The 144,179-nt window shown below is 42.7% G+C and overlaps 1 protein-coding gene across 1 annotated transcript; it reads right to left on the bottom strand.

Annotated features, from left to right (window-relative positions):
- Positions 1–41,721: 41,721 nt before the first annotated feature.
- LOC147454672 (40S ribosomal protein S27) lies at positions 41,722–91,990 on the bottom strand. Its single transcript, XM_086516540.1, has 2 exons — positions 91,683–91,990; positions 41,722–45,243 (listed from the first exon to the last, which is right to left on the bottom strand). The coding sequence occupies exons 1-2, from the start codon at positions 91,879–91,881 to the stop codon at positions 41,951–41,953; spliced, it is 3,492 nt and encodes a 1,163-aa protein (XP_086372666.1). The 5' UTR covers positions 91,882–91,990; the 3' UTR covers positions 41,722–41,950.
- Positions 91,991–144,179: the final 52,189 nt, after the last annotated feature.

Below are 144,179 nucleotides of genomic sequence, written 5' to 3'. Positions count from 1 at the left end.
AAGTTGAGGCTATCAATAGTGGAAACCAATGTATTGATGAGAGAGGGGTTGCCTATCTTAGGACTAATAATCCTAATCTTGTAGATGCCATGTGAATGACTAGAACAAAAGACAAAGTCTATGAAGGAACCAAGAGCTGGATTCATAGCCATCAAAGAACCAGAAAGAGTGCTTGTAGATGATCCTACAGTGGAATTGTACAAGTTAAAAACTACTACATCAGGGAAGATGTGAGCCCGGTAGAACTTACTGACATCAAACCAATGTGCATGTATTTCTACCACTTTGAAACTAGAAAACGACATGTTTTGGTAGATAGCAAGGGACATGCATACATATATGCATATATAACAGACATGGAAAATCTTTTCTGTTGGGCAGAACCGTTTTTTTTCATCTACTTAAATCAGATGAACCTCAAAAAGCCGATTGAAAAAAAGATAAGTTTTATGGATAAAGTCACTAAAATTCCACCTCATGAAGAGAGTATCCGTAGGGCAAGATCATCAATACCAGATGTGCTGAATCCTTGGGTGAGAACGAGTCACTTGTCAAAGCTAGATCCTATTAGAGGTGGCTATACAACCATTATAGGGTCATCCATGCCACATCACAGTGAAGGATTAAGGCCAAATGTGACTATGAGATGGACCGAGAGATACACCAAGAATGTCAACATCTCTATATGAGAAGGAGTGTTGGGAATGGTGAGATATGTCACTGAGCCAAGGTCCATGCATATCTCTCAATATGTAAAATGCATGGCTTTGAAGTACAATGGATCAGGTGATCCCCATGCACATTCAACATCATTTAAACAGGTATTGAGAGTTGAATATGTCACAAATTTTCCAATTTGAAGGCTTTGGGTTAAGCTAGAAGGCACATCCCTTACTTGGCTCCAACCTTAAAAAAAGGAAGACTATGGGATTATAGAAGCATTGCTACATGATTTTGTAGAGGAGTTTTCCATGAGAAAAATCAAACACAATACTATGTCTCAGATTCACTCCTTCAAATCAAAATATGATGAAAAAGTCTGAGAGGCCATCTTGCGATTCAAGCGATACATTGTGAGATGTCCACCACATGAGAAACCTCAGGAGGATCACTGTTAGCAGGCCATCGCGACCTCGAGACCACGACGGACGTCTATAGCTGCACTTTTTGGCACTAACATAATGTCAATATTCAGGGAAGCGGCAGGGATGGGGTACGAAGACCCTTTGAGGGTGTCGACCTCAAGAAGTGAACCTACAAAATGACACTATCTCTTGCACATGAAAATCTGTCATTCTTGGATATGGAAATCTGCCTATGTTCTATATCATCGCACTCAGTAAGCAACCCATTTTGACACTCAAACAAAGTCCAAATGCTACAAAAATTTAGGAGGAGGTCTAAGACACTTAGGGTCACTAACCTACCAAGTCTGGTTGCAATCCGAGAAGGTACCAAAATCACAATCCATCATGATCAAGGTCGTGTAAACTGCAACATAACATACAAAAGGTCACCCTAGTGTCTAAGAACACTCAAAACAACAAATTTAGCCTAGTAGCATGTAGTAAAAAGTCAGATCAGAATCGATAATGAATATACTTGAATGAAAGAGCAATGGACAAGGAACCCAATGCAGGTTTCATAATTGAAATGTGACTACCAGAGCCTAAGATTTGAAGATTACAAGTTGCATGAGAGTAGCGGCTCTCAATCGTACGCTTCAAACTCAATAACTTGATAATGATAAGGGGTCATTTTCCCACTTTACAACATGGACTTTATACCTAGGGCTCTCTTGGCTAATAGTTGACCTTACAAGACTCAGACTCCATTATAGACTTTACAACTCATCTTTTTAGAGACTGTCCACCAATAATTAGAGACTATCAAATAATTACAAGGCTTTTCATAAAAATAATGAAGATACATCAAAATTTTGACGCTCATGGAAGAAGGGGTCAACTCGAAGGGTGCCCATCAGGCTTGACTACTAACATTCCCCCCTTCCTAATCTTTGCACACCCTCATGCAAATTGTCATGGTCTTGTTTGCAGTGCCATCATGTTGTCTTTGGTTTGTTTGGCAAATTTCTAGACTGAGCTAAGTGTATCCTTCTTTAGTAATCAAGTGTGTGCTTCTCAAGTGTGCAAGTGAGTAACTTCTACCCTTGCTTCAATCTCCAATTTTTGATGCCAACTCTTTGAAAGGATTGTTACTTAAAGTTCTCTGATAAGAATATGGCCAACATAGAGATTCTTTGTCATGGGTTTAAGATGGATGCATTGAGTTCAAAAAACCCGTTCATGAATGCCTCTTCGAATGTTTGCATGTAGTAAGAGGGCAAGACCATGACATGGACAAACGACCCCATGATGATATTTGGGCTCGGAATATTTGTCATCAGGTTCCAACATAGCCCTCTGCTCCCTTCTAGGAACACCTGCCAAGGATGTTCCGCTGCTTCTATGTCTTACAATGCTATGATGCATGTGATGATCATTTTGGCACTTTTCAGCAGTATTTGGCATGTTAAATCTGAAACATCCTTCATTTGGTTGATTACTCCTTGTAGATTGCTGACCATGTATTTTTTTGATGGAGGGAAATTATTCATTGACTTGAAGAAAATCGGGTAGTTGAGCACTGTGGGTCTTTTGCTTTGCCATACATAGAAATTATTCTAGTATCGTCGCGTATTGATAGGGTAGAAGGTCGGGTCGATCCTGAGATGTTGTGCACGTTTTTGTAGTATGTTTCATCAATGGGGTGCTTCTCAAATCACTTTTTCCTCCATAGGGGTTGATTTTCAAGAATAGTTAATGCCTGTTTTGCTATTACATGTACACCCCTATAATCCCCTTGGTGATTGGGCTCTAGTGTCGGCATCATCTTCCTCTTCCATAAAAGTGCTTCTTGCTTCATCAGAGGAAGGGATATCATTTCATGCCCGTGGTTTTTGATGACTTCATCAGGAGTGATCATCAAAAGTGCCATCGACTCAAGAACCTTGAGTCCTTATTGCCTGTATTTCTTGTGTGATGGGTCATCCACTTCTGAGATCCATCTTTGAGTCTCATTCCTAGCATCTGTCCTATTTTTTGTGTCATCAAAATCATGTAACCCTACCTCTTTAGACATGCTTGGTAGCTCAACAAGGGAGAGGGCCATGCTCACTTGCTATATGCTAGTTGCCTGTGGGATGTCCACTACTACAGGCTGAGCCCTTATGGCAATAATGGCCGTATCTTCTGTTGTAGCTCAAGGGCATGTGTTGTGTTATGGGTTGCCAACTCTTATTTTTCTTTAGTCAATTTCTCTTTTAGCAGCTTGATCTCGTTATCCATTTGACTTTGAATTACTTTATGCCCTGCAGTCATGATTTGTCAGTCAATACTTTTCTTGAGCTAGAGCCTTCTTAAGATATTTGATCTCTTGCAATGTCAAGGCAAAAGCTGATGAGGTCGTGGCAGGGGCTGGGGTATCTTGTATTGCCAAAAGATGAGTGAGTGTTGTCTTGACAACCCCGTATGACTCCCCTAGCTTGACATTCCTTTGCCGATCTTTTTTAAGCTCCTCTTCTAGCCGCTGTTGCTCGATATGTAGATTGGTGTTGGCTTTGTTAAAGTCTTGAGCTTCTTTATAGTAATGGGCAGCATTTTCCTTTTCCCCTTGAAGCTCAGCTTGTAACTCCAAGTGCATGCCTTGGAGTTCTTCCATCTTTCTTTGTAGTTTGTGGTTTGCTTCCTTGTACTTTGCTGCTTCTGCTTTGGTTTCTTCTAAATCAAACTCTCTGAGGTTGTTGAGAGCCCTTTGACACTGGAATTGTAGTTTGATATGCTCAAGCTCATCAATGTCAGATGAATGCACCATTTTCTTTCTATCTTCTAATAATGCTTAATAGCGGGGGGACAATGATTTCTTATGTGATATGTGCGGTCTGTTAAAGGTGCTCGCTTATTCCTTTTTGCTTTGTGTTCCATCTTTGATTGTTTCCTATGCTTGTTCTATTATTTTTGGTGGGGCCAGCTCCCTCTTTTCTTGGTCCTTCATATCTATCGTGCCTTCAACTGTGGGTGGACTCCTTGGCACTTGCTTTGATGTGTTTTCATGTACTTCCACCTCTTGCGTTTCAGTCTCTTTGTTTTCCATTTGTTCATTAGTTTCTTGAGTTGGAGGAGGGGTGGTTGGTTGGTTAGAGAGGGGTGGAGTAATATCACCATGTATTTCCAAGGGCTTCACAACACCCTCCTCTGTGGCCTTTTTCTGTAAACTTTGGTTCTTCTCCTCTTTTTGAGATTTTGAGGATGCGTCAGATGATTTGAGATCATCGACTCGTTGGCTTTTGGACTCCTCCTGTGCTCTTTGAGTAGCTTTCCGCTTGAGCTCCCTTTGAATCTAATGCCGCATTTCGTCATCAATTTCCAAATGATCTTTGGCAGATCTTCTCTTGTATTGCTTTATCTGTTTTAATTTTATCTTTTTGCTGCTCTAGCGGTTTGTCTTCGTCCTCTTCTCCTTCTTCATCAGCATCCGCTCCCAAATTTCTCCTTTCTTTAGCTATCTTTTTGCAGAGTTTCTCTCTTTGGGCTTGTGTGGCTTCCATTGACCTTTGTGTCTGAGAGATCGGCATTTGATTTCTATGCTCAATAGATTTTTCTTTTAGGCACACCCATTGGAGTGTGTATTCCTCCTTTTCCTCCTCGTCCTCTTCCTCTTTAGAGGTATGGTATTCCAACGGAGTGTCCTTGTTCCATGGCTTGATTTCCTCGCTAAGCTTTATATCTAATTTTGTCTCCTCACTATCATATTTTTTCCTTCTAGAGCTCTATCCACCTGCTTTCTTGGGTGGTTGAATTAATGAGGGCCTTGCCACTGGTTGAACAGCATGCTTAGACTTGTGTAGTAAATCCAATTGCGATTCGGCTAGGGGTAGCTCATCAACCATCCCCAATGCTTGGTATGCAATTCTTGTTAGCACTGGTCCACCAGTCATGTAGGTCTTGATGTTTGGTAGAGATTCTCGTTAACACTGGTCCACCAGTCATGTAGGTCTTGTTCCTATCACTATTCTTGAGTTTTGCTTCCACAGGATTCTCTAGTATGTAAGTGCCCAGATTGCATCTAATCAACCTTTGCTATGATAGTCTAATGGCCATCACTATAGCAATGTGAAGGTTAGGCTCTATGTATCTAGGTGGCTTTTGGACCCTCAGATGTTGTGAGATGAGACGCAATGGAAATTCTGTCTCGGAGTACACTAGATCCTTGTATGCAAACTTATGTCCTTGGTGCTTGACAAAAGCTTTGTCATTGTTTGCAGCTTTGGTCTTTAACAACAAGTTACGATTGCATGGTGGCAAGTGTAGGGCTTGATTGATCATATTTGTAGTGATCAAGACTTTCACAATTTCACCATCCTTATCCATCAGAGTAGCTTCTCCGTTGTATTGAATGGAGGACATAAGTTCGTGTGCTCTCTGAAAGTCTATTACCCATGACTGTAGTCAAAAAAACGTGTCCATTTGAAGACACCTTGTTCCTTCAACAACTTCCTATTGTTGATGTAGAGTCGAGAGTTCCCTAGGGAAAATTGTGGTCTTTACTTTTGAGCCGTCGCGGCTGCTTCGAATCTACCAATAAAAATGTTTACTGGGATTTGAGTAGGCTCCTTCTTTGATACAAGATCTTTTTCGTTCAATGAGATTTTCACCACATGGTAGGGTGGGGCTTCCCATTGCTTCCTTGATCATCTGTGAGGCATTTTGCGACAAGACATTCCAGAGATTAGATTCAACCAACAAGTTGTCGAGAAAAGTAAAAAAATGCAAACTTTGACCATACAATGAAAATGAGTATAATCTGATCAAAACAAGTCCAAATTTGTCCAAACTTCCCCAATGCAACCAGGGTAGCCACATGCACTAGGTCAAAAGGCTGCAGGTCAATTATGGCTCAGGGGGTCATGGATCGCTATCCATGTTGGACAACATTTTGAACTTCTATTGGCACCATTTGATTAAGCATGAGTTGGGGATGCTATGCTTCACTTCTTTTTGAATTTGGATCAATGGTTTGGATTTTATGCCAAATTTTGGATTTTTTTTCAAATTTAGAGGTTTTTGGCATTTTGGCAAAGATTTTGAAATCTAAATGACTTAAAACTCTAGGTTAGGTTATCCTTGATATTTGGAACAAGGTGGTATGGTTGTTGCTTGGATAGCTTACAAGGGGTCATGGATCGCGATCCATGTTGGACAGCCTTTTGGGGTAAATCTTTGAGAGCTTGTTCCTATAGTCTATTCTAACACACTGGTGAAGTTATTTTCAAATTTGGACTAGTTTATCTCAAGTTTCCCAAGTTATGGTATGATTTGGTCCGATTTTGCCATATGTGGTTTTGGGTGGAACTTTAGATTTTGATCAATCTTGTTGGCATTTTGATCATCAGAAGCTTTGGAGTTGAAGAAGAACCCCAATCCAAATAGTTTGTTGATTTTCACTCCATTTGGAGTCTGTTTGTGCCCTCCCAGGCTCTGTAACACTTTGATTCATTCGTAGGTATTTTTGACACTGCTTGAGTTACAATAAGGTCACAACTTCAATTGATACCCAAAATTGTTTCCATGGTCTTAATTTGTGCACTTGACACTTATACAATGTTAAACTTGAAAATCATAGCACTTGACATGACCAAATACTGAATTTTTGCCACATTTCATACTCTTTGATTGTGGACATAGTCTGCAACCAACTTTTGACAGCTTTGGTTCAGGGGGTCATGGATAGCGATCCATGTTTGAAACCCAATTTTGACCAATCTTTGGGTATAGCACCTGGACATGATCCTTAAAAAAATGCTGCACTTTTCTTGAGTTTGGGTCAAATTTCTCCATCATGGGCCAAAATGACCATTTGGAAACTGACTTTTCCATCTGGCATAGTTTTTGGTGGTTTCTAAGTCCATTTCAAATTTTCAAGGCTCATTTTCCAAGGTAAATTCAAACTGTGTGGACATCAATTTTCCCATTCTGGCATGTTGGGGGACATAGATCGCAATCCATGTCCAACAACATTTTGTAACTGTGATTGTTGCAACTTACTATCTCTTTCAAACAAAGTATTAGGCACAACTTTCTTCTGCAAACTAAAGTGGGGGGACATGGATCACGATTCATGTTCCACCCCCTCTGTTAATTGTGATAGCATGGCCATATTCTACTCAATGATTGAAACTTTTCTATGCACTTAACTTTGAGTTTGGGCCTATCTACCTATGCCAAACATCCTCTAACAGTTTGCACAAATGCCCTCTTTGATTTGATTGATTTTTCTTTTTGTACATTTGTTAGGAGTTTATGACAATTTACAAATGTGCTAGAGCTGAAGAGGAGCATCATTAATTGATCTGGTGAAGTATGGGTGTCCGGTGTGGATGTAGTAGCAGAATTGCTGCAAAGTACTCTAGGTCACACACTCTCTAGCTCTCTCTCTAAACTGGTAGAATGCAAATGAGGTTTGCCTTACCCACTTTGACTATATGAGCTCGACTTATCCTAAATGCAAAGTGCATACTTAACTTATTTGCCCATTTTTCTTGTGACATATGACCTACAACTCAAACGGCTCGTTGTTTGGACTCGTGATCATTATTTACTCCTGATTTTGCAATTTTGGATCGTTTTGAGTTAGCCATAAATTTGACTTTTGCCAAATCATTCCATATTTGTTATGCACAAAGCTCTTGCTTTATGCATCGCAGGTTTGGTTTTTGCTTTCAGATCTTGAATTCAAAATTCATGGCTCTGCTTATTAATTTTTTATCATTATTAGGTTTAAGAGGAAAGAAAATTAGGCAAAATTATTATTATTTGGCCAAAAATTATTCCACACACACGTATGTACATACTCTCACTTTAACTACCTCTTTCGTTGAAATTTGTCAATATGGCTCAATACTTTGCAAAATAAGAGAAAAAATCTACTAAAAGTTGTTAAAAATAAATAAATAAAATTTTAAGCATCAAACACACTCTTTACATTGTACACATAATCTTCAACATCTTGCAGCCTAATATCTTACAATTTTTTGCCACTGTTACTCCCCCCCTTCCCATTTTGAGTCGCCCCAGATGAAGGTATGTTCAATGTGCATGGGTGAAAACGAAGTGTCAATGCAAGGCCGTGTAAAGTGGTCGTATTATGCTTAGAGAAGAGATGCATGTGGTAACACAATGCTGTGCAAAATGTGGATAGTGAACCAACTGTTCAATGGTTGTTGTTGGCGAGGTTTCATCCTTTTTACATTTGCCAAATAGAAGTTGTGGTAGCTGCGAGGCCCTCTCCTTAATGCTTTCTTTTGTGATTATCCTATGCCTGGACAATATTTGAGTGGGTTTGACTTTAAGAATCCATTTGAAGCTTGTTTCAAGAGAGTGTGATAAGATTTGGTGGTTGAATGGTTCAGTCTCCACTTCCATTTGGTTGCTCGTGATTTCTTTGGCTTGTTCAATTGAACTTTGGGTATCCATTTGTACTTGGGTAAGCCTATTGGAGCATCCAAACGTAGATTGAAGTTCAATTGATGGTGGTGTTTAGCTTTGTTGGGTTTATCAATTGGGAATCTATGTTGTGGTGAGGCGCAAGATTGATTAACAAGCATTGTCTTTCGGAATCCATATTTGTTTTGGTTTTAATGCCATGATTAATTTACAGATCCAAACTTTGGTAATTTTGTTTTTGCAATTACTTACAGAGGGGTGTAAGCAGCTCTTTCCTTGTGTCATAGTTATTTGAATGCTTTTGTTCATCCCAGTTGTGTTTTGTTTGCACAAATGGAGTAATATAAGACTGATCCTTAAGATAATAATGCAATGTATCATCCTTACAATCTGGAACAGCCATGTAAGTTTGCATCCACAAAACTCCCAAAATGATGCACTCATTGAGATCTGTATCAGCCATAATGTGGAACCGATGTGGACAGTGGTTTCCATCGATGTTAATCGAGACATTGGCTTGTCCCAAACTAACCATGGTTTCTCGATTCATCGCTTTTAGCTCAATTTGAGTGGTCTCAATCATTGACTCTGATAGTTTCAAGTGGGTTGAATATTGCATCGCATTGACATGTGCTCCAGTAACCACAAGTGTTCTTTCAATCTTGCCATTGGCTAGTTGGACATTGATCCAAACATCCATACTGCCTAGCCAAGTCTAGTCAATCTAAACTATTGAAATAGGAGGTGATGGTTGATATTACTCTTTACGCTTTAGACTTTGCAACCATGCTTCAAGTCATAGACATCTGTCTCACCGTTTCTGCTTTTTACACTCACAAACTTCATTAGCTTCCTTCAACACCTTTATTGTAAATAAGGGAGTTATGTCAAAGCCATCTTCATCACAAAATTTGGTAATGGTTACCTTGTTTACGCAGACATCAAGAGTCACCAGTATTTGATCCCATCCAAAGGGTTCAAAAAAATCCTCTAGAAATGGTTCCTTAATATAATCTTCATCTTCTACAAAACGCTCTAGGATGCAATCTTCCTTTCTAAGAATCCCATATTCTGATGCTCCGCACATTCCAATTTGTGCTTTGCTTTGCAACCAAGCAGGTAACTCCTTTTCCTCTTCAGTAGTGGAGTGTAATTCTTCCCCAAGCGTTCGCTCTTCATCAACGTCAGCATCGGGTACCTGAGCATTATAGAGAGGGGTTTATACGGAAATAAAAAAACTTCTAGAGGTTGGGCTAAGCTTCCCCGTATAGAGAACACTGATTGGGTTTCCCCTATTGTTGTTGTACCCAAGAAAAATAAATAGCTTCGTATATGTGTTGAATATAAACAGCTTAATAAGGCTACCATCAAAGACTACTATCCTAAGTTTGCCTTTTATTGATCAGGTTTTAGATGCTTTAGGTGGGAGGGAGATTTATGGATTTATGGATGGGTTCTCAGGAGACAACCAGATGGCCGTAGCTAATGAAGATAAGGTTAAAACCACTTTTACTACCATCTTTGGGACATTTGCATATCATGTCATGCCATTTGGGTTATGCAATGCTGGGGCATCTTATCAAAAGTATAAGCATGAAAGTTTTCGTGATAAACTTATAGAATTTCTCAAAATATTTATGGACGGTGTGGGGACCACTCAAGCAGATTTTCTTAAAGCCCTCCCCTATGTGTATCAAAACTGTCGAGAGAAGTCCATTGAATTGAATGCTCGCAAGTGTGTGTTTGGAGTCTCCTATGGTATTTTATTGGGACATCTAATTAGTGCACATGGGATAGCTATGGACCCTACAAAGGTTGAAGCCCTCCTTGCATTTCTTGCACCTACTACCACTCTTCATCAGGTGAGGGGTTTTCTTGGGGATGCTAAGCATTATAGAAGTTTTATTAAAGATATGGCCCATCTTATTTTACCACTTAATACACTTTTGAGGGTTGAGCAAAAGTTTCTTTGGAAGACACCGCAAGAGACCTCTTTTTCTTCCCTTAAAAGTGCATTTACTAAGGCCCCTATTCTTAAGCCACCAGATGCTTCCGAACCTTTTCATCTATTTTTCGCTTGCTCACATTCAATTTTATCTAGTTGCATTTCCCAACTTTATGACAAGAAATTGCATCCCGTTGCATATTACAATCGCAAGATTAAAGATGCCAAGACATGCTACACTTGGGTAGAACGGGCTTGTTTAGTTATTGCTGAGAGTGCTAGGAAGTTTCCCACATATTTATCTATGCAGCACTCCATTATATACGTGACAAAGGAGTCATTACGTCTTATGATGAATACGTTGGAGCCCCTTGAGCGTATTATACGATGGATTGCTAAGTTGAAAACCTTTGATTATGTACTTAAATCCAAACCTCCTGCATTGCAAAAGCTTGTGGATTGCTTGGCAGATGTGTCTCCCTGTGGTGATGAGCCTGTCATATGTGAGCTTGATTTGTTTCACATTGGACCTTCTCAAGAGTGGTATGACCAAATTGCTCATTATTTGTCTACCCTAGAATTCCCCCCCAGACATGAATAAATCTACAAAGAAAAGATTAGTTACCCATGCACAAAAGTTCTCTATTATTGATGGGTCGTTATATCAAAAGGGGTTTGAGGGCATTTATCGCCGTTGTGTTGCAGAGAAAGAGATCCCTCATATTCTAAAAGAGTGTCATGATAGTGCACGTGGGGGGCATTTTGCAGGGAAGTTGACTGCATTGAAGATCCTGAGAGCAGGGTACTGGTGGCCTAGTGTGTTTAAGGACTCATTTGAGTAGTGTAAGAGGTGTGATGTTTGCCAGAGAGCCACCGGCCTTGAGAATTGTTTGCGTCCTAACAACCCTATTATGGCCACATTACCATTTGAGAATTGTTTGCATCCTAACAATCCTATTATGGCCTAGTGTGTTTAAGGACTCATTTGAGTGGTGTAAGAGGTCCGATGTTTGCCAGAGAGCCACCCGCCTTGATAATTTTTTGCATCCTAACAATCCTATTATGTCCACATTACCATTTGAGAAGTGGGGCATTGACTATGTTGGGTCTATCATTCCTACATCTAAGCATGGGAAATCCTACATCATTGTTGCAATTGATTACTTGACAAAGTGGTATGAGGCTAGAGCGGTGAGGAGTGATGATGCACACACTGCTACTTCATTCTTGATTGAGGATGTTATTTGTCGTTTTGGGGCACCATCAAAACTTGTATCCAATAGAGGGACACACTTTCTTAATGATGTTCTTGAGGATCTCACTTCTTATTTTAACATTAGACATGATAAAACCACCCCTTACAAGCCTTCTACCAATGGGCAAGTTGAGAGCACTAATAAGACTCTAGTCACTATTTTGAGGAAAACAGTGGATATGAACAAGAGGGATTGGGATGAGAAACTACTAGCGGCTGTGTGGGAATATAAAACTACTTTTAAGGAGGCCACATGTTTCACTCCTTTCTCTTTGGTCTATGGTCAAGAGTGTGTGCTACCGATTGAGCACGAGCTTGCCACTTTGTGGTTTATGCATGCACATTCCTTGCGTTTGGAAGAGTGTTTAAAAGAGAGGTTGGGGACATTAGAGAACCTAGATGAGTGGAGGTTGAGGGCCTATTTACACCAAGAGTTAGCAAAGAAGCGTCAAACAAAACAAAGAGCAAAGAAGGCTAAAACCTACGACTTTAAGGATGGGCAATTAGTTCTCTTATATGATGCACGTCATGAGTTGTTCCCCAGGAAGTTGAGCCGTGTGTGGTCCGGTCCTTATCGTATTGTGAAGGTCTTTCCTAGGAACAAAGCCCCAACTTGCAAAAATGGACGGGACATGGTTTTCCACAAAAACCAATTTTTATAAAATTAAACCTTATTGGATGTGATCTGGTTCCTTGTTGCAGATGATGGTGTTGAGTCTTCTCTTTGGTCTCTCTACTTTGATGGAGCTTGTCCCGACAAAGAGAAGGTTGAAAGTTGTGGTATTGTCATATACCCACCCGAGGGGAATGCTATTTTCTTGGGGTTTCTTTTGGGCAATCATTTGAGTAATAATATTGGAGAGTATCAAGCACTTTTGATTGGTTTGAGAGCAATACTTCTTTTGAGAGCAACAAATGTTCATATTTATGGAGATTCACAGGTTGTGGTACACCAGTTTCATGTCCATGACCGCACCCTTCACCCTTTGATGCACTACTATAGCCTTTTAGCCCATGAACTCTTCACCCATTTTACCTCTTCCACCCTTACCTTTTTGCCTCGTCAAGAGAACCGTGTTGCTGATTCCCTTGCTTTGATGGCCCTATATTCATCTTTCACCCAAAATTTTGATAGTTCCTTGGTGATAGTCTCGTCCATCCATGATGACCCTTGGGATATGTTTTAGAATTTTAAATGCTTGGGATTAGAGGGTTTAACTAGTCAACTTAGGAGTTCTCAAACCACCCACCCTACCACTTTTGATTCCCTCATCATATCCATGACTCGTAGACTTATGCATCTTTCTGATATCACTTTCCTCACTATTGACCCATGCCATTTTCTTATGATTTTGTAGCCCAATGGATAAGGCACCAGCCTAACCGAGAATTATGGGTTCACACTAGTAGGCTAGTTTTCCCTACAGGATGCCACTGTTGCATTTTCCCCCCGCTACCATCTGTTTATGAATTCGCATATTGTTGCATACATTTTGTTTGTAAATGTATTGCATTTTCCGTGTGACGTATACCTTTGCATCCATTTGATCGTCATGCACACTAACCCTTGGGCGAGAAAGCTTGGGTTATTTTGTAGTTCTTGAAGTGTTGAGGAAATTTGAAGTTGACAACGTGGCCAAACGTCATGAGAACAAATCGATTACCCCGCCGGTGCCGGGCATTTTTTGCAGCAAAAGCGTGCTTAAAATTTACTTTCATGCTTATCTTTTGGTAGCTGCTAATGTTCAAAGGTCTAAGTTCAAAGTCTTTAAAAGGAAGCATGATTAAACAAAAAAAATTGAAAGGGTGCATTGGAGAGGTGATTGCTCGTGAATTTGCAACGGCCGGCTCCATACAAAGCAAGCTGTGAGCATTGAGAGTTTTGTGTGTGTGTGTGTGTGTGTGTGTGTGTGTGTGTGTGTGTGTGTGTGTGTGTGTGTGTGTGTGTGTGTGTGTGTGTGTGTGTGTGTGTGTGTGTGTGTGCATTTTCTCCATTGAGTTAGCGAGAGAGAGCTTCTTTGCTTCAAGTTAAGTTAGGGAGAGAGAGTTATCTCTCTATGTGGAGGAACGAGAGAAAACCATCTGTGTGAGAAGCAATAGCCAAGAAAGAGGGGGCTTTGCCATGCGTATGAACAAGCAAGAGAGAGATTATCTCTCTGTATCAAGGAACCAGGAGAGAGGAAGAACCTCACCCTACATAGGATTGCCTGGTGGACTGCCTTAGAAAGAGATAGAGAATCGACCCCTGCTGTGAATAAGGGGAAAAAGAGAAGGGACTTGCCCAGTGAGCCATAGCCGAGGAAAAAGGCGTCTCCTTTGTGTGTTGTCGAGATCTAGGGCAAGAAAACGAGGGGTTGTCAAGAAAGAGGATAGGAGGAACAAGAGAGAGAGGGGCTTGGCCCTAAAGAGAGAAAGATAGTCTCTCTCAATGAAGTGAGCAAGAGAGAGAAAGAGAGTTTGTAGCTCTCTGTATGAAATTCCAAGAAAGAGAGAGTGAGCCATCTCTGACAGGCCATAGCCAAGAGAGAGGTTGGGAGAGAGAAGTCTCTGTAACAATAGGCCGTTTGCAGGCAGTGAGAGGGAGAGAGAGCGCTATTGCGGCTATTGTGTGTGGAGAAACGAGGAGGGAGAAAGAGAGAGATTGAGCCCTTGTCTTTGCAGCATTCGAAGAGAGAGAGAGAGAGAGAGAGAAATTGATCTGTCTTTTTTACCTTAAAATAAAGTCGGGGGGGGGGGGGGGGGGGGGATATTTTCTGTGGGAACCCTCCAAGGGAGGGTCCCCACAGAAAATAGAAAGAGAGAGATAGGGTCTCTGTGCGGGATTAAAAGAGAGAAAAAAAGAGATGGAAAGAGAGAGAGAGAGAGAGAGAGAGAGAGAGAGAGAGAGAGAGAGAGAGAGAGAGAGAGAGAGAGAGAGAGAGAGAGAGAGAGGGCTTTGCCCCATGCGTAAAAAAAAGAGAGAGGGATTTTCCCCATGTGTAAAAAAAAGAACGAGATGAGAGAGAGAGAGAGGGCTTTGCCCCATGGGTTAAAAAAAGAACGAGATGAGAGAGAGAAGTATTCTTTAGGTGTCGAGTCTAAGAGGAAGAGAGAGAAGTTGAGAGGGAGCGTTAAAGCACAAAGCATGTGTGTGTGTGTGTGTGTGTGTGTGTGTGTGTGTGTGTGTGTGAGAGAGAGAGAGAGAGAGAGCGAGGTTGCATCCAAATAAAGGGGAGAGAGTGGCTCATTGTCAAACAGTGAGAGGTGCTCTCCAACTAGCGCTCTTCCACTAGTTTCTGATATCACTCACAGATTTCAAGCATTATTACAAAAGCGGCCATCGAAGCCTAGGCTACCATCAAACCGCACAAGCAATGGCATGACGACAACATCAAAGTGAAGATTCCTTGCCTTTAGCTATTTGCACACTTCACACACTATAGCTTTCATAGACACTCGTACCAAACTTCCGTCAAAATTTGTAATTTATCAAAAATATTGAAGCTTTGTAAAATCCAACCCTCGAGGGTCGTGAGAATCCCTTTGAGCCTCGCCATCAAGTTTTGACTTTCGACGCAGTGGATGTTAGCTATGTTTTCTCTCTCTTGATCCATTTTGATATAAAAACAAAGCAGTCATTTGTAAAAGTGAATTGCGCTCATATATCATAGTACAAATGCAAATTTGTGCCTATTCCCATTGTGTCATCTCGTGTAAGCATTTGCAATCATTTTGTTACCAATCATCACCATATTTGTGCTCGTGCCGTCTTTTTCATTTGCAAGTGTTTGTCCATACTCCAGCCACTCCAGCGCTCCCTGGTAGCAGACATCTAGCACATTATCTTATCTCTAAGTTCCCTCCATCTTTCTCATTGGGCTTTGGGGGGTTCATATTGCACTTATCATCATACTATCTTTGTTGGTGGGGTATATGGGGGGGCCTTTGGTTCTTTGTCCTCTTTGCCTTGCTCGTCCAGATATTTACCAGACAGTGGCACGCTCAGTGGGACCTTGAGTTAGTTGAGGTTCCGAGACACGAACCTACTTGGAAGGGGACGTATCCATAGTGATAAAGAGTGGCGAGAACATCTTAGGGAGAGTGAGTGAGCTAAGATATATCACAGAAGGGAAAAGGAAAAATCATTACAAGGGGATTCTAGCCATGCAACTCCTTCACAACAACATATTCCAAACGTATCAACTCCACTAGGGAAAAGTCCGTCAGGTATCTCACTTTCTGTCTATATTCCCATCATGGCTCAACCCTTTGCAATCCAATCACCCCTAGTATGACCAGCTAATCTCGTTCGCCCTGATGCACCACTCATCGCACTCTCGACATTTCATGGATCGCCCTTGGAAGATCCTGTAGCTTATGTAAACAATTTTAGAATTGCTTGTTTGACATCGCATATTGTTGAGGAGGGACATGTAATGAATTATTTTAGCACCACACGAAAAGGGGAAGCTTCAAATTGGTTTTCCAAGTAGCAAGCAAATTCTATTCCTAGTTTTGCCGATTTCGAGCAAAAATTCGTAGCCGCTTTTTGCAAACCTCCAAAAATTTTCTCATTTTTTGAGTAGTTATGCTTCCAAAAGCAAAATTATCCTCATGAAATCATTGAGCAAGCCGCCACTAGGTTCAAGAATTTCATCGACCATTATACTCCCACTTTTAACGTTGATCCGCTTACCATCATGGAATCATTTTCTTAGGGGGTAGCATCCTAGTATTCAAATTTTGAACCACAACTAATTGCGACACCATCTCCATTGTACTACCCATGGCTAGAACCACACCTTTACCCATATCCACTCCTAGTTTATCTTTACCATCCCCATCTTATGTACCCCAATTACAGCCGACACCACCCCTGCAATTACCACATGTTACCCCACTCCAACTGCAAGCTGCACCATCGCCTCTTTTGCTACAACACCGACATCTATCATTGACACTTCCTCTTCGTCCACCTCTCCACATGTTTCGGTATACCAATTTCTCACGCTCCCCAACCTTTTGTGACTTATCCTCAATCTACTTCTACCATTGCACCTTCCATGCATCACAAGGGTGGGGATGGTTATGAGAGAATTTCATCTAGTATTGGGGACTTGAAAGACATGATGACTAATTACATGAACCAGTCAAATGAAAACGTGAAAGCTGTGATTCTAGATGTGAACTTTTTGAAGCGGGGATGGTTATGAGAGCACTTCATCTAGTATTGTGAAAGACATGATGACTAATTACATGAACCAGTCAAATGAAAACATGAAAGATGTGATTCTAGATGTGAACTTTTTGAAGCGCCAACAAAATTTTTTGTCCACCTGTCGCCCTAAGCCTAATCCCACTAAGATTGTGTGTCGTGCTTGTGGCGTACCTGGCCATCTTTCCAAATATTGTCCCACAATCATTTGCACTTATGAGAGATGTTTGGGTAAGGGGCATACTCAAGAAAATTGTTATATTAAGATGCATCACATGATGAATAGCAATTCTACAATACCACCGCCAGCCCCATGAACCATTGTAGTGGTAATGAGAGACCTACAGGCCCTAGTTGGACACTTTTAAAGAGAGGGTCTTCTAGTTCTCCAACTATGGCTTCTTCTAGTTTGGCACCCACAACAACCAATAATCCATCAGTTAATGTGGCTTCACATTTGATTTCAAAGTAGAAGTTATGCATTTCAACAACCTACAAGCCTACATAAGGGGATAGACAAAGGTTTTATGCAAAGTCATGGTGAATAAAGCCACACATAAAAAATTAGACATGTAAGATCTTTTCAAGATCTTGGTGACATGTGTGCAGATTTTACAGTTTTTCACAAAACCCTAGCTCGAATTTCACTCTCTCCTCATTTTTGAGTCATCTCTCTCTCTCTCTCTCTCTCTCTCTCTCTCTCTCTCTCTCTCTCTTGTTACACATAAATGAAGGACCCAAGGACCAATAGCCTTGACCTCAGGGGCTTATTTGGGCCTCTTTAGGGTCCTAAAATGCATTTATTCACTTTCAAATATCCCATGCTCTTTGTTATACATTTTTATTTTCTTACGCACTCGCATTACACACACACACACACACACACACACACACACACACACACACACACAACCATTGGTAGCATGGGGTAAATCTAGCATGGAGAAGATCATTAGAATCAACCATGGCTACCATTGTATATACCTTCATATTTTTGCAGCTCTCTAACATTAGGCTGCAATTAGCGGGAGATCAACCAATTCAATTGGATTCCAAGAACTGGATGTAAAAGATGAGGGCGGTCATTCTTCATGTCCTCGACACCAATGGAAAACAGAGTGTAATCCTACCCGATTACTTACTAATTTTGTATTCTACACAACCTACCATTATCCATTTTCATTATGTAAAAATACTAACTAGAGTTCTAACCTACTAACCTCTAGCCCTACCACCTATCTCCTCACCTAGATCAGATTACTCCTAAGCAAAGATTTTTTATGTGTAATTAAAAGTGATCATGCAAATTCTAATCCCTCTAAAAACCTATAAAATGAGGACCTCTCTTTGTAATGAAGATATACATGAGAAGAACAAGTGAGAAGTCTAGAGAAGAAAAGTGCGAGATGAAGTGTGAAAAAGTCTCGCGGAAAGGCTACAAGCTTTGTGCAAGAAGCCTTGCATTACGCTATGCTAGCTTTGTAAGTACACATAGCCATAACATTTTCCAATACTTGCTAAATCCTCAAATGCAAAGTGCTTTACATAGTGTATGCCAAAGAGAAGAGAGGACAGGAATTGGAGGTTGCTTCTAAAATTGTATGCTCATTTTGATAGTCTCATCAAAGAAGAGCTCTACGTCTTTATGGTTTTTCTTTGTCTTATGTTTGCTAAACATCATGGTGAATCTGCACAAATGTAAGTGTTTGTTTTGTTGGTTGTTTGATTTTTGCTTTCCATGTGTAGCCCGTGCCTTGAGTAAGCCATTGTAAGAGGGTTGCAAGGTGGAGAGGGCTCCCTTGGCCTTAAGACAATGCATGTTTTGGGTCGGTTTTGAGTGTGTGTTTTGTGTTGAATGGGACCTAAAATTCTAACAATTGTGGTGGCAGTTTTGTTTAGCCCATCTGTTGTGGTTTTATTTAGTTGAGGTGCTCATATCACTTATTCGTTTTCTTGAAGCATTGAGTATGCATGCTTGAAGGTTCTCATGGCATTGGCTAAGAGACGTGGTCTCTCTCTCTCTCTCTCTCTCTCTCTCTCTCTCTCTCTCTCTCTCTCTCTCTCTCTCTCTCTCTCTCTCTCTCTCTCTCTCTCTCTCTCGTCCTAGATCATGATACAAAAAACTAGGTGGTGCCCCTATATTTTCCACATTTTGTGTGTGGTATTTGGGTGTATTGTTGTGTTTGGGGTTTGTGTGTCGTATTTGGGTGTGTTGTTGTGTTTGGGGTCTGTGTGTTGTGTTTGTGTAGGCCGAAGAGAAATTCAATCTTGCACCTAGATTTTCAAAGAGACCTTTCCAAAAATTACTGTTCATTCTAGGATCTCTATCTGACACAATGGATGTTGGTAGTCCATGGTGTTTGAAAATCTCAAATATGAAGAGAGCTGTCATTTGGTGTGCCTTAATAGTCTTTTTGATAGGAATAAAGTGTACTTGCTTGCTAAACCTGTTGACTATTGTCCATATTCTCATATTCCCATGGATAGACTTGAATAATCCAAAGATGAAATCCATTGATATACTATCCCATGGTGAATTTGGATAGGCAATGGCTGGAGTAATCCAGGTTGCTTCCCTCTATCATTCTTAGTCTTTTGGCATACTACACATTTCGAAACATACTCTTGTATGTCCACTTTCATGGTAGGCCAATAGAAGTACGTCTCTACTCCTTGAAGAGTAGGTTGAATGCCTCTATGCCCTGCATGAGGAGCATGAGATTCATACATAACTTTCTCACAAAGGGAGTGGGTAACACATAGCCTACTGCCATGGAGAAGATAACCATCCTGCAAGGTGAATGGTTCCTTTTTCTTTCCCAAAGCAAGGGTTGATATTTTGTCTTTAAAGTCAGGATCAATAGCATACTGATATATCACAAAAGATAGATCATTGTGAGTAGCTATAGACACTGCATTAACTTTTATTTATTGTGAAAGTGCATTGGCCACTTGATTGTGATTATCAGCAATGTGAGTAGCATGAAAATAAAATTGCAAAAGGAAATTTTCCCACCTCATTTGTTTTTCGGAAAGCTTAGTTTGCGTCATGAAGTACTTGAGACTTTGGTGGTCTATTTGTAAAATAAATGGAGTCCCTAACAGATAGTGCTTCCATGTGTCTAGGGCATGTAGAACAGCTAAAAGATCTTTCTCATAAAAGCCTAAGACCCGTTTATCCGTATTGAGCCTTCGGCTCTCATATAGTATGGCATGCCCTTCTTGAAGCAAGACTGCTCCAAGGCAATCACCACAAGCAACACATTGGACCTCAAATGGCTTTGAGAGATCCAAAAGCATGAGGATCGGTTGGGAGGTAAGCTTCTCTTTGAGCTTGTCAAAAGGATTTTTCTCCTTAGCAGTCCATGAATACTTAATGTTCTTCTTTTTTAAGTCATGTAATGGTCCTGCTATTTGAGAGAATTTTGCTACTATGAAGCGTCTATAGTATGCACACATAACAATAAAGCTTGTTAGCTCATGTAGATTCCTTGGATTAGGCCATGCTTTTATTACCTCTAACTTTGATGGATCCATACAGATACCATCTTGAGAGATAATATGACCTAAATATTGAATCTCTTGAAGGAAAAATTTGCTTTTCTTTTGGCTGAGAAGAAGCTTGTTCTCCCTCAATGCTTGAAAAATCATTGTTGATGGCTGGGTCAACAACACGACATAACTCAACAAAGCCTTATTCTCTCAGAGTTATGGAATGCTGAGGATTATGGTTATAAACATCATTGTAATAAGTAGGTAGTCTAGTAGCAGAAGCAGGAGTGCAATGGCACTTCTAGATTATAGATACCAAGCCATTTGACACTCCAAAATCTATTTTAGGTTTAACTTAAGGGGACCTTAGTATATAAGGTACTCAACAAAGCCTTATTCTCTGAGAGTTATGGAATGCAGAGGAGTATGGTTAGAAACATCATTTATAATGAGTAGGTAGTGTAATTGCAGAAGCCGGGGTGCAATGGCACTTCCAGATTGTAAATACCAAGCCATTTGACCCCTCAAACTCTATTTTTGGTTAACCTAAGGTAGCCTTAGTATATAAGGTACCTAGGTCACTTTTGTAAGAAGAAATTTTATCATAATCAAGTTTTAAGCTGTCGTCGACTTGTGTGAGAGAGAAAGAGAGAGAGCGTGAGCTTCATCCTAGTGCTACTCCCCACTCGCTCATCGCATTGTAGATCTGACTTCACGATCACGCTAGCCTTGAAAAGAGCTATGCGACAATGCCAAGCATTCCTCGTGGAATGGAGCATATGCGTTCGTGTATCTACGAGCTATTTGCGGCTGTAAGTATATCAAACTATGTCTAATTTCTGCCTGCAAACAAGTAATCATTAGAATTGTAGCGACATAAGCTACGCATATGTACTCATAGATTTTAGTTTGGGCACTTCAAAATTTTGGCTCTGTCTTTATATGCGTTTTTTGCAAATGGGTTTAGAGCTAGGATTTTGAGTGTAGAGGCTTAGGGACAGGTGTATCCTAGTGAGGGGATGGTGTTCCTTAAGTTTCCTGAGATTCTGGTATGATTTGATGGGTTTCCTTCCGTTGTATGTATCTGGCTTAGATGGTGTAGTTGAGAGCATTTAGATTCTAGGTTGTGGTTTAGTTGGCCTTCCAGAGTGTTGTATGTGTAGGATGGTCTCAGCCCTTGACAAGCTAAAGAGATTTCCTATGTGTTCCTATCATGTCATGTGTGTCCTCGATTGACATTATGTTGATCTAGGTTGTGTTGCATGCACTTTATGGGTGGTGTGATTTGCTCCCGCAACATTGGCACCATTGTCGGGGATACAAGGACTTAGGTTGGTATTCCTACTAACACTCATGTGATGGTTGCTTGATTTAGTTTCGGCTAAAGAAATCATTTTTCTTAAGTGGATCTAGAAGAGGTTATTCAAAGATCAAGTGGATAGCCAGGAAGCGTGTGTCTTGCCGAGGGTCTGCGACTAGGTAGATGTAGTTAGGAATTGTAGATTAGAGTAGTTGTTGGTGGTTGAGTGATTTGTGAGGTGATACAAGTGTTTGCTAGTCCATGTGTGGCATTGAAGTGTTTTTCAACTCATAGACGCAAAACCACATATGATTTGTAGGAGTAGTTTTAGGTAAGTGATCTGATATTGATCTACAGCTATTCATCATTGATTATTTGCTAAGTGCTTGTTTGCATTTAGTATCTATGAAATGTCTGCTTTTGAGAAAAGAATGCAATAAAAAAGGTCTGTTGACATTTTTGCATGACTGAATGGTGCTGAGCATATAAGAGAGCATGTGCAAGGGTTTTGTGAACAAAAACTGTAATTCTATAAACTTGGACATTATACGTGTATAATGTCTCAAGGGGCATCTGGAGCACTAAAAGAAATGCAGAAAAAAAGGGAGAGGAGCTAGGGCTCACCATCCCTTTCTCTACCAATTCTGGTACTTGCCTCATGATCTCCTCTTGTTGAGCTTGTGAAACTTGATAAGCAGGCTTGTTAGGCGGTGAGCTTCCTAGTAGGAGCTCAATTTGATGGTCATCATCTGCTCATTTTGGAGGTAAGTCCATAGGGATATCATCGATGAACACATCTTGGAATCCTTTTAGAGAATTATACAAGTCTCAATCTTCTTGATTCCTACCATTTACATTTGATGAAACATTAGGATCTTTTAGGGACTCTTTGACAAAAATCATGTACGTAGAAACTGAGCTGTTCATTAATTTATCAAAAGCAGGAGGATTTACAACTGGTATAGTACGGTTAGACTCACTAGCATCTATGTACATGTTCTTTCCCCTATAGAAGACGTAGATTATCCTTCTAGAGAGCTTCATGTTGGTAGCCATGCGGCTGAACCATGGTGCCCCTAGGATATCATCCTCATGTTGAAGCGATGAAAAATTCTTCTTTGTTGACATAGCTTTGGACATGAAGTCTCAACTTCCCAATAAAGGGAGCAACAAAGGCTTATCGTTCATCAATTACAAACGACAACATCAACCTTGTAATCACCTTTTACTCCACGTACACCCTCATAATCACTCTTTTGTGTGTTAACACAAAATCATTGTATATTTTTTACTCTAGATTTGAAATCTAGGGCATGAGTGAGAGAAACAAAGCCACAATAAATGAAGTCTTGGCCAAAGATAGAGCCACTACCGCTATAAGTCGCGGATGTATCTTCTCCAATGACAAAACCACCTTCGACAACCTCTTGTAAAAAACCCTCTCTCCTCTCTCAAATAAGCTAGCTACGACTAGCATACCTTGTAAAAACCCCATTCCTCTACCCTCTTTTCCCCTGCATCTCTCTCTTCCCCTACTATTTTCTCTATGTGGACCTCTATCACAAGCATCATTGCATCAGACATGGCGACCCATGGTCACATGGTGTGGGTCGCGTCCCAATAAAATATAGGAAAATTCCACCCTCTTTTCCTATATAAGGATGGGTCTCTATCACCAAAAGAACGAACGCTTTCACTAGAACACAAGCTCTACTTTATTAGAAGCTATGAGCATTTTGAGGCGTAGGCACCATGCCTCCACACTTCCAATATAGCTAGAAGTGTTAGTCCATGTAAAAGAGCATTGGGAGACACCATCACACCATAATGGTAAGGAGGTTATGCACACAAAAGCTACTCATCAACACATATTCCACCTCCATCATCATCAACCGCTACGCCCTGGTGCAATTTGAAGTGGAGGATTCGGCATTCAACAAGTGTGAAGGTTACCCTCACACCACTCCTTGACATCATCTCCACCCATCGACAAGGCACCCATGGTCTCCTCCTTCCTCTCTTGTTCCTCTCTATCCATTATCTCTCCCCACAAATAATCTACTCTTTTTGTTATGTCATTCTTTCTATTGTGCTGGATTTGTGAGTATGTCACATAGTTGTTTATTTCTTTTGTGTTGTATGTAGAGGTGTGTGGGTTTGCCACCTTAGGGTTGTTTTGTTCTTGATTTGCATGTATGGGTGTGCGGGTTCACCACCTCTTGTGTGAATAGTAGTCCATGCACCTACATTCACAACTCACATTGTCTATGTCCACTTGTTTCTCTACCACCTCATACCACAATTCATAACATGTTCAGCTGTGTGACATGGTGTAGGTGTGTTGTATAGTATTGTCATTGCGCCCTAGCCGCATTTCAAGCTAGGTGGTGCCCCTATTGTTTGCCTTTCATGGTGAGGCCGTCATGCGTTAGCCCTTGTATTGAGGCCACCGGGTCTATCTTGCAAATCCGCCTCTCAGCGGAGTTGCAGTCATTGATTCACTCATGCATGGATCACCGCAATGTACCTTTGGTTTTACCACGGTTGAGACTGTGATAATATCTAAAGAGGTGCAGTTGACCTTTGGCACTACTAGCCTCTACATAGGTCTACTAGTATGTATATGTATCTATGTGTTTGTGTGCTTATATACTTGTGTATGTATTTATAGATGAGTGAGTAGGGTGGAAAGCTTAATCTTATATTACTCTTTGTAATGTAGATGTATGACGAGAGACCAACTTGTGGGGAGCAGCTAGCTGGCTCTTCTTTTGGTTGGTTCATATCCAGGTGGGCTCCCACCCGAGGTGGACATCGCCTCCAGTGGACCCGAGTCTTGAGTCGGTGAGAACAAGCAAAGAAATAAAGAATGTTTCTGGCTATTTAATCCTAAACCATGAGCTTCAAAGGTTTATTTTTATTATTTGCAGGCATGGCCATCCTACACCTACCCTTCTCAGGTTCCTCTCACTGGTCGTAGATCCAGACCTACAACGGGCTATCTCTTTACGAAAGCAGTACCTCCGTTTGACGGAGGATTTGTTTGGTCACGACATTCCACAGCAGCTTGCGACCTATGGTATTTCTCCGCATACTACACCATGGGGGAGTCAGGGAGGGACTCCTTACCTACAGAGCCTCGCATCGATGGCACCTCACTCTACAGCCCCTTCATATCGTCCTACTCCCATTCCATCACAGGATCCTACTCCCCTTGCATCGCAGGGTCCCACTCCCATGGCATCACAGTGTCCTACGCCACTCCACTCCACTCATGCTTTGCCAGAACATCATTGACGGACTTCCTCTGGAAGCGCACATCGACGCTCATCTCAGGGCAACGAGCGCCGTGAGAGATGAAGCGGTGGCGGATATTGTGGTTTTGCATGTTTTGGTAGTGGTGGGGGAACAGAGTCCCCACTTTCAGAGCGTGTCACCCCTGACGCATAGGACGAGAATACTGACGCAATCATGCCAGACACACATGGATGCTACTACAGGGTTAAATATGGCGGGGAGGTGGACTTCGCCACAGCACAAGGCAGGGCATTTTGATACCATCTACATGCATATTCATAGCTTAGTTTTTGTAGTCTATATATTAGACCAAAACAACTACTAAGGTGAATACTTGTAAAATCCTTATAACCAACATTCTATTTGCACTCTGCAAGGTCAATCAACAAAACACTTAGAACCTATAATTATTGTTATTGCATTTTGAGCCTATCTAGATGCTTATGTGAGACAAGGGCATGGTTACTCGTGACTCATAAGTGAATGAGAAATATGATAAATTAGCATCAATGTGAGAATCCCTTAATGGCTCCCAAATCCCCTAAAAAAGTCATAACTCTAACAAGACCAATCCAATCAAGTATCTAGGTCTCCATAAGAAATTTTCTAAAATGGTAAAAAAGATTCCTATGGAGTCCTACTTGTGTTTCACTTTTCATATCAACATTATCATCTTCATCTAAGAAACACAATAGAGACATATTGTGGGTTACACTCAGCTACAGCCTTTTCTCACTATCTACATGCTTATGTTATGATCTACACAGTAAGTTTTTTAATTCACACATAAACAAAGAAAGGGTAGAACAGCTTGTAAGAATGCAAAGTGAGGACATTACACAGGAATCATGAGGAGCTTTGAACGGCTTGTCATATAGCAAGCTCCACCACGTTTGATGAGATTGCTATATGAAACTAGCAGTCAAGAGCTTAATTTCTCAAAAGAACTAGCAAAGGCATGAATTCGAAGAAACTGTCATATAGTATGAAATCACCAATTTTATTTTTCTTACACAATTACCACATGGTAGCTAAGCGTAATTACTAGATGGAAGTGGCAATATCATGGTTTCCACTCACTGTCCATATGGTTGTTCTAACTAGTAGAATCATAATGTCATGCACTTACCATAAGGTAATTTAACTAGTTTCTAGTTGAGCCATCTATACACTAATATAGTGAATGTATCTCAATTAAAAACACTAAATTTAGTGAAACAAATCATTGCCTTGTTAGTAAAATTAGTTCATGAATAGCACATATACAAAAAAGGAAGAATTTGAATGGTACTAGTTGAAAAAGATGATACTGTTGTTAAAATGGGTTGATTCTACATAGGTCCATTTAATGCTATGATTTAGATCTAATTATAATTTTTTGCTCCAATGGCACTTTCATTGAAGTCACCTTTACACACCTCAATGACCCCAATTTGTAGGGAATTTGCATGTGATTGAACCAACAAATATATCCTCAAATCAATTGAATTAATTTTGTTATAATTTAACAAATTAAAAGAAGATACAAATGTCCTCTCAAGGTTTCAAGTGTTTGCAATGTTAACTCTATTGGGTGCAAGTGCAAATTTTCACCCACCTATACTCCATTGGATTTGGTTCTTCACTGACATAAAAAATAACCAATAGAGTTGTTAAGTCCAATTAAGTGCAACCAAGTGGAAAATGGATGTAAGTATGTAGTAAATGCATCCAATTGGTGCATTAGGTCCATTTAATTGTAAATAAAGCTTAGTAGCATTTCATTTACATCAAAAAAAATTGCTAATTGAGTCAATATCAGTTAATAGGATCTGCCAAAGGCCCAAGCTTTGCAAATGCGCATTGAGGTTGGATACAATGAAGCAATAAAGATTGGAGTTACAAATTTTCCCAATATGGCCATGTAATGTAATTTCCCATCTTATTTCAATCCATTGTAACATTTATGATTAGTTACGGCCTCAATGAGAGTTTCAAGGTGTAAATAATATGTCAGTTAGTGTGCTTAAGTATCATATATTGTAAATGTGGATCCCTAAAGGCATTGAGGGCCCGAACATTTCACATTCAACCCCTAAGTATATAAGGCAAAGTGTAAATGGAATTAGGGTTCTCATCCTCATTTCTTGAGAGCGCCTCTAGTGAGAGCTGATGTGGTGTGTGGCTATGGAATCCTTGAGCTTCTTCATGCTCATGTGACTTGATTTATATTAATCAAATCTCTTAATTCTCATTCACTATGCCTCTTTCACTCTCTATTGATTATCTTTGATGCTTAGATTAACTAGAGCTTAACTAATTAGTGGTTAATTGCTCTCTAATCTTGTGTGATTTCCCTCTATTCTTTGTGTGTGCATGTAGATTCGATTGGAGCATGAATGCTTTATTAGATATATGTGTGTGCGCTTGTGATTAGCGTGTAGCATGATGAGATTAGTTATGTTGTGAATCATTGGAATCGTTAGTGTGTGTGATTGAGTTTATTTAGGTGAGGAGAAGTGGAATTTGAGATTGCCAATCTTGCGGCTTAGCTCCTCCATAGGCATAGCTCACCTCATAAAGTTAACATTTTGTGTTGTCTTGATTATCTCACTAATCTTGTGTAAGTGTTTGCACGCCCTATCTACATAGCTCATTACTCTGAATTGACATTTATATGTTAGCCATTGGAGCTAAGCTACAATGGACCCCCAAGATATGGTGTTGTTCTCGAGGATGGATGGCCTACGCTAGTGTAATCTTGGCATAATTGAATCACTAATTTCTTCACCAATTGGATTTGTGTGTTGGTTGTTTTGTAGATTTTGGATGTGTGTGCAAATGGAAATGTGTTCTATTTCTCCTAATTTGATACCATATCTCCCAAATTGTGAGCCTACACACTCTAATTTCTCACTAACCCCTTTTTAATTTCATTATTTTTTGCTAACCTACACACTAATTCATTGTTAATTTGACTAACATTTTGTGTGTATGCTTGATATTTGCCTAATTGGAGGCTTCAATTTCATTCTCATAAGGTTGATTTGTGCTATCACTTCATCATTTCTTGATTGTGAAATGCACGAATAGGGATTTGGAGCGTCAACAAAATCGATATACGCATTGAGAAATTGGTTGGTGCCTTTGGAATCAAGACATGTGCGATATGCAAAGTTGTTGTCAATCTGATGTTATGGGTGATTTGTGCATTCGAATGCTGTCATAATGCCAAAATTTTCTTAGAATTGGATGTGCGTAAATTGATGATTTCACTTGATAATTTTCATCGTTGGTTTGCCAAATGCATGCTTGAATGGTTCAACTACAAATGTGTGCACTAAGATTAAGTGTGTGCGCACTCTAATTGAGTGTGTGCGCGCGCGTGCGCGCGCGCTTAATTTTAGGTGTGTGTGCACTAAATGGCCTTTTGTGTGTTCCCTAATAATCGATGTGTAATTAGGGATTTGGCAAATGTGATTCATAATTTGTGGTATGGACATTGCCAATTGAACATTTGTGTACTTAATTTGCAAATTTGACGAGATTAACACTTGTGTGTGCCCACTTAAAAATTGATAAAAGATTACCAATTAATTGTGTGTGTGTGTGTGTGCGCACGTGTGCACTTATTCACAATTTGAACCATACATTCAAAAAGAGAATTGACAAAGATGAATAAAAGTGATTGCGTACATTTTTTTATTAAAAAAAACATATGTACATCTGAACTGGAATTTTAATGTTTTATTACATCTAAAAGTTAAGAATGAAATAGCAGCAGTAGAAGTTTCCCTGCCAAAAATTGGTCGAACAGCATTTGAATTCAAAGATAAAAGAAGTCGGAATCCTTACCTGCAATCATCATGCAAACAAAAAAATCAACAGTATTTTTGTTTAGTCATGGAATGCAAGTATAGAACGGACCCGAAAGTTGTCATCCATGTCCTCTTTATTTATGCATTCAGAACTGCTCAAATTTCTATCTAGAGCTCTTTTTGCTTATGGAAGCAAGGATAATTTCTCTAGACTTGTTAAAATGTGATAAATAGGATTCTTAGAGCATTGCAGATAGTATATAACAAAGTATAACAAAGTACATGTTTTTCCTCGCATTCATATCCCTCTTGTCAAAGAGAAACTCGTGTGCAGCATAGTGTCTAGCTGAGTTTTTTATTTAAAAACGGCTATTATCTTACATAGTTTAGGATTTAACAACTACTCTTGAAGAGTTACATTAATGCAAGGAGATATGATATTCAGGGGCTAGTTCTATTTATGCAACACTATTTTTGGAAAAAAGGATGCTTTAACACTCTTTATGCAGAGTATTAGTAACCAAAATATCATGTCAATGATAGTAAGAAAAATTTATTTCTCTACAAAACTAATTGCTATGACCATATGTAAGCAAAAACCATTAAAAAACATTGTATTTCACGTCACAAAATACTAAATTCCTCTCAAAATAGTGTAACTCAATTAGAATTATACACTTGTCAATTATTTTACTTCCTCAGACCTGAGAAGAACAAAAACTTAAGCACAAAATACACATATGTCCACCTGATTAGAGGAGGAAGAAATCACAGCTTGAGAATCCATTCGTATTTCTGCCATGCGAGCCGGCGTAATTTGATTTTGCACGCTCCAAGACTTTGTGCCCACCAACAATTTTGCTAAGTCTCTACATTTTAAGAGATAAACACAATGTATACGACTTCAAACACATTTTTTTACGAAATTTTCTCGAATAAAATTTGAAAGTCGAATCCCTATTGCATCAGTAGTAGCTAATTTGCGGGAAATTGAGCGTTACAATGGAGAAACACACTTCGAGATATTTACAGGTGATACCAAACACTTTGTATAAATTTATCCGGTTATCTTTAAGGCAGAAAGAAGTTCTAACGGGGGTATTTTACTATTTTTAGTCGATTGATTGACATAAGCATCGTTTTTTCTTTAAAAAAACCTTGACCCATGGTGGGTTCTTACTATGACCATTGTGTGTGTGTGTGTGTGTGTGTGTGTGTGTGTGTGTGTGTGTGTGTGTGTGTGTGTGTGTGTGTGTGTGTGTGTGTGTGTGTGTGTAGCTACTAAACTATATAAATAACACACCAATTGAACAAGATGTTCAAAAAGACGACTGGCTAAAGATGTCAAGGCAAAGATAAGTACAGAAGAAATTCAGTCTTTGAATCAAAACTGTACAATATAGTAAGAATGAAGTATCATTCTAAAGGAATTTGTACAAAGGTATCAAAAACTATCCCAATTGCATCATCAAAATGCTTCCAAAGTCGGACTGCAGCAAGCTAAACCTCTTTAACTCAAGATAGAATTCTCACCTGCATCCATATAGTCAAGACAACAGATATGTTAGACTTGGCTACGTATGGCAAGCTTCAAGGAATCTATCAGTTGTTATCCATGTCAAACTTAAAAATTATTAGACCAACTATTGTCTTGTATAATAAAGTACCAAAGATTTTTTTAGCATCATATTCCTACTAGAGTTATTCCATTTGTTTTGACTTCTGCCATAAATCAAAGCAATCAAGGTATACATTTGGTTTAGGTTGAGGTTATCAAAACAGTCAGCAAAGGCCAGCCAAAGCCAGCAGATATCCAGCATCTTTAGAGACCCATGTATCCAGTATTATCAGTCGAATCAGTTAAAATTAGGTTGTGTTATAGCAATCTTGGTAATCATTCCTTCTAACGAGAAAAAGTTAGTAAATACACCAGTCAACAATAGAGCAGTTGATCTAAGTAGGATCAGGTATGCAAAGAAAACAACCATAAAGTAACTGCCAAAATTTAGAATAGCATTCGGTTGGGTTAATCATCTGTAGCAAGCAAGGAGCAAGCCAGATCTCTATTTTTTGAGATTTTGTTACTAGAATATGGCAGCATTTCAGTAACTAGAAAGATTATGCATAGCCAGCACCACCATCAGGCAAAGAGCCCTTATTCTCACCATCTGGTTGTTTGCAAATAGTATTTGATGTCATACTCCATCACAGTAGCAGAGGATCAGTCAGTACCAGATAAAAAAGCCCAAACAACATCATATGCTAATGTGAACAAAAGGGAACCAAAAAATGGCAGCAAAACCAGTATACCACTTTGTAGTGTTCCTTAGATTAATCCTGAAGATGTAAAGTCTAACCAGCTAGACCAGGCCAATTATAAGCTCCCCCCCTTTTTTTGGAGAGTGTAACATACGTATCTGCAACCATCAGAAGAAAAAGGCAGTATAACCAAAACTAGTGTATCATTTTGCTGCTCCCTTAGCTCACTGATGTCATTCTAAAGTCAAGCAAAAAAAAAAAAAGCCTAAGGTGAGTATAGGTAATCAGTGCTATGTAAGAAAGAAAGAAAGAAAGAAAGCCCCCCTTGAAAAGAACAGTTATCTCAGCCACCACTGATATGAGCTAGTGAGCAGAAGCATACTCATGATAGTTTCCAAGAAACCAAGATAGGTAAACATCCAATGAAAGCTACAATTATAACTATCAGAATATGGCAGTATTCTAGTAACCAGAAAGTTTATGCATAACCAGCACCATCACCAAGTTTTTAGCCTTTATACTCACCATCTGATTGTAAACAAATCTAAAAAGTATATATATGATAAGTTAGATGTTATATTCTAGCACAGTAGCAATCAGAAAACTAGAGTGAATGTATGCAATCAGTACCAAGCAAAAAGAAGAAGGCCCCATTTGTAAAGACCAGTTAAGTCAGCCCAACTTTGTTAAATGGAAGAGACAAACCCTGCTACTATTCAAACATACCAAAGATTGAGCACGAAGATGTATAGACTGTGTATAACCAGCTGGATTAGGCCATGTAAAATCTCTTCCTCTTCTTTTAATGTAACATTACCAAGTGCATCCATCAAAGGATGGTAGTATAACCAGTAACCCTCCTTCCATTACTCAGAAAAAAGCATGGATAGCCAACACCTCACCAGGCAGTCAGCCTTTATATTCCCCATCAGTGTCAAAACACCAAGATAATAACCATATGAAATATTCGATGTCATCTACTAGTATTACAACTTTAAAAAGGCATCATATTCAAAATAGTCCTAACCTGTGAGGCACCGGGTGTCGAGTTTATGTTTTCAAGAGATGAATCAACAGATCAAGCACCAATCCTTCCTCTCATTCTTTCCCAAGAAAAATAACAAAGTCTAAGTGAGGGAGCAAAAGATCCCTCACCACTTTATATATGGTCTTGAAGCACCAAGGAGGATCACATAATGCACTCTTTAATGTGATAGCAACCTGGTTTAGAGCCCGAGCAAATGCCAGATACCGCAACAGAGGCAATCCCCAAAGAGATTCGGGGCCGCGATACATTATGAGAGCCGCGACAGTTTGATGAAAACCAAGCAGAGTCAATGAACTCGAAAGCCGCCCAAATACTCAAGAGGCCAAAGTATAAGTTAAGAGATAGATTACGGGGTAGTATCCATAGGGTAGCCCCAAAAGTTGGTAAAAAGCACTAACTTCACCAACAGTTGTACATCACAGGGTAGCAACTCAGTTTTACCGAGTGTGTGTGTGTGTGTGTGTGTGTGTGTGTGTGTGTGTGTGTGTGTGTGTGTGTGTGTGTGTGTGTGTGTGTGTGTGTGTGTGTGTGTGTGTGTGTGTGTGTGTGTGTGTGTGTAGCTATGCTTTTTTCGGAAATCCAAAGGTTTCCTCTTCAATTTACCCCTCCACCAATTTTCCAACGCTATCGCAACTCAAGAAGTCGGTGGATTTTGAGGTGATTCTCTCCAATTCTACTTTGGAATTCAAGAAGCTACACGATAAATTAAAAAGAGCTAAAAACTTCTTGGCACATCTCAATGAGTTACTCCGTAACCAAAAAGCTCCCAATAGCCTTTGTATCAAACCTCCCAAGCTTACCATTGATGATTCCCAAGCCCAAGCTCTTCTCAATGCCAAGTTCGCTTCACTCACCGTACGTTTCCAACTTGATTCCACACAAGCTCTCATCCAAGCACAAACTCTACTCATAAAAAACCTCCAATCTTATCTTGATGGATACCACTCACTAGTTGAAGAACGCCTCAATGATCTTAGCAATAGGCTTCTCTTGATTTCCATTCCCCTATTGTCAAAACATGATTGGAGTCTTAAGCTTACAGAATGGAAAACCTCTTCTCTCAACCTCTTCCTTTTTGAAATCCAAACCTACATCTTGAATGCCCATCTAACATCTACCAAGGAGGAGGATGCCATACTTGCACACAAAAGATCCATCAATGCATTGGAAGAGGAAGTCATTTCCCTTCCAAAAGAACAAACTATAAAAGAACTCATAGAGCAAGTGGTGGCGGAGCACTTTGGTTCAAGTAACACCAATGGATGCTTAAGTGCAAGTCACGCTAAACCTCGCTTCCCCCCATCCTCTCCCCCAATTAAACCCTATCCCCCTCCCAAAAATCCCTTCCTTTCCTCACAAAGAACCCTCAACCCCCCTTTCAAAAAACCCTTCCAATCTCCTAGACCCTCTACCTACCATCAACCCTCTCTGTTGGAGCCTCAATCTATAGCTCCTAAACCCTCTCAAGGCCCAACCAATAAACGAACTTTAGAATCTCCCCACCAAGCATCACCTCCTTATGTAAAAAAACCCCACTATACCCACCACCACAATATACCTTCAAATCCTCTCTACCATCTTAAACCCATTAGCCCCCCACACCCTACCATTTCCCACCCCAATATTTCTTCTCTCACTTCCTCTCCCCACAAGATTTTTTTTTTTTTCAAAAGAACACCTCCCACTACAATCCAAAGCACTCGGGAAAAGTGAGAGGGAGGAGGGATTAGGGCTTAAACACCCCACTACATGGGTGCATATTTCCTTCTCCAAGCCCCCCCTCCTCTCGTATCTTTGGATCTCCAACACCGCCACTGCATCACCTCTTGACAAAGATCCCAACCTGCAAAGGACGATTGAGAAGAAAGTATTGGCTACCCCTTTTAAATCCCCATCACTACAAGCTTCTCCTTTTTGGTAAGCTTAAAGCCTTCTCTTTGGAACTCGGTGTTTCCAACTTTAAAGTGCACAACCTTTCACCTAAAAAAACTCTCTCTCCTTGAAGAGCATTGCTTAGCTTTAGGTTTAAAATACATCCCTCCCCCCCCCCCCCCCCCCCCGGCCCCCCCTTCAAACCCTTCATCCGCATCTCTTCTTAATGCACATACCAACATGGCAAGAAATTTCAAACTAAAGTTTTTTTTTTCAAGAATCGTCCAACTCTTCCACCCTCTCCTTTCAAGATACCAAATCCCCTTTGGAATCCACCTTTGCAAAACCCCACTCTCAACCAAATCTTACTCACTAACCATATTAACCTTAACCTCATTTTAAACTCTACTTTCCTCCCACTCTCTAAACCTCCCCGTTTTGTCACTCAAGCCTTATCTAGCCTCAAATTGGATCCTTCCATTGTCATAAAACCGACCGACAAAAACTTAGGCTTGGTCATACTACCTCTGGATTGGTACGAAAGTAACACCCTCACCCACCTCAATGAAACCACCACTTACAAGCCTTGCCCCTCCATCCCCTTTCCCTTTATTTCTTCCCTCCTCTCCTCCCTTACCATCCAATTTTTGACGTTACCTGGTATAGATCATAAATTTATCCTCTCGCCCCTTTACAAGAAACTTAAACCTTGCCCCATTTATTTCATCCCAAAACTGCACAAACCCTCCCTTGTCTCACGGCCTATTTGCTCCTATAAAGGCTATATCTTTGAAAAAGCTTCCATTTGGCTTCACTTCGAACATTTTCTATCCTCCTCACCTTTAAAGAAAATCTTAAAAACTCTCTCACCCTCATCCAGGACCTTAACAACCTCCCCCTCCCACCCAATACCCTACTCTTCACCTTTGATGTGGAGGCCCTCTACCCTAGTATCCCAATCAACCATGGCCTTGCGGCCCTCAAAGCTCTATTTCTACGCAGTTTGACCCGCTCAAAACCCACTTTATCCTCTCTCTCTCTCTCTCTCTCTCTCTCTCTCTCTCTCTCTCTCTCTCTCTCTCTCTCTCTCTCTCTCTCTCTCTCGCTCTCTCGCAGCGCTCATCTTGTCACACCACTACATTACTTTCAAAGGACAATTCTGGAAACAAATCAAAGGCACCGCTATGGGCTCCAATTTCGCTGTAGTATATGCATGCCTCTTCTTATGCCATTTAGAAGGCTCTTCTTCCCTTTTGAGCAATCCTAACCTTCTCTACTTCAAGCGGTATGTAGACGATGCCTTTGGGCTATGGATTGGCTCTAAGGCGTCCCTCACCTCTTGTCTAAATGATTATGGGATACCGCTTCAAGATCACATTAAAATCTCTCTCCCAACCATGCCACTATCCTCGACATAGGATTTTTTAAAGAAAGAAAGTTTGCCTCCTCAAACCTTTTGGAGTCTCTCTGCCATCAAAAACCCTTAAATGCTTATAGCTACATCCCTTGGATCTCTTGGCACCCTACACACTTAAAAGTAGCTTTCATTATCGTTGAACTCAAAATATTTATCATTAGAGAAAGCTCCTTGGAAGGTTTCATTGCTATCCGCAACCTCTTCTACCAACGCGTTAGGGCGAAAGGATACCCACAAGGTTTTCTTCATTATGTGTTCAAAAAAGTCATCTTTCATAATCGCACCTCCCTCATGGAGCCCACACTCCGATTTAAAAGACCACCCCCCATAACCTTCAAGTTACCTTTCACTCCTTCCACAAGAAGGCTATCACCCGCCCTTTATATTAGCAACCCTATCGCTTCGGCCTACCACCAGCAGTACAACCCCTCATTCTCGTTTCTACCTAGACCCACCATTTGTTGGACCTATGGCCCAACCTCCATAGCCTGCTTGTACATACCATGCACCACCCCAAAAAACTCACATAAATCTTTGAATGGGCTACATGTTTTCCCTTTTTTGCCACATACCTTCGACAAAAATATCTTTGGAGATCTCTGTTTTTCGGATACCCCTACCCTTTAAGTAGTAGACTTTATTGTTTGGGCCCCTCCCTCCCTTCCGTTTAATCCCTTATTTTTTTCACACCTCTTCGTGGCTATTCCCCCTTCCCTCCCCCTATCCCCCCCCCCCCCCCCCCCCCCCCCCCCCCCCCCCCGTAACACCACTCTTTACTCCTTCATTTTGGGAATCTACCTCAATTAACTAAAAATTCCACCAATCCCGTACCTACCTCCTTCTGCACCTTTGTTAATTCATAAGCCAACTCTACCTACTAATACACCCTTGGTCTTCTAGCTCCATGAAAAATACAAAAATAAAATGGCTATAATCCTCTTCTCCCCCCCCCCCCCCCCCCCCCCCCAAAACTTGACCTTTCTCTTCATCCTCTATCCCCCCACTAACTTTGACATCAAATCACCATCATCTTCAAAAATCAAAACTCTATTGGGTACAACTTGTCTACCTCTCACCATTTAACCAAATACCAACCCTTCTACCCTAACTCTTTCCCCCAAATCTTACCTCAGGTTTCCCCTCTATAAACCCCCACTCACCTCCTTCACTTGTATATGCAAACTCACACCATTGATGAGCTTAGTACGAGCGAAACGCGTTTGGTGTTGTTTCCCCCACCTTTTTACCTTAATCTCCTCCTAATCTCTTTTGGTACCCATATACACTTTGGTCTCTCAATGTTCCACCCTTTTCTTGTTTCCCTAAACTCGGAGTCGTTTCGCACGCCTACTTACATTTATATGTGAAAGTGTGTGTGTGTGTGTGTGTGTGTGTGTGTGTGTGTGTGTGTGTGTACCCAGGCGCCATACACAATGGGTCTTGGCAGTAGGCCCATTGTGTATGGGCCTACTACCTCACCAGAAAGATGAGATTTTTTTCATGAGTATAGAAAAATTAAGAGTGGCCCTCAAAAGGGAATAAATGTCTGTAGATAAAAGTCCTCAAGGAAGACATTACTCCTGTAGGAGTTTTAAGGCTTTGTCAGCGAGTTTGAAGTAAGTATGGTTGTCATTGAGTAGCTGTTGGAAGAAAAACATAAGGCAAGTCATCTTGTTCCGAAAAGTCATCATGTTCAGCATATGAGTAGAATGTACCTGTAACAGTCAAGAAACCAATTTGCCAAAGCATAGGTAAGTAGAATTGGATTAACTTGATACTTAAAAACGACTGAGCCAAAAAGACTATAATAGTCGACAGAAGGAATCCAGTCTATAGTCAAGGAGAGAACACCTAACACCTGTCACCAGTAAAGGAATTACAGACAGTGGGTCACTCAAAGCCTAGTCCTCCCAGTTGCCTGGGAGGACCTGGTGTTTAGAGTATTACAACTTAAAAAAGGCATCAGATTCAAAACAGTCCTAACCTGTGAGGCACCGGGTGTCGAATATTATGTTTTCAAGAGATGAATCAATAGATCAAGCACCAATCCTTCCTCTCATTCTTTCCCAAGAAAAAATAACAAAGTCTAAGTGAGGGAGCAGAAGATCCCTCACCTCTTTATATATGGTCTTGAATAACCAAGGAGGATCACATAATGCACTCTTTAATGTGATAGCAACCTGGCTTAGAGCCCGAGCAAATGCAAGATACCGCAATAGAGGCAATCCCCAAAGAGATTCGGGGCCGCGATACATTATGAGAGCCGTGACAGTTTGATGAAAACCAAGCAAAGTCAATGAACTCGAAAGCCACCCAAATACTCAAGAGGCCAAAGTATAAGTTAAGACATAGATTAGGGGGTAGTATCCATAGGGTAGCCCCAAAAGTTGGTAAAAAGCACTAACTTCACCAGCAGTTGTACATCACAGGGTAGCAACTCAGTTTTACCAAGTGAGTGTGTGTGTGTGTGTGTGTGTGTGTGTGTGTGTGTGTGTGTGTGTGTGTGTGTGTGTGTGTGTGTGTGTGTGTGTGTGTGTGTAGCTATGGTCAGCTTGCTGTGACAAAGTGTGTGTGTGTGTGTGTGTGTGTGTGTGTGTGTGTGTGTGTAGATATTTTAACATAAATAATAAGACATAATTGAACTTTTACATTCAAAAAATATCTGGCTCTAGAGAAAGGGAATGATAAGTACAAAAACAAATCAGTCTTAGAATTATCTTTGTACGATGCTTATAAGAATGAAGCCTTCATTCCAATATACAGATATCAGAAGTACTTCCCCCGTAGAAGGTGTAAGTGTAATCATGTGTAGACAATTGCTTTAAGCCAAAAAAAACTTCCAAAATAATATAGAGTCCTTAACTACATCCATCCAAACAAGACAACAGATATGCTTTTTTCAATAGATGAAGCCATAAAGTAAAGAAGCCTAAGAAATCTTTAAAAATTCCATTAATAGTACAAGAATATCAAACTTGTTTTTGTTTATTTAGGACAGATATAGTATATGCCCATTAGGGTTCAAGGAATCCAACCTTCTCAAGTTTGTATGTCAATCACACTAATTATACACCTCTTAGCAAACCAAGTGGCAAAGAACCCTTAATGTAGATGCGGTATCTAGCCACAACGAATGTCAAACCATGAAGCAAAAAAGAACAGTTGCCTTTAGGGGCTTTTCTCAAACTATACTCAACCTTGTGAATGCCAAAACAAATCCAACATCAGTACGTAGTCGGGGTATACCCGCAAACCCCAAACAACTAGTATCAAAAAAGTCCAACACTAGTCCCAATTAGCTAGTATTTGTGTGACCTGTATCAAGTTAGAGGAAACAACTAGTAACAGTAAATAGTCCAATACCAGTAAACATCCGGGGTATACCCCCCATCCCCATGCAAACGCAATACGTCTTCTATCCATGCATTGAATCATCAAAGTATTGTATTATCAAGCCAAGGGGCAACAACCACTATAACGTACCCCAATATTTAAGGTATAACTTAATCAAACAAATGAACAGTTTACGCAGAGCTACTCAGAACCAAAAACCAGTTGCGGGATCATAGGTTGCCCAAAAGTGTTAGACCATTCAACCATTACCACATACTGTCAAGCATAGCCAAAACCCACACATCCAGTAGTGCCTTAAACTGTCAAGCAAATCCAACCAACATAGTGGGCCTAACCAGGCTAAGCGACAGGGTACACCAATCAGTAAGCCCGGTTGTCTATATTATCCTCAGATAAGTATGAAAAAAGGAGAGAAAAACCATAATATCAAGCTCAGTAAACAGTAGCCAACCAGTGTCGGTTGAGTTGTAAGCTCCATGACTGGTACAGCAGAGAGTAAACAAACACACAGTCCTAACATTTTATGCAAGTAAAACACACAAGGCTAAGCGAGGGGCAGAATGCGCCCTCACCTCTCTAAATAGGAGAAGGTAGATCACGATCACTCATGGTGAGTAGCGCACAAAAATTATCATCCAAGCATTGAGTAGGCCAGGTGCTGCTCCTCCTTGGGAAGCCCAACATGTAGCCGCCTGTAATGCGGTCCGTCATAGTAGAGCAGAGCAACCATTGCTCCTTTAGCAAGGCAAGGTAAGTGAGGCCCAATTATAAAGTAAGAAATTTTTAACCACGTTAATAGCTGTCAGCTAAGGACTTCCAACCATCATAACCCTATAGGAGTTCCTTCCCACGGTGGATACCGACTTAGTGTAGCTAGGAAAGATATAAAGCCATATTTTAAGTGGAAATACATAAGGATGACGGCAATAGGAGGTAGTTTAGTTTTTTTTAGAACCATAAACATAAAGACAAGTACCAGTATGTGTGTGTGTGTGTGTGTGTGTGTGTGTGTGTGTGTGTGTGTGTGTGTGTGTGTGTGTGTGTGTGTGTGTGTGTGTGTAAAAGTTGATTAATATGCATGCTTAAGTGGATATGCCGATTGCAAATTGATGTGTGTAATGGTGAATTGAACATGTTTGGACTCAAACAAGGAGTTTACACACTCTAAGTGCACAAACTTTTGATCTACAACTAATGCACAAGCGTGGAGCAACAAGCCTTACATAGGAGGTGGAGTTGTATTAACACGCATTGCCTACAATGTTTTAGGCATGAATGAGGAGGTTGGCACAGCTCCAAGGTAAGTGGATTCATTGCAATGATGAACAATCCTCTCTTAAGGAGGGAATCAGAGTCAATTGTGGATAACGAAGAAACAAAGCTACATAAATCTATGAGTGAAGTTAGAAATCAACAAGAGGAGAAAAGACCTAAAAGCAAAGCAAATAAAGAAAATTTAACTGAAAGTTTTGTCCACATGGCCTACAAAGACGGCTCCAATGCACAAGGCCATGGAAAAGTCTCTATTTGAGATGCAAGGAAGGAGTAAAAAGTTGAACAAACAACAATTGGAGCACATGGAAGAGAGGAGACTCTCCTTTGTTCTCCTACAAAAGCTCAAAAAACCAAGCTACAAGAGGAAGAAGAAAAGACGAGCCTCTCCATGATCTTACAATAGGGGCCACTAGAGCACAAGGAGGACGAGGATGAGAGGAGCCTCTCCATTGTTCCCTTGCAGAAGCTCAAAAGGACAACAAGAGGAATAGGAGGATGACAAAACTCTTAGTCAAAACAATAGCAAAGTGAAGAAGCAACTTCAAAAAAGAGGAATAAGATAGGATGTCTAGGTCCTCATGATATAAAAATGTGCCAACCCTAGTAGCTTCTTCTCGAGAGGCACCGCATACTTACCTAGTACCCGTTCGCGTTTGTTGGAAATGTCGCCTTTGTTTTTCAACATGCAAATGACACATGATGATGACGAGGAGGAAAAACAACAAGGTGACCTTTCCATCGGACTTTCCAATCCATCACATACAAGAGCAGCTAAACAAGGTAAGGAAGTTGAACCGACCATAGAGACTAAACAAAAAAAATTGATTAATTGCAAAAAGGATTCTACCCTCAAGGGCAAGTCCATCAAGAAGAACCAACTAGTATGAATCATTACAAGCACTTATTGGTATGTCCTTGGACCGAGACCCAAAGTAATCACACAACAAGTTTACTGGGTATAAAGGGATTGGAAAGAGCACAAACTACTTGACTATATTCAAGACTACTTAAAATACAAAAGGGCTTTAATGTTCTTATGAGCTTGTGCTTCAAAGCAGCCACCATTACAGACTATGGTCACAACTTTGAAACCATTTGAAAAGACGAGGGCACAAAAGAAACATGGAACAGCTTTGAAAGCCATAATGGAGCATGCACACACACCAAATCTACTCGACAACACCTAAGGTTGGAGATGGAGTGGTTGGCATGCATAGAACATCTCATTACCATCCTGCCCGCCAGTGGGCCACATTTTGCGTCGCAAATCTTGGGCGGCATACTGCAGCCACATCATCAAAAGGCTCCTTGTTGACTGACTGGTTGCTGAATTTATGGTCAGCACAAGGAACACCAGAGCCAACAATGGAAGTTTTTTTTTTGACATAATCACATTGTACATTCACCTCAATCAACACATAATATAGCCAGGCATGCACTTCACTCAAGGTCTTAAATAAATCCCGAAATGGTAAGCAAGCAAAAAAATCAAACTGACAAAAAATCAAACTGACGACCATGTCCATATCCCAGTAAGATTCCTTTAAAATGATAAGCAACGGCAAACATCTCTAGAACAATTTTTTCCTCTTGCATGTTAAAATGATCCTTTGTCATTGCCTTTGTATGATTCAGATAAGGGCTTCCAGCAATAGGCTTGATATAAACATAATTATTCAGTATGGGGTCCACAAACTGTACAAAACACCCACTACTTATGAGCAACATTTGAGCAGTCGCAAACTTTTTTACAAGTCTGGAGAGATTGACGACGCCCTCTGCTGCATCATTAAGTAACGTGTTGCCGAAAAAGGTTATAATGCACAAAATGTCAAACCTAATTCAAGGAAAGTCTTTCAAATAAGAATTTCCATGTACTCACCAATCAAAACTATACACTTGACATTGTTTGTAAGCTGTATGTTGAAATAATTTGTAGGAGCTTCAGCACAGATTTTCAAACCCAGGGAAGATGATAATGGTCGGTTGCTCATCTTCTCCAGCATTGTGCTCATCTTCAAACCCAGGGAAGACCGTAATGATTGATTGCTCATCTTCAAACGGAGGGAAGACGGTAATGATCCGTGGCCCATCTTCTCCTGTGTTGTGATGAGCTGGCCAGAATGGCAAATCCTCCGTAGTGTCTGTGTCAGATAAATCACCTTGCAGAAAAGAATCATTTGACTCCGTTCTCTCGTCCAAGGCACCTGCTGTGTTGTCCGCTTCATCATCTGTTAACTCTGGGTCATTCATATAGAATATATTTGGAGCATGAGCCCACCTAGTGTCGCTGAAGTCATTTTGACAAGCTTCAAAGTCTTGAGAAAAGCACAGGCTATCCTGACTACATGTTCTACCATCCTGATAGTTTGAACTATCGTCAAGAAGATCCAGGACGTTCCCAGCCTCCTCTCTAATGAAAGACCTTAGTGAGGATTCAGGACCCTGGACTTCGGCATTACTTAACGCTTCTCCTGGTCCACTGAAAATGTGACCACTTAGAAAATCGACTTCCAAACAGGCATTGCTCAAACTTTCCTCTTCACTTCTCTCACCGTGTAAAGCACCAGATTCACCATACAACAAAGAGAAAGACCTTTGGCACATAGCGTTGGTATTGGAAGCAACCATTCCCTGAAAAGAACCATATTCGCCATTCCCTCCAGAAAGATTAAAATTAGACATTTCTTGATTGTCACCTCCACTATCATACGTGTAAGAAATGGAGTTCCATGCTCCAACTTGATTGATGTCTGATGAAGAGTGAAACACTGGTGATAACCGGGTTGTCGAAACCCCAAGAGCTCCCAAGTCATCCAAGGTCTCTGCAACTTGCATTGACTTTGAAAGTGCAGATGAGACGACATCAAACGGAAGAGAGGGTGCCACAGCCTCCTGCTGATGAAGAATTTGGGAGAAAGGAACGTCAAGATCACTTGGAGCACTCTGCACTTCTTTTGGATGTAAACAATCGAAATAATTGACTGGCTCATGTGCCCCAAGGTAGCTAGACAGCAGGATATCGTGCCATTCTACAATATCAACACTTTTGACACATTCTACTCCACTAGTTTTCTTCTGATCTGGAGTTCTTGAGCCATTGAGGGCTGATAAGAAATCGAAAGTCATAACTGGCTTAGATGTCATCGAATGGCTAGGTGGCAAGATGCCCCATGCCTCTTGTCCTAAGGACATCTGCTCATTACAAGCAGCCTCTTTAGAAACTCTATATGTTGGCCCATGACTGGTACTAACCACCTTATTATCTACATCATTTGTTTTAGCTATGACATCTGAATAGGAGGAGAAACTTGAACCATTTCCCTCTTCTTTAAATTCCTTGGACTCTGACCTTGATACTGAACCATCACATGGGCCAGAACCCGAGTACTGCTTATTCATAATGCTAGTATCATTATTCTCCGTAACAGAATGTTTCATTGGGAAAGAAGTTGCAAATGCTGACAATGCTGAAGCCCATGCATCATCCAAGGAGGCATGAGGCAACCTGTCCTTGGAGACTATATTAACTACCGTTACTTCAGGCTCCCTTGATGACCCCTGAACATCTGTAAGCGTATCATTTATCAGGTTTTCAAACTCAACAGAATGGGAGACGGCATCCTTCACATATACCGCTTCATTGACAACATGCTGTATTTCAGAGTGGTCTGGCTCAATCAATGTAGATGAAACTTCCTCTCCTGATTCAGTTTGATCTAGCAAAGGATCTCTGGCAAAAAATTTATCATTACTCTGGGGCTGCATTGCAGAATGGCCCTGGTCAGCAGACTGTGGCAATGCAGATAAAACTTCCTCTTTTGACTCTGAGGCTCTGGGGTAATCATTATGGTCATTCTGCACAGTAGATACATCTGATAGTGTGCCCAAGTGCTTGCTTGCAGAATTTGTTTCTACAAAATCCTGTGAGTGTTGTCCTTCTAGGGATCTAATCCTCTCATCCAAGCCTTCAAAACTCCTGTGCAGAAAAGATTCCAAACGCAAATATAATGATTCTAGCCTGTCGAAGCGCTCTGAAAATGCATGGAAAGTTTTGGCCAGCTCCTTTCCAATCACATCGCCCACAAACTCTTTACAATTGCACGTTGGAAGAGTCTGATCACCTGGCTCTACTGTTCTTTTTACAACATTCCCATCTGCATCCAACTTCAGTAAACTTGATTGATCGCATTCTGGCTCAGTCAAATCATTCATTTTGGAAGAGCTGGACTCCACAACGTTGCAAACTGAAGGTGGACAGGTTGCATTACTGTTCAATATAGGTAATTCCTCTAAACTTGTGCATTGATGAGATGCTTTACAAACGTCTTTCCCAGCAAAAGAAACATGCATCATATCTTGCTTTAGCTCACATGGTTGAGTAGTTTTGCCAGATTTTATCAGATCCTTGCTGTTGCCAGAAACTCCCTGAGCCATCTGAAGTAAGCTAGGAAGAAACATTGCAAATAAAGCAGAGGTAGGCTCTCTTCCATCAGATTGAAGATTAGCAGTAGCTGGCTCTGGAACAGAACCTGCTATGGCAAGAAATACCATCTGATCGACTTCAACCACAGTCTTGTCTTGCAGTGAGAGAAGTCGAATTGTTATTGCCGCCCACGGACTGTGATCAATAAGTTCTACTTCAGCTTCAAACATATCCAGGTAGCTCTCTCCAACTTGGTCAATAGGCAACTTTCCTTCACAGGATCTATCAGATAATTTGACAGCATTTTCCACCCCCCTTTTTTCAGCTTCAAGCCCGATACCTAATTGATCCTCAAGGTGAACCAACTCCTTCACATTCAATGGCACATGCCAGTTATCAAGATCAGGTGCCATCAAGCTTGCACAAGCACTCTCAGCAGAAAAAGAACCATTCAATTTCACATTGACCCAACTATCTTCACCACTACTGTAAACTGATTTTTGGCATTCATCATCTCCATCGTGATTTGATACAGGCATTGAAGAGACCCCACTTGAAATTGAAAATTTCTCTACATTCTCACTTGGACTATCTGATTCCTGCACAAGCACCCCATCGCCTCTCTTTGTAGCTCCATCTTCCAAGCTCTTTTCAGCGCTAGAAAAGTCATCCTTACAGGGAACCCATCCTTTGACAGTGCAAACATACTCAGGATCTGTCTCAAGATTGGATCGACTATATATCTCACAAATGCGTGCTGTACTTGAAGTGTACACACTCTGCACATGGCATAGCCTTTGCTGGAACTTAACTGCATAATTGAGCCATCACAAAATGAAATTACATTATACATTGCTTCCAAAGAACCACTTCGAACTGTTATAAAAGGTTACCACAGTGAGCAAAAAGATCAGAGACCACCACAAAGATTACCAATTTGGATGACCCAAAGACTTCGCTTCATCAATAAGTTACTATCGCATCATAATGCTAGTATACAGCCAAACAGTTTCATCCGTCAATGCATAGTTTAGAAATAAGTGCACGCTGTCCACACTTACAGATTAAAGCAACAAACCGCAATTCAGACTGCCTTCTTGAAAAAATTCAACTCTTTACTTTCAATGAATGGCATGTGCGAACTATGATAACCAAGATACGTCCATGTGTACGATACGGTGCTGTACATACACAATATGGTACGCTCTCCAAGAAAATGTACATAAAGTATGACAAGATTTTCCTGTGTTGAATAACCTGATAATATAGCATGTCAGACATTCTTCTCTTCACCAGCCGAAGGAAACCCATTCAAGGTTTGTGCAATGTGCCGCGGAAGTGATTTATGGTGATAACTCAAGATGAGTGCTCAGTGGATACTCATTGCTCAAAGGTCCCTTTGAGTTCATCAGAGAAATGTGCAAAGACCAAGAGACAGAAGAGAGAGAAATACTATGAGTGAAAGTTCTCTAGGTGATATAGAGAGAAAGAAGACTTAACACCAGATGGGTCCCAAACCCCCCTCCAAGGGCCCCCTTCTCTATCGCTAGAGAGGTATTTGCTTTAGATTGCACAAATGCTGATACAATGGTCCTAGATGTTGATATGCTGATTGGATTTTTATACAGATGCTTGGATCTGAGAGGCTAAGGGCTGAAAATGTAAAACGCTAGGGTATTGGGCTTGGATATGCAACTTTGGAGGCTATGAGCTGATCTGCTATGGCCGATGTCGAGGGTGTTGATGATGACGATGGGCTGAAATCTGAAACCGTGGCTGGGATCTGATGCTTGAGGGCTGGAATTGCTACAATAATACTAATATGTCACTTATTAATGAGTTATTAACTCACTTTATAAGAGGTGCTTTGTCACAAACTGGTGACGTGGTAGTGCCCCCATATACACACACAAGGTCCCTGCTGACGTGGCAGCAGCAACCGGAAAATGCGCCGCAAATCCCGCCGGAAAACGCGGTGACAAGCTCACGTGCCAGGTAGTACGGACCTCCGCAATTTGCACTTGGCTGATGACGTGGTAGTCCGTACGATCTTGCAAATTATGCTGGGTGATTTTTGGACAGCTTTTGGACTACAGTTGCTTTTGAGTTTAAGAGCTTTTGAGTTTGAGATTTTGGGGCTCTGCTTTTGGGCATCCCTTGTAACAATAAATAAGTTTGTTGGGGCCTCATTACTCAGAGCATCTGGACGCAGAGTCCAAGTGTGAGTCCCCGCATAGTAATCGTCCGCGATTACAACATATCTGCAAAACAACTCAAGTTAGCTCAAAAATTCTAAGGGTCAATCCGAGGGACAATCAGTTTGCTCTTCTTTTTGTTAAGGAGTTGGCTTCTCCTTTTGGCTCTTTTGATCAAGGAGTTGGCTTCTCCTTTCGTCCCGATCGGAACTCTTCAGCGTAGTAAAATTAGCCATCACACCCATACCGCAATGATCTTCCACGGGTGTCTTGATGCGCTAAAATTACATACCCAGGCAATCTCATCCGATTAGGAAAATTAAGTGATAGGCGCATCACGATGCAACATAAATGCTCACATATGCATATTACAAGACATAGAGACATAAAGTCGCCGATGAACATTCCCCCTGCAAATAACCATCGAGGTCAGGACCATGAGTTGTTCAACGACTCCCTCATCACTCCTCCCGTAAATAACCTAGAAAGGTCCGAGCCATGAGATAGAGGCCTTTTACAACCAAATGCCCCCCAGACCGCAACGTGCGTCGTTTGTAGCTGCTGAGCATAACCACTGCTCAAACTTCTTAATACTCCTCCCGCATAACCATCCACGTCCGGGCCATACGCCCCCCAGACAACAACCTGCGTCGTTTGTAGCTGCTGAGAGTAACCACTGCTCAGACTTCTTAATACTCCTCCCGCATAACCATCCAAGTAAGGGCCATGAGTAAAATAACAACACTTTTCAATCATTCAATACTCCCCCCCCAAATAACCACAAGGGTTCGAGCCATGAGTATGAACAAGCATTCTCAAACATCATCTCTCACTACTCCAACCGGGAGTAAAAATCACCAATCATTGAAACCAATATTAAAACCAGAGTTAGACAATTCAAATCGGCAGCAAGATAGGTGTAAAACAGATACCATCAATTTCAAACAAATTTTCAAACAGGACTTTCTTAAACAAAGTTCAAAAGTATCTAACTATAAAACAACTAGAGAGATCATTCAGGGTTTTGTTCAAAAAACCAAACTTTGATGACGACTGGCTTGCCCTTCTGCATCACGGTGATGGTTCGATTGTCACAAGACGGCACCACGTGCCAATAGAAAAGAACAGATTGAACAACTTTAAGCACTTCAAATAACAACTGAGCTGAAAAAAAGATGCACCCCCCGAGACGGGGAGTGGCGAAGTTCCACCCCAAGAGAGCACTGGCCCCAAATGTAGGCGTCCCTTTCGGTATTTCTTTATTATTGTTGATTTGCAAAGTACAACAGTCGGGAAGCGGGGAGCACCTCCTCTGCAATCTGCGTGCTCAAGAGTGTCAGAGAGGGTCCCCAAGGCTCATATTTAATAGCGCAAAGCCTAAAAGCATCAAATATGAAAAGCTAACCCCAAAAAAAACACTTTCCTCAAATTTCGAGACTTTTCTACAAATCTGCCGCAAATTGCGAAACGTTCGTACAGGTGCCACGTCATCATATTTTGATGTGCAAAGTCTTCTAAGTGCGTTTTGCTTTAATTTTTATGCCTTTATGTCACGTGGGGCGGCCCCATGGGACGGGGTCCATAAGTTGCTGGGAACTCTTCTTTAAAAACAGGCCACTCGTCAAGACTTTATAAGTCTGTAAAACTTCTTCTTCTTCTTCTTCTTCTTCTGCTTCTTCTTAGGGTTTTGGCCCCTTGGCCGGGATTTGAAGGTTGGCTCCGTTCTTCAGTGGCTTAACACGTCAGCAGTTTGTGCAATCCCCCCTTCTTGAAAGAAAATAATCGTCCGCGATTACAGTATATCTGCAAAACAACTCACGTTAGCTCAAAAATTTCCGAGGGACAATCCTTGGGACAATCAATTTGCTTTTTTTTTTGTTAAGGAGTTGGCTTCTCCTTTCGGCTCTTTTGATCAAGGAGTTGGCTTCTCCTTTCATCCAGATCGGAACTCTTGATATTCCGGCGTAGTAAAATTAGCCATCACACCTAGACCACACGGATCTTCCACGGGTGTCATGATGTACTAAAATTACTTACCCAAGCAATCTCATACAATTAGGAATATTCCGTGGTTGACACATCACAATGCAACACAAATGCTCACATATGCACGTTACAAGACATAGAAACATAAAGCCGCCGATGAACACTCACCCTTGCAAATAACCATCCAGGTCCGGGCCATGAGTTGTTCAACGACTCTCATCATTTCTCCCGCAAATAACCTAAAAAGGTTCGAGCCATGAGATATAGACACCTTCTACAACCAAACGCCCCCCAGACCACAGTCTGCGTCGTTTGGAGGTGCTGAGAGTAACCACTGCTCAGACTTCTTAATACTCCCCCCGTAAATAACCACAAGGGTCCGAGCCATGAGTAACAACAACAATACTCCCCCGTAAATAACCATCCAGGTCCGGGCCATGAGTAAAAACCGAACTTTTCAATCATTCAATAGTCCCCCGCAAATAACCACAAGGGTCCGGGCCATGAGTATGAACAAGCATTCTCAAACATCATTTCTCACTACTCCACCCGGGAGTAAAATCGCCGATCATTGAAACCAGTATTAAAACCAGAGTCAAACAATTCAAACCGGCACCAAGACAGGTTCAAAACAGATACCATCCATTTCAAACAAATTCCAAACATGATCACCAAACAAGTTCTCAAATGGAATTCAAACTTAAAAAGCAATCTCGACATCAGCCGAGCTCCAAAAGTCGACTGACTTTCCATCCTAAAATCTGCACCAAAAAAATTAGGGTTAGGTTCCTTTCATAAGGTCGTATATGACTGTCACAAACAAGAGCGCATAGCAATATAAAATACACTCGGATAAATAGGATTTATAGCTTATTATTGAAGCCAGGGGATATAGCGAGAAATAGATAGAGAGAGAGATAGAGAGTGAGAAGATCGACACAATACATCTTCTGGTCCCCACCCGTAATAGTATCTTTATTACTGAGGAGAAGTCTATACAAGCACTTGAACCGAACGTATTACCACGTTCGTTCTAGAATAAGACTTGATGTCCCCGGAAGCCTTGGGTTCCTATACCTAGGGAAAAAACCTATTCCAAGGAACTTCTGTTCCTTATTCCAAATCCTCGGTTCTCGCCTCTCGCTCTCACCTTCCAGACTCAGGGCATGACATCCCTGCAACTCTGTTCCCAAAGACCTCTTCCTACAAAATAACTCTTCTTTCCCGGACATCACCCAAAAGTCGTCCGAAAGGCTGTCTTGTAGACGTCTCTAGGCGCGATTCGGATCTGATGATATTCACTCTTCAAATCAATCCTGCTAAAACACGAGGATCCTTGTAATCTGTCGAGTATATTATCGATCCTAGAAATCGGAAATCTGTTCTTGATGGTGATTTTGTTGAGAGCTCTATAATCAATGCACATTCTCCAAGATCCGTCTTTCTTCAAAACCAACAATACTGGAGAGCAATACAGTGAAGTACTAGGTTGGACAAGACCCTTTTCCAAAAGGTCTTTCACTTGGTTCATAATCTCTTCGTTCTGTGCTCGGCTCACACGATAAGGTGGTCGGTTCAGTGGTGTGCTTCCAAGAATCAGATCAATGGTATGATCTTCAGATCAATGGTATGATCTTGATCAATGGTATGATCTTCAGGACGAGCGGGTGGTAACTCGCCTGACATGCCCTCTGTAACAGACTTGGACACTCCAAATCAAGAATCTACCACGACAGCACCAAATAACCACTTCAAAACAATTCACAATTCAATGATTCACAATTGATTTGACAATGGCCCGGCGAAGTTCCGTGCCTAGAGATATTGGCGCCAAAGACTGGCGCCCCTTTCGGTATTTCTTTTTGTATTAATCTGAGTTCAAAGTACAAGAGTGCGGGCAGGCGCTCACACTCACCGAAAACTGCTTTTGTGACTAGAAGTAGCGCAAACTCTGATGGTCTGTAAAGACAGTAAAATCCGCTCCGAGTAGGTAATGCCGCCATTGAGTAAGAGCATGGGTAACCACCAAAAGCTCTTTCTCATAAATTTGTGCTCTCATCTCCGGCCTTGAGAACAATCGGCTCTCGTAAGCAATGACATGACCTTCCTACATTAAGACCGCACCCAAACTATGACCACAAGCATCACAATATACTTCAAATGACTTCTGCAAGTCCGGCAAAGTCAAAACTGGTCCCATAGTCAATTTCTCTTTCAATGTCTGAAAGGCAGTCACCTCTGTGGGTCCCCACAAGAAAGGGACTCCTTTCTGTGTCAAGATATGCAAAGGGGAAGCTGTCACAAAGTGATGACGTGGCGGACAGCAGAAACCCTAATTTCTGCCAGAAACCCTAAAATTCCTGCAAACCCTAATTTTTGCCAAAAACCCTAAATTCCGGAAATCGCAGAGACGGATTATTAAAAAAAAAAAAAATTGGAAAATGATGAGCGACGCGAATTTTGCTTTTGCTTTTTTTAAAAAAAAAAGAGAAAAGACTCTCCAAGAGAGAGAGAGAACTGATGCTTTTGATTTTAAAAGCTTTTGGGGCTCTGCTTTTGGGCATCCCTTGTAACCGCTCTCTAGGCACGGAACTCCGTCGGGCCAGTGCAAATCTATTGTGATCTGTGAATTGTTTTAAGGTGGTTATTTGGTGCTGTCGCGGTTGATTCTTGACTTGGAGTGTCCAAGTCCGTTACAGTGGTATCAGAGCACGGCCGATTTCTCTTCTACGGGAAATCCGATCCACGAATTTTTTTCCGCGGCACCTATGGCTACAAGCAATGACCAGTCGACTCCCTCTGCATCTGGAGATGCCGGCTGGGATCACAACGAAGATTCAGGCAGAGAGTATGGCCCGCCTTGGCCTACTTAGGCGAAGCGGCGAGAGATAGAGCGTCGCCAGTTGATCAACAATGCAACAAAGATGATGCTCAATTTTGCCAAGGACCCGAAGATGGCAAAATATATGAACCAGACCTCTTTGGAAGAGGTACAGATGGAGTAGCAGAGAACCACAACACCACTCCCGAAACCCGCCCTCAAGAAACCTTCTGCCTCCAAGAAAATATACGGAGCAGGAACTGGAGAACGTGGTTGATGCATTGATTGCTCAGCTTTTCGCCGTGCAAAAGAAAGACAAAAAGCACGGCAAAAAGCAGAAGAAAGGCACTGACTTCCCGGGATATTTGGGTCGCCGGTTGACATTTGACAAGGCAAAGAAACAGAAGAAGCGTGTTCGATTTGAAGGATTACCCAGTTCTTCTTCTTCTTCTTCTTCTGACAATTCTTCTAGCTCCTCGGATTAGAGCGAAGAAGACAGAAAAGCAAAAAGCGAAGGCTGTGTCTTTTATACAGCAGTTTGACATCGCTTTCGCGGGAGGACGCTATTCAGAGCACCTACAGAGATCCGAGACCACTGCTTGGAACAGAAGTCAGCTTTTGTTCAGGAGTTGATGAGTCATGCGAAGTGGGGCTTTGCCATTCACTCTGGCAGTCTGACCTACCCCACAGATGAGGCCATGACACAACGAGCCGAACAGACTTCGGGGAATGAAGAATGAAAAAGAGCAACCCAGAGAAAAAAAAAGGATGCACGACCCAAGCTTACTCCTGAGGAGAGAGCTCGCTTCATCAGAGAGGGGAAGTGCTTTGGATGCGGGGAACATGGACATATTTCCGCGAAGTGCCCTGATAAGGCACAGAAAGAACAGAATGATAAGAACGACGACGGGCTTGAGAGTTCGAGAGCAACTGAGGAATGTGGCAGAAAAGGCAGATAGAAAAGCAGAACTGGTGCCACATGGCGTGGGACCTGCACCGAATCTAATGAATGAAAGTACAAACTTTGCCGCTTTCGGGGCAAAATGAAGGATCACGAAGCTCTTTTGAAGGAGCCAAGGCCAACTTCTTTTCACTTGGAATTGGCGGCTCGATTTGGAACTACGCCCGACAGACTGACGCCACAGGCGGAGGTAGTTCGACTGGCACCCGGATGGGATGTTGCCATTACACCGAGCATTGGCAAACATCATTTGCAATGACAGGGGTGTTCAGGGCACGTGAGTGACGTTCTACTCGGGATCCGTTGGTACCACAAGAACTACACCGTGGTTGACTACCGGGCCGAGAAAGCGACTTTGAAAAATGAAGGGCTTAGAGATTGTACTTGATGAACTTCAGTTTTCTTACTCATTCTTTTGGGAGAACTGAACGATGGATAAAGGTTGAATATGTTTTGACCTGAAGAAAAGAACGCCAAGATTTTTTTTCTCCACACTCATGCCGATTGCTTTTGAGAGGGCCTGAAGATCATACCATTGATCTGATATCTGGAAGCACGCCACCAAATCGGCCACCTTATCGTGTGAGCCGAGTACAGAATGAAAAGATTATGAACCAAGTGAAAGACCTCTTGGAAAAGGGTCTTGTCCAGCCTAGTACTTCACCGTATTGCTCTCCAGTATTGTTGGTTTTGAAGAAAGACGGATCTTGGAGAATGTGCATCGATTATAGCACTCTCAACGAAATCACCATCAAGAACAGATTTCCGATTCCTAGGATCGATGATATACTCGACAGGTCACAGGGATCCTCGTGCTTTAGCAGGATTGACTTGAAGAGTGGATATCATCAGATCAGGATAGCACCAGGAGATGTCTGCAAGACAGCTTTTCGGACGACTTTTGGGTTATTTGAGTTTTTGGTGATGCCTTTTGGCTTAACCAATGCTCCTGCGACATTGAACCTGATGATGGACAGGATTTTTCGAGAGTACAGGCTATTTGTTGGCACTTTCTTTGACGACATCATTGTTTTCTCCAAGAATGAGGTAGAGCACAGAGATCATCTGCTTCAAGTCTTTCAGGCATTACGAGATCACACATTAGTGATTAATGCTAAGAAAAGTGAATTTTTCCTACCAGAGATACATTTTTTGGGATACATTGTGTCAGCAGCAAGAGTGCAAATGCACCCGGCCAAGATAGAGACTATCCTTGATTGGCCCGACTTGAGGAATGTCCATGAAGTTAGAAGCTTCTTAGGACTATGTTCGTACTACAGGCGGTTCATACGAAAGTTTGCAGAGGTTGCTTCCCCTTTGCATATCTTGACACAGAAAGGAGTACCTTTTTCATGGGGACCCACAGAGGTGACTGCCTGCTTGTGGTCGTAGTCTGGGTGCGGTCTTGATGCAAGAAGGCCATGTCATAGCTTACGAGAGCCGTTTGTTCTCTAGGCCGGAGATGACAGCACAGATCTATGGGAAAGAGCTTTTGGCGGTTATCCACGCTCTTACTCAGTGGCGGCATTACCTACTCGGAGCGGATTTTACTGTCTTTACTGACCATCAGAGTTTGCGCTACTTCTTGTCACAGAAGCAGCTTTCGGAAAAGCAGATGCGATGGGTGAACATCTTGTCACAGTTTCACTTCCAGATTGTGGTGGCAGATGCTTTGTCTCGGAAACCGTTGGTTCTGGCTATTTCCGCGATACATCATAGGAGCTTCGAGGATATGGTCGATCAGTGTGCCACAGATACAGATTTTGCAGATATTTTCACACGGATACGGGATGGGGAGACAGTAGCGGGATACTCCCTTCGGGAAGGCTACTTGATGAAAAAGACTATGTTGTGCGTTACACAGCCGTTGAGGGACAAGGTTATGACTGATTGCCACTGTCCACCTTTTACGGGTCACCGCGGCATTGCTACCACCATGAAAGGGGTAGAGAGAGATTTCTTTTGGCGGAGATTGAAGAAGGATGTGGAAGAGTTTGTGCGCAGTTGCTTGGTATGCCAGAAGGTCAAGTTTGACAGGCATAAGGCACAGGGATTGTTACAACCATACCCACCCGCCCCTCGGAAAATATTGAAATGGATTTCATTTTTTTGGATCTCCCGAGAATACAGAATGATCACGATGATTTTCCGATTACATGGCACGCCTGAGACGATTGTCTCCGACAGAGACCCCAGATTTATGAGTTTGTTTTGGAAGGCAATTTGAGAGAACATTGGCACGCGGTTGAAGTTCTCGTCATCGTTCCACTTGCAGACTGACGGGCAATCTGAGATTGCCAATTCAGTGATTTTAGATTTATTGAAGTCTTGTATCTCGCATCAGAAGACTCAATGGGAAAAGAACTTACCTTTGGTGGAATTTGCCTACAATAACACGACACACTCTTCGACGGGGAAGACGCCATGAGAGATGGTTGAAACTGCCGCGAAAGTTCCATCCTTCCTGAGCACGAAAGATTAGAAATTTGAAGCGGATGAATATTCGCGAGATTTGGATACGGCTTTTGCCAAGGTTCGCGAGACTTTACAGAAGTCTCAAGAACGACAGAAAAAGGCAGCGGATCGCCATCGTCGCGACTGGAAACCGAAGGAGGATGATTGGGTGCTCTTACTTTTGAGAAGGCACGCCTAAGAAAGAAACAGGGAAAGGAGAGGCTTTTTCCAAAGCTTAGTATGTGATACTACGGACCTTTCCAGATTACTGACAAGATAAATGATGTCTCCTTCCGATTGAAATTGCCAGATACTTGGAGGATTCACAATGCATTGCATGTGAGTCTCTTGAACCCTGTTAAGGGTGATGTGCCTAATGATGGGGAGCCTGATGAGCAACCCAAAGTGGAAGAAAACGAGGAGATCCTTGTTCCTGAACAGATTTTGGCACATAATGATACGAAGAAAGGTAAAGTCTGAAGGCGGTTCTTGGTTAAGTTCAAGAACTTTCCTGCATTTGATGCAAAGTGGATGGAGGAGGAGGACCTAGCAGGTACTCCTCGGATTGTGAAACTTTACCTCGATGTTTTGGTTTAGCATAGTCTACTCCAAACGGAACCCAGAAACTCAGCTTGGCCGAAGATCTGGTGCAGTGGGATGCACAAGAGGGGAGTTACTCCGCTCCTTTGTCAACAGATGCCTCGATTTTGATACTAAAGTCACTGATGTCTCTTTCAGCTTCAGGGATATTGAGAGCTGACAGTATTCTGCTGGATGACTTTATGAAATGGAATTCCTGATTATGATACTGATTTGTTCTTGACTTCTTGTGAGTGCAAGAACTGATAGCCGAAATGACTGCAGCATTTTGGTCTGATTGATCTCGAATAGACATGGTTGCAATAGGGGTTAGTCAATCGGACATCGATGAGGTCCCGATTGGACCTAGATGTGATTGCTAGCTACATTGCCGATAAATCATGGTCTAAGATCCGAATGAATGTTGAATGTCATGTGATGTCTGGTGATGTCCTGTGATGTCGTGTGATGTGACTGTCGATTTTGTACATGTGCTAGATGTGCGTTCCTAGTACGTAGGTACTAACAATCAGTGTCTGCTAAGACGGTTTATGGCTTTTGTCGGTTTTGCAGGCGTAATCGCGGTCGATTACAATGCTTTCAAGAGGGGGGTATGTCACAAAGTGATGACGTGGCGGACAGCAAAAACCCTAATTTCTGCCAGAAACCCTAAAATTCCTGCAAACCCTAATTTTTGCCAAAAACCCTAAATTCCGGAAATCACGGAGACGGATTATTATAAAAAAAAAATTGGAAAATGATGAGCGACGCGAATTTTGCTTTTGCTTTTTTTTATAAAAAAAGAGAAAAGACTCTCTAAGAGAGAGAGAGAACTGATGCTTTTGATTTTAAAAGCTTTTGGGGCTCTGCTTTTGGGCATCCCTTGTAACCTTTAAATAAGTGGTGAGGGCCTCACTTCTCAGAGCATCTGGACGCAGAGTCTGAGAGTGAAACCCTAACCGCTCTCTTGTACTTCGATGATTGATTAATACAAAAAGAAATACCGAAAGGGGCGCCAGTCTTTGGGGCCAATATCTCTAGGCACGGAACTCCGCCGGGCCAGTGCAAATCTATTGTGATCTGTGAATTGTTTTGAAGCGGTTATTTGGTGCTGTCGCGGTTGATTATTGACTTGGAGTGTCCAAGTCCGTTACAGAAGCAAGCTCTGCAAACTTTCGAATGAACCGCCTGTAGTACGAACACAGTCCCAAGAAGCTTCTAACTTCACGGACATTCTTCAAATCGGGTCAATCACGGATAGTCTCTATCTTGGCCGGATCCATTTGCACTCCTGCTGTTGAGACAATGTGTCCCAAAAAGTGTATCTCTGGCAAGAAAAATTCACTTTTCTTTGCATTGATCACTAACTTGTGATCTTGTAATGCCTGAAAGACCTGAAGCAAATGATCTTTGTGTTCTACCTCATTCTTGGAGAAAACAATGATATTATCAAAGAAAGTGCCAACAAATAGCCTGTACTCTCGAAAAATCCTATCCATCATCCGGTTAAATGTCGCAGGAGCATTGGTTAAGCTAAAAGGCATCACCAAAAACTCAAATAACCCAAAAGTCGTCCGAAAAGTTGTCTTTTAGACGTCTCCTGACGCGATTCTAATTTGAGGATATCCACTCTCTAGATCAATCCTGCTAAAGCATGAGGATCCTTGTAATCTGTCGAGTATATCATCGATCCCAAGAATCGGAAATATGTTCTTGATGGTGATTTTGTTGAGAGCTCTATAATCGATGCACATGCTCCAAAATCCGTCTTTCTTCAAAACCAACAACACTGGAGAGCAATACGGTGAAGTACTAGGCTGGACAAGACCCTTTTCCAAGAGGTCTTTCACTTGGTTCATAATCTCTTCATTCTGTGCTCAGCTCACACGGTAAGGTGGCCGGTACGGTGGTGTGCTTCCAGGAATCAGACCAATGGTATGATCTTCAGGACGAGCGGGTGGTAACTCGCCTGGTAGACTCTCAGAAAAGCAATCGGCATGAGTGTGGAGAAAATCTTGGTGTTCTTTTGTTCAGGTCAAAACATACTCGACCTTCATCTACCGTTCAGTTCTCTCCCAAAAAATGAGTAATAAAATTGAAGTTCATCAAGTACAATCTCTGAGCCCTTCATTTGTCAAAGTCGCTTTCTCGGCCCAGTAGTCAACCACGGCGTAGTTCTTGTGGTACCAAGGGATTCCGAGTAGAACGTCACTTGCGTGCCCTGAACACCCTTGTCATTGCAAACGAAGTTTGCCAATGCTCGGTGTAATGGCAACATCCCGTCCGAGTGCCAGTCGAACTACCTCCGCTTGTGGCCTCAGCCTGTCGGACGTAATTCCAAATCGAGCCGCCAATTCCAAGTGAAAAGAAGTTGGCCTTGGCTCCTTGAAAAGACCCTTCCTAATCCTTCAGTTTGCCCCAAAAAGGAGGCAAAGTTTGTACTTACATTCATTTGATTCATCATTCGGTTCAGGTCCCACGCCATGTGGTACCAGTTCTGCTTTTATCTGCCTTTTCTCCCACGTCTCTCAGCTGCTTTAGAACTTTCTGGCCTTTCTTCATCTTGTTCATTCGGTGCCTTGTTAGGGTACTTCGCGGAGATATGTCCATGTTGCCCGCATCCAAAGCACTTCCCCTCCCTGATGAAGCGAGCTCTCTCCTCAGAGTAAGCTTGGGTCGTGCATCCTTCTTTTTTGGGTTGCTCTTTCTCTTTCTACTTTCATTCGTTGAAGTCTGTTCGGCTCGTTGTGTCATGACCTCATTGGTGGGGTAGGTCAGACTGCCAGAGTGAATGGCAAAACCCCGCTTCGCATGACTCATCAACTCCTGAATAGAAGCTGACTTCTGTTCCAAGCAGTGATCTCGGATCTCTGTAGCTAGACCCAAGGTAAACCGCTCAATCTTTTCTCTGAACAAGATCTTCTTGAATGAAGAGGCGGGTAGAAAAGAGCTCCAGAATCTCTCGCAATAAGCATCCACTGTATCTTCCTTGGTCATCCGAAGATGGTTCCAAGCAGCTCGTATATCGCGTTCATACTCTTGAGTCAACCAAGAAGAAATAAAAAGCTTCTTAAATTTCAGCCATTTAACTGGCCTAGTCTTGTTTAAAAGAAGCGTGGACCACCAAGTTCGAGCATTCCCCATAAAATAAGAGGCAGCTCTCCGAATCTTGGGAGTGCTCTGAGTAGCGTCCTCCCACAAAAGCGATGTCAAATTGCTATATGAAAGACAAAGCCTTCGAAGCATCTTTGTGTCCTGAAAAAGTGTCAAATTTGATCGACTGTCCACCTTCCTTAAACTCTCAAACTTTCTTGCTTTTATCTTCCAGAAAGTCATACTGGTTGGCTTCATAAAAATTCTTCTTCTTTGCATAAAAAAAGTTGTCGTCAGAGTCTGAACTGTCTGTAGACGAGTCCTATGTAGAATTGTCTCTCACTAGGCGAGATTTAGACTTCTTTGCCTTTTTCTTGCCATTTCCGAAGCGTTGTTTCTTGCTTCGCTTTTTACCTTTTCGGTCTTCTTCGCTCGAGTCAGATGAGCTAGAAGAACTGTCAAAAGAAGAAGAAGAAGAAGAAGAACTGGGTACTTCTTCAAATCGAACATGCTTTTTCTATTTCTTTGCCTTTTCAAAAGTCGACTAACGACCCAAATAGCCCGGGAAGTCAGTGCCTTTCTTCTGCTTTTTGCTGTGCTTTTTGGCTTTGTTTTGCGCGTCAAAAAGCTGAGCAATCCGTGCATCAACCACCTCTTCTAATTCCTTCTCTGAATATTTCTTGTGAGCAAAAGGTTTCTTGAGAGCGTGTTTCGGGGTTGGTTTGTGGTTTTCTGCCACTACTCGTGCACTTCCTGAAAAGAAGTCTCGCTCATATATTTTGCCAATTTCGGGTCCTTCGCAAAACTGAGCATCATCTTTGTTTCATCGCCAATCAATTGACGCCGCTTTATCTCTCGTTGCTCAACCTAAGTAGGCCGAGGCGGGCCATACTCTCTGCCGAAATCTTCATTGTGATCACTGTCCGCATCTCCAGATGCAGAGGGAGTCGACTGATCCTTGCGTGAAGCCATAGGTGCCGCGGAAAAAAAAATTGGGATCGGATTTCCTGTAGAAGAGAAATCGGCCGTGCTCTGATACCACTGTAACAGACTTGGACACTCCAAGTCAAGAATCTACCGCGACATCACCAAATAACCACTTCAAAACAATTCACAGTTCACAATTGATTCGAGACTGGCCCGGCGGAGTTCCATGCCTAGAGATATTGGCCCCAAAGATTGGCGCCCCTTTCGATATTTCTTTTTGTATTGATCTGAGTTCAAAGTACAAGAGTGTGGACAAGCGCTCACACTCAGACTCGCGTCCAGATGCTCTGAGTTGTGAGAGGCCTGCTCACTTATTTAAAGTTACAAGGGTTGCCAAAAGCAGAGCCCCAAAAGCTGAAAATCAAAAGCTCAAAAGCTTGGCAAATAAAACAAAAGTTCTTCCTCTCTCTTTCTTTTAATAAATAAAGCAGAGAGGCTTTCTCTTTCTCTCTCTTGCTAAAATAAAGCAAAGAGGGTTCTCTCTCTCTTTCTCAACAATTTGCGTAGAAAAAGCAACGCCAAAAAGCTGCCCAGCTTTCCATAAATCACGTTGATGTCCAGCAAATCAAGATTAGGGTTAGGATTAGGGTTAGGACAGAATTAGGATTTTTGATTTTAAGGTTAGGGTTTCAACAGAATTAGGGTTTTTGGTTTTATGGTTAGGGTTTCAACAGAATTAGGGTTTCTGGCAGCCACGTCATCACTTTGTGACACCCTTTGAAAAACAATCGGCATGAGTGTGGAGAAAATCTTGGCGTTCTTTTGTTCAAGTTAAAACATATTTGACCTTCATCCATCATTTAGTTCTCTCCCAAAAAAATTGAGTAAAGAAACTGAAGTTCATCAAGTACAATCTCTAAGTCCTTCATTTATCAAAGTCGCTTTCTAAGCCCAATAGTCAACGACGGCGTTGTCGTTGTGGTACCAAGGGATTGCAAGTAGAACGTCAAAACCTTCCAAGGCAAATACATAAAACTACCCATGTCATTGCAAACGAAGTTTGCCAATGCTCGGTGTAATGGCATCATCCCGTCCGGGTGCCAATCGAACTACCTACGCCTGTGGCCTCAGCCTATCGGGCTAATTCCAAATCGAGCCGCCAATTCAAGAAGTTGGCCTTGGCTCCTTCAAAAGAGCTTCCTGATCTTTCCCTTTGCCCGGCAAAGTTTGTACTTTCATTCATTTGATTCGGTTCAGGCCCCACGCAATGTGATACCAATTCTGCTTTTTATCTGCCTTTTCTGTCACATCCCTCGGCTGTTTTAGAACTAACTGGCCTTTCTTCATCCTATTCATTCGGTGCCTTGTTAGGGCACTTCGCGGAGATGTGTCCAAGTTCCCCGCATCCAAAGCACTTCCCCTCCCTGATGAAGCGAGCTCTCTCCTGAGGAGTAAGCTTGGGTCGTGCATCTTTCTCTTTCTGTTCTGGGTTGCTCTCTCTCTTTCTACTTTCATTTGTCGAAGTCTGTTCGGCTCTCTGCGTCATGATCTCATCTGTGGGGTAGGTCAAACTGCCAGAGTAAATGGCAAAACCCCGTTTCGCATAACTTATCAACTCCTGAATGGAAGCTGACTTTTGTTCCCAGCAGTGATCTCGGATTTCTGTAGATAGACCCAAGGTAAACCGCTCAATCTGTTCCTTGAACGAGATCTTCTTAAATGAAGAAGTGGGTAGAAAAGAGCTCCAGAATTTCACGTTCATACTCTCGAGTCAACAAAGAAGAAATAAAAAGCCTCTTGAATTTCAGCCATTTAACTGGCTAGTCTTGCTTAATAGAAGCGTGGACCACCAAGTTCGAGCATTCCCCTTAAAGTAAGAGGCAGCTCTCCGAATCTTAGAGTGCTCTGAGTAACGTCCTCCCGCGAAAGCGATGTCAAACTGCTGTACAACAGACAGCCTTCGAAGCATCTCTATATCCCGAAAACGTGTCAAATTTAATTGACTGTCCACCTTCTTTAAACTCTCGGACTTTCTTGCTTTTGTCTTCCAGAAAGGTTGGCTTCATAAAAATTCTTCTTCTTTGCATAAAAAAAGTTGTCGTCAGAGTCTAAACTGTCTGTAGACGAGTCCTATGTAGAATTGTCTCTCACTAGGCGAGATTTAGACTTCTTTGCCTTTTTCTTGCCATTTCCGAAGCGTTGTTTCTTGCTTCGCTTTTTACCTTTTCGGTCTTCTTCGCTCGAGTCAGATGAGCTAGAAGAACTATCAGAAGAAGAAGAAGAAGAAGAAGAAGAAGAAGAAGAACTGGGCACTCCTTCAAATCGAACACGCTTCTTCTATTTCTTTGCCTTTTCAAATGTCGATTGACGACCAAATAACCCTGGAAGTCAGTGCCTTTCTTCTGCTTTTTGCCGTGCTTTTCCGCTTTGTTTTGCGCGTCAAAAAGCTGAGCAATTCGTGCATCAACCACCTCTTCTAATTCCTTCTCCGTATACTTGTTGTGAGCAGAAAGTTTCTTGAGAGCGGGTTTTGGGGGTGGTGTTGTGGTTTTCTGCCACTGCGCTTGCACTTCCTGAAAAGAAGTCTCGCTCATATTTTGGGTCCTTCCCAAAATTGAGATCATTTTTATTGCATCGCCGATCAATTGACGACGCTCCATCTCTCGACGCTCCGCCTGAGTAGGCCGAGGCGGGCCATACTCCTTGCCGGAATCTTCGTTGTGATCCCTCCCCGCATCTCCGGATGCAGAGGGAGTCGACTGATCTTTGCCTGAAACCATAGGTGCCGCGGAAAAAAAAAATGGGATTGGATTTCCCGTAGTAGAGAAATCGGTCGTGCTCTGATACCAGTGTAACAGACTTGGACACTCCAAGTCAAGAATCTACCGCAACAGCCCCAAATAACCACTTCAAAACAGTTCACAGTTCACAATTTATTCGACACCGCCTGGCGGAGTTCCGTGCCTAGACATATTGGCCCCAAAGACTGGCGCCCCTTTCATTTTTTTTTTTGTATTAATCTGTGTTCAAAGTACAAGAGTGCGGGCAGGCGCTCACACTCAGACTCTGCGTCCAGATCCTCTGAGTTGTGAGTGGCCTACCCACTTATTTAAAGAGTACAAGGGTTGCTAAAAGCAAAGCCCCAAAAGCAAAAGAAAGCTCAAAAGCTTTGTAAAATAAAGCAGAGGATCTCTCTCTCTCTCTCTCTCTCTCTCTCTCTCTCTCTCTCTCTCTCTCTCTCTCTCTCTCAATAAAATAAAGCAAAGAGGCTCTCTCTCTCTCCATGTCACAAAGTGATGACGTGGCTGTCCGCTCTGCAAGAAACCCTAATTTTCTAAAACCCTAACCCTAACTGCAGAAAATCAAAAACCCTAATTTGTTCAAACCCTTACCCAAACTGCAGAAAATCAAAAACCCTAAATTGTTGACGATGCAGGGCTAACACATGGCAGCTGCACGGACGCCTTTGTGATTTGCGGTGGATTTCTCAAGAGGCAGTTTAGCGGTAGTTTTGGGCATAGCTTTTTGGGCATTGCTTTTTCCACACAATTGGGAGAGAGAGAAAGCCTTTTTGCTTTATTTTATTAAGCGAGAGAGAGAGAGAGAGAGAGAGAGAGAGAGAGAGAGAGAGAGAGAGAGAGAGATGCTCTGCTTTATTTTACAAAGCTTTTGAGCTTTCTATTTTTAGCTTTTAGCTTTTCGGGCTCTGCTTTTAGCAACCCTTGTACTCTTTAAATAAGTGGATAGGCCACTCACAACTCAGAGGATCTGGACGCAGAGTCTGAGTGTGAGCGCATGCCCGCACCCTTGTACTTTGAACACAGATTAATACAAAAAGAAATACCGAAAGGGGCGCCAGTCTTTGGGGCCAATATCTCTAGGCACGGAACTCCGCCGGGCCGGTGTCGAATAAATTGTGAGCTGTGAATTGTTTTGAAGTGGTTATTTGGGGCTGTCGCGGTAGATTCTTGACTTGGAGTGTCCAAGTCTGTTACAGATCTCTACATAGAAAATCCTCTCTTCCACTCCTACGCACCAAAGAGGTGTATTCTCGGGTTCCTTCTCGTAAATCAGCCCCGTCTACGACGTGTATGGGCTGGAAACAGAGAAAAACAGCAGCTTGTTGCGATGGAAACACACTCCGTAGGCACTTCTTCGTGAGGGAACTTTCAACTCGCGCATTGGGTCCTAGCGACATCTGGTACACTTGGGGCAGCCATGGGCATCACCGGCAACGTCTTCTTTGTGGCTGAAATCTGTAGCAACATCTTCTCCTTGCAAAAACTGGTCTTCCCTCTGGGAGAGGGCGTGTGATGCTTTTATAGCTACATGGCCACGGCAAAGATAGCAGAGCATTGGCTCCTTGCGTAGAGATCGCGGCCGTATTTCGCTTTTTTTCTTTTTTTTTTTCCTTTTTCCGCTATTCTGCCAGAAAAAGAGAGAGAAATCGCTGGCTGGTTTTTGCTACTTTATTTTCCAGGTGGCTGCCTACTTATTAAGTGGGCGGCCAACGTATTTTAAAAGTAGACTGAATTTGCCCAGAAACTCAATAAAACCTTATTAGTTAAAAACAATGCTTTCAGAGCACTTCCCAAGCGTCCCTAGATACAATCACATGCACAGTTGCAATGCAGACATAGACTTCCTCGCGGGAAAGCATCTGCTTTCCCGAAAAGCAATCCCGCTTTCTCAAAAAGCATCTGTTTTTCCTCAAAGTTTCCTCTGAACCCATCTTCATTCAAGTGCTTGCTTTTCCGTGTGCACAATTCTAACACAATTCGGAATTGACTATAGATATCCCCTTTCCGATGCACCCGTCACTCACCTTGTGACGCATCAGGAATACCGATCACCTAGTCCTTTCCTACCGAACTTACGATACAATCTCCTTCGCGATGCTCTGTCACCCATCCTATGATGCATTAGAGATGTCCGTTCCCGGATGGTCGGATACTTCTTTCCGATGCTCCCTATCACCCATCCGATGTGACGCATCAGAAGTACCCGTTCCTTGTGGCCTTACACATATTCCTGTTCACAATGCTCCCGTCATCACTCTGAATGACACACTAGGAATACTCTGTACTCGGATGTCTCCAGTGAGAAAAACCCGCTCGCTTAAAATTCCAATAATTTATTTACAAGTATTTTTCCTTGGTATTCCAAGCGAGAAAACCCTCTCACTTATAAACCAGCACTTCATTTAGAATTATTTTTCTGTCAGATAAAGCCAACCTAGCAATAGTGACCGCACCATGGTCCATAAGCTCTTGGACAGCCAGTGTTCCTGTGGCGGTGATGGTAGTCCCAAGACATAGCAGTCACACCGGACCTCCGAGGTTATCAACAAGAGACACCTGCTAAGAGATGTCTAGAATTTCAAGTTATAATCTGCTAGGGTTTCCATGGCAAGCATTTCAGGATACCCCACTCTGCCAGAAGTTGCACTTTGAAGGAAGATGTCAGAGACCATATAACTTCGGACAGAAATTTTCTTGAAAGCTTGCCAAGTCCTTGGAGTGTGTATCACAAGACAGGCACCACGTGCCAATAGAAAAGAACGCGCTGAACAGACTTTTAGCACTTCAATAAAAACTGAATTGAGAGAGAGAGAGACGACACGCGACACGGAGTGGCGGATGTAACAGACTTGGACACTCCGAGTCAAGAATCAACCGCGACAGCACCAAATAACCACTTCAAAACAATTCACAGATCACAATTGATTTGCACTGGCCCGGCGGAGTTCCCTGCCTAGAGATATTGGCCCCAAAGACTGGCGCCCCTTTCGGTATTTCTTTTTGTATTAATCAATCATCGAAGTACAAGAGAGCGGTTAGGGTTTCACTCTCAGACTCTGCGTCCAGATGCTCTAAGAAGTGAGGCCCTCACCACTAATTTAAAGGTTACAAGGGATGCCCAAAAGCAGAGCCCCAAAAGCTTTTAAAATCAAAAGCATCAGTTCTCTCTCTCTCTTAGAGAGTCTTTTCTCTTTTTTTATAAAAAAAAGCAAAATTCGCGTCGCTCATTATTTCAAAAAAAAATAATAATAAGAACCTCTGCAATTTCCGGTAATTAGGGTTTCTCGCAGAAATTAGGGTTTGCAGGAATTTTAGGGTTTCTGTTGTCCGCCACGTCATCACTTTGTGACATACCCCCCTCTTGAAAGCATTGTAATCGACCGCGATTACGCCTGCAAAACCGACAAAAGCCATAAACCGTCTTAGCAGACACTGACTGTTAGTACCTACGTACTAGGAACGCACATCTAGCACATGTACAAAATCGACAGTCACATCACACGACACCACAGGACATCACCAGACATCACAGGACATCACATGACATTCAACATTCATTCGGATCCTAGACCATGATTTATCGGCAATGTAGCTAGCAATCACATCTAAGTCCAATCGGGACCTCATCGATGTCCGATTGACTAACCCCTATTGCAACCATGTCTATTCGAGATCAATCAGACCAAAATGTTGCAGTCATTTCGGCTATCAGTTCCTGCACTCACAAGAAGTCGAGAACAAATCAGTATCATAATCAGGAATTCCATTTCATAAAGTCATCCAGCAGAATACTGTCAGCTCTCAATATCCCTGAAGCTGAAAGAGACATCAGTGACTTTAGTATCAAAATCGAGGCATCTGTTGACAAAGGAGCGGAGTAACTCCCCTCTTGTGCATCCCACTGCACCAGATCTTCGGCCAAGCTGAGTTTCTGGGTTTCGTTTGGAGTAGACTATGCTAAACCAAAACATCGAGGTAAAGTTTCACAATCCGAGGAGTACCTGCTAGGTCCTCCTCCTCCATCCACTTTGCATCAAATGCAGGAAAGTTCTTGAACTTAACCAAGAACCGCCTTCAGACTTTACCTTTCTTCGTATCATTATGTGCCAAAATCTGTTCAGGAACAAGGATCTCCTCGTTTTCTTCCACTTTGGGTTGCTCATCAGGCTCCCCATCATTAGGCACATCACCCTTAACAGGGTTCAAGAGACTCACATGCAATGCATTGTGAATCCTCCAAGTATCTAGCAATTTCAATCGGAAGGAGACATCATTTATCTTGTCAGTAATCTGGAAAGGTCCGTAGTATCACATACTAAGCTTTGGAAAAAGCCTCTCCTTTCCCTGTTTCTTTCTTAGGCGTGCCTTCTCAAAAGTAAGAGCACCCAATCATCCTCCTTCGGTTTCCAGTCGCGACGATGGCGATCCGCTGCCTTTTTCTATCGTTCTTGAGACTTCTGTAAAGTCTCGCGAACCTTGGCAAAAGCCGTATCCAAATCTCGCGAATATTCATCCGCTTCAAATTTCTAATCTTTCGTGCTCAGGAAGGATGGAACCTTCGCGGCAGTTTCAACAATCTCTCATGGCGTCTTCCCCGTCGAAGAGTGTATCGTGTTATTGTAGGCAAATTCCACCAAAGGTAAGTTCTTTTCCTATTGAGTCTTCTGATGCGAGATACAAGACTTCAATAAATCTAAAATCACTGAATTGGCAATCTCAGATTGCCCGTCAGTCTGCAAGTGGAACGATGACGAGAACTTCAACCGCGTGCCAATGTTCTCTCAAATTGCCTTCCAAAACAAACTCATAAATCTGGGGTCTCTGTCGGAGACAATCGTCTCAGGCGTGCCATGTAATCGGAAAATCATCGTGATCATTCTGTATTCTCGGGAGATCCAAAAAAATGAAATCCATTTCAATATTTTCCGAGGGGCGGGTGGGTATGGTTGTAACAATCCCTGTGCCTTATGCCTGTCAAACTTGACCTTCTGGCATACCAAGCAACTGCGCACAAACTCTTCCACATCCTTCTTCAATCTCCGCCAAAAGAAATCTCTCTCTACCCCTTTCATGGTGGTAGCAATGCCGCGGTGACCCGTAAAAGGTGGACAGTGGCAATCAGTCATAACCTTTTCCCTCAACGGCTGTGTAACGCACAACATAGTCTTTTTCATCAAGTAGCCTTCCCGAAGGGAGTATCCCGCTACTGCCTCCCCATCCCGTATCCGTGTGAAAATATCTGCAAAATCTGTATCTGTGGCATACTGATCGACCATATCCTCGAAGATCATACGATGTGTCGCGAAAATAGCCAAAACCAACGGTTTCCGAGACAAAGCATCTGCCACCACATTCTTCTGTCCTTGCACATGGACAATCTGGAAGTGGAACTATGACAAGATGTTCGTCCACCGCATCTGCTTTTCCGAAAGCTGCTTCTGTGACAAGAAGTAGCGCAAACTCTGATGATCTGTAAAGACAGTAAAATCCGCTCCGAGTAGGTAATGCCGCCACTGAGTAAGAGCATGGATAACCGCCAAAAGCTCTTTCTCGTAAATCTGTGATGTCATCTCCGGCCTAGAGAACAAACGGCTCTCGTAAGCTATGACATGGCCTTCTTGCATCAAGACCGCACCCAGACTACGACCACAAGCATCACAATATACTTCAAATGACTTCTGCAAGTCCAGCAAAGTCAAAATAGGTCCCGTAGTCAATTTCTCTTTCAGAGTCTAAAAGGCAGTCACCTCTGTGGGTCCCCACGAAAAAGGTACTCCTTTCTGTGTGAAGGTATGCAAAGGGGAAGCAACCTCAGCAAACTTTCGTATGAACCGCCTGTATTACGAACACAATCCCAAGAAGCTTCAAACTTCATGGACATTCCTCAAATCGAGCCAATCACGGATAGTCTCTATCTTGGCCAGGTCCATTTGCACTCCTGCTGCTGACACAATGTGTCCCAAAAAGTGTATCTCTGGTAGGAAAAATTCACTTTTCTTTGCATTAATCACTAACGTGTGATCTCGTAATGCCTGAAAGACTTGAAGCAGATGATCTCTGTGTTCTGCCTCATTCTTGGAGAAAACAATGATGTCGTCAAAGAAAGTGCCAACAAATAGCCTGTACTCTCGAAAAATCCTATCCATCATCCGGTTAAATGTGGCAGGAGCATTGGTTAAGCCAAAAGGTATCACCAAAAACTCAAATAACCCAAAAGTCGTCCGAATAGCCGTCTTGTAGACATCTCTTGGCGCTATCCTGATCTGATGATATCCACTCTTCAAGTCAATCCTGCTAAAGCACAAGGATCCCTGTAACCTGTCAAGTATATCATCGATCCTAGGAATCGGAAATCTGTTCTTGATGGTGATTTCGTTGAGAGTGCTATTGAAACCGGCCTGTTCAATCCAAAAAGGGCGGTAGACTTTACTTTAAACCTTGATTTAGCTTTCACCCATTATTAGTCGTCTATTTTACCTGTACTTTCAAGACACAACAAAGGGGAGAGGGATACAGGCTGCTATATTGCACCTGTATGAGTAGACGGACACCAGATTGGCCCCTAACTTAGGCGCCCCTTTCGGTATTTCTTTATTGTTCAAAAGAGGGAATAAACGTTGTGGTTCCCTACAAGCTGCCCCGCACAAACTCGGCTGAATTTCCACTGTTCCAGCCCGATTTCGGCAACATAACTGTACTAGAACCCTTCACAGTCAGTATTCCCACGCATTGGATGACTTTCCCGACGCATACGGGCACTTCGCAGAACCTGGCGAGAATCTGCAGCACGCTGAATTCTCTGTTTTCAGCCCCTGAAAATGCGCCAGATCACTTGTACAGCGGTCCCCTTGCGTCCCCGAACCTCCTGGGGGTATTAGGGTCCGTTTAGGGCCAAAACCCTAAACCTGCAAAAATACACAGCAGGCTGTAATTTACTGTCTCGGGCTCCGTTTCGCGTGCCGGTCGCATCCGTAGCAAGTCCTCGAGCTCCCGCACCTGTAGGGCTACTTGCCCTTTGAATCGGACGAGAAATCTGGCGTGAAACCTCTCCGAATTCACCTGTACCTGCGGGGGGATTAGCCGCTAGCTAATCCAGTACCTGTGCAAGAGGCTCTTGCCTCGGCAATCGCGCATGAACCCACACAACTGTACATTGGTCAAATGAAGAGCCCACTAGAGAGGCATAACATACTGCCAAAGGGGAGAGAGAGAGGGCAGTGCGTAGCGTGCAGGGCATCACTCCTGGCACCGCACTGTACATAGGAGGGAAAGCAAGCACTCCATAGCTCTTAACCTGTGACAAAATCTGAAAATGAGGCTCTCTCTCCTTCAAATTCAGCGCCACTTCTTGTTGCATGAGGAAAGTGCACCAGAAGGTGCCACTTGGCACATTTACAAGCATTTTCCCGTTTCGGGGTTGCCGCCTAAAAATCTTCCAACCGGTTGCCCAGTTGACTTCACGACAGAGTAAGAAAATGTTCCCTTTGTCATTCCGGAGGTAATGACGCCAACACATTTTCAGGTCCCAAAATAGCAGTTCCCTAAATTTTAGGAGATGCTGCCATTGTATCTTTCTAGGTCATCCGACCCTCTTTGTACACTGTGGCCACATCCAGAACTGAAATGTAGCCTCTGTAGCAAAGGATTCCACTTTGGCTAGTCAATGACCCCACTTGGCTAACCATAGTCCTTGTCCAACCTTAGTGCTCTCTTGCCCTCAGGCCTGGACTCCCTCTGGACAGTTCCACACTAGCTATGCAATGCAGGGCAGTTAGATTTCCCGAGGGGTGTTTCCAAAAAGTGAAAGTAAATAGATAATAAGAAAGAAATCAACAAAAAGGATAGATAGTAGTCACACGCTGGTGACAGCTATAATCGATGCACAATCTCCAAGATCCGTCTTTCTTCAAAACCAACAACACTGGAGAGCAATACGGTGAAGTACTAGGCTGGACAAGATCCTTTTCCAAGAGGTCTTTCACTTGGTTCATAATCTTTTCATTCTGTACTCGGCTCACACGATAAGGTGGCCGATTCGGTGGCGTGCTTCCAGGTATCAGATCAATGGTTTGATCTTCAAGCCCTCTGAAAAGCAATCGGCATGAGTGTGGAGAAAAATCTTAGCGTTCTTTTGATCAGGTCAAAACATATTCAACCTTTATCCAGCGTTCAATTCTCTCCCAAAAGAATGAGTAAGAAACTGAAGTTCATCAAGTACAATCTCTAATCCCTTCATTTATCAAAGTCGCTTTCTCGGCCCGATAGTCAACCACGGCGTAGTTCTTGTGGTATCAAGGGATCCTGAGTAGAACGTCACTCGCGTGCCCTGAACACCCCTGTCATTGCAAACAAAGTTTGCCAATGCTCGGTGTAATGGCGACATCCCATCCGGGTGCCAGTCGAACTACCACCGCCTGTGGCGTCAGTCTGTTGGGCATATTTCCAAATCGAGCCGCCAATTCCAAGTGAAAAGAAGTTTGCCTTGGCTCCTTCAAAAGAGCTTCCTGATCCTTTACTTTGCCCCAAAAGCGGCAAAGTTTGTACTTTCATTCATTTAATTCGGTTCAGGTCCCACGCCATGTGGCACCAGTTCTGCTTTTCTATCTGCCTTTTCGGCCACATTCCTCAGCTGCTCTTGAACTCTCAGGCCTATCGTCGTCTTTATCATTCTGTTCTTTCTGTGCCTTTTTAGGACATATATTTTGCCATCTTCGGGTCCTTGGCAAAATTGAGCATCATCTTTGTTGCATCGCCAATCAATTGACGACACTCCATCTCTCGCTGCTCTGCCTGAGTAGGCCTAGGCGGGCCATACTCTCTGTCTGAATCTTCGTTGTGATCCCAGCCCGCATCTCCAGATGCAGAGGGAGTCGACTGATCATTGTCTGAAGCCATAGGTGCCGCGGAAAAAAAAAATCGAGGATCGGATTTCCCGTAGAAGAGAAATCGGCCTTGCTTTGATACCACTGTAACAGACTTGGACACTCCAAGTCAAGAATCAACCGCGACAGCACCAAATAACCACTTCAAAACAATTCACAGATCACAATAGATTTGCACTGGCCCGGTGGAGTTCCGTGCCTAGAGATATTGGCCCCAAAGACTAGCGCCCCTTTCGGTATTTCTTTTTGTACTAATCAATCATCAAAGTACAAGAGAGCGGTTAGGGTTTCACTCTTAGACTCTGCGTCTAGATGCTCTCAGAAGTGAGACACTCACCACTTATTTAAAGGTTACAAGGGATGCCCAAAAGCAGAGCCCCAAAAGCTTTTAAAATCAAAAGCAGTAGTCCTCTCTCTCTCTTTAGAGAGTCTTTTCTTTTTTTATAAAAAAAAAAGCAAAATTCGCGTCGCTCATCATTTCAAAAAAAAAAAAAAAAACCTTCGCGATTTCCGAAAAATAGGGTTTTTGGCAAAAATTAGGGTTTGTAAGAATTTTAGGGTTTTTGGTAGAAATTAGGGTTTTTGTTGTCCGCCACGTCATCACTTTGTGACAACGGAATTCCACCCCAGAGAGTATTGGCCCCAAGCCTTGGCGCCCCTTTCGGTATTTCTTTATATTGCATCAACACAATACAAACCGGTACTCCAGACTCTGCACCTTCTCCAGGAAGCATGCCAGAGAATGAGCCCTAACCTCATATTTAAAGGCCCTTGGCCTAAAAAGCAATTACAGTGAAAAGCCTTCAAACTCAAAAGCATCTGGTCCAAAGCAAAGCCAAAAAGCTGTCAGCGCAATGTACGAAAATCCGTACAGACCTGCCACGTCAGCACCGCCAGCTTGAAAAGCGAAAATCCGTACAGTTCTGCCACGTCATCAACCAACGTGATTTTCAAAAAAACTTGCCACGTGATCAACCTGCTTCGCAAGTTCTTGTGTGTGTGTGTGTGTGAGAGTCCTGCTTTATTTCCTTTATGTCACTTGGGGCCCCATCGAACGGGGTCCCCATAGTTGGGAGGACTTCTTCTGCTACTTGTTCTTCTTAGGGTTTAGGCCCCTCGATCGGCATCTGTAAGTTGGCTCCATTCTTCAGGGCTGTGACACGTCAGCAGTTTGTGACATCTCCCCTTCTTGAAAGAGAGTAATCGTCCGCGATTACAGCATATCTACAAAACAACTCAAGTTAGCTCAAAAATTTATTCCGAGGCACAATCAATTTGCTCTTTTTGCTAAGGAGTTAGCTTCTCCTTTCGGCTCTTTTGATCAAGGAGTTACCTTCTCCTTTCGTCCAGATCGGAACTCTTGATATTCCAGCGTAGTAAAATTAGCCATCACACCTAGACCGCACTGATCTTCCACAAGTGTCTTGATGCACTAGAATTACATACCCAGGCAATCTCATCAAATTAGGAATATTCAGTAGTTGGCACATCACAATGCAACACAAATGCTCACATATGTATGCAAGGTTGCATCGGTACGTACGTACGGATCAGTATGTTACGGTACGGTTCCGTACGTACGGATAGATAATGTACGTTTTTTTTTCCCCCCCCTTTCACAACCTTTTTTTTTTTTTTTTTTTTTTTCTAGTGGCATCTTGCCATTGGGCAATAGACTAAAGTTTATTGTATTATATAGTGTATTCCCATTTTTCTGTCTTTTTGATGGTAGAGTCTAGACTGGTCACTATAGTATGATGTATCCATCTTTGTATGAGGATTGATAATCAGTCCTCAATCTTGACTCTTGATGTTTTATGTATTTTGATTCCGGTATCATGCTATGTTGAAGTTTTAACTTTTAACTTTTCGCAATCGTGACTCATGTTTAGTGCTATTGAAATTTGACTAAGTGATGTATTCTAAGAGTTAAGTACGGATAACATTTGAAGCAGTATCTAATGGACATTGAAGCAGTATCTAATGGATGTTTGAAGTAGTATCTATGCCTAGACTCTATGTAGTTTCTAGTATGTATAGGCTGAGAAAGGCTAAAGTCACTATTCTTTTTGTTGTTACAAATGTTAAGTACTGGTCACGTACCTTAAAGGTCGATCCGTACAGAAGTACATACCTTGTGTACTGATTACGTACCATCACTCCGTACCTTTCCACCTTGTATGCATGTTACGAGACATAGAAACATAAAGTCGCCAATGGACACTCCTCCCGCATAACCTAACAAGGTCCGGGCCAGGAGATATTCAACGACTCCCTGATCACTCCTCCCGCATAACCTAAACAAGTCCGGGCCGGGAGATAGAAGCCTTTTACAACCAAACGCCCCCCAGACCACAGCCTGCGTCGTTTGGAGGTGCTGAGAGTAACCACTGCTCAGACTTCTTAATACTCCTCCCGCATAACCATCCAGGTCCGGGCCGGGAGTCACAACAACAATTACTTTACAAGCATCAACCAAACGCTCCCTAGGCATCGGCCTGCGTCGTTCGGAGATTTTCTAACATACAACAAAACGCTTGCATCGGCCTGCGTCATTCCAAGGTTCAAACAATACCAAAACAATATTTCTCACTTCTTCACCCGGGAGTAAAATCACCATCAATGAAACCAGTATTAACAAATCGGCACCAAGACAAGTTCAAAACAAATACCATCCATTTCAACCAAATTTTCAAACAATACTTAGGAAAAAAAAAAACAAGTTGAGAGTTCATTCGAGGTTTTGTTCAGACAACTAAACTTTGAGGACGACTGGCTTGACCTTTTGCACCACGGTAATGGTTCGGTTCCGAACCTCGAGAGTCGCATCATTCTTGTCGTGCCAAGGCATGCCCAAGAGAACGTCGCAATTGCCCAACTTCATGATTGGAAATCAGCTTTTCCATGATAATTCTGAATAGTCAATGGAAGAGCACCAATGAGCGGTACCACTTTCTGAGTTTGCCATGTGGCTAGCTCAGCTTCAATTTCTTCACCCTCTGCATCATAATCAAAGTGCATCTGCTTTAAGAATTCTGGATGAATGAAGTTTCCGGGGTCAAAGAAAATAAGGGCTTTGAAGCCATTGACTTTGCCATATGCTCGACACAATTCATTTGTACTCTCAAGGCGTATGCCATAAATATCAGGAACTAGTCCAATAGCGGGTCTAGCTCTCTTAGCAGGAGGTGGCGCTTGGGTTCTGTCGACCGTTAAGGTACGGGCGTCGGCTCCTTTGATCTATCAGTGCGTTTGGGACAATTAGTATGATTATGCACTGTTTGAAAGCATCCAAAGCATCGGCCTTCTTGTAGTAAGGTGTCTCGTTGTTGAGGTGTCAAACGAGGCCTTTGTGGTTGACTTTCACGAGACTCTTGAGAATTTGTTCTTTGTTGTCGAGAGTTGTAGTTCGTGGCCCGAGATTCTTTTGTGGTAAACTCTAGCTTTCCCTTCATCAGTTTGTAGCTGACCGTGGCATGGTCCATAAGTTCTTAAATGGTAGAGACTTGCTTGGATAGACAATATTCCTGCAATGGTGATGGTAGTCCAATGGTGTATCGCTCACATTGGGCCTCCAAGGGAACGGATCTAAAGAAGGACACCGGAAGGTACACGTAGAGAAATCTTTGGTTATATTCGTCCATGGTTTCGGTGGCAAGCATTTTCAAGTTGCCCCTCTACCAAAATCCGGACTTCAAACATAGAAGTCATGTAACTACGTGCAAAAACTGTCTTGAAAGCTTGCCAGGTCCTTGGAGATAGCATTATCTTTAAGAAATCCGACTACTCGAGAAATCTTGGATTCTTCTGTATAGTTCCCTACAGCATAGATGTTGTCGAATTGCTGTAGGAACTCCAATGCTTTGTTGCGATCTTTCAACCCAAAAAAAGTGAAAAATAACTGTCTGTCACAAAGTGATGATGTGGCTACCGGCAGCAGAAACCCTAATTTTTGCCAAAAACCCTAATTTCTGAAAACCCTAATCCTAACTGCTGGCTGAAACCCTAAAATGGTTGGAAACCCTAAAAGCAGGCGGCCATGCCACATGGCAGCAGTGTACGGATATTTCCGGAAATCACGGAGGTGGAAAAAAAAAATTGAGCGACACAAATCTCAGCTTTTGGCTACGCTTTGGAAGATAGAGAGAGAGAAAGGCATAATTGCTTTTTGTTGCTCGCATTGAGAGAGAGAGAATCTGCTTTTGCTTTCAAGCTTTTGGGGCTCTCTTTTGGGCATCCCTTGTAATCTTTATATACACGGTTTAGGGCTCACTCTGCAGAGCATCTAGACGCAGAGTCTGAGAGTGAAACCCTAACCGCTCTTTGTACTTTGACATTGATTTAATACATAAAGAAATACCGAAAGGGGCGCCAGTCTTTGGGGCCAATATCTCTAGGCACGGAACTCCGCCGGGCCAATGCAAATCTATTGTGATCTGTGAATTGTTTTGAAGTGGTTATTTGGTGTTGTCGCCATTGATTCTTGACTTGGAGTGTCCAAGTCTGTTACAAGGGTATCAGAGCACGGCCGATTTCTCTTCTACGGGAAATCCGATCCCAATTTTTTATTTTTATTTTCCGCGGCACCTATGGCTTCACGCAAGGATCAGTCGACTCCCTCTGCATCCGGAGATGCGGGAAGGGATCACAACGAAGATTCAGACAGAGAGTATGGCCCGCCTCGGCCTACTCAGGCGGAGCAAAGAGAGATGAAGTGTTGTCAATTGATCGGCGATGCAACAAAGATGATGCTCAATTTTGCGAAGGATCCGAAATTGGCAAAATATATGAGCAAGACTTCTTTTCAGGAAGTGCATGCACAGTGGCAGAAAACCACTACACCACCCCTGAAACCCGCTCTCAAGAAACCTTCTGATCACAAACAGTATACAGAGAAGGAATTACAAGAGGTGGTTGATGCACGGATTGCTCAACTTTTTGACGCGCAAAAAGCACGGCAAAAAGTAGAAGAAAAGCACCGACTTCCCGGGATATTTGGGTCGTCAGTCGACTTTTAACAAGGCAAAGAAACAGAAGAAGCGTGTTCGATTTGAAGGAGTACCCAGTTCTTTTTCTTCTTCTTCTTCTTCTGACGGTTCTTCTAGCTCTTCAGATTCAAGCGAAGAAGACAGAAAAGGTAAAAAGCGAAGCAAGAAACAAAGCTTCGGAAAGGGCAAGAAAAAGGCAAAAAAGGCTAAATCTCGCCCAAAGACTGACAGTTCTATTGAGGACTCGTCTACAGACAACTCAGATTCGGATGACGGAAACTTTTATGCGAACAAGAAGAATTTTTACAAAGCCAACCAGTATGACTTTCTCGAAGATAAAAGCAAGAAAGTCCGAGAGTTTAAGGAAGGTGGCCACTCGATCAAGTTTGATACTTTTTCAGGATAATCAGATGCTTCGAAGGCTTTGTCTTTTATACAGCAGTTTGACATCGCTTTCGCGGGAGGACGCTATTCAGAGCACTCCAAGATTCGGAGAGCTACCTCTTACTTTAAGGGGAATGCTCGTACTTGGTGGTCCACGCTTCTTTTAAACAAGACTGCGCCAATTAAATGGCTGAAATTTAAGAAGCTTTTTATTTCTCCTTGGTTGACGCAAGAATATGAACGAGATGTACGAGCTTCTTGGAACCATCTTCGGATGACCAAGAAAGATACAATCAATGCTTACTGTGAAAGATTATGGAGCTCTTTTCTACCCGCCTCTTCATTCAAGAAGATCTCGTTCAGAGAACAAATTGAGCGGTTTACCTTGGGTCTACCTACAAAGATCCGAGATCACTGCTTGGAACAAAAGTCAGCTTCTATTCAGGAGTTGATGAGACATGCGAAGAGGGGCTTTGCCATTCACTATGGCAGTCTGACCTACCCCACAGATGAGGCCATGACACAACAAGCCGAACAGACTTCTGGGAATGAAAGAAGAAAGAAAAAGAGCAACCCAGAGAAAAAGGATGCACGACCAAAGCTTACTCCTGAGAAAAGAGCTAGCTTCATCACAGAGGGGAAGTGCTTTGGATGCGGGGAACATGGACATATCTCCGCAAGTGCCCTAAAAAGGCACAGAAAGAATAGAATGATAAAGACGACGATAGGCCTGAGAGTTCGAGAGCAGCTGAGGAACGTGACACAAAAGGCAGATAGAAAAGCAGAACTGGTACCACATGGCGTGGGACCTGCACCGAATCTAATGAATGAAAGTACAAACTTTGCCGCTTTTGGGGCAAAGTGAACGATCAGGAAGCTCTTTTGAAGGAGCCAAGGCCAACTTCTTTTCGCTTGGAATTGGCGGCTCAATTTGGAATTACGCGCGACAGACTGACGCCACAGGCGGAGGTAGTTCGACTTGCACCCGGATGGGATGTTGCCATTACACCAAGCATTGGCAAACTTCCTTTGCAATGACAGGGATGTTCAAGGCACGCGAGTGACGTTCTACTCAGGATCCCTTGGTACCACAAGAACTACACCGTGGTTGACTACCGGGCCGAGAAAGCGACTTTGATAAATGAAGGGCTAAGATATTGTACTTGATGAACTTCAGTTTCTTTACTCATTCTTTTGGGAGAGAACTGAACGATGGATAAAGGTAGAATATGTTTTGAACTGATCAAAAGAACGCCAAGATTTTTCTCCACACTCATGCCGATTGTTTTTCAGAGGGCATGAAGATCAGACCATTGACCTGATACCTGGAAGCACGCCACCGAACAGGCCACCTTATCGTGTGAGCCGAGTACAGAATGAAAAGATTATGAACCCAGTGAAAGACCTCTTGGAAAAGGGTCTTGTCCAGCATAGTACTTCACTGTATTGCTCTCCACTGTTGTTGGATTTGAAGAAAGACGGATCTTGGACAATGAGCATCGATTATAGCGCTCTCAACAAAATCACCATCAAGAACAAATTTCCGATTCCTAGGATCGATGATATACTCGACACGGTACATGATATACTCGACAGGTTACAGGGATCCTCGTGCTTTAGCAGGATTGACTTGAAGAGTGGATATCATCAGATCCGAATTGCGCCGGGAGACGTCTACAAGACAGCCTTTTGGACGACTTTTGGGTTATTTGAGTTTTTTTGGTGATGCCTTTTGGCTTTACCAATGCTCCTGCGACCTTTAAATTGGATGATGGATAGGATTTTTCAAGAGTAGAGGCTATTTGCTGGCACTTTCTTTGATGATACCATTGTTTTCTCCAAGAAAGAAGTAGAACACACAGATCATATGCTTCAGAGATACATTTTTTTTGGGACACTTTGTCTCAGCAACAACAGGAGTGCAAATGGATCCGGCCAAGATAGACACTATCCGTGATTGGCCCGATTTGAAGAATGTCCATGAAGTTGAAAGCTTCTTGGGACTATGTTCGTACTACAGACGGTTCATTCGAAAGTTTGCAGAGGTTGCTTCCCCTTTGCATATTCTTGATACAGAAAGGAGTCCCTTTCTCGTGGGGATCAACAGAGGTGACTACCTTTCAGACATTGAAAGAGAAATTGACTACGGGACCAGATTTGACTTTGCCGGACTTGCAGAAGTCATTTGAAGTATTTTGTGATGCTTGTGGTCGTAGTCTGGGTTTCCGATTACATGGCACGTCTGAGACGATTGTCTCAAACAGAGACCCTAGATTTATGAGTTTGTTTTGGAAGGCAATTTGGGAGAACATTGGCACGCGGTTGCAGTTCTCGTCATCATTCCACTTGCAGACTGACGGGCAATCTGAGATTGCCAATTCAGTAGTTTTAGATTTATTGAAGTCTTGTATCTCGGATCAGAAGACTCAATGGAAAAAGAACTTACCTTTGGTGGAATTTTCCTACAATAACATGATACACTCTTCGACAGGGAAGACGCCATTTGAGATATTGAAAGTGCTGCGAATGTTCCATCCTTCATAAACACGAAAGATTAGATATTTGAAGCGGATGAATATTCGCGAGATTTGGATACGGCTTTTGCCAAGGTTCGCGAGACTTTGCAGAAGTCTCAAGAACGACAGAAAAAGGCAACGGAGCGCCATCGTCGCGACTTGAAACTGAAGGAGGATGATTGGGTGCTCTTACGTTTTGAAACCTTTTAAGGGTGATGTGCCTGATGATGGGGAGCCTGATGAGCAACCCCGAAGTGAAGAAAACGAGGAGATCCTTGTTCCTGAACAGATTTTGGCACATAAGGATACGAAGACTAAAGGTAAAGTCCGAAGGCGGTTCTTCGTTAAGTTCAAGAACTATCCTGCACTTGATGCGAAGTGGATGGAGGAGGAGGACCTAGCAGATACTCCTCGGATCGTGAAACTTTACCTCGATGTTTTGGTTTAGCATAGTCTACTCCAAACGAAACCCAGAAATTCAGCTTGGTCGAAGATCTGGTGAAGTGGGATGCACAAGAGGGGAGTTACTCCGCTCCTTTCTCAACAGATGCCTTGATTTTGATACTAAAGTCACTGATGTCTCTTTGAGCTTCAGGGATACTAAGAGCTGACAGTATTCTGCTGGATGACTTTATGAAATGGAATTCCTGATAATGATACTGATTTGTTCTTCACTTCTTCTGAGTGCATGAGCTGATAGACGAAATGACTGCAGCATTTTGGTCTGATTGATCTCGAATAGACATGGTTGCAATAGGGGTTAGTCAATCGGACATCGATGAGGTCCCGATTGGACCTAGATGTGATTGCTAGCTACATTGCCGATAAATCATGGTCTAAGATCCGAATGAATGTTGAATGTCATGTGATGTCTAGTGATGTCCTGTGATGTCATGTGTTGTGACTGTCGATTTGGTACATGTGCTAGATGTGTGTTCCTAGTACGTAGGTACTAACAGTCAGTGTCTGCTAAGATCGTTTATGGCTTCTATCGGTTTTGCAGGCGTAATCGCGGCCGATTACCATGCTTTCAAGAGGGGGGTATGTCACAAAGTGATGACGTGGCTACTGGCAGCAAAAACCCTAATTTCTGCCAGAAACCCTAATTTTTGAAACCCTAATCCTAACTGCTGGCTGAAACCCTAAAATGGCTGGAAACCCTAAAAGCATGGGGCCATGCCACGTGGCTGACAGTGTACGGATATTTTCGAAAATCGTTCGGAGGTTTTCTAACATACAACGAAACGCTTGCATTGGCCTCCGTCATTCCAAGGTTCAAACAATACCAAAACAATATTTCTCACTTCTTCACCCGGGAGTAAAATCACCATCAATGAGACCAATATTAAAACCAGAGTCAAACATTTCAAATCGGCACCAAGACAAGTTCAAAACAAATACCATCCATTTTAAACAAATTTTCAAACAATACTTGAGGAAAAAAAAACAAGTTGAGAGTTCATTCGAGGTTTTGTTCAGACAACCAAACTTTAAGGACGACTGGCTTGTCCTTCTGCACCACGGTAATGGTTCGGTTCCGAACCTCGAGAGTCGCATCATTCTTGTCGTGCCAAGGCATGCCCAAGAGAACGTCGCAATTGCCCAACTTCATGATTGGAAATCAGCTTTTCCATGATAATTTTGAATAGTCACTGGAAGAGCACCAATGAGCGGTACCACTTTCTGAGTTTGCCGTGTGGCTAGCTCAGCTTCAATTTCTCCACCCTCTACATCATAATCAAAGTGCATCTGCTTTAAGAATTCTGGATGAATGAAGTTTCCAGGGTCAAAGAAAATAAGGGCTTTGAAGCCATTGACTTTGCCATATGCTCGACACAATTCATTTGTACTCTCAAGGCGTATGCCACAAAAATCAAGAACTAGTCCAATAGCACGTCTAGCTCTCTTAGCAGGAGGTGGCGCTGGGGTTCTGTCGACCGTTGGTATGGGCGTCGGCTCCTCTGATCTATCAATGCGTTTGGGACAATTAGTATGATTATGCCCTGTTTGGCCTTCTTGTAGTAAGGTGTCTCGTTGTTGAGGCGTCAAACGAGGCCTTTGTGGTTGACTTTCACGAGACTCTCGAGAATTTTTTCTTTGTTGGCGAGAGTTGTAGTTCATGGCCGGAGATTCTTTTGTGGTAAACTTTAGCTTTCCCTTCATCAGTTTGTAGCCGACCGCGGCATGGTCCATAAGTCTCAAAGTGAAACCCTAACCGCTCTTTGTACTTTGACATTGATTTAATACATAAAGAAATACCGAAAGGGGCGCCAGTCTTTGGGGCCACTATCTCTAGGCACGGAACTTCGCCGAGCCAGTGCAAATCTATTGTGATCTGTGAATTGTTTTGAAGTGGTTATTTGGTGCTGTCGCGATTGATTCTTGACTTGTAGTGTCCAAGTCCATTACACTGTCGTGCCGCCTCTTTGAAATCTTTGGGTTGGTTAGGCGCATATCCCGGGTATGGATAATAAGGGTATCCATATGGGCTCCAACCATTGTAGCCTGGTGGCGGCGGTGGTGGTGGAGGTGGAGGCAATGGCGGTGGCAAAGGCGGTTGCACTGGATCAGGGTCAGATGGCTGCACCATATTCCTGAAGACTCCTCGCATTGGAAAAGACGGCTGAGAAGTTTGCGAGTTGGAAGCTCTCGTACTTTCTCTTGCCAGAGGAGGTACCACCTGGGGCATCAGAGGGGGTAACATGTAGTTCAAAAATTGTTGAAAACTTTGCAGCATCGGAAGATTCTGTTGAGAATGCCGCGAAAGAATGTCGTGAAGTTCGTTGAGCAAAAACTGCAAATATTCTTTTGAATCCATGAATTCCAAGTCTTGGGTGCTTTATGGCTTATGCCCTGTAAGACACGGCGATGAGCACGCTCGATGCACGATGAAATAAGGGTGGGAGTGGCTAATAGGCCCGGGGTCGGAGGCCGGATAAACCTCGAATAAAATTCCAATAGCTCTGTCTGCTCTTTTGTAGGACTGGTATGCTTTCAGAAAAGCACACGCCTGATGCTCTGATACCACTGTCACAAGACGGGCACCACATGCCAATAGAAAAGAACAAACTGAACAAACTTTTAGCACTTCAATAACAACTGAACTGATAGAGAGAGACGACACACGACACGAAGTGGCGGAATTCCATCCCAGAGAGTATTCGCCCCAAACTTGGCATCCCTTTCAGTATTTCTTTATATTGCATCAACACAGTACAAGCCGGTACTCCAGACTCTGCACCTTCTCCAGGAAGCATGCCAGAGAATGAGCCTTGACCTCATATTTAAAGGCCCTTGGCCTAAAAAGAAATTACAGTGAAAAGCCTTCAAACTCAAAAGCATCTGGTCCAAAAGCAAAGTCAAAAAGCTGCTAGCGCAATTTACGAAAATCCGTAGTCCTGCCACGTCAACAGCGCTTGCGTGAAAAGCGGAAATCCGTATAGTTCTGCCACGTCATCAGCCAGCATGATTTTTGGAAATCTGCCACATCATCAGCCTGCTTCGCAAGTTCTTGTGTGTATGTGAGAGTCCTACTTTATTTCCTTTATGTCACTTAGGGCCCCATCGGACGGGGTCCCCATAGGTTGGGAGGACTTCTTCTGTTACTTGTTCTTCTTAGGGTTTAGGCCCCTCGGCCGGCATCTGTAAGTTGGCTCCATTCTTCAAGGCTTTGACACATCAACAGTTTGTGACACTGTGCAGCTTGGTAGCTATAGACATCATCATCTACATGGCACTGCTAAAAGTAGTGACTCGAAACAAATCTTGGATCCTTCTCTTGCAAGTGATGTTTTTGGCTTATGCCTTGTAAGACATGAGTGATGAAGACAGGAGCGCGCCCGATGCGCGATGAAGTAAGGGTGGGAGTCCCTAAAAGGTCCGGGGTCGGGACCCGAAGATACTTCAAATAAAATTCCAGTAGGCTCTGGTTTGCTCTGTCTACTCTTTTGTAGGACCGGTATGCTTTCTAGAAAAGCGCACGCCTGATGCTTTGATACCACTGTCACAGGACGGGCACCACGTGCCAATAGAAAAGAACAGACTGAACAACTTTAAGCACTTCAAATAACAACTGAGCTGAAAAAAAGATGCACCACCCGAGACAGGGAGTGGCGAAGTTCCACCCCAAGAGAGCAATGACCCCAAATGCTGGCGCCCCTTTCGGTATTTCTTTATTATTGTTGATTCGCAATGTACAACAGCCGGGGAGCACCTCCTCTGCAATCTACGCGCTCAAGAGTGCCAGAGAAGTCCCCCAAGGCTCATATTTAAAGGCCCAAAGCCTAAAAGCATCAAATATGAAAAGCTAACCCCAAGCACGTTCCTAAAATTTCGGGATTTTCCTAAAAATCTGTCGCGAATTGCGGAGCGTCCGTACAGGTGCCACATCATCATATTTTGATGTGCAAAGTCTTCTGAGTGCGTTCTACTTTATTTTTTATGCCTTTACGTCACTTGGGCCTCATCGAACGGGGTCCCGTAAGTTGGTGGAAACTCTTCTTTTAAAATAGGCCACTCCTCAGCTTTGTAAGTCTGTAAAACTTCTTCTTCTTCTTCTTCTTCTTCTACTTCTTCTTAGGGTTTTGGCTCCTTGGCCGGGATTTGAAGGTTGGCTCCGTTCTTCAGTGGCTTGACACGTCACCAGTTTGTGACATCGGTTCCGAACCTCGAGAGTCGCATCATTCTTGTCATGCCAAGGCATGCCCAAGAGAACGTCGCAATTGCCCAACTTCATAATGGGGAAATCGGCTTTTCCATGATAATCTTGGATAGTCATTGGAAGAGCACCAATGAGCGGTACCACTTTCTGAGTTCGTCCTGTGGCTAGCTCAACTTCAATTTCTCCACCCTCCACATCATAATCAAAGTGCATCTGCTTCAAGAATTCATTGTTGATGGATGAAGTTCTCTGTAGCTCCTGAGCCAAAGAAAATTAGGGCTTTCAAACCGTTGACTTTGCCATCTGCTCGACACAATTCATTTGTACTTTCAAGGCGTATGCCATAGATGTCAGGTACTAATCCAATGGCCGGTTTAGCTCGTTTGGCTGGAGATGTTCCTAGGCTTCTGTCAACCGTCGGCGCAAATGTCGGCTCTGCTGGTTTGTCAGTGCGTTTTGGACAACAAAATAGTTATGTCCTATTTGAAAGCATCCAAAACATCGGCCTTCTTGTAGTAAGGTGTCTCGTTGTTGAAGTGTCACAAACTGATGACGTGGCATGTCCAACTTATGAACCTTTGCCGAGGGGCCTAGGTGCCAGTAATAAGAAGTGAAGAGCATGCTGACGTGGCTGTTTTACGGATTTCCGCGATTTGTGTTGGCTGCTTTTGGCAGCGCTAGCTTTTGGTAGACATTGCTTTTGAAGTTTAATGCTTTTGGGGCTCTTCTTTTAACAACCCTTGTAAAACCTTTATAAGTGACCCAAGGAGGCACACTTCTCAAAGCATCTAGACGCAGAGTCTAAGAGCGAGCACCCGCGGGCCGGTTGTGCTTTGCTCAAAGATTAATATAAAAAGAAATACCGAAAGGGGTGCCAGTCTTTGGAGCCAATATCTGTTGACACGGAACTACGCTGGGCCGTGTCAACTCTCTTTTGATTTGTGAAGTGTTTTGAAGTGAACCTCTGTTGTGTCACCGTAGAATCTTGATTTGGGGTGTCCAAGTTTGTTGCGGTGGTATCAGAGCGTGGCCGATTTCTCTTCTACCGAGAAAACCGATTCCTTTTCTCGCGACACTTATGGATTCCGAAAAGAATCAATTGACCTCTTCTGCAACCGCTAAGGCGAGAGGAGGCAACATAGAAGATTCAAACGACTTAAAAGAAGAAGAGTACGAACCACCTTGGCCTACACAATATGAACTCCAAGAGATGCAACATCGACAACAGGTTTACGAGTACACAAAGCAGATGCTTAAGTTTGCTAAAGATCCTCGGTTTGCAAATTTTTTGTCTCAGCAATCCATGGCTGAAGTGCATACTCAGTGGCAGAAAGCCACAGATCCACCAATCAAACCGACAATCAAGAAACCTCCTTCTTCGAGGATGTTTACTGAAGAAGAACTCCGTGATGCGGTCCAGGCCCAAATGAATCAGCTTCTCGACACAAAGAAGCCGTCGGAAAAGCAACTGAAGAAATGTAACAAGGGAACTAATTTCCCCGGTTACTTGGGTGAAAAATCCACTTTTGAAAACGCCAAATAGCAAAAGAAGCGTGTACACTTCAAAAAATTGCCCAGGTCGTCCTCATCTTCTAACAGCTCGGACAACTCATCTTCTTCTGACTCGAGTGATGAGGACAAAAAGGGCAAGAAATGACGGAAAGATCATATGTTTTATGCAAAAAGAAAGCACTTTTATAGAGCCAATCAATATGATTTCCTCGACGACAAGGGCAAAAAGCCCAAAGAATTCAAAGAGGGAGGACAGGCAATAAAGTTTGAGCACTTTTCAAGGTTTCGAGATACTCCCAAAGCTTTAGCCTTTGTCCAAACAGTTTGACATAGCATTTTCTGGAGGCCACTATACAGAGCATTCCAAGATTAGACGGGCGGCATCCTTTCTGAAACGCAATGCACGGACATGGTGGTCCACTCTATTGTTAAGGAAACGAGCGCCGACAAAGTGGCTGAAATTTAAGAAACTCTTTACTTCTTCATGGCTCACACAAGAATACGAACGAGACGTGATTACTTACTGGAACCATATTCGGATGATCAAGACAAAATCTTTGGATTCTTACTGTGAAAGATTTTGGGGAACTTTTCTTCCTGTTTCATCCTTTAAGAAGATCAGTTTTAAGGAGCACATTGAGCGGTTTTGTTGTGGACTTCACAAAGAAATTCAAGACTACTGTCTTGAAAGGAAGTCCGAGTCGATACAACAGTTGATGGGATATCCAATGTGAGGTGCAGCGGAAGTGTGTTAATCTTACTCAAGATGAGTGCTCCGAACTGTGCTCAAGGGTTCCTTTCACTTACGGAAGGGAGAGCCTTCCGTTCCTTTAGAGAGAGAATGCAATGATTACAAACAAAGTGAATGCTACTGTGAATGAAGGTGCTCAAACTGAGAGAGAGAGAGAGAGAGAGAGAGAGAGAGAGAGAGAGAGAAGAATACATCAAACGGTTCTCAAACCCTCCTCCACGGGCCCCCCTCTCTATGGCGAGAGAGGTCTATGTTATAGATTGCACAAATCTGGCACAATGGTCTAGATGCGATGGACTTGCCGATGATGTCGACGACAATGATGACGACCACAAGGACGGGCTGAAAACTGAAAACACTACGGCTGAACTGCTGAAATCTGCAAACTGATGACTTTCTGCTAAATACTGACACTGTGTCGGCAAGGATGGCGATGACGATGACTCGACGATGATGCGCTGAAAACGCAGATGCTGAAAACTGAAAACAGCGGGCTGAAACTATAAACGCTGGCTGACTCGACCCGTACGGCGAGGATCTGCTACGGGTAGGTGAGATCTACGAGGCTAGGGGCTAAATCTGCAATGGCTGAATGCTGAAAACTGAAAAACGCTGAAGTGCTTGGCTGATCTGGCGTCTTGAAACTACAAAACGCTAGACTTGATCTGCTACAAGAAACGCCAAAAAACGCTAGGACTGTTCTGCTGCAGAAAATGCCAGGTGATTCTTGTTGGCTGAAAACGCTAGGCTCTCTGCCGGTCTTGCTGAGCATGAGCACTGCAAGTTGCTGGAAATTCTTCTGCTTCTTCTGCTAAAAAGTGCTACTGCTAGGTTTCTTTTATAGTGCCTTAGCAATTTGCCCTGCTCACTTTTCCAACAAAAGTCACGTATTAATAAATAAGTGAAAAATGTGTGTTTTGGAAAAAAGGGTTCTGTGCACAGTAAAATGCTCATGATGGGTACTGAATGTCATGCTGATGATCATGATGAGTGCAACCAAAGGATATGCAACTAATCTAAGTGTCTGGACATGCACGGCCTGCGCAAAGGCTCACAAGGGTGCCAAAACACGTCCTAAGTTTACATGAACCCTAGACCTGAGATAGCTTGTCCACATGCACATAGGGTTAAATGTGCACGTGACATCCCCTCCTTTTCAAAGTGAGGTACTGGTACCGAGCTGTATGGCGTCGAGGGAGTGCGCCAACAACTCTGGGAATCCTGAGAAGAACTCTTCACCAGCCCACTCTGATGCGTGGGTCGTGCGATACTTGAACTTCATGAAGGTCTGCAAAGCTTGCTTCTCTAGGCCGCGCCAAAAGCGACACAAAGTAAACTGTAGCAGCTTCAATGCTCCAACTTCGGCTATGGTCGTGGGTCCACTTTCTTCAAGAATCTCTGAGGAGGAAAATTCCTTTCGACCTAAACCTATCAACTGTGGCAAATCACAACGGAAATGCCAATGCTTGATGGACAATCTTCTCCTGCTCTTTCTAAGGCTGTGTCATGCCAAGGAAGAAATATGTAAAAGCGATAGACAAAACGCACAATCGCGAAACAATGTGAATTCCTTGAATGAAAACTTTTTCTCTTTTCAAGAGTGATCTGCATACATCCGTGCTCATCCATGAGGGAAGCATGTGCATCGTACAATACGGCATGCCTATGAAAAGGGAACATATAAAGATGCTGACGAAAATACAAGAAATCGTCACGAATGAGAAACTCGAACAATGAGTGACTAATCATGCGAACACACAATACTTCCTGAGTGATATCTTTGGACCTCGACTCGAGAGCAAAGATCAATTCTTCGTGATTGATCGTATCTGCAATGAGATTAGCTTCACTAGAAAAATCATCATGCAAAAAATGTGTGTCGTGCTTTGGAGAAGAAAGGACTGAGAGAGTCTCCTTCTCCTGTTTCTTTTCAACCTTCGCCTGCACATTAGAAATGAGAGGTAAAGAATGGAGATCCCCTCACCACGAATGATAATAGGAGTCACTTTTGGCATTTAGTGTGAGCGTATTGTCGGCCCAATCAATGAGAGGGTTATGCTCACGAAACCATCTAATGCCCAAAATAATATCACATACTGAGAGAGGAGACACTACAAATTTTCTACGGAAGGATGCTTGCTGAATAGTGAATAACACATCAAGGCACTCTCGTGTAATGAGAGAGTCCATACCGGGAGCGAAGCCCGACACCTCGAGAGTTGTCGTCTGGCTAACCTCCAAGCGGGCTCTTTCGACAAGAGGCACCAATCATATCATGCATACTGCCTGAATCAAACAAGATCACCATGCGTTGACCATTCACATGACCATAACACTTCATCAAAGACTCATCAACCAGAGGATCATGAGAAACTTGGGACACACTAGTGTTCTCATTTATGGCATTAACAAAGGATGTCGCCAGCTTTTGGGTCAGTTGCTTTTGGGTTTCAAGCTTTTCATATAAACGGCTTTTCAAGGCTAAGGGCCTTTAAATAAGTGCAGAGGGCTCAAACTCCGGCACGCTTCAATGAGAAGGTGCAGAGCGCGAGTACCGACATTGTACTGAGTTCAAGTAATATAAAGAAATACCGAAAGGGGCGCCAAGCTTTGGGGCCAATACTCTTTGGGGTGGAATTCCGCCACTCCGTGTCGTGTGTGCTCTCTCTCTCTCTCTCTCTCTCTCTCTTTCAGTTTCGGTTGTTATTGAAGTGTAAAAAGTCTGTTCAGTCTCTTCTTTTCTATTGGCACGTGGTACCCATCTTGTGACAGGTCCCAAAGACTATCGCCCCTTCCAGTATTTCTTTCTTTTTTATTTCACAAAGTATAACTCCCCAAGGGTCCTCTCATATCAGACTCCACATCCAAATGCTTTGCAGAATGAGAAGCCCAAGGGTCTTTATAAACAGTACAAGGGATGCACAAAAGCAGAGCCCCTAAAAGCTTCGATACTAAAAGCACAACACCCAAAAGCCTCTACTCCCAAAAATCCCCACGTTAAACTGCAAAAATTTATCAGCGCAAATTACGAAAATCCGTACAATCCTGCCACGTCAGCACAATGCAAAACACGAAATTCCGTACAGTCTTGCCACATTAGTAGTCTGTACCACTCTGCCACGTCAACAATCAACGTGAATTACGGAAGTGGGGTGTAACAAACTTGGACACTCCAAGTCAAGAATCAACCGCGACAGCACCAAATAACCACTTCAAAACAATTCACAGATCACAATAGATTTGCACTGGCCCGACGGAGTTCCGTGCCTAGAGATATTGGCCCCAAAGACTGGCGCCCCTTTCGGTATTTCTTTTTGTATTAATCAATCATCAAAGTACAAGAGAGCGGTTAGGGTTTCACTCTCAGACTCTGCGTCCAGATGCTCTGAGAAGTGAGGCCCTCACCACTAATTTAAAGGTTACAAGGGATGCCCAAAAGCAGAGCCCCAAAAGCTTTTAAAATCAAAAGCATCAGTTCTCTCTCTCTCTTGAGAGTCTTTTCTCTTTTTTTATAAAAAAAAACAACAGCAAAATTCGCGTCGCTCATCATTTTCCCAAAAAAAAAAAAAAAAAAATTATTTTTTTTTTAATATTCCGCCTCCGCGATTTCCGGAATTTAGGGTTTTTGGCAAAAATTAGGGTTTGCAGGAATCTTAGGGTTTCTGGCAGAAATTAGGGTTTCTGCTGTCCGCCACGTCATCACTTTGTGACATGGGGTCTAGAGTTCAAGTTTTTGATTTTTTAGGGTTAGGCCACTCGGCCAATACTCCATAAGTTCTTTATGGTCAGTGGGTTAGGATTTTAAAAACCTATCCCCTGTTCACGTCCCATCGGCCACAACTCTTCAAGTTGTTTTGGGTTCAGTTTCCCTTCCAATTGGGCGCCCACGTCATCACTTTGTGACAAGTGAAAATCTAGACTTTACACTTCAACAACGTGGGCTTCATAGTACAAGAGATGGTTCCTTCTATTTCCTTGTAGAAAGAGAATTAGAGATGTGCAAAGAGAGAGGAGGAGAATGACACTTGAAAGGATCCCAATCAACACTCTCAAGGACCCTCCAGTGGTAATTGCTTTAGACTGCGTAAATGGATTGTAGACATAAGCAATAAGCAATACCTCAATGCAGACTCTACTGACTTGATGGGGAATGTCGCCGAGGTAACTCTTCAAAATGAAGCACCTCCAAGCTGATTTGATGCACCTTTGGAACCATCATTATGAGGAATTGTTGACCGCCACCAAGAAGTAGATCTAGGGCTGATTTGCGCTCCCGATGTGAGGAATCCAGAACTGAAAGCTAGCTGCAAAAACGCAGATCTGGCTGCAGCAACGCAGCCGATCCATCGTGTAAAGCAAGGCTGAAAACGCAGATGATGATGATGTTGATGATAGACAGCAATGGGAGCACTCGATGCGGCAAGGGAATGGCCGAGAAGAGGCTGATCTGCTGCTAACTGGAAACGTTGGACTGATTTGCGATCGTGGGAGAAAATCGCTAAGAGCATGCAAAAACGCTAGGGCTAGATCTGACGTTGGCTCCTCTCTCCCAAAACGATGGCTCTACTGCTCCCTTCATAGGCCCAGTTACTTGTTATAAACTTTTTAAGACTTAGGTAGGGCAAGTTTGAAAGACAAAGTTATAAAGAAAAATTATTACAATGTTTATTAATAAACTTGACTTTGACAAAGACTCTGGGTAAAACTGTCACAAGTTTGCCTACCCAGGAATCTGATTGACATGGAGAATGGCTCGTTGAATTCCTCTAACCTAAAACTACATGCACGTCATGCCAAATGCCCACCGAAGTGTAACAACCTCTATCAAAACACTTGTACAATCCATTTATGCAAGAGGGTTCCAAAATCGGAAAGGTTAATCTAATGGACTCGTCCGAACATGCATGTCCTACGAACAAGCTCACAAAATTGCCGTACTAATCCTCCTAGGATTCTAGACGCTCATGTCTAGGGATAGGTGCAAAATTGGCTTTGGAAGTCAATGAAGCATGTCCACATGGCACACAAAGCCATGTACACGTGACATCCCTTGTCACCACGCCTTCCACAGCACTCTTGACACACTAATCATCTTGGCTAAAATCTTATATACCAAAGGGAGAAGGGTGATCAAACCTCCACTCCTGCTAATAAGTGTTGCTTCCTCTCTTGGAAATTGGGAATAAGAGATATGAGGCAAAACACGTAGACTCAGGCATACATCCAGATGTAAATATATCCTAACAACCTCTCAACAAACGCCCACACAAAGCATCCCAATGTGTCAAGAAGAAGCCTCGAGTGAGCCCAGCCCCCCCCCCCCCCCCCAAAGGAGATATGCTCTCCATTGAAAGAGTCTCCATACACAATAATACTCTGCTCAAAAATTGTCTGTGTTCCAAACTAGACCTTTTCCGGTAATCCTTCACGCTACGATTTTGTAAGCTAGTATATATAAGTTCCGTAGGCATACAAAATCACTTTCAAAGCTAAAACAAGAAGGTCCCTCCTGTGTGTAGCAAAAACCATTCACTTTCTTCGAGAGGTTTGTTCAATGATCTTTGATTCATCTTCTCAGCCTGCCCCAGTTACTCTAAAATGGAAACAAAGGCACCCTGGAACGTACGAAACACAAACACACACACAAGCCCCAAACAAAAGGTAACAACATCGAAGATGTTGCACAGAAACATGCACAGATATATGTATCCTTAAAAGAGACAGAAAGGGGAAGTCTTACCTGTAATTTCACATGGAGAGGGTTCTGCAGGGGGGACCAAGACAAGCTTCGTGGAGGAGTGAGGAAAAGAGGAGATAATGGGCTCGTGGGTTTCAGGATCTAGAAATACAACCGACACGCAGGATTCTAAGGAGCCCTTGAGAACGGTCCAGCTACTCTCCACCACAACCTCCATACCCTCACCAGCATCGTCACCCATTTCACTCCGCTCTGTCACGAGCACCAACAAGGCGTAGAAGGCCGAGGGCGATCTCCTGCTCCTATGTTCAGCTGCTTTTGTTGTTCGACACTAACCTTGCAAACATATAGTATAGGTTAGTAAACATATAGTATACAGAGGTTAAACTTACAAATTGCAAATTCTTGGTGAGCCAAAGGCTCTCTTTGTCGCACAGGCCACCACGTGGCAGGATTATTTTATTTTTGGGAAAATTACCACAATACCCTCTAATTTGAGGAAATTCCCAAAATACCCCTCAAATTTCAAAAATTCCCAAAATACCCCCGATATTTTGTCATAAATTCCCAAAATGCTCTTCAAATTTTAAAAAATTCCCAAAATACCCCTGGTTGTGAGAGTAAATTTCTCGAAAAAATAAATTTTTTTGCAGGTCTTCGCAAGAAGAGTGATTGTCTATCGTACAAGATGCTAAAACTACAATTTGAGTTGGTTACCTAGGCTTTGGAGATGAATTGCTTCATTATTTTTAGACATAATTGCCTTTTTTGCGATGGTAATCCGTGACAAATTACATGCTGAGCACTCAAAAACGGATCTCAATTGTCAAAAACAAATGAAGAATAGGAAATCTTGAACAATCCAACCAAAATAGATACAAGGGTATTTTGGGAATTTCCTCAAATTAGAGGGGTATTTTGGTAATTTTCCCTTTCTTTTTTTTTTAACAGCGACGCTGCAATAAATAAAAGCAGCGCCATGAAAAGCTTCTAATTACATGCGCTGTCTGCAGCACCGAAAATCAGCGCTCGTATATAAACTAATAATAACCACCGAACGAAAAAAAACAGTTACAAACTAACTCAAAGCAAGAATCCGCAACAAATGTCGCAGTAAATAAGGCAACAATTTGGACATTTGCAGAGGCAGGTTCGCAGACGTGTTGTAGTTCGGAAATTCGCAGAGGCACTAGTTCGCAGTTTCTCTGCAGGTTTGCGTCTAATAGAGAGAGAGAATTTGCAGCATTTAACAAGTAAAAATAGGCATCGACTGTAATCACCCGTAACTCTTTATGTGGCAGACCTTCCACATAGAATATAAAATTAGATTTGTTTCTCTCTAAGCTTAATCAATATGCTACATCTCTTGCATTTATCCAGATGCATGTTTTGTGTCTGGCAAGGAGAACATAAGACGTTTCAATTGCACAAGCGCGACTCTAGCTCGACAACACTGCAAGGTTTGTTATCTGCATTCAACTCCCCATGACTCCGTGTTTGCTTGGCGCAACACATAAACGCTACGGGGCAAGGCACGGCCTTCGTTTCTTATAATTTTTGGAGAGACCACAGTGCCAGCTCTCCACCATCCTTTTGTATGGCACTCTACATGACATGCACTATATACTTCGGAATTTCAATATGTAACCTTCCATTGCATGACGTAATGTTTAACTATTCACATTCCTTTCTTGTAGCTTGACTCAAATATCGTCTTGTGGAGTGGACAACTGAAAAGCGCCAGTACAACATTGCAGGTCAGTATAGCACTTCATTTCATGTTGCAGTTTATTAACGCTTTATCCATTTGCTTATTTTAGAATTCCGAACATTACTTTGTTCGGTTCAGTTTACTTGCACGTTGTTTTAAAAACCATACATTCGATGCCGATCAAGATCTGCATATGTTAGCTATGCACACAACTCTTTACATACAATTGCTAGCCAATGTGTCCGGTGTATTAAAGTAGTAAATGCATAGGTAGTGAATACATGTAGTGTATTACAGTAGTAAATGCACCTTGTGCATCTTTACTTTAGACCTAAACAATTGATGCCATACTGTATATGTCCTCGTTTCTCCCATACTATGCGTCTGTATGAAGTTCTCAAGGACTACAAGCTTACAATCCAAGCTTCAAGAAGCCAGGGAGCGAATTGCAGCCAAGTTGAAACTAGCTCACCATCCATATGCTAGGTCGTGGTTTGAAGTTATTGCACTGTATAAAGATTGGAGCATACGATGTGACATCGTTGCTCGCAATCTAGCAATCTGTCCCTCTTGCACGGTGGCAGACCTCACATATAGCGACAAACAAGGTCATGAAACAAATGGAATAGACACTCCTTCTGCACTCACTTTAGTATTATTGTTGGGCACTTTGGAACATGCAGAAGTCAAATACTCATGGACGGCTCGTACTTCTTGTAAAACAACTAATTCCCATCAAAGATATGTTGTCATCTATGCACCTGACTACATACAATGTATTCTCTCTGCACGACAACTACATACACAATTGCTTAGCATTATAGACATATCGATCAGTGTGACAAAAACCACATATGCAATAGCACGAGGATTACTAGAGCGGAGTTCATTGCTAGATAACCCACTGATATCTTGGTCAAGTGATGCTAGTCTACACTCTACAAATCATGAATTGTCCCACCTCAACCATTTCAAATGTCCTAGCTTTCAACATCAACAACAATCCCATATTGCAGAGATATAAATCCATGGCTGAATGACCACACAAAATAATAGAATTGTGCATATTGTTTGAAGAGGTTCTAGGCAAAATGATTCGTCACCATTCAGAGGTACAACCCTTTGACCTCATGGAGCAGGCCCAAAATGAAAACAGCTTCTCGATTTTGGAGACATTGGTTGAGCCATCAAGATGGCACGCATATACCACATCCAACACACATGAAGTTTGTTCCATATAGCTTCGCAATGGAGCTATTCTTATCAATTGTGTTGCTTCCTTCATGTACAATGGCTTGCCAAGCTGGATGTTAGATTTCAAAGACATCACAATAGAGTCCGTCCTTTTTTCATTCTTTTTTCCTTATGGACATGGTTAGTACAATGGACAGATTCGATTCAGTGACTACATTCGAATGAGAATCCACACCCTATGTAATGGAAATGGCCTATGAACTTTGAGAATAACAGAATTAGGAGGATTAAAGAGAGCAGTTTTGTGAGACTACTTTGAGAACATAGAGAGTGAACTTAATTGATGGTAGCAACATAATCATAGTACTTAATTAACTTGGCATGAACAATACTTTTGCAAGAGAGAGAGTTTAGAAAACTTGACAATAGTTGAGAACCGGATTTATGTGGAGCCTAACCCCCCTCCAATAGACTTTTGTATTATAAATTCTTCCATCAAGAGAGACTTGGTACAATACAATCTTTGTGTTCCTTATGACCTAGGTGTTCATGCATCATGAGCATAACATAGACTTTGTAAAAAGCATTAACTATCCCCAACATCCTTTTTCGATGCCATAACACAGAACGCAGAAGGCCAACTTACATGTATCATTGTTCTCATTCATTGTACCGAGAAAAGATGACGCTTCATTGAACGAAGCATAAATGAACTTCGGTCAATGGCACATGGTTCCACAAATCCACATTCCCCTTGACACTTGCATATGCCATGACTAGACACAAGGCACATGGCGTAACAATTTGCAATAAAGTTCTTCTTATCTTCAGAGATGCATTTGCATTGGGGCTTGCATATGTCATGTTGTCACGAATCACGGACTGTCGAAATCCCCAAATTCTCAACCTACCAACTCTTGATATTATTTTGTCTTCTATACTATAGTGACCAGTCTAGACTCTACCATCAAAAAGACAGAAAAATGGGAATACACTATATAATACAATAAACTTTAGTCTATTGCCCAATGGCAAGATGCCACTAGAAAAAAAAAAAAAAAAAAAAAAAGGTTGTGAAAGGGGGGGGAAAAAAAAACGTACATTATCTATCCGTACGTACGGAACCGTACCGTAACATACTGATCCGTACGTACGTACCGATGCAACCTTGCATACATATGTGAGCATTTGTGTTGCATTGTGATGTGCCAACTACTGAATATTCCTAATTTGATGAGATTGCCTGGGTATGTAATTCTAGTGCATCAAGACACTTGTGGAAGATCAGTGCGGTCTAGGTGTGATGGCTAATTTTACTACGCTGGAATATCAAGAGTTCCGATCTGGACGAAAGGAGAAGGTAACTCCTTGATCAAAAGAGCCGAAAGGAGAAGCTAACTCCTTAGCAAAAAGAGCAAATTGATTGTGCCTCGGAATAAATTTTTGAGCTAACTTGAGTTGTTTTGTAGATATGCTGTAATCGCGGACGATTACTCTCTTTCAAGAAGGGGAGATGTCACAAACTGCTGACGTGTCACAGCCCTGAAGAATGGAGCCAACTTACAGATGCCGATCGAGGGGGGCCTAAACCCTAAGAAGAACAAGTAGCAGAAGAAGTCCTCCCAACTATGGGGACCCCGTTCGATGGGGCCCCAAGTGACATAAAGGAAATAAAGCAGGACTCTCACACACACACACACACAAGAACTTGCGAAGCAGGTTGATCACGTGGCAAGTTTTTTTGAAAATCACGTTGGTTGATGACGTGGCAGAACTGTACGGATTTTCGCTTTTCAAGCTGGCGGTGCTGACGTGGCAGGTCTGTACGGATTTTCGTACATTGCGCTGACAGCTTTTTGGCTTTGCTTTGGACCAGATGCTTTTGAGTTTGAAGGCTTTTCACTGTAATTGCTTTTTAGGCCAAGGCCTTTAAATATGAGGTTAGGGCTCATTCTCTGGCATGCTTCCTGGAGAAGGTGCAGAGTGCAGAGTCTGGAGTACCGGTTTGTATTGTGTTGATGCAATATAAAGAAATACCGAAAGGGGCGCCAAGGCTTGGGGCCAATACTCTCTGGGGTGGAATTCCGTTGTCACAAAGTGATGACGTGGCGGACAACAAAAACCCTAATTTCTACCAAAAACCCTAAAATTCTTACAAACCCTAATTTTTGCCAAAAACCCTATTTTTCGGAAATCGCGAAGGTTTTTTTTTTTTTTTTTTGAAATGATGAGCGACGCGAATTTTGCTTTTTTTTTTATAAAAAAAGAAAAGACTCTCTAAAGAGAGAGAGAGGACTACTGCTTTTGATTTTAAAAGCTTTTGGGGCTCTGCTTTTGGGCATCCCTTGTAACCTTTAAATAAGTGGTGAGTGTCTCACTTCTGAGAGCATCTAGACGCAGAGTCTAAGAGTGAAACCCTAACCGCTCTCTTGTACTTTGATGATTGATTAGTACAAAAAGAAATACCGAAAGGGGCGCTAGTCTTTGGGGCCAATATCTCTAGGCACGGAACTCCACCGGGCCAGTGCAAATCTATTGTGATCTGTGAATTGTTTTGAAGTGGTTATTTGGTGCTGTCGCGGTTGATTCTTGACTTGGAGTGTCCAAGTCTGTTACAGTGGTATCAAAGCAAGGCCGATTTCTCTTCTACGGGAAATCCGATCCTCGATTTTTTTTTTCCGCGGCACCTATGGCTTCAGACAATGATCAGTCGACTCCCTCTGCATCTGGAGATGCGGGCTGGGATCACAACGAAGATTCAGACAGAGAGTATGGCCCGCCTAGGCCTACTCAGGCAGAGCAGCGAGAGATGGAGAGGAGTGTCGTCAATTGATTGGCGATGCAACAAAGATGATGCTCAATTTTGCCAAGGACCCGAAGATGGCAAAATATATGTCCTAAAAAGGCACAGAAAGAACAGAATGATAAAGACGACGATAGGCCTGAGAGTTCAAGAGCAGCTGAGGAATGTGGCCGAAAAGGCAGATAGAAAAGCAGAACTGGTGCCACATGGCGTGGGACTGAACCGAATTAAATGAATGAAAGTACAAACTTTGCCGCTTTTGGGGCAAAGTAAAGGATCAGGAAGCTCTTTTGAAGGAGCCAAGGCAAACTTCTTTTCACTTGGAATTGGCGGCTCGATTTGGAAATATGCCCAACAGACTGACGCCACAGGCGGTGGTAGTTCGACTGGCACCCGGATGGGATGTCGCCATTACACGAGCATTGGCAAACTTTGTTTGCAATGACAGGGGTGTTCAGGGCACGCGAGTGACGTTCTACTCAGGATCCCTTGATACCACAAGAACTACGCCGTGGTTGACTATCGGGCCGAGAAAGCGACTTTGATAAATGAAGGGATTAGAGATTGTACTTGATGAACTTCAGTTTCTTACTCATTCTTTTGGGAGAGATTGAACGCTGGATAAAGGTTGAATATGTTTTGACCTGATCAAAAGAACGCTAAGATTTTTCTCCACACTCATGCCGATTGCTTTTCAGAGGGCTTGAAGATCAAACCATTGATCTGATACCTGGAAGCACGCCACCGAATCGGCCACCTTATCGTGTGAGCCGAGTACAGAATGAAAAGATTATGAACCAAGTGAAAGACCTCTTGGAAAAGGATCTTGTCCAGCCTAGTACTTCACCGTATTGCTCTCCAGTGTTGTTGTTTTGAAGAAAGACGGATCTTGGAGATTGTGCATCGATTATAGCTGTCACCAGCGTGTGACTACTATCTATCCTTTTTGTTGATTTCTTTCTTATTATCTATTTACTTTCACTTTTTGGAAACACCCCTCGGGAAATCTAACTGCCCTGCATTGCATAGCTAGTGTGGAACTGTCCAGAGGGAGTCCAGGCCTGAGGGCAAGAGAGCACTAAGGTTGGACAAGGACTATGGTTAGCCAAGTGGGGTCATTGACTAGCCAAAGTGGAATCCTTTGCTACAGAGGCTACATTTCAGTTTGGATGTGGCCACAGTGTACAAAGAGGGTCGGATGACCTAGAAAGATACAATGGCAGCATCTCCTAAAATTTAGGGAACTGCTATTTTGGGACCTGAAAATGTGTTGGCGTCATTACCTCCGGAATGACAAAGGGAACATTTTCTTACTCTGTCGTGTGAAGTCAACTGGGCAACCGGTTGGAAGATTTTTAGGCGGCAACCCCGAAACGGGGAAATGCTTGTAAATGTGCCAAGTGGCACCTTCTGGTGCACTTTCCTCATGCAACAAGAAGTGGCGCTGAATTTGAAGGAGAGAGAGAGCCTCATTTTCAGATTTTGTCACAGGTTAAGAGCTATGGAGTGCTTGCTTTCCTCCTATGTACAGTGCGGTGCCAGGAGTGATGCCCTGCACGCTACGCACTGCCCTCTCTCTCTCCCCTTTGGCAGTATGTTATGCCTCTCTAGTGGGCTCTTCATTTGACCAATGTACAGTGTGTGTGGGTTCATGCGCGATTGCCGAGGCAAGAGCCTCTTGCACAGGTACTGGATTAGCTAGCGGCTAATCCCCCGCAGGTACAGGTGAATTCGGAGAGGTTTCACGCCAGATTTCTCGTCCGATTCAAAGGGCAAGTAGCCCTACAGGTGCGGGAGCTCGAGGACTTGCTACGGATGCGACCGGCACGCGAAACGGAGCCCGAGACAGTAAATTACAGCCTGCTGTGTATTTTTGCAGGTTTAGGGTTTTGGCCCTAAACGGACCCTAATACCCCCAGGAGGTTCGGGGACGCAAGGGGACCGCTGTACAAGTGATCTGGCGCATTTTCAGGGGCTGAAAACAGAGAATTCAGCGTGCTGCAGATTCTCGCCAGGTTCTGCGAAGTGCGTATGCCGTATGCGTCGGGAAAGTCATCCAATGCGTGGGAATACTGACTGTGAAGGGTTCTAGTACAGTTATGTTGCCGAAATCGGGCTGGAACAGTGGAAATTCAGCCGAGTTTGTGCGGGGCAGCTTGTAGGGAACCACAACGTTTATTCCCTCTTTTGAACAATAAAGAAATACCGAAAGGGGCGCCTAAGTTAGGGGCCAATCTGGTGTCCGTCTACTCATACAGGTGCAATATAGCAGCCTGTATCCCTCTCCCCTTTGTTGTGTCTTGAAAGTACAGGTAAAATAGACGACTAATAATGGGTGAAAGCTAAATCAAGGTTTAAAGTAAAGTCTACCGCCCTTTTTGGATTGAACAGGCCGGTTTCAATAGCACTCTCAACGAAATCACCATCAAGAACAGATTTCCGATTCCTAGGATCGATGATATACTTGACAGGTTACAGGGATCCTTGTGCTTTAGCAGGATTGACTTGAAGAGTGGATATCATCAGATCAGGATAGCGCCAAGAGATGTCTACAAGACGGCTATTCGGACGACTTTTGGGTTATTTGAGTTTTTGGTGATACCTTTTGGCTTAACCAATGCTCCTGCCACATTTAACCGGATGATGGATAGGATTTTTCGAGAGTACAGGCTATTTGTTGGCACTTTCTTTGACGACATCATTGTTTTCTCCAAGAATGAGGCAGAACACAGAGATCATCTGCTTCAAGTCTTTCAGGCATTACGAGATCACACGTTAGTGATTAATGCAAAGAAAAGTGAATTTTTCCTACCAGAGATACACTTTTTGGGACACATTGTGTCAGCAGCAGGAGTGCAAATGGACCTGGCCAAGATAGAGACTATCCGTGATTGGCTCGATTTGAGGAATGTCCATGAAGTTTGAAGCTTCTTGGGATTGTGTTCGTAATACAGGCGGTTCATACGAAAGTTTGCTGAGGTTGCTTCCCTTTGCATACCTTCACACAGAAAGGAGTACCTTTTTCGTGGGGACCCACAGAGGTGACTGCCTTTTAGACTCTGAAAGAGAAATTGACTACGGGACCTATTTTGACTTTGCTGGACTTGCAGAAGTCATTTGAAGTATATTGTGATGCTTGTGGTCGTAGTCTGGGTGCGGTCTTGATGCAAGAAGGCCATGTCATAGCTTACGAGAGCCGTTTGTTCTCTAGGCCGGAGATGACATCACAGATTTACGAGAAAGAGCTTTTGGCGGTTATCCATGCTCTTACTCAGTGGCGGCATTACCTACTCGGAGCGGATTTTACTGTCTTTACAGATCATCAGAGTTTGCGCTACTTCTTGTCACAGAAGCAGCTTTCGGAAAAGCAGATGCGGTGGACGAACATCTTGTCATAGTTCCACTTCCAGATTGTCCATGTGCAAGGACAGAAGAATGTGGTGGCAGATGCTTTGTCTCGGAAACCGTTGGTTTTGGCTATTTTCGCGACACATCGTATGATCTTCGAGGATATGGTCGATCAGTATGCCACAGATACAGATTTTGCAGATATTTTCACACGGATACGGGATGGGGAGGCAAGTAGTAGCGGGATACTCCCTTCGGGAAGGCTACTTGATGAAAAAGACTATGTTGTGCGTTACACAGCCGTTGAGGGAAAAGGTTATGACTGATTGCCACTGTCCACCTTTTACGGGTCACCGCGGCATTGCTACCACCATGAAAGGGGGTAGAGAGAGATTTCTTTTGGCGGAGATTGAAGAAGGATGTGGAAGAGTTTGTGCGCAGTTGCTTGGTATGCCAGAAGGTCAAGTTTGACAGGCATAAGGCACAGGGATTGTTACAACCATACCCACCCGCCCCTCGGAAAATATTGAAATGGATTTCATTTTTTTGGATCTCCCGAGAATACAGAATGATCACGATGATTTTCCGATTACATGGCACGCCTGAGACGATTGTCTCCGACAGAGACCCCAGATTTATGAGTTTGTTTTTGGAAGGCAATTTGAGAGAACATTGGCACGCGGTTGAAGTTCTCGTCATCGTTCCACTTGCAGACTGACGGGCAATCTGAGATTGCCAATTCAGTGATTTTAGATTTATTGAAGTCTTGTATCTCGCATCAGAAGACTCAATAGGAAAAGAACTTACCTTTGGTGGAATTTGCCTACAATAACACGATACACTCTTCGACGGGGAAGACGCCATGAGAGATTGTTGAAACTGCCGCGAAGGTTCCATCCTTCCTGAGCACGAAAGATTAGAAATTTGAAGCGGATGAATATTCGCGAGATTTGGATACGGCTTTTGCCAAGGTTCGCGAGACTTTACAGAAGTCTCAAGAACGATAGAAAAAGGCAGCGGATCGCCATCGTCGCGACTGGAAACCGAAGGAGGATGATTGGGTGCTCTTACTTTTGAGAAGGCACGCCTAAGAAAGAAACAGGGAAAGGAGAGGCTTTTTCCAAAGCTTAGTATGTGATACTACGGACCTTTCCAGATTACTGACAAGATAAATGATGTCTCCTTCCGATTGAAATTGCTAGATACTTGGAGGATTCACAATGCATTGCATGTGAGTCTCTTGAACCCTGTTAAGGGTGATGTGCCTAATGATGGGGAGCCTGATGAGCAACCCAAAGTGGAAGAAAACGAGGAGATCCTTGTTCCTGAACAGATTTTGGCACATAATGATACGAAGAAAGGTAAAGTCTGAAGGCGGTTCTTGGTTAAGTTCAAGAACTTTCCTGCATTTGATGCAAAGTGGATGGAGGAGGAGGACCTAGCAGGTACTCCTCGGATTGTGAAACTTTACCTCGATGTTTTGGTTTAGCATAGTCTACTCCAAACGAAACCCAGAAACTCAGCTTGGCCGAAGATCTGGTGCAGTGGGATGCACAAGAGGGGAGTTACTCCGCTCCTTTGTCAACAGATGCCTCGATTTTGATACTAAAGTCACTGATGTCTCTTTCAGCTTCAGGGATATTGAGAGCTGACAGTATTCTGCTGGATGACTTTATGAAATGGAATTCCTGATTATGATACTGATTTGTTCTCGACTTCTTGTGAGTGCAGGAACTGATAGCCGAAATGACTGCAACATTTTGGTCTGATTGATCTCGAATAGACATGGTTGCAATAGGGGTTAGTCAATCGGACATCGATGAGGTCCCGATTGGACTTAGATGTGATTGCTAGCTACATTGCCGATAAATCATGGTCTAGGATCCGAATGAATGTTGAATGTCATGTGATGTCCTGTGATGTCTGGTGATGTCCTGTGGTGTCGTGTGATGTGACTGTCGATTTTGTACATGTGCTAGATGTGCGTTCCTAGTACGTAGGTACTAACAGTCAGTGTCTGCTAAGACGGTTTATGGCTTTTGTCGGTTTTGCAGGCGTAATCGCGGTCGATTACAATGCTTTCAAGAGGGGGGTATGTCACAAAGTGATGACGTGGCGGACAACAGAAACCCTAAAATTCCTGCAAACCCTAATTTCTGCGAGAGAACCCTAATTACCGGAAATTGCAGAGGTTCTTATTATTATTTTTTTTTGAAATAATGAGCGACGCGAATTTTGCTTTTTTTTATAAAAAAAGAGAAAAGACTCTCTAAGAGAGAGAGAGAACTGATGCTTTTGATTTTAAAAGCTTTTGGGGCTTGCTTTTGGGCATCCCTTGTAACCTTTAAATTAGTGGTGAGGGCCTCACTTCTTAGAGCATCTGGACGCAGAGTCTGAGAGTGAAACCCTAACCGCTCTCTTGTACTTCGATGATTGATTAATACAAAAAGAAATACCGAAAGGGGCGCCAGTCTTTGGGGCCAATATCTCTAGGCAGGGAACTCCGCCGGGCCAGTGCAAATCAATTGTGATCTGTGAATTGTTTTGAAGTGGTTATTTGGTGCTGTCGCGGTTGATTCTTGACTCGGAGTGTCCAAGTCTGTTACATCCGCCACTCCGTGTCGCGTTGTCGTCTCTCTCTCTCTCAATTCAGTTTTTATTGAAGTGCTAAAAGTCTGTTCAGCGCGGTTCTTTTCTATTGGCACGTGGTGCCTGTCTTGTGATACACACTCCAAGGACTTGGCAAGCTTTCAAGAAAATTTCTGTCCGAAGTTATATGGTCTCTGACATCTTCCTTCAAAGTGCAACTTCTGGCAGAGTGGGGTATCCTGAAATGCTTGCCATGGAAACCTAGCAGATTATAACTTGAAATTCTAGACATCTCTTAGCAGGTGTCTCTTGTTGATAACCTCGGAGGTCCGGTGTGACTGCTATGTCTTGGGACTACCATCACCGCCACAGGAACACTGGCTGTCCAAGAGCTTATGGACCATGGTGCGGTCACTATTGCTAGGTTGGCTTTATCTGACAGAAAAATAATTCTAAATGAAGTGCTGGTTTATAAGTGAGAGGGTTTTCTCGCTTGGAATACCAAGGAAAAATACTTGTAAATAAATTATTGGAATTTTAAGCGAGCGGGTTTTTCTCACTGGAGACATCCGAGTACAGAGTATTCCTAGTGTGTCATTCAGAGTGATGACGGGAGCATTGTGAACAGGAATATGTGTAAGGCCACAAGGAACGGGTACTTCTGATGCGTCACATCGGATGGGTGATAGGGAGCATCGGAAAGAAGTATCCGACCATCCGGGAACGGACATCTCTAATGCATCATAGGATGGGTGACAGAGCATCGCGAAGGAGATTGTATCGTAAGTTCGGTAGGAAAGGACTAGGTGATCGGTATTCCTGATGCGTCACAAGGTGAGTGACGGGGTGCATCGGAAAGGGGATATCTATAGTCAATTCCGAATTGTGTTAGAATTGTGCACACGGAAAAGCAAGCACTTGAATGAAGATGGGTTCAGAGGAAACTTTGAGGGAAAAAACAGATGCTTTTTGAGAAAGCGGGATTGCTTTTCGGGAAAGCAGATGCTTTCCCGCGAGGAAGTCTATGTCTGCATTGCAACTGTGCATGTGATTGTATCTAGGGACGCTTGGGAAGTGCTCTGAAAGCATTGTTTTTAACTAATAAGGTTTTATTGAGTTTCTGGGCAAATTCAGTCTACTTTTAAAATACGTTGGCCGCCCACTTAATAAGTAGGCAGCCACCTGGAAAATAAAGTAGCAAAAACCAGCCAGCGATTTCTCTCTCTTTTTCTGGCAGAATAGCGGAAAAAAAAAAGGAAAAAAAAAAAAAAGAAAAAAAGCGAAATACGGCCGCGATCTCTACGCAAGGAGCCAATGCTCTGCTATCTTTGCCGTGGCCATGTAGCTATAAAAGCATCACACGCCCTCTCCCAGAGGGAAGACCAGTTTTTGCAAGGAGAAGATGTTTGCTACAGATTTCAGCCACAAGAAGACGTTGCCGGTGATGCCCATGGCTGCCCCAAGTGTACCAGATGTCGCTAGGACCAATGCGCGAGTTGAAAGTTCCCTCACGAAGAAGTGCCTACGGAGTGTGTTTCCATCGCAACAAGCTGCTGTTTTTCTCTGTTTCCAGCCCATACACGTCGTAGACGGGGCTGATTTACGAGAAGGAACCCGAGAATACACCTCTTTGGTGCGTAGGAGTGGAAGAGAGGATTTTCTATGTAGAGATCTGTATACAGACTTGGACACTCCAAGTCAAGAATCTACCGCGACAAGCCCCAAATAACCACTTCAAAAACAATTCACAGCTCACAATTTATTCGACACCGGCCCGGCGGAGGTCCGTGCCTAGAGATATTGGCCCCAAAGACTGGCGCCCCTTTCGGTATTTCTTTTTGTATTAATCTGTGTTCAAAGTACAAGGGTGCGGGCATGCGCTCACACTCAGACTCTGCGTCCAGATCCTCTGAGTTGTGAGTGGCCTATCCACTTATTTAAAGAGTACAAGGGTTGCTAAAAGCAGAGCCCGAAAAGCTAAAGCTAAAAATAGAAAGCTCAAAAGCTTTGTAAAATAAAGCAGAGCATCTCTCTCTCTCTCTCTTCTCTCTCTCTCTCTCTCTTCTCTCTCTCTCGCTTAATAAAATAAAGCAAAAAGGCTTTCTCTCTCTCCAATTGTGTGGAAAAAGCAATGCCCAAAAAGCTATGCCCAAAACTACCGCTAAACTGCCTCTTGAGAAATCCACCGCAAATCACCAAGGCGTCCGTGCAGCTGCCATGTGTTAGCCCTGCATCGTCAACAAATTAGGGTTTTTGATTTTCTGCAGTTTGGGTAAGGGTTTGAACAAATTAGGGTTTTTGATTTTCTGCAAGTTAGGGTTAGGGTTTTAGAAAATTAGGGATACTTGCAGAGGGACAGCACGTCATCACTTTGGACATGGAGAGTTAGCACTCCTTGAATATATCTCTCACTATCGGGACGTTATCCTCAAGTTGGAAGGCTTGGATACCTTTCAACAAGTACGAGGGTTCATACGAGGTCTGACACCCGAGCTTAAGAAGTATGTCAAGACCCAAGACCCTAAAACACTTGAGGAAGCCATAGTGAAAGCACATATTCATGATGACCCTGATGAGAAGAAAACACATAATAGTACGTGCCTGCTAGTATACATGGTAATACACGCACTCAGTATGGGCACAATAAAAGAAAATTTCTAGTTGCTAATTCAGATGCATCTAAAAAACCCAAGGGGTCCAGGGGTCCTCTCTCTCCTCTGGATTTTGATAAAGCAAAGAAAGAGAAGTTATGTTTTCAATGTTTAGGAAGAGGTCATGGCAAAAAGGATTGTCCCAAGGGGAAATCTGCTGCTCAGGGGAAGGAGAAATCAGTGCACACGGTGCAACTACTGCCTCTTGAGTCTTCCTCAAAATTCTCCACAGTGGAAGTAACACACACTGAGGTGGTGCATGAATGCTGTCTCACAGCTTCCATGTGGCAACAAACCTTTGGACCACATGAGTTAGTACGTATGCACCGATATCTGTAAGGGCACAAGGTGTGCATCTTGGTAGATGACGGTCACCTGCTCACAATTTCATGAATTATAGATTGGCGAAACAGTTCAAACTGCCTCAAACTCCGAGTACCCACCGTTACAAGGTAGCACTGATGAATGGACATGATACTGGAATATGGGATACTCAATGCCGAGTTGTTCCATTGGAAGTACAAGGATACTCTACTTGTTTGGATTTTCAGGTTATGAACATGGAAAGGGCTGATGTGGTTCTTGGTATGGAGTGGTTGCACATCCTAGGACCATCACTGAAGCGTAGCTATGAGCACAACAGCTTGATGTTTGAATCCCATGGCGCACATGTGTTGTTGTTAGGAGAAAAAGATATACCTTCATCACCACTGAATTGTACCGCTGAGCTTATGCAGCTCGTTTCTGATAATGAAATAGATCAGGTTTTCTTGTGTTACTCACTGTCTCATTTTCTTTCTAACATTGAGTCTGTTGAACATTCATCAACGCCGTATGCTTCTCTCTCCTCTATTCCACCAATTGCTAATTCTAAACAAGCAAACGTTGCTAGTCAATTACAAAAATTATTAAAGGAATTTCAAGATGTATTTCCTAATGATTTGCCATAAGGATTACCGCCGACACGATCAGTACAACATAGCATTGACGTGGCTACATGCTGTAAACCTGTTAGTAAACCACCTTACCGTATGAGTTAGTGAGTGGCTGCTGAGGTGGAACGTCAGCTTGCTGACTACCTTAGCAGACGGTTTATACAACCCAATTCTTCACCATGGGCTTCGCCTATCCTTTTAGTGAAGAAAAAGGACGGCAGTATGTGCATGTGCATAGACTACAGGGGCTTAAATGCGGCTACAGTTAAGAACAAATACCCATTGCCAAGAGTAGATGAGTTATTTGATAAGCTAACTCATGCTCTCATTTTTACGAAAATCAACTTGCGGTGAGGATATCACTAAGTCCGTATTTTGCTTGCTGATATACCTAAGACTGCATTCTGAACACGGTTTGGACACTACGAGTTTTTGGTGATGCCCTTTGGGTTAACCAATGCGCCCGCAACATTCATGACACTTATGGATAGTGTCTTGAGGTCATATTTGGGCAACTATGTCATTGTTTTCCTCGATGACATCCTAGTCTATAGTGCTTCTGAAGAAGAGCACTTACAACATCTTAGGCAGGTGTTTGAGTTGTTACGTACAAACAAGTTATATACCAAGGAATCTAAATGTGATTTTCTAAAAGCTGAAATTCATTATTTAGGGCATGTTATTTAAGCTCACGGCCTATACATGGATAAATCCAAAGTGGATACTGTCATAATAATCAATATCTAATTCTCCTAAATTATTTTCTCATATTAACCTGATCATTTAATGTGGGGAAGTGCCAGGGGAGAAAAGGCTAGAATATTGGTTAAGCTAGCAGAGCGGCCATAGTAGGGATCCAAAGGAGGGAAAATAGGGATCCAAAGGGGGGGCCATCTGCAAAAGATCCATGTGCAACAATGGGCTAAAAAGACCCTAAGGTTCAGCCCATTAAGACTTCCAAAATGCTAAGGTTCCAAAATTCAAAGGTTGTGTCCAAAGGGTTAAAGCTTAGGGGAATTGGATGCTTTGGGCTCTCCAAAGTCAACACATATCCCTACATGGGAGGGGGCGAGCCCTTCTTCTAGGGGATGAGAGGAAAGCCACACACACACACACACACACACACACACACACACACACACACACACACACACACACACACACACACACACACACACACACACACAGAGCTCCCTTTACACAAAGGGAATGAGGGACACATGTCAGCTCCCTAGGTCAGATGCCCACAAAGTGTGCCCAGTTTCTATTGGATCACCCTTGAAGTGGACCAATGAGAATTAAGCTAGAGTAAATCTAGTTTAATTAATTTAAAAACATTTAATAAAAGAAACCAATGAGAATTAAGTCTCCTAGAAGACTATTGGGCAGTCTCACAAGGGGTCCAATGAGCATTCAGGAGCCCAATGGCTTGCCTGATTCCTATTGGCCAGGAGGCAAAGGGGTCCAGTGAGAGTTTAGTTTAATTATTTAATTACCTAAAGCTCTCACAAAAGGGGAAAGGGGACACATGTCAGAAGGCTATCACTTATGCTGCTTAATCGTCATTGGCTTGACTTGGGGAGAGCCAATGAGGGCTCAGCAAGAGCAAATAGCAAGAGGGCTCGCCCAAGAGAGAGAGGGGGCTGATTTTTGCAAGGCATTATCACACACACACTCACACAATCTCATGGTGAAGAAAGAGAAGACTATCTCTTCCCAAGCTTTAATGGAGAGCTCATCACCTACTCCAAGCTTGTGAGATAGAAGCCTACATCAACACTCTCTTGGCATGTGGATGCAAATCCAACCAAGAGCCAAGCTTCAATGCATGCTCATCTCCTCTACCAAGCTAATTACTAAGCTAAGCTATGCTAATATGAGTGATTATGTGAGGAGATGTACATCTTTCTCGTAAGATACTCCTTCTTCCTCTCAATCTACTCTCATACCCTGCTAGCTCTCACCATCTTCGAAGGTGTGTGAGGTCTTGGGTCTGAGAACGGGGATAATTCAAGTTGTGTTTGCTAAGTGTTTTGCTTAGTGCATGAAGCTTTCATCTTCATTGCACTAGCTAGTCTTGAAGGAACACAAAGAATTGTATTGTACAATGTCTCTCTTGATGGGAGAAACCATAATACAAAGCCTTTTGGAGGGGGGACCGGCTCCATGCAAATCTGGTCCTCAACTATTGTCATTATCTTAATTTCTCTCTCTTTTGAAAGTATTGTCGATGCTTTCTAACTAGGTGTTATTCTTTTTGTTGCTCTCTCCACCCAAGCACTCTTGTAATTCTCATTAGGAATCTATTCTAATGAAATGCCCACTATGTTCATGCTAATTTCCGCTACACAAGTTTTTAGACCATTAAATGTTACATTGGTATCAGAGCTCAAGGTTTCTCTTTTCTTGCTCAAGAAGGGAGGTCCTCAAGCTAGCTACAAATGGTTGGTATTATTAATTGCCTGTGAGTAAGTAGAATAGGGATTTTTCAGCCTTGCAGTGCGCTTGCCTTCGTGCAGCTAACGGGGCATCACCATTGAGAGCTATGGTCTTAATAGTGGAGTCCTACGGGGCTTGCCTACGGCTTAACCACTATTGAGCTATTAGAAGCTTGACAGGAGCCGGTGCTATTTTGGTGTCAAAAGACCCTCTCTTCTATTCCTTGCAATTAATGGTATTCGAGCCGCGGGTACAGTAGCTTGAGTGCTTTCTCTAAAGGGGTAAAGAGGAGTAGCAACTAGGGCTTGAAGTGCCAAAGTATACCTAAAAAATTTTACACCTAAAGGTTGTTAGAATGGCTGACAATAGTAAAGAGAGTGAAATTAATGTTGATAACTTTGATTTTGCTCATGAGCAAGCTACTAATGATGCTTCAATGCTTGTTAACTATCTTGTTACTGGGCTTCAACAAGCCATGGGCAATCCATATCTCCAAAGTGAAGTGCAACGGCAGCTCCGTGCTCACGGGATTCTCCAAGCTCATCACCATGACGAGAGAACACCTAGGAAGCCTCCTTGTGAGACTACCAAAAGAGGTCTCTCTCCGATTCGGGAAGAAGAAGAGAATCCATATGAAGGGCTCAAGAATTTACTTCTTGATGATGCATCTCCCTCCCTAAGGAGAACTCAAGAGCCTCCACCAAAGGAACAAGAAAGAAGCGAGTCTCTCGCCACCTCGGCGGAGATGGCTCCACGAAGACGGCAGGCTAAACGCTCTCCATCACCACCAAAGCGGAGAAGACCATCACACTCTTCTCCACACCATAATTCAAAGAGGGATGATAAAAAGCAAGAGAAGAAAAAGGCGAGAAAGAGGACACCCTCTTCTCCATCTTCTTCATCCTCTTCCTCTTATGAAAGCTATGGTGAAGACGACAAAGATCAAGACAAGAAAAAGGCAAGAAGAGGTCACCCTCTTCTCCACCTTCTTCAAATTCTTCACCTTCTGAAGAAAGTGATGGTGCAACCTTTGAACCATCAAAGGCGAGAAAGAGGTCACCCTCTTCTCAATCTTCTTCATCCTCTTCCTCTTATGAAAGCTATGGTGAAGACGGCAAAGATCAAGACAAGAAAAAGGCGAGAAAGAGGTCACCCTCTTCTCCACCTTCTTCACCTTCTGAAGAAAGTGATGGTGCAACCTTTGAACCATAAAAAAGAAGAGGCCATAGGAAATCCTATGCCGCATGGAAGAGGTAATCCAAGCTGAAGAAATTCAAAGAGGGAGGGAAGAGCATCTCTTTCCTTACCTATGATGGTACCTTTGGTGCTACGGACAAAGTCTTGGCCTTTATCCAGCAATTCGATGCAGCGTTTGGAGATGAGGGCTTCACGGAGTCCTCTAAGCTACGCCATGTAGCTATGCACTTTCAAAAGTCCGCCAGACAATGGTGGTCTAGCCTACGAGCCAATGGTGAAGCTCCACGAACATGGAAAGCTTTAAGAGCTTCCATTATGAAGCAGTTTTTGGCCACCGATGCCAAAGACAAGGTACTCACCGAATGGCGAAGCTTAAAGCTCTCTCCCAATGAATCCATCCATAAATATGTAGACAAGTTTTGGGACCTACAACTCAAAGCCACTGTCTTCAAAAAGTTGGATTTTGGAGAGCAAAAGCAACAATTTTGTGCGGGCTTAACCGAAGAAATGGCGGAGTATGTCAACTCCCAAAGGCCACGTACCATATCGGTGGTAATACACCATACTATGGTGGCCTCTCGAATCAATTTCCAAACGGGGGCTAAAAGAAATAATAAGCCCCCGGAAAACAAGGGTTCCAATGAACCTAAGGGGAAGGACAATGTCCAAAAGTCTCCTAAGGGCAACTCCAACAAAGCTAAAGAGAAGGGGGTTTACAAAGGTAAGAATAAACTCTCTCTTGAAGAGCTTGAGCGTTATCGTAAGGATAACCGGTGTTCCAAGTGCAGCGAACAAGGGCATGCGTACTGCGCTTTCCCTAAAAGAACAACCGCCAAGATCCTCCTAGAGCTTCCTTGGTTGAAATCCAAGAGGAGGAGACTCACCAAACTCACCACAAAGGATCTCCTCTATGCCATGCTTGGGGAAAGGTAAGAGAACATGATGCTTTTATTCTCTTTGACCCTGGTTCTACTCACAATTTTATATCTATGGAGTTAGCCACCAAGCTAGGCATACAATCCTACGAGATGGGAGATGTCCTACCCGTAGACAGTGCCTTCAAGGGGCAAGAAGCTTCAGTCACTCCCTTAATCGGGAAATTAAGGCTTCATGTCCAAGGCTATGTGGACAAAGAGGACTTCTTTATCTCTCCTCTCAAGCATGAGGATGTAATCCTAGGGGCACCATGGTTTGACCGCCTGGCTGTCGATGTTAAATTTCCTGAAAGGAGAATCTCCTTTAAGTTCAGGGAAAAAGACATGTATATAGATGCTAAGGAAATGGGTAACACTATCCCCATTGTACATACACCAGCTTTCAACAAGTCAATAAAGAGCTCTATTTCCGTGTACATGATTTTTGTTAAAGACTCTCAAAATGAACCTAATGCTTTAGCAAAAGAAAATAAAAGCAACCAAAAGGAATTAGAGTTATCCAATTTTCTCAAGGGGTTTCAAGATGTTTTTATTGACGACATCCCTTGTGAGCTACCTCCTAAACGAGGTAATGATGACCATGCAATCGAACTTCTTCCAGGAAGTTCACCGCCTAACAAACCTCCTTATAGAGTTTCTCAAGCTCAACAAGAGGAGATTATGCGGCAAGTGCATGAGTTAGTTGAGAAGGGTATGGTTAGGCCAAGCTCATCTCTATTCTGCTCACCTGTGCTACTAGTGCAAAAGAAAGACGGCACATATTGTATGTGTGTCGACTATAGAGCACTAAATAGGATCACTATCAAGAATAGGTTTCCCGTTCCATGGGTAGAAGACCTATTTGATAAGCTACAAGGATCGACCTACTTCAGTAGGATTGACCTAAAAAGTGGCTATCATCAAATAAGGATAGTTGATCAAGACATTGTAAAGACCGCATTTCGCACCACATTTGGTCTTTGCGAATACATTGTCATGCCTTTTGGCTTGACCAATGCACCAGCCACATTCAACTGCTTGATGGAGAAGTTGTTCAGGCCTCATCGAACCTTCACTGGAGTGTTCTTTGATGATATTATCATCTACTCTAATTCATTGGAGGAACACAAGCAACACCTCCAGGTAATATTTCAAGTTTTAAGAGAGAATAAACTTTATGTTAATCGAAAGAAAAGTGATTTTTCTTGCAAGAGATTCAGTATTTAGGTCATATTATCTCTCAAGATGGCATCCAAATGGATCCATCTAAGTTAGAGGTAATAAAAGGATGGCCTAAACCAAGGAATCTTCATGAACTAAGAAGCTTTATAGGTATGTGTGCATACTATAGACGCTTCATAGAAAAGTTCTCACAAATTGCGGGACCATTACATGACCTAACAAAGAAAAGTGTTAGGTATACATGGTCTGCTAAGGAGAACAATGCTTTTGAAAAGCTTATCTCTCAACCTGTGCTTACACTACCGGATCTCTCAAAACCCTTTGAGGTCCAATGTGATGCTTGTGGTGATTGCCTTGGAGCTGTTTTGCTCCAAGAAGGGCATGCCATAGGCTATGAGAGTTGAAGGCTCGACCCTATTCAGCAAGCTCTAGGCATATACGAAAAGGAATTCCTTGCAGTTCTCCATGCCTTAGACTCATGGAAGCACTATTTATTGGGGACTCCTTTCATTCTGCGAATGGATCACCAAAGTCTTAAGTACTTCATGACGCAGACCAAGCTCTCCGACAAACAAATGAGGTGGGCAAATTTCCTTTCGCAATTTCATTTTCACATTGCTCACATTGCTGGCAAGCATAATCAAGTAGCTGATGCACTCTCAAGACGGCCGAGAGTGAATGCGGTTTCCATAGCAACTCAAAATGATCTATCTTCAATGATAGATGAGTACGCTATTGATCCCGATTTTAGAGATGTGATTTCAGCCCTTGCATTGGGGAAGAAAGAAGAACCATTTACTTTACAAGATGGTTATCTTCTCCATGGCAATAGACTATGCGTTACTAACTCACTACGTGAGAAAGTAATGTATGAATCTCATGCTCCACCTATGCAGGGCATAGAGGGATTCAGTCTACCTTAAAGGGAATTGAAACATATTTCTATTGGCCTACCATGAAAGTGAACATACAAGAGTATGTTTCTAAATGTGTGGTATGCCAAAAGACAAAATTTGATAGAGGGAAGCAACTTGGATTGCTTCAACCCTTGCCAATCCCTAATTCACTATGGGGGAGCATATCCATGGATTTTATCTTTGGATTGCCTAAGTCTATCCATGGGAATATGGGAATATGGACAATTGTAGACAGGTTCAGTAAACAAGCTCATTTTATACCTATCAAAAAGACTATCAAAGCCCATCAAATGGCAACCCTCTTCATTTCACAAATTTTTAAGTACCATGGCTTGCCAATGTCCATAGTGTCGGATAGAGATCCTAGAATGACCAGTAATTTCTAGAAGGGTCTCTTTGAGAATTTAGGGACAAGGCTAAACTTCTCTTCGGCCTATCATCCACAAACGGATGGCCAAAGTGAAATAGCTCACCTAACCATTCTTGATCTACTAAAAGCCTATGTAACGGAAGTAGATCAAAGATCCCAATGGGAGAAGTACTTACCCTTAGTGGAGTATGCTTACAATAACACTGTACATACTTCCACGGGAAAAGCACCTTTCGAGGTAATTGAGGGAAGATCAAAAAGTCCCTTGCTACTTAAGGTACATGGGAAGATCTTCGCTGCAGATGAGTATAGCCGAGACCTACAAGAATCTTTTCAAAAGATTAGGGATGCTATCTCTATCTCACAGCAAAGGCAAAAGGCTGCTGCTGACAAGCATAGAAGAGCCCAAGCCTTTAAAGAAAACGATTGGGTCTTGTTAAAGTTTCCCAAGGCTTGATTAAGGCACACGACGGGCAAGAATCCTACGGGCCACCAAAAGTACTATACTAAACTAGCAAAAAGGTACTATGGTCCCTTCCAGATTCTTAGGCCAATCAACGAGATGGCCTATCAACTCAAGTTGCCCAATCATTGGCTCATACACAATGCTTTCCATGTTAGCCTATTAAAGCCTTACAAAGGAGAGCCACCTCAAGAACCAACTATTAAAGACCCACCGGAGATTGAGGACCAAGAGGAGGTGATGCAGCCCGAGTCCATTCTCCGACATGAAGACAAGGTATTAAGAGGCGGTAAGACTATCAGACGATATCTTATTAAGTTTAACACTACAAGAGGCTCTTCATATTAGCGACGCTCACACAGCGACGCTCAAAAAAAAATTTCCCGGCGTCGCTATAAGCGTCGCTATGAGCGTCGCAAATTTCTTTGTAAATTTGCGACGCTCATAGCGACGCTCATAACGACGCCAGCTGGGGTAAAAAAAATAACCGAGCGCGCCCAAAAACTCAGATCTCAGATCTGAGTTTTTCGGCGCCCTCAAGCAAAGAGCAGGTAACGCTCTCCCTCACTCTCTCTCTCTCTCTCTCTCTCTCTTTTTCTTCTACACACACACACACACACACACACACACACACACACACACGAGGAGAGGAAGGAGAGCCAGGTATGCTCCTTCCCTCTCCTCATTCTCATGTTCCCTTCCCCTCTTTCTCTCTCCCTCTCTCTCTCTTTCACACACACACATAGTGTTTTTGAGAGAGAGAGAGAGAGAGAGAGAGAGAGAGAGAGAGAGAGAGAGAGAGAGTACAAACAAAAACAAAAACGCACACACATACATAAACAAAGAATGCACACACACATTGAGAGAGAAAAAGAGAGAGAGAGCATGCATAAACAAAAAACGCACGCATTGAGAGAGGAAAAGAGAGAGAGAACATGCATAAACAAAAAACGCACACATTGAGAGAGGAAAAGAGAAAGAAAACATGCATACGATCCAAAAAAACGCACACACATTGAGAGAGAAAGAAAGAGAAACTAAGGGAGCGTCGTAGGAAACTAATTAAAATTAAAAGACCTAAAGATCTAGCCGAAGAGGAGTTGAACTGAAGACCTATTATTCAAGAGGGAAATGGCATAATCAATCTATCATACTTGGCATGGGTGATAGAAAGGTTATACCATTTATCTCTTTTTATTGGCACACACATCCACACACGCGCACACACACAGGAAGAAGAGAGTTATAACGTCGTAGGAAACTATCTTAAAAGACGTTAAAGATTAGGTTATATGTAGACTTACATTAAATTAGATTTAGGTTTATTTTTAACTAGATTTACGTTTATTTAAGCTAGATTTAGATTTACGTTATATTAGATTAGATGCGGGTCTCCATAGACTGCGATGCCTGCATGAAGCGGGTGAAGAAAGCCCTCAATGGAATATAGGGTATTGCTGCCTTCACTCATGGTGGGCTCCGTCGATCCAAAAGTACTGGTGAAATGTCTTCAGAAGATAGGGAAGAAGGTGGATCTTCAGGGCGGCAAGAGTCACTACATCCCCGACACAATGACCATCTAGACAACCTATAGTCATTAGACTTACGTTAAATTAGATTTAGCTTTATTTTTAGTTAGATTTACGTTTATTTAGATTTACGCTTATTTACGTTAGATCGAGTCCATGCAAGAATTACTTACGGTTTAGGGTTTAGAGTTAGACAAACAGTGAAAAGATCTACTGTGAAAAGATGTTAAGATGAAGTGAAGTGCTACAGCTAGAGAAGAGGCAAAGGGATTTTGTCCACTACATGCAGTATCATGTAGACGTGGGTGTGTAGATTTCTTGTACCCACAAATATAGGTATTGACCAATAAAGACGAGATTATAACCCGGTGGTTCTGATCTCCGTGCACCTCTAGACCGAGGTGTGCGGGGATTGGACATGACTAGAGAATGTGAGGTAAAGAGAGAGAGAGAGAGAGAGAGAGAGAGAGAGAGAGAGAGAGAGAGAGAGAGATAAGACGAAGAATGCCAATAGAATATTAAATTTGTTGTCCAGGTTATAAGTTTTTTATCCTCATTATGAGTAGCGACGAGGATGTGGGACCGTCCAACCGAAACACCTATCTCTCAACGAGGGTCTTATGTCCTTGTAATCAATGCAAGCATGCTGTGCGACGGACAAGACGTGTTTCTTTGCAGCACGTTCGCGAATTTGGCGAGTTCGATCCATCTATTATAGATCGAGTTGTTGCCAATTATAACTCGTCGGACTCTGACGCTGGCCAACAAGCAGCAATCTTGCAACCCAATAGACGTATTCGCAGGCGCTTTGGTCAAGCAGCATATGTGAGGCCACAAGATGTAGCCTCTGACAGCTCGGGGGATGATCATGCAGAGCACATTCCCAACGAGGCAATGTTTGAGCCCGAGATTGATGAAATGATCGAGACGATCATGGATTCAGAAAGGCTTATCTATGATGATATGAAAAGTGAAGCCGATACGTCATTGTATAATGGAGCACGTATGTCTAGATTGAAAGCACTCCTGGTTCTTCTCAACATGCAGGCAAAGTTTGGATGGAGTGACACTAGCGTCACAGCGCTTTTTAGGTGATCTATTACAATTAGTTTACTTTAATAGAACTCTAAATGTATAATGATCTGATAGATTTTTACACGACTGTATCATATTTTTATGTTGTGTAGATTGCTGAAAGAGCACATTCTACCAGCTGGCAATGTGATGCCAGATTCCCGAGATGAAGCAAGAAAGATTTTGCGAAACTTGGGGATGGATTACAATTCTATCCACGCTTGTCCTAATGACTGCATTCTTTTCAGAGGGGAATACACAGACATGGAGAAGTGTCCGAAATGTGATTCCGAAAGATATCGAGTAGATCTCCACGGGACAAAAATTCCACAAAAGGTTTTGCGACATTTTCCTTTGCTTCCTCGCATCAAGCATTTCTTCGAATGTAAGTCCATGGCCGCCCTAGCATCATGGCATGAGGAGAATAAATCTTCGGATGGTGTGCTACGAATTCCTGCAGATTGCGCAGCCTGGAAACATATAGATGGAACATGGTCGGATTTTGCCAGGGAAGCTCGAAATTTGCGCTTAGGCCTGGCTATGGATGGCGTAAATCCATTTGGTCAAAGATCAACATCTTACAGTGTATGGCCCGTTGTCATCGTCAACTACAACATTCCCCCGTGGTTGACTACGAAGAAGGGGCACCTATGGCTAAGCTTGATTGTGCCAGGGCGATATAAAGTGGGGAATATGGATGTGTATCTTCGTCCACTATTGGAAGAGCTACAACAATTGTGGATTGGCATAGAGGTGGTGGATATGAGCCGACACACAGGACGACGGAATGCTTTGATCAGAGGTATTCTAATGTGGACCATGCATGACTATCCCGGGCTAACAGAATGCTCAGGTGATCTATTGACACTCCTCACTCAGACACTGTAAATCTTGTTTTTCCCCATAGTTGATCTATTATCATGTGTATACATGCAGGGCTTCAAACAAGCGGATACAGAGCATGTGTCACATGTGGACCTAGACTGAATGCACGTAGGGCACCCTCACTGAAGAAGCAAATCTACGAAGGTCATCAAGCGTATCTTCCGGAGAATCATGTGTTACGCGACGGCTTTTTGGGAAGAGAGCCACCAAGGATGTCTGCACAAGCATGGTTAGAGCAGAAGGAGATGTGCGATGACGGATTGCCTCCAGGGATGAAGAGACTATCTCTATGGTACGAGTTACCATACTGGCCCCGACTCGTGATCAATCACTTGCTTGATCCAATGCACATATTCAAGAATGTGGGTAATCTACTATGGGACCATTTGACCGGCAAGAAAGATACTTTGGGAGCCAGAGTTGACCTTAGAAATGTGGATCGTATGGAGCAATATTGGCCGCAAACAGCGTCTGATGGATCGATAAAACTTCCTAAAGCACCATGGATTTTCACAGGAGCCCAAGAACGCAAAGTAAAAGAGGCCATTCGATCTTTGCGGACCCCCACTGGCGTAATGCACTCGCTCCGAACGTGTTTTACTAAAGAAGGAAAGCTTACCGGTTTGAAGTCACACGATTGGCATAAAATGTGTCAGGTACGTTCATAGTGGACTTTAATGTGGACGCATAAAATGTGGACTTTAATATCATTGCTGCACATACTTTACAGTTTATTTTACCGGTTGCCATTGAGGGATGTTTGTCTCTCGACATCCGTAACACAATCTACAAACTTGCAAAGCTGGTGCAATGGATCTCACAAAAGGAGATCGACGTAGACTCCATACCATTCGCCAAACTAAATGCTGCGGAGCTTGTGTGCATGTTTGAGAAACATTTTCCTACTACAATACTAACCATTCAGGTGCATCTTCTTGTTCACATAGTTGATGAGGTGGAAATAGCTGGCACAGTTCATTCCAGATGGATGTTCTTCTTAGAGCGTTTCATGAAAACGCTTAAGGGATATGTGCGTCAAAAGGCACGTCCGGAGGGTAGCATGGCAGAAGGTTGGTAGGTATCAGAGTCCCTAGTGTACATTGGAGAGTGGCTAGACGGATTTGATAAATCCCGGGACACGCTATGGCGAACCATAGATGATGAGCGCATATCTGGGATTGTCATGTGCAATCTCGGTGTTGAGAAGAAGATGACGGAAGATCTAGAGGCTAAAATCAACCGATTTTGCATGCTTCACAATCCAGTGATGCAAAAGTGGATTTCACAATATGAGGATGCAAAGCAAGAGCGACAAAGGGCACGAATCGAGTGGAGACGGGGAAGACGACCACCGATGCACTATCCAGCGGTTCTGGAGAGCCTACCAACCTTCATGAGCTTAAGATGGTTGCACAACCAATTGAAAAGCGCACAACAATGCGGTGACGAAGTGACTGAAGAAGAGTGGGAGTACTCTCGGGGTTGCGCGACCAAGGTAAGTTTGCAATGTACGACTAGCAAGTGACTTTATTTATAAACGTTTGAACGGCCACTCATAATCTTTGTTCGTTGTAGTATAAGTCATACACAGCAGCATGGTGTAAAGGTCGACATTTTAGGGTGGAACGAATCGACAAAAAGCGTTTTACTCAAGATTGTGGAATCATGGCAAAATTTGAACAGTCTAGTCGACGACGTTCCTCTGATGCAGATCCCGTGGTGGCGGAACTCACTTACTTTGGCACGCTGCAAGAGATTTTGAGGATCGATTACAGAGGATTTTTTGTCGACTTGTTCGACGTGCAATGGTTCAAGATAATCATGGAGGGTCGAAACGCTACTGTGCGTAGAGGAGAGTCTGGTTTTCTTGAGGTGGATTCTACTAAGAAATGGACTGACCTAAGAGACACTTTCGTACTACCCGAGCATTGTGAACAAGTAAGTATATAAATAGTTAACATCCCCCTTTTACAAGTTATGTGCTTGAAAGCTCTCATGTAAGTTATGTGGCTCTGGCAGGTAGTATTTCATCCTACAAAGTCTACATCAAACTGGTGGTACGTCATAGAGGTAGCCCCTCGTAGTGCAAGGACGTATGAAGGCTACCATGTGCCAATCACAACGACATCAATGGAGGAGATCAGAGAAGATGCTCAATCAGAAGCCGCTGCGGTGGTGCCAGACGAGCATCAAGATGCTACTACTCTATATGGGGTGCATGCAGAGGAGCTACAAAATGAAACAGAGGATATGTGTTTAAACGGAGAGCTCTATATAGATATAGGAAGTTATGCTGAGTTATGCGAGGATGAGAGAGAGATCTCTTAAAGCCACAAATATTGTATTTGAACAATTTTGCTCCGTGCTGTAAAAGCTCTGGCTCTCTAAGTAGCTTCCATGGTGTGTAACGCTCTTTTCTACTCGCGCTCACATCTTTTGATTGAAAATTCTGAGTTTTCGACTTGCCTCTTCTATCACTCGATTCATTGCGTCATTGTATTTATATGCGTCATTACGTCATTGTATTTAATGGTCTTTGCGTCATTGTCTACTCTATTAATTCAATATTAAGTTTAAATATTCGTGTGTTTAATGCAGGTATGGATGATGAGGAGTTTCTTTCTTCTTTGTCACCGCAGCAGAGACAGTGGTACGTGGAGTGTCATCGCTCTGGCGCATCATCGCGCGTTCCTACACCATCCGCATCTCCCTCTCTTTCGGAGCATTCGGCGCGCTCTGAAGCTTCGGCGTCGACGAGACGAGCGTCACACTCGTCTAGACACCGGCGCTCTAGTGGTGGCGGTGGCGGTTGTTGTGGGGATTCCGCCACCGATGCCTCCACACCGCCTCGTGTTCGACGAGGCTCTTTACCCTCCCCTTCTTTGCCCGCCCCCACACCAGCCACAACATCGCCATCTACGCCAGGTTTTGCACGACTGACTGTTCCTAGAAGCTACACACCTCTACCTACTCCGCCAGGAGCCACCCCACTCGACACTCCTCGCTTCGGCGCCCAGACGCCGGTGGAGACACCTGACGTCCGTACCCCCATCGACACGCCGCTAGAGACCCCTGCCAGGACACCCAGGTTCACGCGTCACCGGCCAGAGGGCTTGCCTTACTCCGTCGACATCAACGGCGACATCATCATGGATGATGACGGCAAGAAGGTGATCTCGCGCATGCGTGGTCTTTGCTCTCAGCTGTTTAGACACTATATACTAAACAAATGGAGTGAAGTACCAAGTGATTTAAAAAACAGAGTCATCAGCATACTTCATGATGAGTTTCCCGTTCCAACACGGGATCAGCGCTTCAATGAAGACCTGATGAAGATTCGAATGCGCGAATACTGCAAACACAAGTGTTCCGAAGTGCAAAAAGCAATCAAGAATGGGTGGAATAGGCCAGATTGGCTGGCCAAAGAAGATTGGAAGAATGCGAAGAAAGCAGCGCGCGAGAATTCCGACAAGTGGAAGCAACAAAAGGATGCAGCCAGAGTGCGAGTAGAGGCAGGGAGCTCGCACCACTTGGGGAGCGGTGGATGGGCATCATTTGAGGCCGATTTTGTAAGTCTTTTCACATTGCTCTTTATGCATGTTCGATAGTTTAGGGTTTATGAGTTTTTTATTTCTAACATAATGAAATCTTTGTATGTTTTAACAGTGGTCGATGACAGGACGTGATCCCACACCGTACGAGCGCGAGTACGGAGGCAGGAAGGGTTTAAACGCCCTGATGGACATTCTCAGTTCTCGCGACGGCATGGTTAGTATTAGGGTTTACTCTTTTTTATTTTTTGTATTGTTTTATAAATGTCGTTATATGTTTATATTTACTGAAAACTGTCTTATTGTCTTTTTTTGCAGAATCCGACAGATACGCCGCTTGGACGCGATGAGACGTCTGATTAGACGACGTCAGTTTAGCCGTAGCTAGATAGCATTAGTTTAGGGTTTCTCATAGCTTATGTATCATGAGACGGATTTTATACGTCTTTTTGAACCATGTATATTATTACATTTGTCACCGCAATTCCTTTTGCCAATCAATTCTTTATGCCTATGATGTTGTACAATTGTCATTATTACATTTGCCAATCAATTCAGTTTGCCTATGATGTGTACAATTGTCAATTTTGCAAACAATGCATTTTGTGGGTGACTATTTTGGGTCTATTATCTACCTTTGCACTTTTTTTAAAAAGTGAATCAAGTACAATATGGTTGATGGGTGGCAGGGCATTCAATGCCCTGCCACCAAAAAAATATTCTCTCAGGCGTCGCTAAAAGCGTCGCTATTTATGGCTCTGTAGCGTCGCTATATGCGTCGCTATACTCTTCTGTTAGAGCGTCGCTATAGGCGTCGCTATAGACGTCGCTATGAGCGTCGCTATATAGCGACGCCTATAGCGATGCCTATAGCGACGCTCTCGTAGCGACGCTGTTAGCGACGGTTTTAGCGACGCCGGGGGTTATAAAAACCCAGTGTATTTCCGTCGCTAACAGCGTCACAAGAGCACACAACCTCTTGTAGTGTAAGAATTATGCTTTTGAAGATGGTAGATGGATGCAAGGCATACAATTAAAGGATAACCTAAACCTTGTCAATGCTTACAATGCTTCCCAATGAGCAAGCAAATGTACAAAATGTTAAAAATGAACAATGTTTTTGTCTTATAAGACTTTCTTTTTCTTTATTCTGCACAAAAATGAAGTAGTATGCATGTTTAGATCAAGTTTGCGGAGACGACGTCTCCCAAACACCAAGTAGAGCTTGTCACTCTATTATGGAAGTCTGATAGGACTAATGTGCAGACATGCTTGCGGCAGCCTAAGGCTCTCAAGCGCCAAATGGACTAGTCATCCATTGTGGAATGATGTCGTAGGGTAACATAGGGATCCTCTACCCGCTAAGTAAAGGACTCATGAATATGATTTATCTTCTCTACACCATAGTCGAGGACGACTATGATTTCAAGAGAGAGGTAATGTCATAATAATCAATATCTAATTCTCCTAAATGATTTTCTCATATTAAACTGATCATTTAATGTGGGGAAGTGCCAGGGGAGAAAAGGCTAGAATATTGTTTAAGCTAGCAGACCGGCCACAGTAGGGATCCAAAGGAGGGAAAATAGGGATCAGAAGGGGGGCCATCTGCAAAAGAGCCATGTGCAACAATCGGCTAAAAAGACCCTAAGGTTCAGCCCATTAAAACTTCCAAAATGCTAAGGTTCCAAAATTCAAAGGTTGTGTCCAAAGGGTTAAAGCTTAGGGGGAATTGGATGCTTTCTGTGCTCTCCAAAGTCAACACATATCCCTACATGGGAGGGGGCGAGCTCTTCTTCTAGGGGATGAGAGAGAAAGCCACACACACACACATAGGCTCCCTTTACACAAAGGGAATGAGGGACACATGTCAGCTCCCTAGGTCAGATGCCCACAAAGTGTGCCCAGTTTCTATTGGATGACCCTTGAAGTGGACCAATGAGAATTAAGCTAGAGTAAATCTAGTTTAATTAATTTAAAAACATTTAATAAAAGAAACCAATGAGAATTAAGTCTCCTAGAAGACTATTGGGCAGTCTCACAAGGGGTCCAATGAGCATTCAGGAGCCCAATGGCTTGCCTAATTCCTATTGGCCAGGAGGCAAAGGGGTCCAATGAGAGTTTAGTTTAATTATTTAATTACCTAAAGCTCTCACAAAAGGGGAAAGGGGACACATGTCAGAAGGCTATCACTTATGCTGCTTAATCATCATTGGCTTGACTTGGGGAGAGCCAATGAGGGCTCAGCAAGAGCAAATAGCAAGAGGGCTCGCCCAAGAGAGAGAGGGGGCTGATTTTTGCAAGGCATTATCACACACACACACACAGCCAGGTGGATCGAGATCCTTCAGGAATATGACGCCAAGCTAAGGTATCACAAAGGTAGATACAATGTAGTGGGAGATGCTCTAAGTAGAATTCCAGAGATCAAGTCGCTCTTGTTCACGGAACTTTGTAGTGAATTTTTAGATTCTCTCAAGGGCAAATATGAGCATGATGAAGCATATTCCAAAGTGTGGAGCAATGTTCAAAAGAGGGATCCTTCTCACTACAATGGCGATAGTGTACAGTTAACCTACACACCTAGTTCTCCTTTATCAAGTGATGAACTACAGCAATGTAAGCATTTTACCATCGACAATGGGTACCTACTCCACAAGGGGAGAGTTTGTGTACCGACGAACACGGACATTCAGCGCCAAATTCTTTATGAATGTCATGATAGTCCAAGTGCAGGGCACCCGGGTTTAGAAAAACTTATGCTCTCGTACGACGATAGTTTTACTGGCCAGGTATACATGGCTTTGTTCAAGCTTATGTCTTGCACTGCCAAAAATGTCAATTTAACAAGGCAGAGTGCCTGAAAGCACTCTTACATCCTTTGGAGATTCCCAATGGAAAGTGGAAAAGTATCTCTATGGATTTTATTGTAGGTTTACCAACCACTATACGAGGTCATGACTCAGTATGGGTGGTCGTAGACAGGTTGACTAAACTATGTAATTTTATTCCGACCAAATCAACGGTTAAGACGCCAGAACTAGCCAAGTTATTTGTGGACAATCTATACAAATTGTATGGGTTGCCAAGTAACATTGTTAGTGACCGTGATCCCAAGTTTAACAGCCACTTTTGGAGAGCTTTATTTAAACGATTGGGTACACAAGTAAACCTCAGTATAGCTGATTATCCAGAAACGGATGGTCAAAAGAAACGGGTTAACTAGGTGCTAGAGGATATGCTAAGAGCATACGTCAGCAAAAAATAGTCAGACTAGGAAGAATGCTTACCTATTCTCGAGTTTGCCTACAACAATGCTAAGCATGTCACAAAAGTTTTTAGTCCTTTCATGCTCATGTACGGGTTTCAACCTAGGTCACCAGTTACGGTGGGGTTGGCAACCAAAAAACTCCAACAGGTTAAGGATTTTCTCCAAGACCACATGGATATGCTGAAACTTGCTCGTCAGAATGTCCGGCAAGCACAGGATCGATATAAGAAATACACTGATGAGAAACGTCGGCAAGTTACCTTCGAAGAAGGGGAGGAAGTATTTTTACGTGTGCCAGAACATTCAAAAAGTCTCAAAACTGGAGCGACACCTAAATGATCTCCCCGATATTGTGGACCTTTCAAAATACTCAAGCAAGTAGGTGATCGTGCCTACAAACTATTACTACCTTCACATTCTCGCATTCATCCGGTGTTTCATGTAAGCCGTCTACGAAAGTGGTTACATGGGGACGACAATGTCATTGACCAACAGGTTTTGGTTGATTACATTGAACCTCCTACCTTACCGCATGAACCTGAACGTGTTCTCGATTATCATGAGTTGCGTACACGTCATCACGTACAACAACAAGCCTTAATCAAGTGGAAAGACCGACCTAAAGAAGGTGCCACTTGGGAAAACATTAGTGTTCTTAAGAAGAAGTTTCCCACTTTTGTTTTCGAGGATGAAAACTCTTCTTAAGGGGGGAGTAATATGAGGACACCAGGAAGGCCAGACTAGATAAGGCAAGGCGCTGTGGAACGGGGAGTCCAACTAGGGCAAAGGGCCAGGGTCATGCCTATATAAAGGGTGGTTGGCTGGTGGACTCTCAGGCTCTAGTCACCCCTGTCTTACATGTGATGAACTATGGCGATGGAAGCATTTTACCATCAACAATGGGTACCTACACCACAAGGGGAGAGTTTGTGTACCGACGGACACGGACATTCAGTGCCAAATTCTTTATGAATGTCATGATAGTCCAAGTGCAGGGCACTCGGGGATTAGAAAAACTTATGCTCGCGTACGACGACAGTTTTACTGGCCAGGTATACATGTCTTTGTTCAAGCTTATGTCTTGCACTGCCAAAAATGTCAAGTTAACAAGGTAGAGCGCCTGAAAGCAAGAGGACTCTTACATCCTTTGGAGATTCCCAATGGAAAATGGGAAAGTATCTCTATGGATTTTATTGTAGGTTTACCAACCACTATACGAGGTCATGACTCAGTACGGGTGGTCGTAGAGAGGTTGACTAAACTATGTAAGTTTATTCTGACCAAATCAACGGTTAAGATGCCAGAACTAGCCAAGTTATTTGTGGACAATCTATACAAATTGTACGGGTTGCCAAGTAACATTGTTAGTGACCGTGATCCCAAGTTTAACAGCCACTTTTGGAGAGCTTTATTTAAATGATTGGGTACACAACTAAACCTCAGTATAACTGATCATCCAGAAACGGATGGTCAAACGGAACGGGTTAACCAGGTGCTAGAGGATATGCTAAGAGCATACGTCAGCAAAAAACAGTCAGTCTGGAAAGAATACTTACCTATTATCGAGTTTGCCTACAACAGTGCTAAGCATGTCACAACAGGTTTTAGTCCTTTCATGCTCATGGACGGGTTTCAACCTAGGTCACCAGTTACGGTGGGGTTGGCAACCGAAAAACTCCAACAGGTTAAGGATTTTCTTCAAGACCATGAAAGTGGAGCATGAGACTGAGTTGCATGAAAAGGAACCATACAAAAGCAACGGTGACATTAGACATGATCAACATGAGCGAAGTGAATGCAACAATCATCACGATGGTAGAAGTCACAAAAGAGATGATGATGGTGATCACTGTAGACATGATCGACATGAGAGAAGGTATGAAAGATGACGAGACCAATAACAAAGAGGATCAAGCACAAACACTTGAATGTTCAATGTTTATCAAGGTAGGGTGGGCATCAAGCATAGGAACTTGATATTTTCAATGTATATCAAGATAGGATTTTACGTTTCATGGATCATGGCTACTTTGTGCAACTTGTATGCTTTCTTGATTGAAAGGAAGGGAGTCTACATGTGTCACAATTTGCCACACATATGATTGCTAAAGCCAAAGATGTTGTGAAGAGCGATCAAGAGGTATGGATTAAGATTGTTTACATGATTGGGAACAAAATTATTCTTTCCATGAGGGGTATGGACCAAAAGAGAGGGCAAGATCTTCTATTGATGAACAATAGCTCTTTAGATGAGGATTCTAAACCCTTTAATATGAATCAACCTTCAACATGTTGCAAAGGATTATCATCACAAAGGAAGATGAAATTGTCTCTTCTAGGTGACCACTAAAGAGAATAATTTCATCGAAGAGATGAAAAGCTAAGCAGCTAATTGTGTCAGGGGACTTGGATGTGAGGGACTACCCCAATTATGATGCTAATGGATCTGCAATCTTGTATCAAGACGAAGGCACCTAAGAGCTTGAAATTGAGCTCAATAAGGATGAACCAACCTTCTTAAGAAGGGCAAACAAGTTCCTCCATTAATGTGTCTCTTGTGAAAAGCGTAAGAAATTCAGATGGTTCACTTCAAGGAGCAGCCAAATCTTGTCAGATTTGGGAACTACATACCCTCTAAAGAAATGTCAAGATTTTGACCATCTAAATTCACAAAAAATTGCTATAATTTTCTATTGCCTCCAACAGTTCTTGTTGTGTAAAGCAACTTGACAAGAATTTACAACTCCTCTCTCTCTAGACTCTTCTTGCTTGTACTTGATTTCTCTCATACTAATTATCTTGTAGATAACCATTCCATAGTACTAATCTATTTAATATGTACCGTACAAGCACAATCAATGCAATGCTTCTTGCATTGACGATTTCCCCTTTGTGCCATAACATACTTTAGATGATTATGCATCAGAGGAGGAAAAGATGGATACAATGAGACGTAATGTAAGTGAAATGAGGAATTTATCCAAGTCATGGGCTGCTATATGCAATTGTAATGCGGTTTTTTATTCATCTATCTTGCAAGGCATTGATCAAGCAAAGAAATATGGAGAATGTGAATGCATAAGGATTGAAAGAATGGGAAAGATTCTTAAAGAACATCTTTATGTGTAAGATCACTAAAGAGAAAACAAATACACCTCCATATCTTGCAATGGCATTGAATAAATTTTCAATGCCTACTCATGACTTCGTTGTGAGTAGGATTACAATTGCAGAAGATCTGTTGCTTAGTTGCAACATGGATTATGTTTTTAGGAGTGGTATTTTAAGGCATATGACTCCGCTAATATACAATCACTTGAAGGGGATCGGGGAGCACCACAGACGGAGAGTGAGAGAGAGAGAGAGAAGGAGAGACACACACGATGTGGGTGGGGAGACTCAAAGAGTGAGCAGCCCCCTATACACTTATGCTATGTATAAGGTATACAAGTCAGCGGGCGCCCAGACTCTGGGCGGCCGGGCAAGGCACAGACGCCTATACCCCAACAACCTCCCACTTAAAGGCGATTGTGCCTTTAAGCAAGGGAACCTAGTCTAAAGACTACAAAAGGCGAGAGAAAACTGCTCTCAACCGATGCCCACTGACTGGTTGTGATCGTGTGCATCCGGCTGTCCTGCTCCCGTGTAAGTCCATACACCACCAGACGTACTGCACACGTACTGCAAGTATGTATGCAATACCTGCATATCTCCCTCGTGCATTATGCCATCATCAGTCAACAAATGACTGACAACCCCAATTGCAAATGCTCCCATTGCAGCTGCGATATCCGGTCTCAAGATCAACATCTCATACATGAGACCACCGAATGCCGATGCAATGCTAGCGGGCCCTGCTAGCTCTACGGAGCATGCATCAACATATATATCCCTGGCAATAGGCATCTCTGACTGACAAGGCGTGTCAGCCACATGCATCTCCTGACTGTCCGCAAAAGACGCATCAACCTGTCGTGCAACCTTAGAGCAAACCAGCTGCTGTAGGTGTCTGCCGGAAGACATATCCTGCACAACTATATCCCTATGCTCACTGTCGAGCATAGAAAGGAATGACTGCATAATCGCTGACATCTCAGCCTCCTCTGCAATCATCCACTGCAAACATGACCACTCAATCTGCTGTGACTCACTAGAGCTCTCATGCTCTAACTCCGTATGCATAGACTCTTGCACAACGTCCTCCAGTTGTGACTCACTAGAGCAAGACCGCTCTACCTGTCTATCCTGCATAGAAGTATCTCGCACAACTGACTCTCTGCTTTGCTTAGTCACTAGCAAAGCATGCATGTCTGACTCTGTCACCTCTCTGTGTGACTGCTCAAGTCATGCCCCAACTGTGTGCACAACGAGCTCACTACTCTGCACTCCATGCAAAGCACCCTGCAACCCATGAGCAAAAGAGACTCGCCTGCTCTCTCGCTCTCTACCTGGCTGCATGATCACAGAGACAACACCGTCTCTTGTGTGATCCACATGCAATGGGTAACCTGTACCACTCCTGGCACCTCTCGCAATCACTAGCGAACCCAAATGCATCACAAAATCTCGCTCTCGTAGCGAAATCTGACATCCACAATTTCTAAGCTGACCAATCGAGATCAAACTCACTGTCAAATCTGGTACATAGCGCACATGTCGTAACAAGTAAGATGCACCACTCGGTAATGACAGTCTCACATCTCCTGCACCTGCTATCGCATGCACCGATCCATCGGTCAAACGTACACTGCCAAGCATCCCGCTAGAATAGCTACAAAACCATGCACGATGCGGCGTGACATGAAACATAGCATCTGCGTCTAGCAACCACTGCGAAGGGAGTGCACTATCCACATGTATAGCATCTCATGCATAGCTCGAGGTAAAAGTGACATCCCCGTCACTAGTATACTCCGACACTACATGTGCCTCAACTGTCAAAGCAACTGAGTCCATGGCATCACTACATACATCTCTGAGACTGCCATGTCTCCTACGATGTCGCATACGACGAAAACAACGCCGTCTAACGTGTCCAGAATGACCACAATACCAACATGTCACTTGTCGGCGTGCTCGTGAATGTACATGTCTCACACGAGTCCGTGATGACTCAGATCTATCATACATATCATGTAATCTGCGCCAAAGTGCTCTCGAAGTAGTCTCATACATAACAAGAGCATATACAGATTCCGCAAGGTGCAAAGAGAGCGTAGATAGTGCCATCTCCTCTAGCTCCTGCCACTGATCGTCAGACATGTTTGAAGGTCTACCTGCATCACCACTCAATGGTCGATGCAACCCTCGCTGTGTCAATGTGTCAAGCATACACTCTCTCCATGCCGCAAAGTCTGACCCATCAAACATGTGCATCTGTGAGAGGTCACAATCTGATCGATCACCTGTCTCTGCCATGAGCACAATGTAGCAAACTAGAAAGCAAAACCACCTCACCAACAACACCTGAAAACTGTCTACCAATATGGCCAGAAACACAATGTAAAACCTGTGAGACACACTCCAAAATAGAGTTCCCGCAATGTCAATACAAGCCTCGCCTGCTCTAGTATCACACTGCAATTTGTGAGCTAATCACCAATCCCACACTATGCGGTATCGATGCATACACACACACAAATCTCCCACCTGCAGAGAACACCGCACGCAAATGCTGAGTGCAACCCGCAATCTCTACCTAGATCACATAAATGATACGCATAAAACTCCTGGGAAAATTTCGCCAGAGTTTCGATGCACAATGGCTATCAACACAAAATAACCATTGTCCTGCAAGCTCAATACAATGAGCAATCAATACGCATCAAACTACACTCAATATACATGCATAAGCTCTGCAAAACTATGGCAAACAATGCTCGAGATCACAAGACTCTCCCACCCGAGAGCAAACCACTGTCTCAAGCAAAGAAAGATACACAACTCCTCACTCTTGCGAGAGTGGATACAAAAACACAAAACTGTGTCCAAACTGACAAAACCTGTCAAAGTGAGAGTAAACACTCGATCACAAACTATGGCGAGAATTTGGGAAAAATCCGACAGAATTTCCCATGAAAACTGAGCAAAAAACTCAAGTATAATCTCTACCATAAACCATAACACTACTCAATGCCAATGAGTAGAAATGCCAAAATGGCTCCACATTTTCACATACAATGGAAATCCGCACTCAACGTACATCAACGGAGTGACCGCGCATAAGCAAGCGCCAAAATATTTGCAATCCGAAAACTTGATCAATGCGAAAACAATGCTCTCAAGAGAGCTCACCGACACTTGAAAGTGCTCGCCAAAATGCATGTATAATGGGCATCAACCATGCGCCATAACCATATGCAAACCATCCGCACAGACCATGAATCCAAGCACAAAATCACTGTCAAAGTATCCTGTGAAAACCAGTGAAAGAAGCTCCACCTGTGTGCTCCAAAAAATTGTGTCTCTCAAGAGACCGCCTCGGTGGTGTGTAAACGCCTCCGTACTTCGTTGCCCAAGTCTACCAAAAAAACCCTCAAACCACAAGCTTAACACAAGCTGCAATTGCATCTTCAGCTCAGAATTTATGCACTCAACTTCAAGCATCTCCCGTGCTTCCAAAAGTGCATCAAACTCGCACACAATGCGACAACAGAAAATTTGGAATTTCTGTATTCAGTCAGTCTGAGCTAAATATCAGCAAAACGGTGAGGAATTTGCAAAAAGTTTCTTCTGCAATGTTGTAGACCACGTCGAAACGGATAGGTAAGTGAACAGAATTCTCAGATCTGCATTCTATAAGGAGAAAAACGAATCTGAAAACACTGCTGCTGCACACACAGTTTTAGGGCAGCACCTTCACTTACACACAATCTTCCACACTCCTTTCTGAGCTTTCACAAGAGCATACATCACTCTCAACTGAGCTCACAAGCTCCCTTTGCATTCTCACAAAGCTTCCAAGCTTTCTTAATCTCTCTACCGTCAAGAGCGAGCGAGCTATCGCCTCGAAGCTCTCAAAGCCGTCGTGCTCTCCGCGGTCACCATAGCTCTGATACCAATTGAAGGGGATCAAGGAGCACCACAGACGGAGAGTGAGAGAGAGAGAAGGAGATACACACACGATGTGGGTGGGGAGACTCAAAGAGTGAGTACCCCCCTATACACTTATGCTATGTATAAGGTATACAAGTCAGTGGGCGCCCAGACTCTGGGCGGCCGGGCAAGGCACATACGCCTATACCCCAACATCACTCCATAGGTGTTAAGAGTTGAGATTTGGGCTCAGCATAGTTGTACTTTCAAGGAAGTGAGTCCGCAATCTACCAAGGGGTAGTGGAAAAATTCAACTTTCTTAGTTGATTCCAAACATTTGACCATCGTGAACAATGTTCGTCATTGGTGGATGCTAGTTTGCGTAGTTTCCATGCAAAGTCTAACCAAGCGATTTGAGTTTGCAGAAGCCAACCAAGGGGTTTGGATTGCCTAACCAAGGGGTTTGGATTGCAAAGGCAACACCCTAAAATTAACCAAGGGGTTTGGATTGAAAAGGCAACACCGAGAAGATAACCAAGGGGGTTGTATTGCAATGGCGACACCCAGGGTTACGAGTTCCTATTGCTTGTTTTTCACTAATCTTTCCTTTAGTGTTTAACAGGTAACCGATAACTACATCTTCACGGCGGCTGGTTTTATGGTAAGGAAACTTTCCAGTTGTATATTTTAGGTTTGCAAAGTGTGTGTAGCTATGGGTAAGTGAAATTTATGTTCAACCTCCAGGTACACATCTAATTTGGTTTATTTCCATTTTTGAATGTGCTTTGCTTGCCTTTTTCAAGTTGGATGAATAAGCTTGAATGCTTTTATCCATTTTTTCTCTTCAGAGAGATGACAAGGTCATGTAAGAGCCAAGAATTTTGGATCATAGTGTCCAAAATATTTCTACACTACGCAATTATGAACCCATTTGTAGAGTTTGATTTGGCACATGTTTTCACATGGGACACAATATGGTTTAGGAACTCAAGGTGTTTGATTTAGCCAGTGTGGAGCATGGTTAATAAGGACCCCTCTCACGTATGCTGGATGTATATTTGCAATTACCTACGCACACAAGTACATCTCATACTTAAAGGATGGTCTTTTTTCAGACATCCTTACCTGAGACATATTCCACATGTGGAGAATATGAGTCGTTGGAACTGACACTAGCACTTGCTATTTCAATTATGTGTCGCGACAAAGTCCTTAGATGCTGGTCAAATCCGTTTATAAGAACATTTTATGCATGCCATATAAGGAACAATTCCAGTGGCCAAAAATTGTTGGATACCTAGTCAAACTTGGTAAGGTACAAGTATTGTTAAACAACTTCAACGGATGGTTGTTTATACATGTAGCAAGGCTCTATTCTGTTGATGAACATGGTTCATTGCTACCTAGGTGCGATTGATTTTCACATTCCACTATGGTCCAAAGTCAAGGCCAAGGGCCGGACGGACATGGATATGCATGCTTGAATTTGTTTTTTATAAATGCATGCACACTAGGTGTTATGGGTCCTAGTGTTTAGCAAAGGCTGATTTGGAGCGACATGCATATTCATAACATTAGTTGCTTATAAAGCATTTTTCACTCTATGTGCAGTATCTCTATGAGATTTTTTTTGGATCTGCCAATCACCAATAGAGGTCATGGCTCGGTTTGGGTGCTTGTGGATCTTTCAAGTTGACCAAGATGGTTATTCATGACATTTTTGATTCCTCAGCAATGTTGTACGACATTGTAATCCCCATTTATTAGTCATTTTGGAAGATTGTCTGTAAACCATGGGAAAACACACCTCAGTATTGCCAGTTACCCAAAGAGGATAGGCAACAGATACGAGTGTAATCTTGTGCTAAAGGATATGCGAAGAGCGTACGTTAGTACCAAGAATCCAATTAAAATGCATGTATTGATCTAGTTGGAGTTTGCTTACCAGAAGATAAAACATGTTTACAACTGGTTTAGTCTCTTCATGTGCAGGTTCTCAACCTTGAACACTAGTTATGGTGGGGTTGTTTACTTATACTTTGCTCATGAGTTACGTTAGCCACTTACTTTCATGGAAAGTGAAAAGAGGTACTCTTTGGAGTACATCTTTGTTGTGATAACTCGTTTAGCATGCTCGTGTGTGTTCTAAATGGAGTCTACATGCTATGTTGTTCGTGGGCCAGTTACACAAGATGGTTGCAAAGGGACAACAATGTGAAGAATCAAGATGTTAGTCTTGGTTTCTTTGAACTTCCTTCTGAACCATGTTCTGGCCAAACAAACAGTTGGATCCATGAAGGATGCCAATATGGAAAACATTAGTGTTCTTATGAAGATACAACCACTTTTGTTATCGAGAAAAAAATCGTTTCTCCAAGGGGGGACTAATGTAATTCCAAAGGCAAACCCAAGGGGAGTCACGGACTCAGGCCAAGGGCCGGCTAGCCGCCTAGTGCGGACAGGGAGATTCTAATATGGCGGGTCACGGGCCTATATAATGTGTGGTAGGGCGGTGAATCTCCACGATGGTTCCGTCAGTCTCACACAAATACTCTATTGATGGATTGAGAGGGATGCTTGACATCCAATGTTGTGTTTGATGCAACCTTTGTTTTGTGTTATTTCATTTCTTTGTGTCATGTTTGGTGTTTATCTTTATTTAAATGATTAATTTATTGAATTTAGTGTGATCAATGTGATGGAAAATACATAAAATTACAACTCCTTCGCCTATTGAGCTGCTCTAATTTTTATTTAAAATGATTAATTTATTGAATTTAGTGTGATCAATGTGATGGAAAATACATAAAATTGTAACTCCTTCGCCTATTGAGCTCTAATTTGTTCTCCTAGGTAGTTGAAATTCTCCATCTCTCTTACATCTTCGTATGCTTGTTGACCAATGTTGGACTATATTTATGTATCCACATATTCAAAATTTCCTCCCAATGCCCTTTCTCTCTCCACCATCTCCTTCTTATGTCATGATAAACTTATTTGACTTTGTTTCAATTTTCCATACACTTGTTTGCCGTGAAACCTTAAAAATTGGCCTTCTAATCAATGTCTTCTTTTGAAAAAGCCGAGTTTAGTAGTATACTGGTGAGAGTCTTGTCAAAATAGGATCTATAGGACTTAAGTCTATGAACACATTATTGAGATAACAACTCAACACATGGATGACTTCTTGCCTTCATTTATCACTAGCATCAGAAAACAAACATGAGGGCCATTGCTAGTAATATTATAGCTAGACTTCATTGGCATGGTCTATCTACCACATGTGATGGCCCCTATCTTGTAGCTCACTCACCACTGTTGATTTCAAAATTGATGTGTATAGTCATTTAATTACATTGTATGTTATAATTAAGTCTAGTAGACCTACCTTATCATTCTTGTGCGCGCGCACGCGTGTGTGTGTGTGTGTGTTCATGCAAAGGTTCAAGCTATCTCCTTCTCCACCTCTTTACATGGTATCAAAGCCCGATTGTTGCTAGGGAACTATGAGTGGCAAAAGCAAGAGCAATAGGAGAAATTGTTGAGGGTGAGGTTTTCTTCATTGTCTTCCCTACTCTCTTGGTACTATATCCTCCTCTAGCATTTTGGAAAGGTGTCAAAAACAATTTCATACTTTGGTGATTTCTGTGGGAGATCATGTGATTAGAGAGAAGAAGGGGAAAACCACTACATCAGAGAAGATGTGAGCCTGATAGAACTCACTGACATCAAACCAATGTACATATATGTCTATCACTTTGAAATTGGAAAATGACTTATTTTGGTAGATAACAAGGGGCATGCGTACATGTATGCATATATGGCAGACATGGAAACACTTTTCATTTGGGGAGAATCATTTTCTATCATTTAATTAAATTAGATGACCCTCAAAAAGCCGATTGAAAAAGAGATAACTTTTATGGATAGAGTCCCTAAAATCCCACCCCATGTAGAGAGTAACCATAGGACAGGATCAAGAATACCAGATTTGCAAGATCCTTGGGTGAGAAGGAATCACTTGTTCGACTAGAGCCTATCAAAGGTGGTCTCGAGAAGTGTGAGTGCGTGTTGCTGTGTCAAAATGGGCATGTGCTAGTGAAATTGAGGATTTTGAAGGTGAATCCTAGCGGTTAGGGGTGTTGTGTATATCCCATGCTATAGAGAGGCACTTGTTTGTGTTCTAGGTGTATTCCCTTTCCCCCTTTCCACCGTGCAATCTAAATCCAATAGTTGCTATCTATTAGAGAATGTCACATCATTGCCAGCACTCCTCCGCTTTTGTTCTCAGAATTCTACTGGCTTTGGCAAGTATCAATTGGTCAACTAATACTTTGAGTAAACTCTAGAGCTAGATGTGCTCATATTTCCCATTTATGCTCATTTTGGCCGCCGTTTCCACTACAAGTAGTACTACAGAGGCAAATTCTTTTCTGAAATGGAGGAGAAGGTGGAAGAGTCCAAAAGGATGGGACTATGAACGTGGAGGTCTAGCCTCTTTTGGAATTTTTGAAGAGGCATATGCCTATACACATGCTCTTCTACCCATTTTGCCTCCTGGTTCCACTCATTGTATGCCGTATTTAGTCATTTTGAGTTTCATAATATTCATGTGATATTGTAGGAGAATTTTGCATGCAGTTATAAAGTGAAATTCATCTTTTGGTACTGCTTTATCCATGAGTGCACTTCCTTGCATGCTTCATTGTCCTTTGACATGTGCTTTCTCTCTCTAGTATAATTGTTTTTAGAGTGAAAAAGGCCATGGTAAAGCCTAAAATTCATCAAAGTTATATTTTGATGACACAAACATGATCGGAATTTTGAATAGTGGTTAGCCAAATTAGACCATTCCGGTCTATTCGTAGCCAACAATAGTACCTATGGAGCCAATCCATCACTTTGGCCTTATCATTTAGAAGGCACTCCAATTACCTAAATTTTTGGTTGATAATGATCAAGCTACCGCATAATGTGTGCCTTGTTAGCATCTAAAACACAAGCATTCCCAGTCACATTTAGCTTTTCCCATGCCATGGTGGAGACACAAAAGCACACCAAAAATTCTTCCAAGCGGTAGGATCAACAATCCTTGCATACTTTGAGGTCTTCCCCTTGTAGGTGACCTCCATCTTCTTAATGAATTTTTCTACGCTTGCCATGTTTAACCCCTTGGTGAGCTCCTCAATCTTTTAATACATCTCTCCTTTAAACAAAAGCCAAGCCATGATTAACACAAGAAGTTTGAACCAACTCCTCTTGCCCCTTGGCTATACTACTTGCATTTCTTTCTCTATCCAAGCTATGTCCTGAACATCCAAACAATCAAGAAAAGGATTTTTTTGCCTGTCCAAGTCTTCTCTAATGAAATAGCATGTTTCCCAATGTGTTTGACCTAAGAATAATCATTAATCCAAAAAGGCAAACAAAAAGACAACACATTGCTCTTAGCTCCACAAAAAACTTAAAACACTGCAAAGGAGCTAATGAAGGTGGCCAGACAAAATGGTATCTATTATTCCCAAGAGATCATCAATTTTCCCACATCAATATTAATGAAGCTTAAGACATTGCAAACTATTATGCAATGCTTCAACATATCATTCTAAAACCATACACCATAAAGAGGATGTGAATCTTGAACACGTAGAATGCAAATGGCAAGAGATGGATGTAAAGATACTAGCTTCCCTAATGCAGTACATCAATGCCTTCAAACGATTATTGGATTCAAGGCAATAACTGATTATGACCTTGTAACAAGGGTGTTGACCGCTGGGTCAACAACACAACATAACTCAAGTTTCGTACCAAAGTCTTATCTTTTGTGAGTTATGAAATGCTGCGGATTATGGCTATAAACGTCATTTGTAATGAGTAGTTATTCTAGTTTCAGAAGCCGCGGTGCAATGGCACTTCCAGATTGTAAATACAAAGCCATTTGACCCTTTCAACCCCATTTTTGGTTAAACCTAAGGTAGCCTTAGTATATAAGGTACCTAGGTCATTTTGTAAGAAGACTTCAATCATAATCAAAACTTAGCGCTGCTGTCTACTGTGTGTGAGAGAGAAAGAGAGTGAGCGTGAGCTTTATCCTCTTGCTACGCTCGGCTCGCTCAACACATTGGATATCTGACTGCACCATTGCAGTAGGCTCGAGGATAGCTACGCGACAACGCCAAGCATTCCACGCGAGACGAAGCGCACACATCGACGCATCTACAAAATGACCTAGGTACCTTAGTATATAAGGTACCTAGGTCATTTTGTAAGAAGACTTTAATCATAATCAAAACTTAGTGCTGCTGTCTACTGTGTGTGAGAGAGAAAGAGAGTGAGCGTGAGCTTTATCCTCTCGCTACGCCCGGCTCGCTCAACACATTGGATATCCGACTGCACCATTGCAGTAGGCTCGAGGATAGCTACGCGACAACGCCAAGCATTCCACGCGAGACGAAGCGCACACGTCGACGCATCGACAAGCTATTTGTGGCTGTAAGTGTATCAAACGATGTCTGTTTTCTGCGTGCCAGTAGTCTATAGAATCGTGGTGACATAAGCTACACATAGGTACTCATAAATTTCAGTTTCGGGTACTTTCAAAATTCTGCTTTGTCATCCTACGCGTTTTCTGCAGATGGGTTTAGAGTGAGGGTTTTGAGTGTAGAAGCTTAGGGACATGTGTATCCTAGTGAGGGGATGGTGTTCCTTAAGTTTCATGCGAATCTGGCATGATTAGGTGAGTTACCTTCCGTATGTGTGTATGTGGCTAGGTGGTGTAGTTGAGAGCAGTGAGGTTCTTGATTGTGGTATAGTTGGCCTTCCAGAGTGTTGTATGTGTAGGATGGTCTCAGCCTGACAAGCTAAAGAGATTTCCTCCGTGTACCTATCGTGTCATCTGTGTCCTCGATTGACATTATGTTGATCTAGGTAGTGTTTGCATGCACTTCATGGGTGTGTGAGTCGCTCCTCCAACATTGGCGCCGCTGCCGGGGACACAAGGACCTAAGTAGGTTTCCTACTAACACTCGTGTGATGGTTGCTTGATTTAGTTTCCGCTAAAGAAAGCATTTTTCTTAAGTGGATCTGGAAGAGGATATTCCGCGATCAAGTGGATAGCCAGGAAGCGTGTGTCTTGCCGAGGGTTTGCGACTAGATAGGTTTAGTTAGGATCTGTGGATTAGAGTAGTTTCTGGTGGTCGAGTGATTTGTGAGGTGATAAAAGCGTTTACTAGTCCGTGTGTGGCAGTGAAGCGTTTTTCTACTCCTAGATGCAAAACCCCATATGATTTGTAGGAGTAGCTTTAGGTAAGTGATCCGATTATGATCTAGAGCTATTTAGCACTGAATGATTTTCTAAAGTGCTTGATTGCATTTGAAATCATGAAAAAGTGTGCTTTTGAGGGTAAAAATGCATTAAACAAGCTTTTGTGGATTTTTTTGTATGACTGACTGATGCTGTGCATATAAAAGAGCATTTGCAAGGGTTCTGTGAAGAAAACCTGCAATTCTGTAAACATAGACATCCTACACGTAGGATGTCTCAAGGGGGTTTTGGAGACCAAATTTGAAAATTTTGACTGCACCAGTGGGTTCATAGGGTAGGTTTTACCCTAGTAACATATTGACTTGGGTGTTTTTCCCTATTTTTGTTGACCAAAAGCCAAAAGGCGGAGTCAAAAAATGTAAAATTTCAGTAAAGGCTTAATTGAGTGATTTTTGCATGTTTTTGCAATTGTGAAGCATACTTGCACTTGTTGAGAGCATAAGGAAGCATCAGGGACACTTCAGTCTCAAAAAATCAGCAGTAGACATCCTACGCGTAGGATGTCTACAGGGTGATCTGTGCACTTTTTTGAAAATCTGAGGTTACCAGTGTGTTTAGAAGGTAGGTTTTACCCAATTTTCACCTGGAAAGTGAAAATTTGACCATATCTTGACAAGATAAGACCAAAAGACGAAAATTGCCAGACATCCTACCCAAATTGTGTCCAAGGCCTAATTTTGAGACCAAACCATAGGATGGCTCCATAAGCATGTTCTACATGATGTTTTGAGTGCATGTGAGAATTTTCAGCTCATTTGGGTGAGAAAATTGGGTTTTAAGCAGACTTTAGTATTTTTGACTGAAAAAGGCAAGAACAGCTAGTTTTGGGGTCTTTTGACATCCAAATTAAAATCTAAGCATAGCATTGGGTTGCTGACATCAAGGGGAAGTTGTGGTTCAAATTTGGGGCAATTCTAAGCACTTAGACATCCTACGCGTAGGATGTCTTCACCATGATTTAGCACTCCAAATCAACCTCTGAGCCTTAAGGAGAGTCTGTGGTTCAAATTTGGGGCAATTCTGAGCAGTTAGACATCCTACGCGTAGGATGTCTAAGGCATGATTTAGAGGCCAAATTCAAACTGTGGACATAACAGGGTGTTGTATAGCCTTAGGCAAGCCTCCTAGTCAATTTTGGTCCAATTTGGATTTGATTTGACTGGTGAATTCATCAGAACAGACATCAGGCTTTTGGAACAGATTCTTGATCATTTGACCAACCTATAGGTGTCAGAATCAAAAAGTAAAAATGGCTGTGAGTTTAGCACATCAAGGGGAAGCTACAGTGCAAGTTTGAGCTGAAACAGAGCAAAAAGACATCCTACGCGTAGGATGTTTCCAGGGTCATAAAGTGGTCAAAATTCTACTTTGGCCATATAGGGAGGTTCCCAGTGTCTCAAGGATTCCAGAACTTTTTTCAAAAGTGAATTTGGACCTTGTTTGGCCTATTTACCAGGAAAAGACAAGAATTGTTAGACATCCTACTCTTGGAGTGCACTAGAAGCTTATGCAGCCCAAATCTTGACCTATTGGCATCCAAATTCAATTTTGAGAATACCATTGGGTTGCTGAGCACTAGGAGAATCTTGGGATCAAGTTTGGACAAAATCTGAGTAGTTAGACATCCTACACGTAGGATGTCTCCAGCTTGATTTAGGACCCCAAACCAACCTATGAGCACACCACTGTGATGAACACATCAAGGAGAAGCTGGGGTGAAAATTTCAAGTCATTCTGAGCAAAAATACATCCTACGCGTAGTTTGTCTCAAGGCCATTTTTAAATCCAAATGAAATTCTTAGCATACCATTGTGTTGCTGGACTTAAGGGGAGTCTCTGGACCAAATTTTGTTAAATTCTGAGCATATAGACATCCTACGCGTAGGATGTCTCTAGACCAGTTTTAGGGTCCAACTGTAATTTTGACCATACAGAAGTGTTCACAGTGTCACAGAGATCCCAAATCTTCTTTTAAAATTGAATTTGGACTCATTTTGACCAGTCTAAACTGCATTTCACTATTTTGGCCATAACTTTCACAAACGGTATCGGACCGGAAAAGTTTTTATATCAAAACGTAGCCTGAGAGCGACTCTACAGATCCTAGAGCAAAACTGGGGCCACAAATAAACCTGTAACTTGTACTTGCACTTTATTGCTTGCAAGCTGATCTGCTTCTTGGTTTTGCTCTCTTTTAACATGCTTGAATGGGGCCTCTTCAAGAAAGCTCAACAAATTTTGAATGCCATAAAACCAATGCTTCAAAGAATCCCGTTTTACCTGCCATTAGCCTAGCAACTGCTTGATGACTAACAGTGCGTCGCCTTTTACCACCACTTGGATAAGCCAAAGTCCACACATTGTTTCAATCCCAAATGCAAAGTAAGATACTCCGCCTCATTGTTGGTATGAACATCCTCCAAGTAAGCCTTTGAAAAAACAAATTGATTAGGCACTCAATGCCCATCACCTTTACTCTTACATCCTAAGCCACACCCAAATACCTAGTTTTAGCATGGTTAGCCATCCTCATGCACACATTCAACTTGGCTAGTGCTTTGACACCTCTTTCCTCATTATGGCCTCCGTCATGATGCAAAAATGTGCTCCACTATCTATATAGGTATGCACGTGCATCCTCTTTTTGATGACAACATCCACCAGAGGAAGAACATCAACTAGGCTACCCACCTTTAAAGCCACGTTTTGCATTGCATGCACATTGCCCTTAGCTTTTCATAGCCTTATGCTCACACTCATAGACCACTATCTCCTTAGTTTAGGATTCAAAGCCAACAACTGACCAAAAGTTATGATGGCCTTTTGGCCTTGCACATCACTTACCAGGTCATACTCGGGGTAGCCACGTCCTAACTGAAAATATGCTTGCTTGATCTTGTGATGCCTTCTCTTCTTGCTAGTTTCTGGCTACTCTCTACCATCATACACTTTCTCTCTACCTTTATGAGCCCTAGTCTCCCACTTGGTCTCCATTTCCCTTTCAGCTCTTGCCCTCTTATTGTCCAAAACTTTGACATCCTGCTTATCCACTCCAATGGTGTTCATCGTAGGCCACAGGCTATGTTAGAGGATATCAGAAACAAAAAAGAAGAAAATGCTACTTTTGAGTCAGCTTCTATCACTGAAATCATTCTAGACTATGAGTTCTACCTTGGCAATATCCAATCACTATATGGTGATGCAGAGATAGAGATATTGAAAGACAACAAACCTCAGACTCTAAAAACCTTACCTTAGCTCATTGGCGACTATGAAACACGATAAAAAATTATGAGAGTACCATCTCAATATAAATTTGATCCCAAGATGATGGACACTAAGACTCTTCATTGGTTGATGTCATCTCCTATACATTGCATGCTAACTCTGAGTTATTGTAGATAAGACCTCATCTTTGGGAAGAAGTGGGAAAAAATTTGGAGAAAATAGGAGTGATGGTTCCCCAACAAATCATTTTTGGTCCATGAAACCAAAAATATTTTTGAAACAAGTGAGAATGAAAAAACAAGTGATTGCAAACGAATTGTGGACAAAGTTTCTATATGAGATCTTCCACATGATGCTGAAGACAAACTTTCAAATGGCTATGACATCAGAAAGGGTGAGACAAATAGCTACATCATGGAGCATGATGCCAAAGTGCAAACAAAGGAAGCAGAGCAACCACGAGAATATTTCATCATTAACATACCCAAAGAAAAATTTGACTCAAACAAGCCGACTCTAGAAAAAGCACAAATGAAAGAAGATGATGGAGTGAAGTTTCTAAGTTCAATGTCAAATGTTCAACAAATGCAAGATCAAGTGAAGAATAGGGATAACGAAGAAGATTGACTATCTTCTACAACAATCAAATTCGGCATATGTGGAGAAACAAGACTCAAAATCACTTGTCAGCTGTGATAGATCCATAAGTGGCAAAGAATATAATGTCTTATGGAACGTGAATAATGATGGGAAAGTCACCAGTCACATTGAGCTAGAGGAGATAGTGTACGGGAAAGTCACCAGTCACACTGAGCTAGAGGAGATAGTGTACACAAGTTCAAAAATGCCAATTTCTAGCTTTGACGTGGCAGAAGCCGTACTAAGATTGAGTATTGGGGAATACAAGGATAGATTCTATATAATCAACTCTCATCATATCAAAGAGAGTACTCTAGTCCTCACAGAAAGTTGAAGAAACATCTTGTTTTGACAACAACCAAAAGCTTCGACAACGAAAACAGTAAGAGTCCATAAAGCTCCTCAAAACCATGCAGAGAAGAAATCACCAACCATCGCGGAAAAAGGTAAAGCTAAGGTAAATACTGAAGAAGATCAACCTCGAAAGACAACTTTACCTTAAATGAGCCTCCATCAAACTTCCCGTGTAGCCTCTACATCAAGAGCCACACCATCGATAATGCAATGGAAACCGAAGAAAAAAGTTTATCAACCAAATTTTCCATCGCTAAAAAGCATCAGGCAGAAGCTGAAGAGAAATAACCAAATGTTAGTATCCAAAGAGCACATCAAAGTCAAAGACCCAGTCTGAATACATCAAGCAACAACCAATGGTCATTGGGTGGGTCTCATCAAATGAGTCAATCACTGCTCAGCGCTACTTCCAAGGAAACACTGGTTGTTTGGGCCAAAAAGCCTAAGGTAGTAGCCTGGAAAAACTCACTTGAACCAAAGAGTTTTGCCGAGATATCAACCAAAGACAAATAACTCAAGCAGGAGGACGAATGATCGCAAAAGGCATCAAAAGAGACATTCAAAGCAACAAGCAATGCGAGAAGTATGGGTGTCAAAGTGAGACCTCAGCCAAGCTACACAACACAAACATGTGCATCAACAGATGGTTCCAGTGAAGCTACTCGAAACACAAGGATTTTATGAAGGTAACACTCATATATGGTTACCCAAAGTTGTAGCTCAAGCTGGATCAACAAAGATCAATCATGCAAAGATCGATCAGGCAGCTCAAGGCTCCACCCAAAGGCAAACAATGCTAACCAACAACCAAAAAAAGTCAAATGCAACCAAGGCTGCTACAATCTCTAGATGGATACCTTATCATCTACTCCAAAATCAAGGTTTCTACAATAGAAATCATCAGTTATGGATACCGAAGCCTAGTATCCATCA

This window comes from Adiantum capillus-veneris, chromosome 7, assembly GCF_014529385.1.
Source record: "Adiantum capillus-veneris isolate H3 chromosome 7, ASM1452938v2, whole genome shotgun sequence".
In the NCBI taxonomy this organism is placed as follows: Eukaryota; Viridiplantae; Streptophyta; class Polypodiopsida; order Polypodiales; family Pteridaceae; genus Adiantum; species Adiantum capillus-veneris.
The sequence above is the reverse complement of the archived record's forward strand: the minus strand, read 5'-3'. Positions and strand labels throughout refer to the sequence as shown.

Bases quoted from the DNA above. Each gene is read 5' to 3' on its own strand.
- LOC147454672 (XM_086516540.1), bottom strand. From the start codon at position 91,881: ATGGGTGACGATGCTGGTGAGGGTATGGAGGTTGTGGTGGAGAGTAGC. The intron at 45,244-91,682 runs GTAAGACTTCCC...TCAATTATGCAG, and splicing joins CTCTCCATGTGAAATTACAG to TTAAGTTCCAGCAAAGGCTA.